The 142,256-nt window shown below is 45.1% G+C and overlaps 3 protein-coding genes across 4 annotated transcripts; 2 read left to right on the top strand and 1 right to left on the bottom strand.

Annotated features, from left to right (window-relative positions):
• Nucleotides 1-40,283: 40,283 nt before the first annotated feature.
• Nucleotides 40,284-66,561, top strand: TVP23A (trans-golgi network vesicle protein 23 homolog A). Of its 2 annotated transcripts, XM_054589572.1 has the most exons (8): nt 40,284-40,421; nt 40,679-40,758; nt 62,793-62,937; nt 63,485-63,574; nt 63,761-63,889; nt 64,892-65,020; nt 65,521-65,580; nt 66,360-66,561. In XM_054589572.1, the coding sequence occupies exons 1-7, from the start codon at nt 40,413-40,415 to the stop codon at nt 65,578-65,580; spliced, it is 642 nt and encodes a 213-aa protein (XP_054445547.1). In that variant the 5' UTR covers nt 40,284-40,412; the 3' UTR covers nt 66,360-66,561. The 2 variants fall into 2 exon arrangements, with proteins under 2 accessions (XP_054445547.1, XP_054445548.1); XM_054589573.1 differs by lacking the exon at nt 65,521-65,580 and having other exon boundaries at nt 66,360-66,427.
• Nucleotides 66,535-85,195, bottom strand: NUBP1 (NUBP iron-sulfur cluster assembly factor 1, cytosolic). The gene is made up of 11 exons (XM_054589571.1): nt 85,141-85,195; nt 84,958-85,062; nt 82,628-82,761; nt 76,568-76,636; nt 72,859-72,891; nt 72,140-72,230; nt 71,314-71,468; nt 69,336-69,446; nt 68,969-69,071; nt 67,480-67,563; nt 66,535-66,761 (listed from the first exon to the last, which is right to left on the bottom strand). Exons 1-11 carry the CDS (start codon nt 85,157-85,159, stop codon nt 66,655-66,657), a joined length of 1,011 nt encoding a protein of 336 aa, XP_054445546.1. The 5' UTR covers nt 85,160-85,195; the 3' UTR covers nt 66,535-66,654.
• A 17,410-nt stretch (nt 85,196-102,605) lies between these two features.
• On the top strand, nt 102,606-135,704 carry TEKT5 (tektin 5). The gene is made up of 7 exons (XM_054589230.1): nt 102,606-103,181; nt 105,610-105,693; nt 106,293-106,363; nt 110,827-110,970; nt 115,167-115,389; nt 132,673-132,827; nt 135,488-135,704. The coding sequence occupies exons 1-7, from the start codon at nt 102,606-102,608 to the stop codon at nt 135,702-135,704; spliced, it is 1,470 nt and encodes a 489-aa protein (XP_054445205.1).
• The last annotated feature ends 6,552 nt before the right edge of the window (nt 135,705-142,256 follow it).

The raw sequence follows: 142,256 nt of genomic DNA, 5'->3' as shown, positions 1-142,256 counted from the left end.
ATTTCTCAGTACTATACATACTGGGAACTTGGAGAGGATGAGAAAAGAACTCCTCCTGGAATATGTATTTCCTTAACGTCCTCACTCAATTGGCAGACCTGGGATATGAGGCTGGCTTTTCAGTCAGGCCACTATATTCTTCCTGACTCATTTCATACCCTGTGTAGTGGCAGCGGATGACTTGCCAAATGTAATGCAGTGAAGAAAACGGTGGCGCATTTCCTGCAGCTGGAACTGTGGCATTAACTCACTGAGATGGAAGCAGGGATGACTGGATTCTGAAGAGGGAGGGCTAAATACTGTTAATGTCATTGTTGTCCTAGAAAGAAATTGGTGGTGGTTTTTCTGAGGTGAGGGAGAAAAGGACAGTTTCTTGCTGGCTTTTATGGCCAAAAAGTAAATGAAAATGCTGGACTTTTATTTTGAATGTTTCCACTAGAGGCTTTTGATTTGGAAATTAGTTACTTTTGCATGTTTGTCAACTGTCGATAAATCAAAATGAAAAAGACACTATGATATTTTTAAAAATCCCTAAACTTTATATATTCATATTTAAGTTTCTGAAAGGAAGATAAACCTTTTTAGAAATTGGTGTTTCTGTTCTGAAACTTTCTTGTGAAACTCTGATCTCATTTCACATTGATGTTGAAACATTTTAACAGAAGTCATTGACTGATTATTTGATTACTTTACTCTCATAGCCCCTTAGGTTGCTTTTTAGACCTCTGGTATAAAAGAAAAAGAAAAAAAGAGCAGAAGGCAGTATGTTAGAAAGAACCAAAGCTAATGAAAACCAGCAAAGACTGAGGTAAAGAAGGAAAGCTGGTGTTCAATGGAATGGACTGCATTTTCCCTTTGGAGCCTAGCCACACAAGAAGGACTTCACTATATTTTTTCTTTTATGTTTGAAGACTGTCATAAAAAAGTGAGATTAGTGGATAGATGACCCATAGTATAATTCATCCATGGCAAATGGTGCTTTCATGTTATTGTTAAAATTATTGTTTATACTTGTCTGTTAAGTATTTTGTTAGAATGTTGATTTTGTTTATTCCTGATTAGCAGAAGCTGTAACTGAAGCCCATTAAAACCAAAATCTTTATCTCGCCATTCCAGGACATTACATAGGGACCAGATCTGCTTTAGGTTGATACATAGAATTAGTGGGTAAGGTGATATCTACCACTATAGGAGTCAGTCCTTCTGAGCTGGTGCTTATGATAGGGCTTCAATATTTTGTTTGAAGTGACATGCCAGAACATCAGGAAAACTCATATTCAAGTGTAGGTATAAAACTGTATTTCAAACAAATTGTTTTTATATTATCAGCCATTTAGATTTAATGTATCTTTGTTCCTTTTTATCACTGAACATGATAAGGAGTTAATTCTGATTCCTACATGGAGGGAATTTCTGTAAACAGTAGGAATTACTCAATGGGGTCATATTTTCATTGGTGTATATCCTCTACCCCCCTGCAGATTTCAAGAAAAATTGAAACTATGTCTTCTGAAATTTGGATCTTTTCAGCAAATGAGGCATCATTTCTAAGATGAATCAGCTGCAGTACTGCTTGGGCCCAGAAATTTTTCTAAGTGACAAAATATTAAAAGACTATTCAAAACAAGATTATTTTTTAATGACATAACCCTCAGAGCAGTATAAACTATGTAAATTCCTTTTTTAAAAAGTATATTTTATTGATTATGCTATTACAGTTGTCCCATTTTTTTTCTCTCCTTTATCCCCCTCTGCCCTGCATCCCCTCCCACCAGCATCCTCCCTACCCTTAGTTTCTGTCCATGTCGTATATATAAGTTTTTTGGCTTCTCCATTTCCTATGCTATTCTTAACCTCCCCCTACAATTTATGTTTCTTATTCCCTGTACCTTTTCCCCCATTCTCCACCCCTCCCTGCTGATAACCCTCCATGTGATCCCCATTTCTGAGATTCTGTTCCTCTTCTAGTTGTTTGCTTAGTTGTTTTTTTTTTTAAGATTCAGTTGTTGATAGTTGTTGTCATCTTACTGTTCATAGTTTTGATCCTCTTCTTTTTCTTGATAAGTCCCTTTAACATTTAATATAATAAATGCTTGGTGATGATGAACTCCTTTAACTTGACCTTATCTGGGAAGCAATTTATCTGCCCTTCCATTCTAAATGATAGCTTTGCTGGATAGAGTAATCTTGGATGTAGGTCCTTGTTTCTCATGACTTTGAATACTTCTTTCCAGCCCCTTCTTGCCTGCAAGATTTCTTTTGAGAAATCAGCTGATAGTCTTATGGGAACTCCTTTGTAGGTAATTGTCTCCTTTTCTCTTGCTGCTTTTAAGATTCTCTCCTTAGATTTAATCTTGGGTGATGGAATTATGATGTGCTTTGGTGTGTGCTTCCTTGGCCCCACTTCTTTGGGACTCTGAGCTTCCTGGACCTCCTGGAAGTCTATTTCCTTTGCCAGATTGGGGAAGTTCTTCTTCATTATTATTTTTTCAAATAAGTTTTCCATTTCTTGTTCTTCCTTGTCTCCTTCTGGCACCCCTGTGATTCAGATGTTGGAATGTTTAAAGTTGTCCCAGAGGTTCCTAAGCCTCTCCTCATTTCTTTGAATTCTTGTTTCTTCATTCTGTTCTGCCTGAATGTTTATTTCTTCCTTTTGCTCTAAATCGTTGATTTGAGTCCCAGTTTCCTTCCCTTCATTGTTGGTTCCCTGTAGATTTTTCTTTGTTTCACTTTCCATAACCTTCACTTTTTCCTCTATTTTGCAGCTGTACTCAATAACTTCTGTGAGCATACTGATTATCAGTGTTTTGAACTCTGCATCTGATAGGTTGACTATCTCTTCATTACTTAGTTCTCCTTTTTGGAGTTTTGACCTGTTCTTTCATTTGGGCCATATTTTTTTTTTTTGTCTTGGCACTTCTGTTACATTTTAAGGGGTGGAGGCTTAGGTATTCCCCAGGGCAGGGCCACCCACATTGCTCTGTTGTGGTGCTGTATGGAGGGGAGGGGTCAGAGAGGGAATTATGCCACCTGTTCAGCTCTCCACTGGCTTTCAGTCACTTCCCCCACTACCCACAAGCAAATTGGGCCCTTCTGATGTTGATTCCCTGGGTGGGTGGGTGGGTGTGTGTATGTACATTCTAGGATCCTGTGGGTCTCTCCAACGAACACTCCTGTGAGGCTGGGAGTTTTTTCTGCCACCACAACCCCCACAGATTTTTACAGTCAGAGGTTTTGAAGCTTTCTTTTCCAGCGCTGGAAACCTGGGTTGCACAGCCTGTCTTGCTCCCCAGTTGTTCCTCCTGGTTTATCCACACACAAGTGTAGGACCACCAGCTGTTGTCTCACCAGCCCAGTCCTCCAGCTGCCATCTGGACGTGCGTCCTCTCGTCCCTGGCTGCCCATCTCCACCCCTCCTACTGGTCTGGATGAATGTTTCTTCTTTAACTCCTTGGTCGTTGGACTTGCATACAGTTCAATTTTCTAGCAGTTCTGGTTGTTTTTTGTTTTTAAATGTGCTGTCCTTCTTTTGGTTGTGCGAGGAGGCAAGTGTATCTACCTAAGCCTCCATCTTGGCTGGAAGTCCTGAACTATGTAAATTCCTTATTGAAAAAAAGAAACACTAACAATAAATATGCCACTCAAACAGTATACAGGGTGTGGCAAAAGTAGGGTTACAGTTGTTCATATGGAAAATAATACAAAATTAATAAGTATATAAGAATAAACTCGGTTTCATGTTCAACAGTAAATCTACTTTTGCCCCACTCCGTACATCAGTGTTTCTCAAAAGTTGAAGGTTGATCACAATCACCTGAAAGATGACAGATGGCTAGGCCTCACCCACTGAATTTCTCATTCAGTAGGTCTGAAATAGGATTTGAGGACTTATATTTCTCAGTTCCTAGGTGATGCTGATGTTACTGGTCTGGTGGCCACACTTTGATTTCAGATATTTCTTCTTTCATAATATAAGGATTGAATGATACAAATTTCCCTATAAATACTGATTTAGCTATAACCCCAAATTTTTTGTATGCTGTGTTTTCATTTTCATTTAGGTCAAAATGCTTTTTCATTCCTCTTTTGATTTCTTCTTCTATTTAAGGGATATTTAGATGTATTATTTAGTTTTAAAATAGTTATAGGATTTGTAGATTCCTTTTCGGTATTTATTAATAATTTAATTAAGAGAATATACTTTATATGATTTTAATTATTTTAAATTTAATGAGATTAGTTTTATGGCCCAGAATATAGTCTCTCTTGAAAAATCTTCCCTGAAATGTTTGCATATTCTACTGTTGATGGGTGAAGTGTTCTATAAATGTTAATGAGGTTATGTTGGTTGATATCGTTGTTCACTATCAACACTTTTTTTTGTTTCTGTACAGATCTTTTTGTCTTTCTGTTTTATTAATTATTGAGAGAGGGTTGTTGAAGTTTCTGACTAAAATTTTGATTTGTCCATTTCTCCTTTTAGTTATATCTCTTTTTGCTTCAAGTATTTTGAAGTTCTGTTGTTAGGTGCATAAACTTTTAGGATTGATAGATTGACCCTTTATCGTTATAAAACATCTCTTTTCATCCCTGGTAATATTCTTTGTTCTGAAATCTACTTTGACTGAAATTAATAGAAACATTTCAGTTATTTTTTCAAAGTGAGTTTGTAATTTTATTAAAATAATAGAAAAATTATCTTTTCCCTTCATTTGTTTTCATTCCTTTCTCTTTTTTTAAGTTTGCAATTACAGTTTATATTCAGTATTATTCTGTATTAGTTCCAGATGTATAGCATAGTGGTTAGACATTCCAGCTTTAAAAAAAAAAAGTTTAGTATGGAATATCCTTTTTTTATCCCTTTGCTTTTAAGCTGTTTGTGTTTTTATATTTAATCGGGGTTTCTTGTAGGTAACCTAGACTTCGATCTTGCTTTTTTATTCAGTTCGACAATCTACTTTTTAATTGGGATGCTTGGACCATTTTAAAATAATGTGATTATTGTTATGAGTGGTTTTAAACCTACCACCTTGCTATTTGCCTTGTATTGGGCCCATTTGTTCTTTACTTACTTTTTCCTCTTTTTCTGTCCTCTTTTGGAATGAGTATTATTCCAAAATGAGTATTTGTGATTCCATATTATCCCTTTTAATGGCTTATTAGGTATAATACTTTTTTTAGTGGTTTCTTTATGGTTTATAGAATACACCTTTAACTTATCACAGTCCATTTCATGTATAATATAAGAACCTAAACAATATCCTTACATCTCCCTAGCCTTTGTGCTATCAAGAGATGTAAAAAAATGTAAAAGAAATAAGAAAAAAGTTATGTTTATTTATCCATTTTTGGTGTTTTCCATTCCTTTGCACAGATCCAGCTTTCCATCAGATTTTATTTTCCTTCTACCCATATTTCATCCTTTAACAAACATTTCTTATGGTGCAGGCCTCCTACTAATAGATTCTTTCAGCTTTTGTGTCATAAAAAAAGTCTCTATTTCACCTTTTTTGTCCACTTTTCAAAGACATCTTGCCACTATAGAATTCTAGGTTGACAGCTTTTTTTTCTTTCAGTATTCTAAAGGCATTGCTTCACTGTCTTTTTTGCATGTTTTTGGTGTCTACTGTTATTAACTTATTTACATTTAATTACTGATAAAGTAGGATTTACATCTGCAATTTTGCTATTTTTATATGTCTTACATAGCCGTTGTATTTCTCTATTCCTCCATTACTGCTTTCTTTTATGTTAATTGAATATTTTGTAGTGTAACTGCATTGGGGATCCCAATGACCAATCTCAGGACTCAATAAGAGTCAGAATTCATTATATTTATGGTTATGATTTATTACAGCAAAAGGATACAAAGAAATATCAGCAAAGGGAATTAGGTGTATGAGGTAAAATCTGGAGAAAGCCAGGCACAAGCCTCTGAGAGTCCTCTTCCAGTGGAGCTACACAGGATACACTTAATTCTTCTACCTACAAATTGTAGCACTATGTGCCAAGTGTAGTTTACCAAGGAAGTTCACTTGAGCCTAAGATTCCAGAGTTTTTATTGGGGTTTGGTCACATAGGCACACTGCTTGCATGATAGACCACAATTTTCAAAACAGACCACCTAAAGGAAAGAAAATGTTCACCATAAATCACATTACTTACAGACGGTGTCTAGGCATTGATCCAGTGTGGTTCAAAGAAGCTCCAAGTATGCAAAAAACCTTTTTATGGGTTCAAACTTTGCAAGAGCTCCAATTCCACTAGTTGAACAAATGCCATTAATGAAAACAGACTCCTCTGGGAATGTGCAAGTTTTGAGCAACTTAGACCTGCTAAGACAACTCTTTTCTACACAATTCACCTGCCTGGCTTTTGTCCCAGGCTCTCTGATAGGATAACAATCATGTTTCTCTGAGCACCTACATTTAATATAGGATTTATGTAACAGATATGGTAACAATATCAACATGAGTATACACAGCATTTGGAGGAGCCAGTGAGGCATAGGGATAGACTTGAAGTAGCAACTAATCCATACTATAAAACCATTATGTAGATCTCCATATTTTTGTATTAATTTATACTTCATCTGCGGCTATTTGTATTTTATGAACGTCTGGAGAACTATAGTCGTTTCCTCTTATCTGCAGGGGATACTTCCCAAGACTCCCAGTGGATGCTTGAAATTGCCAATACCACCAAACCCTGTATATATTATGTTTTTTTATTCATGCATACCTATGATAAAGTTTAACTTATAAGTTAGGCACAGTAAGATTAACAACAATAATAGAACAATTGTAACAATATATAGTAATAAAAGTTATAGTTATGTGACTGTAAAAAAAAAGAAAATGCCATTGATTTGGATTTGTGCACTCTAATTTTTAACTTACTGATGCTCTATAGAGTAGTAGCATTTCCTTTAACTTTAAGCTAAGGCTTATATAGTATTATAGTATTACCCAGCTAGTTGGTAATGTGATTATGTGGTACCTCGGTTTTCGGTTTTAATTTGCATGAACCACCTTTTGGCAAGCTTAACTTTCTGGTAACACCCTTGCCAGCATTCATTTTGTTTTTAGGGTTGTTAGGATTCTTTTGTTTGTTTGTTTGTTTGTTTTTAGATACACAAAACATGAAATCCTTAGAAAGTTGACATTATCTCTTTTTTCCTTCCTCTGTATAAAAGGTGAATTTAAATCAATGCTGGTCAGTGGGACATTTTATCAACTATGGGTATTGGGTACTTAACTTCTAATATTGCCATGTGAACATTGTATTTAGTGGTCCCCAAAATTTTTGGCACAAGGGACTGGTTTTATGGAAGACAATTTTTCCATGGATGGTGAGGGGCAGGGATGGTTTCAGGATGATTCAAGGGCATTATATTCAAGCTCACCTGCTGTGGATGTTGGGGATCTCTATTATGACTGTAAAGCTTATGCCACTAAAGATTTTTGTTTTTATTTTTCATGATCAAAGTTCATATCATATTGCATAGACATGCTTTGTGGTGAACTATGGTAGCAGTAATTTCTGTACATGATCAAGTGTTTATTGGAGCATTTCTCTTCCTTCTTTCTCTTTTTTTTAACAAATGTTAAGAGTACAAAAGTGAACATAAAGGTTTTATAAGGAGAACTTAGAGGACACAGATTTGTGATGTGACTCTAAAAGGTTTTATTGAGCATTGTCAAATTTGTAAGCTTCATAGGGATGGACAACATATTTATAATGCCCTTCTATGTGTGCTACCATAAATGTGAAATTTTTGACCTTAATATCATCTTTGAAAATTTTAAGTTGAGAATTCTTTTAACTTATATTTTATGAATTGGTGTGTTGTATTACTTTAGGAGATTTGATTTTCAGCACAGTGCATAGTTCTCTCAACTGCATATGTCTTTTTTTCAAATTCCATTTTGTTTTAAAGGACATTTTAAAGGTAGTTTTCTCATTCAGCAAAAGTCATCTAATTGACATGGGAAAAAAAGAAGCAGCAGCTTAGGTGTACAAAAGTTAGGTGGGGGTCCCAGGGCTAGTCAGTGCTCCACACAACAGTCTAATCGAGAGCCTAGATCTTTGCCATCCCTCTCTAAATATGTTTTCTTACCTTCAGCCTCATCTTTTCTAATTCACTCTCCCCACACGGCAGCTAGAGGAAGCTTTCTAAACTGTAATACTACTCATGTCTGTCCTTGGTCAAACCCTCCTGTGGTTCCCTTCGGCCTTGGGACAAAGCATCAACTCTTTAGTGAGGCTCATGCCTATAGCTTCTGCAGCCTCCTCTTCTGCTGCACAAAATCTGCTGCACAGAATCCTCACCCCAGCCCACTCTGCTCCTGCCACATGCAGCCCACTCACAGTATCTGAAGGGAAGCCTCCACCAGTTTCCATCCTCTTTGACATCAACTCACACTGTTCTCTAATGGCACGCATTGCATCTTCTTCCTCAAACTTGTAGAACTCCTACACATCCTTTAATACTCAGCCCAATGCTTACTTAGTAGAAAACCTTCCTGACCTCTCTCAGGTAGAATTAGTCATTGTGTTTCTCACTCTATGACAACATCAGCAGGGAATGCTTGATCTTTGAGGATTATTAGGACCAGAAAAAGTAAGGCAAAAACAAATCCAGATAGAATGGTACTAAAATTTCACAGTAAATATTAAGGATTTGATTGAGATTCTACCTTAAAAAATGAAACTAAAATTTATTTTAGGGACATTCGTCTACCTTTAGCTAACAAAACTACCGTTGCAATTCTGTACTAATTCTTAGACTAAACACAGACGTACATGTTTTTTTTTTGTTTTTGGCATAATTTCCTGACAAAAATTTGTTTGAAAACATGATATGACATCTTTCTCTTACAAACTTCATACCATAATCACACAGGGAGTCCTTTTTGCAAAAACAGAAGTTACTGTCAGTTTCCCAACAGGCCTTTCATAGTACTTCATAACAAAATCATTCTCTTCCAAGAACCTGCCCTGTCTTCTTTGCATTCATATCCCCTTCTTTAGTTGTTTCTTGGTCTAAGAATTACATTCTCCAACATTATTTACATCAACTTCAGGAAATCTGTGACTTTGCAAGGATAGCAATTTTATTTTGCAAAAGATTACAGATGCTCAGACAGACTGACCAGTACCCAAGAAAGAGGAGGTTGGTGTCATGGACAGAGCCAGACACTGGTGTTCTGCTGGCCCATAGTCTAGTTAATTCTGTTGGGCCAACAGCCATTTCCTGGGTTTAACAATGTACTGTAGTTATGTGAGCTGTTGCCATTAGAGGAGGTGGAGTGAGGGCCACAGCACACCACTTGGTGCTATTTTGGCCACATCTTAAGAGTTAAAATATAACTACAGCCAAGAGGAGCCTAAGGAAACATGGAGACTAAATGCATGAGAATTAAACTTATAAATTAAACTCATAAACGCCAAGGTACTTCACTAAAATTTTCTTGTAATGATCACTTTAGCTTTCCTGGGCAATCTCATCCCCATATGGAGAGAAGGGGTTTTAACTAAATACTTGGGTTTTCACCAAGTTCTTCCATGGATATCAAATGTTTTATTTAAGCACCTACCTTCTCCCATTGGGCTGTGAGCTCCTTACAACCTAGGAATGGATCTTACTCTTCATTCTGTTTTGAATGCCTATTATAGGGCCTGGTATAGCGTAAGCCTCTGATATAAACTTAATGAGTGAATGAATGAGTGAAGATGTGAACAAAGAAAGTAAAAGACTGGGTTTCTAACTTGGTCTGTGCATAGCTAAGCCTGGCCTAGGAAGGAAAGTGCCGATGGAGTTTCCTCTCGAAGTGGTTTGGTTTGAGTTTCCCACGTAACAACAGTTACGTTGTTCCTTCCTGGGGCAGGAAGCCTGCCCCAAGGGTATGCTCTGCTTACTCTTAGCAGATGCAGGCAGGTGGTGCTCACCCACACACCTCTCCTGCCTCCCCTAATTGGTGAGGAGGGCTTGGGGAATTTCAGGAGTGGTATGTCTGGGAAAGCCCAGTTTTGGGCGCGGCCACCTCCACTGCCCCCTGGAAGGTGGCCTGAAGCAGAGAATCACCTCTTTCCCATGCTGCCCCTTACCAGGCGCAGGAAGGGGCTCTCCTGGGATCTAACAACTTTGTCTTCAAAGCGGTATCAATTCTGGCACAGTCCTTGCCTGCTTTTTTATCCCAAAAATTGATATAAAAAATAAATTTTGCTACTTATATTTAGCCCATCTTCCTAGAGGCAATTTAGGGAAATTTTCTAACATCATACCACATATATAGCTAAGCAACTTGGTTTTCACATTTTGGACATTTTCTATGTCCATGAGTATCAATCTCCTTCATTCCTTTTATAGCCGTATAATGTTGCAAGGAATGGATATATCATTGTCTACCTACACAGTCCTCTTAATGAGAGCCACTGATGTTGCTCTGGTTTTGTTACAGACAATGCTGCAGTGGTCATACACCTCAAAATGCCTAGGTGTTGCTGACTAGTGTTAATAGGCCTTCCCAAAACATTGCACCTGTTTTCATACTCCCACCTGCAGCATATGGCCATGAAGCCCAGTTTTCAAAAAAAGAAATCGTATTACCCATAATGATGACGCGTACCATGTATGAGAAGAATGAACTTCACTTGACAATGAGCTTTTAAAACCATTTTTTGTTCTACTTCCAACAATCCCCTACCAATCTTATGGGGACAATGGAACCAGTTACTGGTGTTGCTGTTATAATCACTATTTATTTTATAAACATTTAGTGTCAAGCCCATGTGAGATGCCAAGTGGGGGATGGTACAGGAGGCTGGTGATGGATAGCCAGGGGGAAAAGGCAGGCCTCCAAGGTACTTCGTTGGGCTGCACATCCTTTTCCAGCCCCAGCTCCCTTTTAAAAATATTTTTTTTCAACTTAACGATATATAATTGACATGTAACATTGTGTAAATTTAAGGTGCTTAATGTGTTGATTTGATGCATTTATGTATTGCAGTATGATTACCACCATAGTGTTAGCTAACACTTCTGTCATGTCACATATTATGTTAGCAACTTTCAAGTATATAGTACAGTATTGTTATCTATACTCTCAATACTGAGAATCAGATCCCCCCCAAACTTATTCATCTTATAACTGGAAGTATGTACCCTTTAATCAACATCTCCCCATTTCCCCTACCCCCAGCCTCTGGTAACTACCCATCTAATGTTTCTATGAGTTCAGCTTTTTTTAGATTGCACAATAAGTGATATGATACAGTAATTGTCTTTCTCTGTCTGACTTATTTCACTTAGCATAGTGTCCTCTCAGTCCATCCATGTTGTTGCAAATGGCAGGATTTCATTCTTTCTTATGGCTGAATAGTAGTATCCCATTGTAAATATTTACCACATCTTCTTTAGCCATTCATCTGTTGACAGATCCATAGCTTATTTCAATCTCTTGGCTTTTGTAGATAATGCTGCAATAAACATGAGGGTGAAGATACGTCTTTGAGATCCTGTTTTCATTTCCTTTAGACGTATACGCAGAAGTGAGATTGCTGGATCATATGGTAGTTCTATTTTTTATTTTTTGAGGAACCTCCATGCTGTTTTCTCTGAAGGTTGCAACATTTACATTCCCACCAACAGCGAACAAGGGTTCCCGTTTCTCCACATTCTCACCAACACTTGTTATCTCTTGTCTTTTTTATGACAGATATTCTAACAGGTATGAGGTAATATCTGTCTGAGCTCCCTTTAAAGCCAAATTCCTTGAAAGCATTATCTAAACTCCTCTGTCTCAGATTCCTCTCCTCCTGTTCTCTCTTAAATATCCTCTAACTGGACTGTCACTCCTACCATCCACTGAAATTGCACTTGTCGAGGTCACTGTTCCTTCCGTGCTGTGAAAACCAATAATCACGGCTAACTTAAAACAACCATCATCGTTTTGCAAGACCCCTTCTCTGACACGCTCACTCCCTTGGTGGTCACAGCTAGTATCATGGCTTTAAATACCATCCATATGCTCTGCACTCCAATATTTACATCACCATCCCAAACCTCCACCACGAACTCTAGACTTGTATATCTAACAGTTTCTGCATCGTCTCCATATAGATGTCCAGCACACATCTCTGAAGTAATACACTCACACATGAACAGATGCTCAATATTATCAGTTGTCAGGGAAATGCAAACCAAAACCACTTCACGCTCGCTAGAATGTCTACAGTCAAGAAGATGAAGAATAGTGAGTGTCGGTAAGGATATGGAGAGACTAGAACCCTTATATATTGCTGGTGGGAATGGAATATGGAGCAGCCACTTTGGAAAACAGTTTGGCAATTCTTCAGAAAGTTACATGGAAAGTTACCATGTGATCCAGCAATTCCACTCTCAGGTATGTACCCAAGAGAAATGAAAACATGTACACACAAAAATTTGTACACTAGTATTCATAGTAGTGTTATTCAAAATAGCCCCAAAATAGAAACAACCCAAACATCTGTCTGTGGATGAGTGGATAAACAAAAAGTGATATATCCACACAATGGAATATTATTTATCCACAAAAAGGAATGGAGTACTGATAGGTGCTGCAACACGTCTGAACCTTGAAAACATAGTGCTCAATGAAAGACACTAGTCACAAAAAACCACAGGTACGATTCCATTTCTATATGAAGTATCCAGAACAGGCAAATCTATAGAGACAGAAAGTAGATTGGTGGTCTGAGGGATGGGAAGAGAGGGACTGAGAATGACATCTCACTAATGGGGTTTCTTTTGGGCTGATGAAAATGTCCTCAAACCAGGCAGTGATGATGGTTGCACAACTTGGCAAATATACTAAAAACCACCGAATAGTAGACTTTGAAAGGGTAAATTTTGGGGTTATGTGAATTTATCTTAAAATTGTAAAAAGATGTTAAAACTGCTCCCAGATTTTAAAAAAATGTAACGAAACTCATGATTTCTTCCTCCAAATCTACTCAGCCACCAACCTTTTCATTTCTGTTGATGACAGTTACACCCTTCTGTTTCTTCACACACTCCATCCAAGCCACCAATGAAGACTGTTGGCTTTATCTTCAAAATATATTCCTAATTCTTATCACTTCTTACCACTTCCACTTCCACTATATATCTGATCAACTACTTTTTCCTGTAGTCACTACGATGTATTCTCAATCTAGCAACTAGGTGTTCTTCTACAAGAGGACGCCTCTCCTCTGCCTGCTCACAGGTTTGATGGCTCCTATCTTGCTCAGAGGAAAAGCCCAACCCCTCACTGTGCCTGTAAGACCCTGACATTTCAACCCCCACTAGCTCTCTGACCTCACCTCTTCACTGCGTCCTCTCACCCACTCTGTTCCAGGCCTGTTGATCTCTTTGCTATTCCTCAAGTTCAAGGCACACCTGAGCCATCTCAGGGCCTTTGCACTTACTGTTCTCTCTGCCTGGCATGCACTTCCTCACCATTATCCACATGGTTGTTTCCTTCCTAACCCTCTTTCTCTGCTTTATTTTTCTCCCATAGCATATGTCTCCCACCTGACTGTGAGCTAGCTACACAGGGACAAGGATGTTTTCTGTCTTGTCCACTGTCGAACCCCTGAGACCGGTACCTACTAGGTGCTCAGTAAATGCTTGTTGAATGCATGAATGAATGAAGTATACACAGGTCATCCTCAGGAGCACCCCAAGAGCATGGGGACCAGGGGGCTGCCAGTGGGGAATATTTGCTGACAGGAAACTGCGATCGAGAGCTAAGCGCTTGGCATATTACCTGGCACAAAGCGAGCGTCAATTAATTAACAATGTTGTGGTTGTTTTTATAATTTCTTCCTACTTACCAATTTTAACTGAACCTCAATTCATCTCACGGCTCTTGCCAGCACAATCTGCTGGCCTCCAATCAGACACAATCTGCTTCCACACCCATGCACAGAGCATGCCAATTCCCCACCCCTCTCCTGGACTTTGCCCTTGTAAATCCACCCACCTGAAATTCCCTCTCTGTTTTTCTGTAAGTGTCCTAAACCACCTCACTACCTGACTTTGCATCTGCTTTCTCTAGGAAGCCTTACTGCCTGCCCACTGTTTACCACTTCTGTACTCTCCTTGCCCCTCTCCTCATGCACTTGCAATCTCTGACAACATTGTGGCTTGCTTGAAGCTTGACGTCTTACAAGCATTTTTTACAGATCAAATAGCATCCATTGGGGAGCCTGGTAAACTGCTCCCAAGCTTTGTGACCTTGGGCAAGTTAATTGACTTCTCTGAGCTTTGTCTGTGAAATGGAAATAGAAATTAGTTCCTATCTCTTGTCAGAGGCTAAAATGAGATGCGGTAAATGAAACACCTGAGTCCAGCACGTAGTAAGAGTTCAATGTAAATTGGTATTTATTATTATTACTGTCTCAAAATGATGCTGCAAAATAGATATTCTGACCTCCAATTTACAGAAGAGACACTCGAGGAGCACAGGGATGGAGCAATGTGTGCAGCTCAGAGCAGCGAGCTGGAGCTCAGACCCAGTTTCTGGCATTTCTGCTCTACTTCCCCATGTCTTTCAGGGATTCTGTTTCTGATGTTGTACTTTATACTCATTGGTGTTTGTCTCATGTGTGAATTTTGAGTCATTCTCAGATTTCAGGTTTCACTGATGACAATGCGCTGGGCTTCCCAGAGGTCCACGACTTTCGAAAGCACATTCATCTAGGTTTTTCATACTATAAGGTAGGTAAGCGGCATCCTTCTTTCACAGACAGAAAACTGAGGTTCAGAGAGGCAAAGCCACTTGCTCATGATCTCACACAAAAAAAGTGGAAAAGCCATCATTACAGCTATGCCAGACCCACCCTTCTTGTTTCACATGCCTGCTCCCTTCCCCTCTCCCTATCACCGAAAGTTCTGCATTCAGCAGGCATTCAATTTGTGCTTATTTGAAGCCACTACCTAAGAGTGGGTAATAATAGATATCCACAAGGACAAGGACCATCTATAGAGAGACTGAGGAACACCCAAGAAAGGCAAGTGGGGGTGAGCTGCTGCCTTAGACCTACTCAGCCCTAGAAATTCTCCCATCCCCAAGCCAGGTTGGGCCCGTGCCCCTCCACGCATCGCCTGGATTGTGGTGAAGGCAGGAAATTCTAAGTATCCAACAGAATTTGGGAGAAATTGTTTCAAAAACAAGTTTTGTTTATTTGTTCTTTTCATGGAACTTCCTCCCAGGAAGGAGAAATCATGGGGGTAAGTTCTTCTTTCCAAATAAATTCATTAATCTGCTTCTCCAAATTTGTACTGTGCAGAGGACAACGATTCCCCCTATTGCAGTGAAGTCCCAGCTCCTGTCATCTAGGAAGCAGCCTCATTTATCGCTCACTTTTCTTGAAGCAACAAACACATTGCAGCAGAGCCTGTAGACTCGCACGGGCAAATGTGATTAGCATACAAAAATAAAATTCTTTTTAATGTGAAAGGGAATATTCTCAAGGAGGTGTTATGGACTGAATTAGGTCCTACTCCCAAAATTCATATATTGAAGTCCTAGCCCCCAGTACCTCAGAATATGACTGTATTTGAAGATGGGTGTCTTTAAAGAGGTAATTATGCTAAAATGAGGTCATTGATGTGGGCCCTAACCCAATGTGACTGCTGTCCTTATAAGAAGAGATTAGAACATGAAGGAAAAACCATGTGAAGACATAGGGAGAAGGTGACCATCCACAAGCCAAGGAAAGGGGCCTCAGAAGAAACCACCCTCTGAAGAAACTGACACCTTGATCTTGGACATAACCCCAGAACTGTGAAAAAAATCAATTTCTGTTGTTTAGGTCACCCAGTCTATGGTACTTTGTTATGACAGCCCCAGCAAACTAATATAGAGAAAACATCTTCCTTAGTTGGACACAATCTCCACCGCTCCCTATTGCCTTGTACATGCCCACTTTACTCATTTATACTGCTTCTTTTTCTCCTGATGGTGTTTGAGTTTGTACTACTAAAAGGTTACTTGTGGAAAGTTAAAAAGGTAGCTACTTTCACTGGTTGGTATGGCTCAGCTGGAGTGTTGTTTTATAAGCTGAAAGGTTACAGGTTCTATTCCTGGTCAGAATACATGTTTAGGTTGTGGGTTCAGTCCCCTGTTGGGGCACATATGAGAGGTAATCAATCGATGTTTCTCTCTCTCATCAATGTTTCTCTCCCTCAGTCTCTTCCTTCCTTCCCCTTCTCTAAAATCAATAAGCATGTCCTTGGGTGAGGATAAGAAAATAAAATAAAATAAAAAATAAAAAGGTAGCTACTTTTTTCTCCCAATTTTTTTATTGTGGTAAAATACACATAATATGAAATGAATCACATTAACCATTTTTAAGTGTAGTGTTCAGTGATACTAAATACACTCTTAATTTTGTGCTACCCACCATCCTTCTCAGAACACTCATCTTATAAAACTGAAATTCTGCACTCATTAACCAGTAACTTCCCCCTCATCATTTCCTACCAGCCCCTGTCAACTACTACTCTACTTTCTGTCTCTTTGAATTTGACAATTCTAAGTACCTCATATAAGTGGTGTCACATCATATTTGTCCTTTAGTGACTGGCTTATTTTACTTAGCATAATATCCTCAATGTTCATTCATGTTGTAGCATATGTCAGAATTTTCTTCCTTTTTAAGGCTGAGTAATATTCATTGTATAAATACACTGCATTTTGTTTATTTACTCAGTTATCAATAGACACAGGTTGCTTCCACATTTTAGTTCTTGCGAATAATGCTGCTATGAACAGGGGTGTACAAATCTTTTCCATACCCTGCTTTCAGTTCTTTTGTGCATATACCCAGAATTGAAATCACGAGGTCATATAATAATTCTATTTTAATATCTTATGTAACTGCCATATTGTTTTCCACAGTGGCTGTGCCATTTTACATTCCCACCAACAATGCATTCCAATTTCTCCACATCCTCAGTATCATTTGTCATTTCCTTTTTTTACAATAGACATCCTAATGTGAAGTAATATCTCATTGTAATCCTGATTTGCATTTCCTTACTGGTTAGAAATGTTGAGCACCTTTTCATGTGTTTATTCACCCTTTGTAAGATCTCTCTGGAGAAATAACTAATTAAGTTTTTTGACCATTTTGGATCAGGTTTTGTTTTTGGGGGGTGGGGGTTGGCTTTTTTGTTTGTTTTTGTTTTTTAGTTTTTGGAGTTTTCTATATAGTTTGGATATTAATTCTTTATCAGATATATGATTTGCAAGTATTTTCTGTGGGTTGCATTGTAAATCCGTTGATAGTGTCTTTTTAAAATTTTCATCAAGTCCAGTTTGTTTATTTTTTCTTTTGTTGCCTGTGCCTTTGGTGTCATATTCAAGGAAGCATTGCCAAAGTCAATGTTGTAAAGCTTTTGCCCTTTGTTTTCTTTCAATAGTTTTAGAGTTTCAGGTCTTGCATTTATGTCTTTGATTCATTTTGAGTTAACTTTTATAGATGGTGTTAGGTAAGTGTACAAATTCATTCTTTTGCGTGTGGATATCCAGTTTTCCCAGCATCATTTGTTGAAAAAACTGTCCTTTGCCCATTGCATGGTCTTGGTACCTTTGTCAAAAATCACTTAACTATATATATGAGGGTTTATTTTTGCATGCTCTATTCTATTCCCTTGGTCGATATATATGTCTTTATGCCAGTACCACACTTTTTATTACTGTAGCTTTGTAGTAAGTTTTAAAATCAGGAAGTATAATTTGTTCTTTCTCAAGATTGTTTTGGCTTTTTGGGATCCTTTGATATTCCATATGAATTTTAGGGTGGATTTTTCTATTTCTGAAAAAAAAAAAAGGCCATTGGAATTTTGATAGGGATTGCACTGAATCTGTAGATTGCTTTGGGTAATGCTGACATCTTAAAAACATTAAGCCTTCCAGTCCATGAATATGAGATATATTTCTATTTATTTATGTCCTCTTTCATTTCTTTCAGCAATGCTTTATAGTTTTCAGTGTAAAAGTCTTCACACCCTTGGTTAAGCTAATTCCTAAGTATTTTATTCCTTTCGATGCTATTGTAAGTGAAAATCTTTTCATAATTTCCTTTTGAGATCATTCATTATTAGTATATAGAAATGCAATTGATTTTTGTGTGTTGACTATACATGTTGCTACTTTGCTGAATTCATTTATTAATTATAACAGTTTTCTTGTTTGTGGAATCTTTACGGTTTTCTACATATGAGAGCATACCATCTGCAAACAGAGAAAATTTTACTTCTTCCTTTCCAGTTTGAATGCTTTTTATTTCTTTTCTTTGCCTGACTGATCTGGCTAGAACTCCCAGTACTATGTTGAGTAGAAATGGCAGGCATGGGCATTCTTGCCTTGTTCTGATCGTAAAGGAAAAGCTTTCATCCTTTTACCATTGGGTATGATGTTTACTGTGGGTTTTTCATATATATTTTGTACTAATTTGGGGAAGTTTCCTTTTATTTCTAGTTTGTTGAGTGTTTATCATAAAGGTTATTGAATTTTGACAGTTGCTAAGATGATCATGTGATTTTTTTTTCCCCTTCATTTTGCTAATGTGGTAATTACATTGACCAGTTGTTGGTATGGCAAAACATACTTGCAATCCAGGAATAAATCCAACTTGATCATGGTATATAATCCTTTTAACATGTGTTGAATTTGGTTTGCTAGTGTTTTGTAGATTTTTCATCAGTGTTCATCAGGGATATGGCTGTATAGTTTTCTTGAAGTGTCTTTGGCTTTGGTATCAGGATAATGCTGGCTTCAAGCAATTTGTTAGGGAGTACTCCCTCCTCTTCAATATTTTTAGGTAAGTTAAGAAGGCTTGGTGTCAGTTTTTCTTTAAATGTTTGGTGCCATTCACCAATGAAGCCATAAGGCCCAGGACTTCTCTTTTTTGGGAAATTTTTGATTACTGATTTACTCTCATTATTATTTATAGGTCTATTCAGATTTTCTATTTCTTCATTAGTTAGTCTTGGTGTTCCTAGGAATTTGTTCATTTTATCTAGGTTGTCCAACTTGTTGGCACACCATTGTTCATTGTACTTTCTTATAATCCCTTTTATTTCTTTTGAATTGATAGTAATGTCACCATTTTAATTTCTAATTTAGTAATTTGAGTCTTCTTTATTCTTAGTTCATCTAGTTAATGGTTTGTCTATTTTACTGATCTTTTAAAAAAACTTTTGGTTTTATTAATTTTTCCCTATTGTATTTCTATTCCCTACTTTGTTTATCTCTGTTCTAATTTTTATGTATTTATTAAAACATATTTATTATGAGTATTATTGAAATATAATAATTTTATTATTTCCTTCCTTCTCCTAGCTTTGGGTTTAGGTTATTCTTCCTTTTCTAGTTCTTTAAGTTGTAGAGTTGATTTGAGATTTTATTTTTTTTTTAAGATTTTATTTATTTACTTTTAGAGAGAGGGAAAAGGAGGGAGAATGAGATCAGGAGAAACATCGATGTGTGAGAGAAACATCAATTGGTTGTCTCTTGCACAAGCCCCAATTGGGGGCTGGCTGCTCCCCAGGCATGTGCCCTGACTGGGAATCAAACTGGTGGCGATGCTCAACCAACTGAGCCGCGCTGGTTAGGGCTGAAATCTTTTTTTTTTTTTTAATGTAAACACTTATAACTATACATTTCCCCCTTAGCTCTGCTTTCACTGTGTCCTGTAAGTTTTGGTAAGAATTACTTTTGATCCGCCACCTCCTAGGACTGCCGAACCGCCGTCTTCAGGGTGCTTTCTCACCACATTCGCAGGAGCAAGCTGTTGAAGGAAACACCATTCATCTGCTGTCCAGTCTCCTTCAGTTCCAGGAAATTTTCTTGACTTGTTTCTTTGGTAATTTCTTCCTTCCTGTTTTTTCAGTTCTCAACTTCTGAAATCCCTGTTGGTCAGATGTCAGGCATCCTGGATCGTTGCTGTCATTATTTTATCTCTTCTCTCCTATTTTCTGCATCTTTGTCCTTCTGTTCTGCTTTCCAGGAGGTGAGGTAAAAACAACATTGCCATCTCTTCTGGTCAGGTCTCAGATGTCCCCTTCCCCTGCTCTGCCAGTCAATCACCATCTATTAGCTTTTACCTTCCAAAAATGTGCTATTTCTATTGCCTGCTTTTATCTCCTTTTCTATTCTTTTTCTCCCAACCCCCTTTCTCTCTGTTTTTTTGGGTTCCATTCCTGTACAAGTTATACTGAAAAAAATGTTCACACAGTTCTCCCCAGAGGCCCACCTGTCTCATGCACCTGCTCAGGTTTGTGCCCCAGTCTCTCTCTTGCTGTCCGTGGAAAGCAGAATGGTGGAAATTAATAGAGACAGGTAGAGTGCAGTGGGTTGGATTTTGTCTACCCGGCGATATGTTCAAATTCTAACCTCCACTACCTATTCATTTGACCGTATTTGGAAAGAGGACTTTTGTAGATGTAATGAAGGATCTTGAGTTCAGCCTAGACTTGAAGTGGGCCCTAAATCCAAGGACTAGTACCCTATAGGAGAAAGGACAGGGAGGTGTGAAATAGAGAGACACAGAGAAGAAGGCCACATAAAGGTGGGGGTAGAGGTTGGAGTTAGGATGCCATAAGCCGAGGAATATCAAGGCCTTCTGGCAGACTCCAGAAACTGGAAAGGGCAAGGAAACACTCTCCCCTAGAGCCTCAGAGGAAGTGTGGCCCGCTGACACCCTGAATCTGGACTTCTGATCTCTGGAACTGTGAGAGAATACATTTCTGTTGTTATGACAGAATTTGCTGTTGCAGCCCCGGAAGATAAGGATAGAGCTAGATTCAAATTTGTGTGACCTTGAGCAATTTACTCTACTTCTTGACACCATGGTTCTCACCTCCACAAAATGGAAAAGGGGACAAGAAAATACTCTCACAGGGTTGTTGGACTTCAGCATGCCATAGGATTCCCCAGAGGGCTTGTTGAAACCCAGATTGCTGGTCTGCAACCCCAAACTTTCTAGATTGGTAGAGTTGGATGGGGCCTGAGAACCTGCATTTTAACAAGTTTCTAGGTGATGCTGATGCTGTAAGGCTGAGAACCGGCAGGGGACTTAGTAGACAATTTAGAAGCCTGGTTTTCAATCAGGGATGACTTTGTTCCCAGGGAACATGGGCAATGTCTGGGGACATATTTGGCTAATAAACTGGGGGATGTGGTACTATTGGTGTCTAGTGGATGGAGGTCAGGGATGCTGCTAAACATCCTTCAGGACACAGGACGGCCCCACAATAAAAGATTATTGCCCTGAATATCGGAGGTGCCGAGCTTGGGAAATAGACCAATGGTTCTCACTTCTGGTTGCATAGTAGAATCACCTGGGAGTTTTTAAAAGGTCTGAAGCCCAGGCTGCATCCCATCCCACTTATCAAACTTCCAGGAGTGGGATCCAGGCACCTGGTGATCCCAATGAGCAGCCAAGGTGAGACCCACTGGTTGAGAGTTGAAAGCAGTATTTATCCACACAAAACCCTTGCAGGAACCTTGTGGAAAGCAGATTCTAATTCAGTGGATCTGGCCTGAGATTGTGCGTTTTCAACAGGCGATGCCTGGGGTGAGCGCAGGGAAGATCAACCCTAAGCCCTGGGGTTGTGGGGGTCACCGGGGTCTAACCAAAGGCTGGAGAAAAGTTTCTAAATGCTTTCCCTGCCAAAACGGTTTCCTCGCGTTCCTGAATGTCGTTGGTCCCTTTGAAATGCAAACATTCAGGGAGAGAACGGTTACTCCCTCTCCAGTCACTGTGGGAGGAGGGACTAAACTTGCCCACACCTGCTTCAACTTGCGCAGCTGCTCCCCGTCATTCAGATAGCAGAAGTTTGTTCTCCAGAGGAGTGTCACTTAACAAATCCAAGTGGCCTAGTCAAGTGGACAAACCACCTTCCAACCCCTCCGTGCCTTTCCCTTAGCAGAATCCAGGCTTATTTCCAGTTCATGCGGGGCCTCTCTGGCTGATTGCCCTAGCGTTACTGAATAAAACCTATCCTCAGCACTTTACTAATTAGCGCCCAGTTTTGTTAAGTATTAACGGAGGGAGCCAGAGGAATAGCTCCTGCAATGTCACCTTCATGCACTTTCTCATCTCCTGTCTGGGTCCCCGTTGGCCGATGGAAGCCTGAGGGCTTGAGAGCTTGTCCACTGAGTGGTCCTTGTGCAGGGTCAGCCCCCTGTGCAGAGGCAGGAGGGTCTATCTGGAGGGCAGCAGAAGCACACACTCTGCTTCCCCTGGGGTCTTCTCATTGGAGTCTATCAGCAGTCGAGCCGTTGCTTTACCTTAGCCCAGTCCTGAAAATGCGCCTCTTCTGGGGAATGTGTTCCCAGGTACTGGATCCGCACTTGCCCTTGGCTATGTCTCCACCACACTAGGACATCTGGGCTTTCCAGATGACTTCTTATGTCAAGAGGCAGATGCACCATCCCTGCCTCTCAGGCCTAGCGTGTTAGGCCTTTTAAGTTACTGTGTCTGGCCCGTGCCCAAGTCCCAGAGCAGCAGTCCAGCCAGGCCTCAGCTTTCAGTTTTGATCCGAGTGGGGGAGCTTGAGGCCAAGCTGAGGCCAAGCACAACTCTGTCTTCTGACTCTGCCACCCCAGGAAAGTCCCTAAAACTCCCAGTGGCAGTTGGAGGACTTAAGCTTTGGGGTGTGATGTCTCCTAGTGTGTCCCCAGCTTGAGGTCACCCAGCTCCCCTGCCCTTCTTGCCTCCTCCCTTCGGCTGGAAACAGGAAAAAGGGGTCCTTGGAAACAGGAAAAGTGAGGTAGAAGTCATGTTTATGAACTATGAGCTGCCACGCCTCACCATGGTGGAGAATTTTAAATACTGAAAGGAAAACAAAACAGTGCCATTAGAAGGCAGGACAGAGGATCCCTGCAGGGAGGGTACTGAGAAGGGACAGGAAGGCTGGAATCAGCCTGTTTCTTGATCGGGGTGCTGGTTACATGGGAACTGCTCCATTTGAGAAAATGCATGAAGTTGTACATTTACGGTTTTTGCATTTTTCTGTACGTTATGTTATGCCTCCGTTAAATTATTTTTTAATTTAGTAGGGCTTTGGAGAACAGCCTGGCAGTTCCTCAAAAGGTACAGAAGGCAAATAGAATTTCCACATGACCTAGCAATTACACTGCTAAGTATCTACTGAAGAAAAATGAAATCTTATGTCCACAAAAAAACGTGTACATGAATCTTCTTAACAGTATATTCATAACAGCTGAAAGTGAACACAACTCAAATGTCCGTCAAGGGATGAATGAATAAATCAACTGTGGCCTCTCCGTGCAATGGAGTATCATTTGTCAATAAAAATGAACAAAGTACTGACACATGTTACAGCATGGATGAACCTCGAACACATTGTGCTTGGCGGAAAAAGCCAGTCACAAAGGAGCACATATTGTATAACTACATTTATATGAAATATCCAGAATAAGGAAATCCACAGAGACAGAGTGGATTAGTGGGTGCCTAGGGCTGGAGGAGGGGGAAATGAGGAGTTTGGGAGTAACAAATAAGGGCTACAGGGTATCTTGGGCTAATGAAAATGTCCTAAAATTGATTGTGGTGGAGGTAGGCAACTGTGTATATACTAAGAGCCATTGAAGTTTACACTTCATTGATCTGAGAGAGACAGAGAGAAACATCAATGTGAGAGAGAAACATCGATCAGTGCCCCTACCCCCTGCCCCGTATCTGTCCAGACCCGGGATCGGGCCTGCAACCTAGGTGTGTGCCCTGACCGAGGATCAAACCTGCAAGCTTTTGGTGTACAGGATGATGCTCCAGTCAACTGAGCCACCCAGCCAGGGCGAATTGTACAATTTAAATGGATGAATTATATGATGTGAGAATTACATCTCAATAAAGCTATTACAAAAAAAAACACACTAGGGCATCAGCATTAGAAAGGACACGGGACATCAGAGTGAACACCAGCCAGACATACCTGCAGGACTACACCTGTGCTGACCAGGTGACCCCAGACACTGGGCAAGAATGAGTGGCCTGTTGGCTTCTCAGGCCCAGGAACACTTGGGAGCACAAATGGGACTGAGAAACCTGAATGCAGGGAATGCAGGTAAATTGGGCCCAGTCCCTGGGCTCTCTAGAAAGGGATCCTGAGATAAGGATCTGGGTGGAAATAGTTTATTTGGGAAGGGGTCCTTCCAAATAGTTTATTTGGAAAGAGGACTTTTGTAGATGTAATGAAGGATCTTGAGTTCAGCCTAGACTTGAAGTGGGCCCTAAATCCAAGGAAAGGAAGGAAAGGAAGCCAAAACAGGAGATGAGTAACTCAGACTCAGTCCCACCTCAGGGCCAGGGCACTGGCACGTGTCTCCTATACCTCAGGGCCACTTCTGGAGCTTCCTTGCCTCTTTGACACCCAGCACAGGCTGAAGGCCCTCAGGCGAAGAGTGGCCAGTGTCTGCAGTGAGACGCTGGGCATGTGCTAGACTTGTGTGTGCCAAGGGGTGTGGGAGGGCAGCTCTCAGCAGCTGTGGAACCCTGGGTGAGCCGGCCTTGCAGGCCTTAGTTTCCCTATCTGGAAAGTACAAAGAGACGGCGATGAGGGCGGCATTCTCCACCAGGGTATTGTGCCGCTCGGGGAACACTGGCAATGTCTGTAGACATCCTTGGTTGTCACAACTGAGCGGTGGGTTCTCCTGGCATCTAGTGGGTGGAGGCCAGGGATGCTGGTAAGCATTCTACAGTGCACAGGACAGAAGTCCGTGGTGGAGTTATCCAGCCAAAGTGTCCATGGGCTGCAGTGGAGAAACCTGGGCTGGGGGTAGCTCAAGTGAGTTCCAGCTCAAACAATGCAAGCCCTGGGTACACCCAGCGAGGGCTGACCTCATGCTAGTCAGGAATGACTCTCCCCTCAGTTGTCCCAGAGCCCTGGGCTGCTGAGCTCCAACCTTGCTGTAGACCTTTTCTGCCCCCCACCCTCACAACACCAGAGATCCCCCGGTGGGCAATGAGGACAGAAGCAAGCACCATCGCTGGGGCCTGGAGCTAGTTGTAGAGGCCCCCACTCTTCAACCTGAGCCCCCAATTTTAAGCAGTGTGATTCAGAGTCATGTGCAGGCTTTGGGTCACAAACACCTGCACTCAAGTCCCAACTCTGCCACTTAACCAATAGAACCTTGGTCAGGTTGCTGAACCTCTCCGGGCCATGGGAAAAGCAGCACAGCTACAGAGCAGCACTTGGATTTTGGAGAGTCTGTCCTTGTGGCTTTTAGATGGGGACTCACATGGAAATCACTGTTTTTCATTCTTAGCGTCTTAACTCGAAGATCCCTCTCTTCATCTGTCGGTCCCGAGAACTTCTCGTCATGGCTGGTGTCTGATCCCCCCAGAGCCTGGCTGACTGCCTGTCTCTTTAAGGGGTGTCCCCAAACTTGGGTCATGGAGCCAATATTTAACTCAAACCATCTTAAACATAACCCCACAGTGGGTGAATGTTCAGATTATTATTTTTGCATGATGTAGTGCATGAGAAAACCTATAGGTATGGCTGCTGTAATGAAGACCAATGTTAAAGTGTATTTCTCACTCCTGTAACAGTCTGAGTACAAGCCACCCAGAATAGAAAAAGAGACCCCGTGGTGCAGAAACCCAGGCCCCCTCTCTTGCTTGTCTTTTCCAGCTTTACGCATAGCTTCTACTTCATGATCCAAAATGGCTGCTCCAGCTCCTGTCATCACAACAGCATCCCACCAGAGGGAAAGGTATAACCCCAAAGTAGCACAATTGACCTCTCCTAGTTTGGTCACATGACCACACTAACTACAGTGGAAGCCAAGAAACATAGTCTTTAGTTGATTGGGGCATGAGCCAACTAAGAATTCTTTCAATATAAGAAGACATTGGGGTTATCTAGTAGTTTTTGCCACATCTAACAGAAGAACAGAGAAAAATTTCATTTTATTTGTGTGGCTGTATGAACAGTCGGACCAAGTAGTGTGAAGAGAAGCCCCCCAAACCCTGTCAACATTTTTCTTTTGTCAATCAACAAACATGCATCTACATTGTATATGACTAGAGGGGTGTATGGAACAGGAGAAGTGGGGAAAGACCTGGTTATTTCCAGCTGACATGAGTATCAGTTGTCTGCATGCCTTTATTCACTCAACTTCTGTTTACCACTATATATACTACACTATGCCAGGCCCAAGTAGAGAATACCAAGGAGGAAACAAACCCAGTCTGGCCTCCAAAAACTCTCACAATGAATCCTCAGTACCCACAAGCCACATGGGAAAATCTTCCTGTTAGAATCATGCCTACTGGGAGGTTGGCAGGGGAAAACTGCCAAGCCTGATGCCTGGGCCCCTGCCCCACCCCGTGTTGTCCAGCTGTGGCCCTGCCCCTCTTTTCTGACATGCAAGGCCTGGAGCAGGTACCAATTGGTCTCTCCTAGAAGCAGTGGGGATCCCTTCCCTTATAAATTTCCAGAACTTATGGTATGTCTGGCTGAGTGGAATATCATTCATGGGGCTTAGGGAACACTTACAGTGACCAACTCACAGTCCTGGTTTGCTGGGAACGGTCCTGGTTTTAGGACCACAAATCCCGAACCTGTGAACCCACTCAATCGGGGCAAACTGGGATGATGGATCACTCTGATCCTTTCTTCTCCTAACCCCTCCTCCCTCCACACCAGTGCTTCTCAACTCTGATGCACATTGACATCACCTGGAAGAACTTTTTAATATGCAGCTGGGGTTCCACCTTGGGCCAATTCGTTCAGAGTCTCAGGGGTGGGACACAGTTTTGTGAAAAAATCTCCAGAGAATTCTGACGTACAGCTGGGTTAAGAGCTCCTAGGCCTGGAGAGGATGATGCCATGCCAAGTTTAGTTGGGGATGCTTTTTTGTCTTCTAGATGAGGTGGGAGCTGAGGATAAGTGAGCAAGGACTCCTGGACTGGGGTTCTTAGGGGTTCATTTATCAGTTATGCATAGAGGGTCTGTCATGGGTCAGGCACCGTCCTGGGGCTGGATATATGGGGTGGAAGGATGAGGACAGTCAGGACCTGCTTTCATCCTGGTGGGGGCCACAGACAATAAACAAAGACACCACCTGGATACTTCTGGAGAGAGATGCTCAGTTAAGCGATGTGCCAAGTAAATTGGGGTATGTGGGGTCCAGAGCTACTTAGATAGTGCATTTGTTTTCCAGGTCTGCCATAACAAGTTATCACAAACTGGGATGGTTAAAATAACAGGAATTTATTCTCCAACAGTTCTGGAGGCCAGAGATCAAAAATCAAGGATCAAAAGGGCTCATTTCCTCTAGAGGCTCTGAGACGATCTGTCCCATGCTGGTCCTAACTTCTGGGGGCCGCCATCAGTCCTTGACATTCCTTGGCCTGCAGATGGATCATTCCAATCTCTGCCTCTGGCTACACAGGGCCTTCTCCTCTGTGTCCTGACATGGCCTCTTTCTTTCTCTCTGTGTGTCCTTTCCTCTCCTATAAGGACACAAGTCACTGGATTTAGGGCCCACCCCGATCATCCAGAATTATCACATCTCCAGATCCTGAATTACATCTGCAAAAACACTTTTGCTAAATAAGGTCACATTCTCAGGTTCCAGGGCTTAGGATATGGACCGATCTTTTCTGGGGCAACAGTCAAGCCCTTACAGATAGGTGGGCAGGCAAGGCCTTCGAGGACAGGACTCAGTGAGAATTATACCAGAAGCCAACTCCAAGTCAAGGCCATGAGGAGACTGCAGAAAACACTGTTGGGAGACATTGAAAGGAGAGAACAAATTTGGGGTATGTTATTGAGCAGATGACTATTGTGGGCAACTGGGGGTTCATCCCTCTGGGGACCTCTGGGATATTTCATAGAACAGGAGCCTCAGAGCTACGCACTCACCTGGTGGCATTCAGACACCAGCTCCTGAAAGTCATTGCTGGAGGAGCTCCTGGGGGCTTTACCACCCCTGCCCCCTCCCCCTTGCAGGTCCTGGAGGATAGAGAAGCTCCCAAGCAATGAATGGAGGCTGTTTGCCAGCAGGGGAACCACGAGCGCTGAGAGGTCCTGGTGGGACACTGACTGCAGCTGCTCCAGGAAATAACATTTGAGCTGCCACCTGAAGGATGTGGATATAAAAGAGCCAGCTACACGAGACACGCATGCCAGGGCATGCGCAGACGGCAAGAGCGAAACCCCCAAGACGGGGGCAAGTGTGGGCACTCCTGGAACAGCGAGGATGGCAGTGTGGCTGCAGCTGGCGAAGCAGGGGGAGGCGGCTGGAGCAGGAAGCCTCCAGGGTCACGTCCTGCAGAATCCAGAGCTGGGATTGGATTGTGTGGAAATGGGAAGCCTTTGGAGAGGTGTAAGCAGGAATCAACAGGATCTGATTACTGTTGGACAACAATCACCTTGAGCCCAGTCTGGAAGGAGGGACTGCAGGAAGGGAGGGAGGTGGGGCAGAGTGCAGAAACAATGCTGTGAAGGGCCTAGCTCTGTCTCACCCAGCTGTGTGGCCGTGGGCCCGTCCCTTTGCGTCTTTGGCCCTCAGCTTCCCATCTGAAAAGTGAGGCCAACAGGCTTGGCCTTGTCTGTCTCAGAAAGGCATTGGTGATGGTGGAGAACACATGATTAGGAATCTCCAGAGTATAGTCAGGTGAGAGGCCCCCTTGGCTGTGGCTGGAACAGAGGCCGGGGTCTTAACACAGCCCCTGAGGTAGAAGTGGCCATGCCTGGGCCAATCAAGTTCAGAATGAGCCTCTGCTGCATGTCTGATTTTTTTTTCCAAAAGAGAACTCAGCTATAATTATGAATGATGAATGCCACGTCCTGGAGGTGTGAAGACCACATGAGACTGCGAAATGAAGATTGAGTCCTAACCCCTAGTAACTCAGAATGTAACTGCATTTGGGAATAAGCTCATGGCCAATGTAATTACTTATGATGAGGTCATACTGGAGTAGCGTGGGCCCCTAATCTAATATGACTGGTGTCCTTATAAAAAGGGGGAAACCTGGCCACAGACACACAGGGATAATGCCACGTGAATGTTGGAGAGATGCTGCCACCAGCCTAGGACCTACCAGAGGCTTGGAGAGAGGCTGGGCCAGATCCCTCCCTGGTGCCTTCAGAGGGAGCGCGGCCCTGTCAACACCTTGATCTTGGAATTCTGGCCTCCAGAACTGAGACAAATAATTTTTGTTGCTTAAGTCATTCAATTTGTGGCACTTTGTTATGGCAGCCCTAGGAAGTGAATACACCATCTATGGGGCTTTACCTAATGTCACATCCGCGCGTGGCCTTCCTCTGTCACAGCACATCTCCCCAAACTCCCTGGGGACACTGCATAATACTTCATGTCCACCTGAGCCATTGTCACAGGGTATGGCCTGCTTCTGGGAAATTCTGCCTAAGTCAGAGGGTTCTAAGGAGCGATGGCAGCTTACCAGGGGCAGACAGAGAATGCAAATGAGCTAACTGGCGACTGGGCAGAGTGAACCTCATTTAAGAGGGTGAGCCACTGCTCAGCTCCTGCCATGGAGGATACAGATTCAGTATTGCCTGAATCCTAGTTTTTCAACAGAAGCCAGAAATTCGGATTTTTTAAAAAAGTGGCATCTGATTTTTAAATACTGGCAATTAACACCATTAACTCTATGTGTTTGTTTGTTCTTTTAAACTACTCAGGTCCAACCGAAACTTGTCCAGAGACCAGACGTGACCCTGAGGCCTGTGCTTTGCAACCTCAGGTCAAGAGCTTGGCAGGCACTGCACATCCTGCCTTCACGTGCTGAGAAGCTCTCTGAGTCAGAGGCAGGAAACCTGAGATCTACTTATTGTTCTACCACTTGTCTGTTATGCATACATGCTTTAAAATAAAACAAAAAACAAAAAAAAAAAAAACAAGAGAAAAAAACCTCTCTGAGCCTCAGATGCTTATCCGTAACATGGGTAACATCTTGTGTATCTTGCTTACCTCCTGGGGTGGTCATGAAGGCAGACTGATATAATTTCTTTAACAAACATTATGGGCAAGCAATGTTCTGAGTATGTGGGCAAATATTGGTTTGACCAAAAAGTTTATTTAGTTTTTTCCATGTGATGGCTCTAGCAGTGCTTAGTTGTCTTTAACTTCATTTGAAACAATTTTGTTAGATTGCATTGTAACAGCTGTCATATCAGCATGCATTTAAAAAAAACTTATCAAAATTGGTGAATTTTGTGCAGGCATTTTAATATTTAAGGCGCAAGAAGATAATGCAACATTTTTGGCATTTTATGCTTTATTTCAAGAAAGGTAAAAATGCATGCCCTGGCTGGTGTGGCTCATTGGATTGAGTGCTGGCCTGCACACCAAAGGGTAGCCAGTTTTATTCCCAGTCAGGGCACATGTCTGGGTTGCAGGCCAGGTCCCCAGGAGGGGCATGCACAAGAGGCAATCACACATTGATGTTTCTCTCCCTGTCTTTCTCCCTCCCTTCCCTTTGTTTAAAAATAACTAATTTTTAAAAAATGCAAAAAAAAAAAAAAGATTTGCGCAGTGTATGGAGAGGGTGCTGTGACTGATCAAATGTGTCAAAAGTGTTTTGCAAAGTTTCTTGGTACTATTGATATTTTGGCCAAATAATTCTTTGCTATGGGGCTGTCTTATGCATTAGAAGATGTATGGCAATACTGCTGGCCTTCATCCACTAGAAGCCAATAGTGGGAGATAGCTAACATATTTTGAGTATGAAAAATGTGTCTTTTATTTTATGGAAAAAACTACATGGACTTTTTGGCCAACCCAATACTAAGTCTTTGACTCCTCCCAGCAGTTCTCAAGTGGAGGTACCATAATTATCCCAGTTTCACAAACAAGAGAACTGAGGCTGAGAGACTGAGTAACTTGCTCAAGATCTTCCAGCTGATTGGCAATGGGACTGAGCTTCAGATCCAGGCAAACTGAGTGCCAGGCAAACTCTGACCTCTTAGCTACTGTACAAGGCTGCCTCTCAGGACACATTAAAATACAATAAAAACTGTGTTTCCCTTAAAAAAATAATAAGTGTGGAGGAAGAAAGGAATGGGTTGCCCTTGGCCTTCTGCTAAGATGCTCTCTCCTAGCTAGCAGCCAAGGCTTCTGGGAGGAAATGAGAGTGAACTCATGTGGTTGAACAGGCGTTATGACTGGTCTGAACAGAGGCCAGTGTTACGCAAAACAACCAGCCACCCTTTCTTCTCAATCGAGCATTTCTTGTAAGTGAGGGCTCCCTGCCTGCTGGCTTGAGTTCTACCTGGCTGGCAGCCAAGCAGAGGCCTGGGCTTGAATGGATTACTCTGTAGATATACTCTGCGAAGGCAGGACAAGTCAGGGCTTCCAAGCTGGGGCCTGGGCCACCTGGTCCCCACTTCCTGTCCCATCCCAATCTGTGTCTCTGATGTGTGAGTCTTAGAAAAACCCGGATCCAGACTAGACCCCTGGGTGGGTATGCAGGCCTCTGTTTGCCACGACCTGAAAAGCCCTCATCTGCACAATGGATGGAGATTCGCTGCCCACACATCTCCCAGAGTTGGTCATTTCTTCTTTCCCTTGCTCACTAGACACTTGTCCAATGTCCAGAGTGCGCCCAGCACTGTGCTAGGTAGACAGAAGGGACACCTGCTCTTATGGAGATAATAGCCTAGTGAAAGGACAGTGGGGAGCAAGATTGCTAAACTAATAAGAAAACAAGATAATTAGAGATCATGGAAAGTGCAAGAAAGAGGAAAAACATGTCTAGATCCCAGACCCTACAGAGGGACTGAGTCATTGGGTGGGATGTGAGCTGGGGGTCGGGAAAGGGAGATTTCATATTTTCAGTCCTAAGAAAATTCGGAGGGTAGGGGCAACAGCATGTTGCAAAAGCCCCAAGGTAGGAAGGGGGTTGTGAGCTTCTGGAAATCTTACAGCGTGGGTGCTAGGAGACCATGAAGGGTAGGATGTGATGTGGGACAGGCTGGCAGGTCCCCACCAAGCAGGGCCTAGTGGGGGCATGGTGGTGGGGGCCTTCTTTTCTGGTGAGGAACTACCCATCTGGACCTCCAGCTCCCAGGAGCGAGACCAGCGTTATGATCTTCCCAGCACTGGACCCATGGGAGGGGCCTGCCAAGCTCCTGCCACTCCAGGTGGAGGCCAGGGCTGCAGGATGGATGAGAACCACTGCCCACTCTTCCAGCTTCCTGAGGAGAAGGCCCAGTTCTGCGGGACAGGGCATTTCTGCCCCTTGTCCCAGCCCTTGAGTGACAAGATGTTTTCTCTGCCCTGTTTGCTGATGCTTTGGCCTGACAGGAAGGCAGGTTGCTTGGGAGGCCAGGCTGGACACATCACAGCTTGGCTGTCCTGTCTGTCCCCTGGCCTGGAATTTTTCCTCTCAGGGGAATGCCTGCTGGCCGAGTGAAGGTCTCCCATACCAGGCGATGGCAGCCTGGAAGGGGTGGAAGCTTCCAGCATGGACAGGAAAGCATCATAGAGCTGCAGAGAGAGAGGTCTCCGCGAGGGTGGGCAGCCGGGATAGGTCACATGGAGGGGACAGCTGTGGCAGGTGCAGAAAGGGCAGTCACAGCACAGCTCCTCACTGCCAGGCACTTGACACAGATCAGTCTGCTAATCTTTGTGTAACCCTATCAGGGAGGGGCTTTTATCATTAGAACACTATCAGCTGGAAAACAACGAGTTGTCTTGGGCCACATGTTAAATATGTTGCAACACATAGTCACAAAAAAACCAAAAACAAACAAACAAAAAAAACCCTCATAATGTTTTAAGTAAATTTACTATTTTGTGTTGGGCCACATTCACAGCCTCCGTGGGCTGCATGTGGCCTCTGGGCCATGCCCAGCTCCAAGCCACGCAGACATTCTGCTCTTTATCCTGTGGGAAAAGGGCAGTTGGAACAGAGGGTTAAATAGCAAGGACAGGGGTATATGTGATCAGACCTGGGGCTGGAAAAGACCCTGAGCTGCATCCATTCCTCCATCAGGAAGGGTGGAAGCTGCAACCCCAAGCCTGCCATTTCTGGGCCAGGGCAGGGCATGGCACCCAGGAAGACAGAACAGATTGCTGAAAGGAGATGAGACCCTCCCGTAGGCTGCCCTCAGGGCCCCTGTTCATCTTGCTGGGGACAGATAGTATACAGGGTGATCCCTGGACTTCTACCCAGATGAACCTCAGCTGTGCCTGAGCCTCACTGAAGACTCACTGAGATAGGAAGAGCATCACTGCCCTGCACACTTAGGCCAGGGTTATCATCCACTTAGCCCCGCACTGTGTGCTGGATACACCGACCCAGGCCCAGGGATGCAGCTCTCGGCGAAACACATGAGGTACCTGCCCTCTTTGGGCCAATGCTCCAGTTGTGGATGGATGAAAACAAGGAAGTGGAAAAAAAAAAAAAAGTCTCAAGAGCTATTAGAAAAGCACACTGATTGCCACCAAACAAAGCTGAGCTGTCCAATCTGGGAGCCACGAGTCACCGAGTCCTTGAAATGGGGTGAGGCCGAAGGGAGAAGAGGGGTCAGTGTGAAACATACACTTGGGATTGGGAGACCTAGAGGGGAAAAAAAAGAATGTAAAACACCCTTTTCATAATTTTTAAATTGCTTACATGTGAAAATGATCATGTTTTTGATGGATTGGGTTAAAGAAAAATGATAATGATGAATTTCTCTTGTTTCTTTTTATTTTTCTAGATGTAGTTACTAGACAATCTAAAATGACAAGTAGGTCCCATTAAAATTCTATTCTGATGATGTGTGAAACAGAAAGGAGAAGAGGAAGTCACTCTAAGCCTCAATATTAAAAAAAAAATTATGCACAAATTTAAACAATAGTAAACAGCATAATAAAACCCTATGTACGCATCCCAAAATTCTCTGTTCATACAGCCTGTCTCTTTGCATTAATACATTTCCTACTTTCTCCTTCTGTATGATTTTGAGGCAAACCCCAACATCCTATCATTTCACCTAAATATTTTGGTATGCAGTTCTAAAAATGGACTCATAAAAAACAAAACAATTCCACTCCTAGGTCTGTACACAACACAAAACATTGTACAGGTATATTCATAGCAGCATTATTCACAATAGCCAAAAGGTAGAAACAATTTGAATGTTCATCAGCAGGTGAAAAGATAAACAAAAGGTGCTATAGCTACATGAAGAATATTATTCTGCAATAATGAAGTACATGCTGCAACATAGATAAATCTTGCAAACATTATGCTCAGTGAAAGTAGCCAGATGCAAAAAGCCATATATTATATGAATCCACTTATATAAAATGTCCAGGTTAAGCAAATCCATACAGACTAAAAGTAGATTAATGGTTGCCAGAGCCTGAGGGGTGGGTGATTGCCAACATTTTGGGGTGATGAAAAATATCTGGAATTAAATAACGATGATGATTGCACAACTTTGTGAATATACTAAAAGCCACTGCATGTTATAATTTAAAAGGGTAAATTTTATGGTACGTGAATTCCATTAAGTCCTCACTTAACATTTTCGATAGGTTCTTGGAAACTGTGACTTTAAGTGAAATGAGATATCATGAAACCAGTTTTCCCACAGGTTAATTGATTTAAAAAAAAGAGTTAATTTCCTATGGCAGATTTCTGGTTACAAAAACATCACCAAATTTCTAAATAAAGACCCAAAATACTTCTAATATTAAACATTGAAATCAATGTGAGCTATACAGAAGCTTACAAAAGACTAATAAAAATAAATAAGATCATGATTTTCCATCCTGTTCATTCTACTTCAGGGTCATGGGGGCGGGATGAGGCGAACAGTCTATTCCAGCAGCTCAGGGCCCAAGGAAGGGCCCACCCTGGGCGGGGCGGCCATCCATTGCAGGGCCACTCCCACACACCCACACTCAGACTGAAACAACACAGACATGCCCACTCACCTCACCTTCCTATCTTTGGGATGTGCGGGGGAACTGAAGTTCCCGTAGAAAACCCACACAGACACGGGGACAAAGTGCAAACTCCACACGCATGGTAGCCTGGGCAGGGAATACATTTTTTTTCCCATCAACGTTATAACAAAACAATGCTGCATGAAACAATACTTTTTGAGGAGGCACTGTATATATCAATTTTTAAAAGCCACAATGTCATTATCGTGTCTAAAAAACGAATAACAATCCTCAGTATTACCCAATATCCCATCAGGGTTCATTAGCCGATTCCTTCATAAATATTTTTATTTTCACAGTTTGTTCAAATTGCATCCTAATAAGGTCCACATATGGCACGTGATCTCTTTAAATCAGAAGGTTCCTCTCCCCAACACTTTTCCTGCAATTTGTTAGTGGAAGGACCTAGGCCCTTTGCATCTTCCCACACATTGCATTTTTTTGCATCTCTGGGGCGGGAGACCTCACATTCTCAGCATGCGGGGAACCCCACCTCACTCTCAGGGGCAGCTGGTCACATGGCGACAACTTGCCAAAGAAATAGTGTTGTCAGGCTAGGGGTGGGACAGAGCCAGTTGCAGGTAAAGAGGAAGGGCTGGGCCTTATCTGCAAACAATTTGCTGAATGAATTGTGGTAGTTGTCAGAGATACCAGGAGGTAGGTCCTCAACAAACAAAACCTTTCCCAGGCCCTCCTACCTTTCCACTTGGTACGGATTGCAAAGGTTCCCTCGATCCTGCCAGAGCTGTTCCTGGCCCTGTGCAGAGATGGGTACCAGGACACCTGAGTCTCTGTCCTTAGTCAGGTAGCTTCAACCTTCCCCTTCCCTTCAGGGAGACACCAAACTCCTGTCAGGGACCCACAAAGCTTTGCAGGGCAGGAGGGCTTCCCGCTCCCAGTCGGCTTCCATGATTGTGCTATTTCAGGCAGGCCAGATGCAGTCATTCTCAGAACACACCCAGGCCTTTCCCACCTCAGGGATGCTACGCTGCTTTTTCCTCTGAATCAATGCTCCCCACCACACGCACCGGTTTTTCACAGGGCTAGTGATATAGAGGCTCCGAGGCCCTTCCTGACCTCCTCCCTAATGCCCCATGCAACCACTGTCTACACCTTTGCTCTCTCTGTTTGAGTTTTTCAGAGACCTTTCACATCTCTCTCTCTTTTTGGGGGAGGGGTGGTCAGACTTGGTAATTCTTATTCTCTCTTAACTAGAATCTCAGGTCAGTGAGGGTGGGACTCAAGGACACAGTAGGTGGGCAAGTGGGTGAGTGAAGGACTCCTAAATGTGCAAGGCAGTGATGCTCTCCCCGTCTCACAGGTGAGGAAATGAAGGCCCAGGCACAGCTGTGGTCCATCCGGTAGAAATTCAGGGCTCACCCCATGTACCACCTGGCCCCGGCAAGGTGAAGAGATGGTATTAAACCCAGGTTCAGCTGCCCACCATTTGGAAGCCAATAATTGAGAAACAAGGGCTTGCGGAAGGGATGTAGGTTTATTTAAGAGCTAGCAGCTTGAGAAGATGGCGGACTCTCGTTGCAAAGACCGTCTTAACAATTGGACAGAGGCAGCAGTTTTTGTAAGGAGAGAGGAGGAAAAAAAACAGAGGAATTAAAAAAGAGAGGGTCGAAAGTTCTCCGTTGAGGGGACTTGGTGCAAGCCAGCACAGTCTGTTCAGACAACTGGTTGAATAAAGGTCAGCAAATCTCTGAAGCTGGAATGTCTGCAGGTTGGAGTCTGCTTCTTCTGAAGTTAGTTCCTAGAATGCTCAAGCAAATGGGTTGTTTATCTGCAGTCACATATGAGTTAACAGGTCATCATTTATAGAAATAATGTTAAAAGAATGGTGGGGTGGGTTACATAGAGGCCCTGAGGGGAGTCCACGAGAGCCTTCTTCTCTCAGCAACCTGCTCTGCCTTCCTAGGGGCCAGTGTGGAGAAGGACAGGGGCCAGGGCAGGTGGAAGGAGCACTGTGACATGGCACGGCTTCTGCAGGAGGTGGAGGGTGGGAGAGGCGGGGCGAGCTGTCAGACACCAGGGTGAGAGCCCCAGGCCTCATGGGCCTGGATGTACTCTGGCCTGGTGTCATAAGGTTGCCAAATGAGAGAGAACAGCAGGTAAATTTGAATTTGAGACAAACAATTGATAACTTCTTAATAAAAATATGTCCCAAATACTGCACGGGGCATGCTTACACTAAAAATCACTGTCGTTTCTCTGAAGTCCAGTTTCCCCTATTTTTACTTGCTCGATCTGGCAACCCCTCCAGGAGGGAACGGCAGGGCCATTGCCAGGTGCCGGGTGCCAGGTGGGAAGATCTTGGAGACTAGCAGGGCCTTAGGAATGCCACCTCACCTGGGGAGTGCCGGCGCGGGGGCGAGGGGCAACTGCTGGCTCAGGACTGACAGGCCCAGGGGTGCACTCCCACCCTGCCTGAAGGGAGAAGGGGTGCAGCTCAGGGTCTTTTCCAGCCCCAGGCCCGATCACATGCACCCCCTGCCCTCACTATTTAACCCCCTGCGCCGACTGCCCTTTCCCCACAGGATAAGGAGCAGAATGTCTGCGTGTCTTAGAGTCAAGCGTGGTCCAGCCATGCTGGCCCCTCCCACCTCGCCCAGCCATGCTCCGGGCTCCAGCATTCAGCCACTCAGTTCACATCCAAGCTTCTGCCTCCTGGTCCAGGGCCCCTGGGGTTCCATCTGGGGAGAAGGGCTATGCACGGTCCTCTGTCCCAGCTGTATTTGTCCTGGACATATCCAGTGCAGGGCTCACGGTAGATGCTCAGGAAACTGCCAACTGAGCTGGATGTGCAGCTCCTATAACCCCATGAAGACAAATGCCCCTCAGTGGAAGGAATGACTCTGGCATGAGCCATGAGAACTCATGGGGTTCTGCAAGGCCCATGGGGTTCCGAAGACCCCAGGCCCCTCTGCTGATGACCACAAGTCACTGTCACCAAGGCTACTATTTTCTGAGCCCTTACTGTGAGGAGGCATTTTACATGTGTTTTCTCTAGTCGAGGCAAAATCCCTACTAGGTTGGGGGAGATACAGTCCCAGTTTACAGATGTGGAGACTGAGGCCAGAGAGGTGAAGTCTCCTGTCCAAGGCCGCCCAGCCATGGAGTGGTGAAGCCCCATCCCCAGCCGGGCCTGCCCAGCCCTAGATATTGACCTCCAAGGGCCATCCAGAGGCCAGTGTTGTCTAAGCCTAGAGCCCCTTCCCCGAGTTGTTCTGGCTCCAGGGTCAGGGAACAGAGATGGGGCTGCCCCTCACAGCTCTGCTCCCCAACCCCCTTTTGGGCCAAAACCAACAGAGGGAAACTTGTGTCAGGATCCCGGTGGCCATTTGCAATGGTAATAGTGTCAGGGAAGAAGTTCAGTGTTTCCTAAAAGTCTCTGATCCCAAGGATCCCCCAGAGCCCTTATTAAAAGCAGATTCCCAGGTCCTGGCAATTCAGAAGCCTGAAGTGGGGCCCTGGAATCTGCCTTTTAACCAGCAGCCTCAGGTGAATCCATGGCACCGGTTTTAGAGCCAATGCTGAATTCCATGCAAAACCCCGAGCTCTCCAACCACACCCCAAATTCTGCAGAGACCCTGCAGAGGGCCATCCAGTGTGAGTGCCGGGAGGGGGCTTTCCCCCAGGGAGGGAGTGCTGAACCTCCCAGGTCTGGCCCACAGTCTGCATCCTCAGCCTGTGCCCCAGGACACATTGGGGGTTGGGGAGAGCGGCATGACCCTGTGTTTGGGGGGTGACCTCCACATGCCTGGGGCTGTGGCTGTTTTTCAAGGCACCCCTAACCCGATGGCTGACAATGGCAGTTTGTCCATAAATGGGGCTTCCAAGGGGGCTTTCCTACCTGCTCAGCCCCTTGGGGACTCTCTGAGCTCCAACTTAACAGATACTAACAGCTGGTGATTCTCAGGGTAGGAGGAAAAGCCCCTAAATGTTCTGCAATGGCTTCTTACCTCCACCTGCCCACGCCCCCCAATCCCCTTCGAGGCAGCTGGGGCCTAGCCTCTCAGTGTGACATTCTTATGTGCCTGGAACCAACTTTGGGCTGGAAGGCCCATTAGGCCTCTCTAGGAAACCAGGCTTTGGTGATTTAGATCCTTACAAGTTCAAAGAGTGGTCCAGAGGCCAGCAGCATCAACATCACCGAGAGCTTGTTAGAGAGGGAGCATCTAAGCCCCACCCAGACCCTTTGACACCTAAAGATGACATTCTGTCCCCAGGAGAAAGCACCCTCCCTCCACACATACCTGGCAGGTCTTTTGTGGGCTCAGTTTAGAGAATGAAGACGACCCACCCAGGGATAAGAACCTAGGCAGCTCTGCTTCCTCCTCCTCTTGGGGACATCCTAGGGTAATTTCACCTGTCAGGGGCCAGTGGTGGTTGCGTGCGTCAGAAGCTTGTGGACCAGCAGCCCTTCTCTGGGTCACCAGGGATGGGGGACAGGACCCTATTGCCAGTGGCAGGAGGGCAAGAGGAAGGACTCAGGGCCTTGGCATCAAGATGCTTAGCCCTCCGACCCTGGGTGGGAGGTCAGGAGAGGGAGAGGGCAGAAAGGAAGGGAAGTGACTTTGTCCCAGGCCAGGAAAGACTTTCAGGTGGCAAGCTTTCTTTTCTGGGAGATACCTGGAAGGACTTTACATCCAGAAACACTGCTATTACTGCCGATAATAGTTATTTCGTGCTCAGTATGTGCCAGGACCCGGATGCACGCTGCTGTCCCCGGGGTCAGCAAATGATTCTCAAGCTGTGGCTACAGCAGAGTCGCCTGTTAAAAGGCAGATTCTAGGGCCCTACTCCAGACTTCTGACCCTCCAGGGCCAGACCTGGAAATCTGCTTTTAGTAAGGGTCCTGGGAAATTCTTGGGTTCAGAGACTTTTGGAAAACACTGACCCTCTCCAAACCCTGAATGAGGCTGCTCACCATTGACATTCATTCATTCACTCACTCACTCATTCATTCATTCGTTCGCTCTTTCGGCATTTACGGAACATCACCTCCTTCACTGATCTGCCCTCTGTGTTGCTCCCAGGATTACAGTTCACGATCCTCAAGTCCCCCTCTGCGCCCAAATCGTCTCCCTCTCTGTCACCGCTCCATCTACGCCCTCCATCCCTTCACTTTGAGAACCTGCTCTTTCTCTCCTAGGCCCGGTACCCCGTGAGTCCCAGGGCCCAGGGACCCTTCATGCCCCGCCTCTCCAGGGCCGCGGTGCCCACCTCCCCAGCCCGCGACTGCGCTCTGGGTCCTGCGCGCCCCGCCCCCACAAGAGACCTGCGCGGAGGCCGCACCGCGGGCGCAAGCTCTGACCCCTTCAGGTCTGCAGTCAGTGGCCCTCGGGGCATCCCTGATCATTCGCGGCGAGAGGCGGAGCCGGAGCCTGGGGTCTGGGCTCCAGGAGGGCCCTAGGGAGGATGAAGCAGGTAGGGCCGCTGGGGATGCCGTGCGTGGAAGGATGATGGTGAGGACAGGAGGAGCCTGCTGGAGCGCTAGGAGAAGCCGGGAGGAGGAGGGCTATGTGAGTCCGGGCCCGAGCCTGGGCTGGCTTCCAAATGGGCATGAGGGTGGAGAAGGCCTCTAGTCACAGATGCAGGGGCGGGCACTGCCTCCAGGGAGGGTGAGGGTGGGGCTGTGCACTGCCAGCGGATCTGCACTCACCTTTGGTGTCCTCCGCTCCCAGGCCCTGGTGGACGATACTGAGGATGTGTCCTTGGACTTCGGCAACGAGGAGGAGCTGGCCTTTCGGAAAGCCAAGATCAGGTATGTTTGGACTGGCTTTGGGCAAGCATCCCTCAAAGCTGCAAATTCATTCATTCATTCATTCATTCATTCATTCATTCATTCATTCATTCGGAATGTACTGAGCATCTAGTGTGTGCCAGGCATGGGCTAGGGACACACCCTGGACCCATCAGACAATGCCCCTGCTCTCCCGGATCCTGCGGCCTGGGGGGTGGGGTAGGGAAGGGGAATAACATTGAACAGGCAAACAAAGATGTTAACATGATAATTACTGAGTGTGAGAAGAGTTGGGAGAAAATCAATAGGATGATGAAAGAGAAAGTAACTGGACAAGGCCGCTTGTCTTAGCACAGTCAGGGAGGGCATCTCTGAAGAGGTGACGTTTGAGCTGAGACCTGAATGATGAAGAGCAGCCAGTCATGGGAGACCCGGGAGGAAGTGATCTACATGGAAGGTACTGCAGGTGCAAAGATCCTAAGGCCCTGTTGGAAGGTCAGAGAAAAGCCTCTAGGCCTGGGGACCGGTGGGAGAGGATAAAGGGGTTGGCAGGAGGCTGGAGAGGTGGACAAGGGTTTGGATTTTTATTGTAATCCCTGCTCCAGTTCTAGCCAGTCAGCCATAGTGCCCTAGGGCAAACCACTTGCCTGCCTGAGACCTTCTGCGTCACAGTAAGGGGCAGGAATAAAGCATGTGAAATAACCCGTAAACAAGAATGCTGATGACCCAGGCAGCTGCACACAACTCAGCCACACTCACTCACCTGCTTCTGCCCCATCCCGCCTTCCAGCCATCAGAGCCAGCAGGCATGGGGGCCTGGCACATACATGCCATTTCTTTTAAATTCTCTGATCCAAATCCAATAATGGAATAGTTTCCGAGGGCCACCATAACCAACTACTGTAAACTTGTTGGCTTAACACAACAGAAATTTACTCTCTCTCAGTTCTGGAGGCCAGAAGTCCAAAATCAACTTCTCTAGGCTGAAACCAAGGTGTGTCCACAGGGCCACACTCCCTCTGGAGCCTCGAGGGGAAAATCTGTCCTTTGTCTTTTCCAGATGCTGGCGGCTGCTGGCTTGGGGTCCCTTCCTCCATCCTCAAGGCCAGCAGTGTGGCACCTTCCAATCTTTCTCTGCTCGGTTTTCGCGTTGCCTTTTTTTTTCTCTGTGTCAAATCTCCCTCTGCCCTCCTCTTATACGGCCACTTGTGGTTGCGTTTAAGGCCCAGCCAGGACGATCTGGGATAACCTTCCCACCTCAGGATCCTTCATCCCATCAGCAAAGCCCCTTTCGCCATATTTGGTAACACTCACAGGTTCCTGCACATTTGGTGCCGGGGCCTTATTCAGCCTACCACAATGATCAGTGATTGTCTTTAAGGAAAAGCATTGTAAAAGAACTGGGATCCTGGGGAGAGAATCTTACACATTATCTGTCGTGTGTTCAGTCTTGATTGAGCAGCTCCGGTATGCCAGACTCTGGGCCGGCGGCTGGGGCTCTGCGGTATAAGGGCACACCCCCTGCCTTTAGGGGGTTGCCCAGCCCAGAGCAGAGATGATTAACCTTGACACTGCTGACCTTCTGGGCCAGATACCTCTTGCTATGGGAGCTATCCTGTGCATTGTAGGATGTTTAGCAGCATCCCTGGCCTCTACTCACCAGATGCCAGCAGCACCCCGCCCATAATGTCTCCAGACACTGCCAAATGTCCCCAGGAGGCAAACTTGTCCCCAGCTGAAAAACATTGGTGTGGGGGTGCAAGGTGTAGGTATGCCCATGACCATTACACCTCAGAGTTTACATGCATGGCATCGTTATCCTGATCGGGGGAAGAAGGGACAGCTGAGCTGAGACCTGAAGGATGGGTAGGAGTTAGCTAAGCAGAGAAGGAGTAAGGGTGTCACATGCGAAGACTTAGAGGTAAGATGAGTTTAGGGAGTTGAGAGTGTGGATCACTGGGGAGTAGTCTGGGCAGAGACTGGGGCCACACCCTGAAGGACTTATAAGCAAAGCTGTGGAGGTGCAATGTCCTCTAGAACTTTCTATGAGGATGGGAACGCACTGTATCTGTGTTTAATATGGTAGCCACTAGCCACATGTGGCTGCTGAGCGCTTGATACATGGCTAGTGTGACTGAGGAACAAAAATTTGGATATTTAATTTTAGTTTTAATAGCCACATGTGGCGACCTTATTGGACAGTGCAGTTCTAGAACTGGAATTTGTGCCAGGCAGTGACATCAGAATCTTACTTAGCTCTAACTAAAGAGGGTACAGGGCAGCGACACAGCATCTTCGTCTCATTGGGAGACCCCAGCCACTACCCCCACACATATGAGTATTCCTGGTGTCCTATCACCTATGGGGGCTGTGTTGGGCTGCTAGATGCAAAAGCCAGAGCGTTGTGAGACACTTTGAAGCCTAGAAGGTTCAGCCTCTTATTTCCTGTGAGCCTTCCTATGATTCTGCTCGCCGAGACCCATGGCCTGCTTGCCAGCTCACGGTTCCCCAACCCAGGGGCTGTTCCACCCAGGTCACTTCCAGGCAAGCCTGATGTTCACCTTTATTCACAGTGTCCTTGAACGAGTCAGGGTACCTTCTGGATCCCCCATTTTCTCATTTGTAAAATGGGGAGGACGTTGGTTCCATCATAGGGTTGTGTAAAAAGGACTAAATCGAGTGACATATCTATGTAACAAAGACTAGTGGGACCCCTGATAACTCGTGTGGGCTTCATAAATGGTACCTGTTACCTGACCCTAGGTGGGACTTCTGTGTCCTGTCTCTGTGGGAGGACTGGGGTGGAGACAGGTCCTCAGCTAGACCAGGATGTCGCACTGAGGTTGTCCCCGGAGCAGGAGACGGTCCCTCCTGTGGAAAGTTATGTTTATGCTTTCAAGGTACTGTCTCCACAAAATTCATTTGGACCCAAAGGTCCTGGGTTTCAGCGGATTCGCTCCCAAAGCAGGACGCTCTCATCTTGCCTCAGACAGATTCCTTGGACTTGGTTTGGGTCCCCGTTGTCAGGGCCGGTTTGTCGGCAGGGTTTGGTCAGTGCTGGTCCTCATTCCGCCCAGGGGGTGTCAGATGAGAAGACACCCCAGGGGGTCACATGTTAGTGGCGGCCAGGTCCCAAGGCAATCACCACATGAAATCAAAACTTCCCTTGCAAATCCCTAGCTACCCTGTCAAGTAGAATAACATTTTGTCTTTCAAGTGGTCTTTCACTGTCCATTCATTTTCTCATGTTGGAAAGAAAAGCTCTTCCTCAAAATGAGCTGCAGATGACTTTGCTGGTTGTGTTTTAGGGGAAGTTATAGTGAATGAAAAACAATAATAGTAAACACTTTCCTAGTACTTACAATATGCAGGCACTATTCTAGGTGTTTTACTTATAATAATTCATTTAATCTGTATTACAAACCTATGAAGTAGACACTATGATTTTTATCAGTTTCAAGATTAAAGAAATGGAGGGAAAGAGTTGAGTGACTCGCTGAACGTCACATAGCTATTAAGTGGCAAGCTGGGGAGTTTGGCTTTCAAGTCTTCATCTTATATTCCACTGTGCTTAGGGGGCAGCACTCAGGGATGAGCTCTGCTGTGGGAACAGCATTTCCCGGGCTTCAGTCCGCCAACCCCCCCACTTAGGGCAGGCTTTCTCAGCCTCAGCCCTGTTGATATTTGGGGCTGGATAATTCCCTGTTATGGGAGTCGACCTGTGCACTGTAGGACTTTAGTGGCATCCCTGGTCTCTACCCACTAGATGCCAGTCACCGTGCTCCCCGCCTTCCCCGGGTTGTGACTCCAGATGTTGCTAGTTGTCTCCTAGGGGCAAAGTCTCGGGTTGAGAGCCCTGACTTAGATTATTCTCTGGCTCTCTGGGGTGTGGATTTGGATAAGTTAAATTTGCATTTGAAGGAGCTCAGAGCATTCCTGACACCTCTGTTTGACACTGACCTGAGAGAAGCTGTCGGGGCAGGGGGCAAGGGAGAAGGGGGGCAGGTGGGGGCACAGACATTGTTTAGGTGGCTGTGCTTCATTCTCAGAAATCAACACAGGCTCATCTCTAATTGCCTCCCCTCCACACACACAGACACACAATGAGCTGCAACACACTGAAGAGAAAAAGAATTTTGGTTTTCTTTGTTGTTATTCCAGGAAGTCTGTTTGCCTCAACGAGTGTGGACCCCGTGCCCTCTGGGGTCCCCCTGTCCCCAGTGACTTTGGGGAACAAGTCACCCTGCCGCCTTTCCACTCTAAAATCTATTTCAAAAATATAGAAATGTAACACATAAGCAGGTCTCACCAATATTGAGGAAGGTTCATGATTACCAAGGAAAATAACCCACAGAATCAAGGAACTAGACAAATTTCGGTTCTCTTTGATTAGGGCACGGAATTACATATTTTGAAATTAACTCCTTATATCTACAGACACTTAACTTCCTCTTATTTATATTTTTTGTTAACATGAAATTGATTGCGTAAGGCATCCCAACTCCCTGAACAGAGGTTTCTGCTGAACTGTGATCCACACAGTTCAAGGAAGTTAGTGACAGGAAGGGGACGTTGGTCAGGATCCTTGATGTTTGATAGTGGACAGTTTGACTGCACGAACCTGGAGGAGTTAACTCCTCTGGAATAATAAATAATTATTATAAATTTAATGATTTCTTTGTTACAAATGTATTTATTCCAGGATTGATGCTTCTGACATTTGGGGCTGGACATCCTGTGTTGCAAGGGCCGTCCTGTGCACTCCAGGGTGTTTAGCAGCATCCCTGGCCTCTGCCCACTAGATGTTAGTGGCAGCCTCCGAGATGTGACCACCAGAAGTGTCTCCAGACATTGCTGGGGAGGCACCAAACCAGCTCTCTTTTGAGAACCACTGGTGTATTCTTTGGCTCACTCATTTATTCATTAAATCAACAAAACGTTCAAGAACCTTTGTGTGCCAAACATTTCCAGGGGACACAGAGGTCCCTGCCTCTGGAGCCGACATTTTAATTAGGGGAAAGACAATGAACATTTACGCAAATATCTAAACTAAATAACCTCAAAGGGTGGTAAGTGCCACAAAGAGGAATGTGAGAAAAAGAGGTCCAGGGCCAAGGGACTTCTTTAGATCGTGGAGGGCTCAGAGGAGGCCTGAGGCGGTGCATTTGGACTGAGACCCAAATGCGAAGGAGGACGGAGGAAGCGGCAATTGCCAAGGCCCTATGGATTGTCGGAACCAGGCCAGGGTGTAGAAGGTGGGAGAGTGGGGAGAGGAAATGCAGGGAGAGATTTGTTAGGGAGGAGGATATGGAAGGCTCTGAAGATTCCAATGGGGAATCTGGAGTTTTGTCTGCTTTTGAAGGGCAATATTTGCAGATGAGCAGAGGATGTGTGTGACCTGGGCAATGCTTGAGAAAGCAGCCCACAACCACTGAGGGGCCTGTAGGGCAAGAAAGGAAGCAGAGAGTTCTGTTAGGAGGCTGGGGAAGGGTGAAAGATGCTGTTGGATGCTAGGAAGGTGCGTGGGAACTTGCTTCATATTGATCTTTGTCCAAATTCTGCCAGCTGCAGGTCTGGGACTTCTGAGATTAGAGTGAGATGGTGGAAGGCAGGGGGTACCAGATGCAGGTCTCGGGCTCTGCATTCCCAGGAGACCCCAGCTGCATCAGCGTCCCCAGGAAACTCAAACAAAGCAAGGCCCAGAACTTCAGGTTTTCTCTCTGGAAGATGCTGACTCAGTGGGTGTGGAGAGGAGCGTGAAAGTCTCCTGCCGTGTGATTCTGCTGTGTTCCCAAGAACTTGGAATATTTTTCTAGGTTGTCCATTTCTGGATAAGTAAGGAATGCTCACACTAGCGTGTGTGTGTTTCACTTTCATTGGGATGAGGGTAGTGCTGATACAAGGCCAGATGTTCTGACAAGTGATGCCAATTACATTTAGTAAATACCAATTTAATAAATACAGGCTGGAATCCAAGGGGAAAAGCCCGGCAGCCAGCCCTTTTCCAGCTCCAAGGAAATGCTCACAGGGGCTCAGCCTTGGGTGTTCCATGACCAATGACTTATTCCTCACTCATCACAGGAGTAAAGAGGCTTCCAGAATGACTCAGAAGTAGCCACAAATCATGTGAATGGATCCTCACGTTTTTCCTGTGTGTCAATACAGATGTTTCTTTTGCCTGAATTTTAAAATACTTCATAATAGAAATTGCAAAAAGATGAGATGACTGACTCCAGGCCTCATATACTCTCGTAGTCCAGGGAGGCATTTTAAAGATTTTATTTATTTATTTTTAGAGATGGGGAAGGGAAGGAGAGAGAGTAGGAGAGACACATCGATGTGCAAGAGAAGGTCGCCTCTCACATGCCCCCAACCAGAGACCAGACCCACAACCCAGGCATGTGCCCTGCCCAGGAATCAAACCGGCGATTTTTCAGTTTGCAGGACGATGCCCATCCAACTGAGCTGCACCAGTCAGGGCCCCAGGAGACATTTTCAATAATTGTGAATTTAAATCTAAAAATTGGAATGGGCTGCATTAGAAACGTGATTCACCACAGAGAGAGAAGGCAGGCTGGCAGTTGCCAGGAGCTTCAGGGAAGGAGAAACTGCCAGCTGGGTATGGGGTTTTACTTCGTACTGATGGAAATATTTCGGAACAGCATTGTGAAGTACTAAATGCTACTGAATTGTTCACTTTAAAATGGTTCATCTTACGTGATGTGAATTTCACCTCAATACATTTTTTGTTGTTTTATTTTTATTTTTTAAACTTTTTTTAAAAGTAGTTTAGGGTTTGCAGCAAAATTTAGGAGAAGGTACAGATACCTTCCTGCCCCCCACCCACACATAGTTTCCCCATCATCAACATTCCCACCAGATGAAACATTTGCTACAGTTGATGAATCTCCGTTGACACATCATAGTCATCCAAAGTCCATAGTTTACATTAGGGTTCACTCCTGGTGTTGTATATTCTGTGAGTTTGGACAAATACAATGATGTGCATCCACCATTACAGCACCATATAGGCTATTTCCACTGCCCCTCAAATCCTCTGGGCTCCACCTATTCACTTTCTCCTCGCTTCCTAACCCCTGGCAACCACTGATCCACTGTCTCCATAGTTTTGCCTTTTCCAGAATGTCATATATTTGGGATGATATTGTATATAGACTTTTCAGATTGGCTTCTTTCACTTAGTAGCATGCAATCAAATAATTAAAAAAAAAAATCTGGATTGCAGACTTCTTTTGGAAGCCGTTAGAGTTGGAAGGATGGGCTGAGTTAAATTATGGGAACTTCCCCTTCTGGGTGAGCCCCAGCTGACATTTTAATTAGAGGGAAGACAGTGACTTATTTACCCACTCAGTTGACTTGTTTATCAGCCCAGCGTGGCCCTGTAAGCACCTGAGTTTGCAGCCCCCCAATCCCCACCTCTTAGGGACAGTGAGCAGTAAATATTACTCCATCGAGCATTTCTATACTTTCAAGGGGGGTGAGAGGCTTTGAGTTAGAATTCCTCTCTAATGCTGTGGTTTTCTCCCCTGAACACTAGAAGCTGCTGCCAGGTGCTGGAGGGGCCTGTCTGGGAGGGCCCAGGCCCAGGGGTCAGGCTGAGCATGGCCATTGAGTCTATCTACCCAGAGCCCTCGTGTTCCTGCTCATTCCCCAGCCTTTGTACACACTTTGCTCACTGCTGCCTAAATTTGTCCTTTAGATATTAAAACACTTTTAAAAATTCATTTGTTTTTAATTGAAATATAATTTACACACCATAAAATGAAGTAAAGGAACTTCAACTCAGTGATTTTTATTTAGTATATTCAAAAGGTTACACAACCATCATCACTACCTCATTCCAGACCATTCTGATCATCCGTCCTCCCCCAGAGAAGCCCCATATCCTTCAGGTCTGAATCCTTATTGCTGCTAGGAAGCAGCCCCTACTCTGAGCCAGGTGCCCCTTCTCCCAGCACCCACAGCCCCGTGACTCCCCCAGGCCTGATGACCAATGGTTGTGTCCACATCTTGGGTTTCTTAAAATGTCAATAAATAGCTGAGAGCCTTGTAGATGCCATGCCCGACTCCCGGACTAAAGGCTTGGTGGCTGGAACGGCATGGCGGCAGGTGGGACCCTGCACCAACTGTTAGTTCTGATTAGACAGTGGCCACGCCATGTCAGTTGTTGAAAATTCTCATTATGATTCTTCTACCCCATTAATGATACTTCTCACACTGAGTTGAAATTGCACATTTGCTTCTCTGCCTCCCCACAACCACAGCCAACCAGTAACGTCTGTGAGGGCAGGACTTGGTCCATTTTGTTCGCTGTGCTTGGCCCAGATCTAGCACGGTGCCTGGTAAATAGCATAGGTGCTCAGTAAATGTGGCATTGCTGCTTTAAGCTCAATTTATTAAAATCACATATTTCTTAAATAATTTTGAAAATCAATTTAATACATTTATGTGTTGATTACAAATTTTATTTTATATCCTTAAACAATTTACAGTTTCGGTTTCAGCATTAGTTATTTTGAAAACCAGATTCATTTGCAAACAATTAATGCACATGCATGGCAATTACAAAACTTTCTGCTTTCACTGCAATGAGAGTTTTGGAAGGTGGAAAATAATATTTTGAATCAATGTCCTTGTAAGGACTTAGGAAAAAAACCTTTTTACTTTGAAATAATTTGACGTACCAGAAAATAGCAAGAATAGTACAAAGAACTGACACACCACTTGTTAAGAATTTCTTGTCTCTTGTGTGTATTTGTTTTCTGAAGTGTTTGAGAGTAAGCTGAACATTCCATACTCCCTTAAGCCTAAACCCTTCAGTGCACGTTGTAAGAATAGGACGCTTTCTCACATAAGCAGAGTACAATGATAGAAACTGATATTGTATCTATAATTCATGTTCCAGTGTCCTTTTTACCCCAGTTCAAGATCCAGTCCAGGCTCACCCATTGCGTTTTCTCATTCTGACACAGTTCTCGGCCCGTCTTGATCCTTCAGGACGCCAGCAGGACTGGAGAGTGAAGGACACCTATTTTGAGCCAAGTACCTGAATTTGGTTTGTCTGATGTTTCTCATGAGTAGAGATGGATCCAGGTTATGATTTTGGGTCAAAGAACTGTAGAAATGATGTTCTGTTCTAAAAGAACATTTGTTTTCAAGCTCTGTCACTACTAAAGGTAGCCCAGAAGTGGCACTGTGTTTGCCCTCCACCACCTCTTACCTGCATCCCAGACCCCAGATTTTAGTCTTTGATTCTCTTCACTACCCAAAAAAATCCAAGGCTCCTTAGAGAGGAGCCAGTTCCAAGTGTTGAGGCAGAAACCTGTTGCGCCGCCTGGCGGCTAGATGGGGCGCGCTGCCGCGGGGGGAGCGCCGCTGGGGTTGCTGCTTGTCCTGGGGCCAGACAGCAACTGCCTCGTTACAGGGAATGCAGCGCGCAGGCGCACAGTAGGGAGCACGGCGCTCCCTGAATCTGAGGGAAACCATCCAGGGCCAGCTGAGGTGGGAGCAGCGCTCTGAATCCCGCAGAGCCCTTCCTGGGGTTGTCATGGATAAGGGGAATAAACACCGAATCGCCGCAAACACTTCCCTGTTAGCTGGGAGACGGGACGTGGCACATCCCTCTAGTGGAGAAGGCCCCAAGTCCCTTTGTCCACAGGCCTTTATTGAAAAGGTTATCAGTGGGGCTAGGTTAACAGGAAAGCACAGGTTATTTCATTACATCCGTATGTTAATGTTCATAGAGAATGGGTGATGTTTTGAAGAAAACAAATGGCGGGAACACACTGATTTACATGGGTCCGAGAGGAGATTAGTAAACAAGAGAGACACTAAACTTGAGAGCATAGTAAACACAAGAGTGCCTAAGGGTATAGGGTTAGGGTCTGTGAATAATATAAATTTCCTTCCTAACATGAGCTGGCTAGAGCTTTTGAGGGAAGAACAACGCACACTTTAAAGAATTCACTTTTAGGCCTGATTTCCCTGGGAACCAGGAACTGCCAGATCTGGTTTAGGGCTGATTCCTGTATTGTTTCAAGCTGAGCTGGGCTTAAGGGGAGGGAGCTGCCAAGAGACAAGGAGACTGCTTTCGGCTAGAATGAGGACTCCGGCCATTCCCAAGCTGAGCCGAGAGGTGCGGGCCTTTTTGCCCTTTCTCCATATCCCCCCATTTCTTGTCTGCTGCCAATAATTTATTGGAATCTGTCTTAGATTGTAAACCTAAGCTCGAGGTAACTTACCTGTCCTTGATACCCAATCCTTCATGGCAAAGCAGAGAAGCAGGAGCTACACCCCTGCCAGTGGGGAACAGATTATGTCTCCTCAGGAGCTTGTTTCTTCAAGGCCTCCTGATTATTTCCAGCCTTGGGGCCCTCCAGCCTGTCCACAGGGTTACAGTTCCTGAAACCAGACAGGGCATTTCCCAACAGAAACCGGTCCAGCTGCATTTAGAACATCCTTTTGTTACCAGAAAGCACAAATATATTTTTTTAAACATCGCAGACTATTATAAAGAATGAAGACACCAGTTTAATGGGGCCCCACAGGTCAGGCTGTGGTAGTGATCAGTATTTGTTGAATGAATGAATATGATTTCATTTGGTTCTCCTATTTAATAATCTGTAAATTGGACTTTTTGTTTCTAAGATGCTATCATTTTTAAGTGCACTGGTTTGGTTATAGCCTTTGGGGGTAGAAAATAAATACCATATTAATATTTTCAACTACTAGTGGATGTATCCTGATTCCAAAAACATCAAAATGGTAAAATAAAAAAGAAATTCAAGTTAAGTCCTGACCAGTGCAGCTCAGTAGGTTGGAGCATCGTCCCAAACACCAAAATGTTGCCAGTTTGATTCCCGGTTAGTGTACATACCTAGTTTGTGGGTTTGATCCCTTGTCCAGATGTGTACAACACCCGGTTTAGTCATGTACAGGAGGTTACCAATCGATGTTTTTCTCTTTCTCCCTCCCACTCTCTAAAAGCAATGAAAAGAATGTCCTCGTGAGAGAGAGAGAGAAAAAAAAAAGCAAGTTTAGACAGTATTCTCTATTTTCAGATGAGGAAACTGAAGCTCCCGAGAGCCATGTAACAGGCCCAATCTCACACAAGAGCTAATATTTGAAGCCTTCAAATCTTACTCACTTTATTGAAGAATCTAGTAGCTCTTCAGAAACAAAAGCACACAAATGGGTGAATTCTACTTTCTACTTCCAGTGTCTTTACGTTCTTCAACCTTTCCAAGGTGCCACCTGCTCTAAACACCTTCCTGCTGGCTGACTTCCTTTTCAGCTTTCTAGAGAGTCAGTCCGTGGCCTCATTGCTTTTTTTCTCTCCCTCAGTTAGTAACTCCTAGACTCCTGTTTAAAAGAGGTGAGTGCTCCCCCGTCACCTCCAGCTGCCTTTAAGTAAGCCTGGGCCTCTTCATTTTACAATCCTGATTCTTAGAGGAACCCGATCTCCTTGTCCTTCCTGTCTTTGAGAACCACCTGACAAAATGTAACGTGTATTATATACATTATACAGAGTTAAAACTCTGTAACATTGGGGCTGTGATATTATTAGTTAGCTATTGCTGCATAACAAATTAGCCCCAAACTTAGCAGCTTCAGACAAAAAATATTTATTATCTCACTAAGTGGTTTCAGTCAAAAAATATATATTATCTCACCCTGTGCCTAAAGATCAGAATCTGGGAGCAGCTGCACTAGGTTGTTCTACTGTGTTCTTCCATCAGGAGCTCCTAATGTCTGTTTGTCCTCAGCTGCTCCTCTGTAACATTAGGGCTGCATCATGGGGGTATTTGAATTCTATTGTTCTGTTTTCATTTGTGAGCTGAAGAAATCTAGAAAGGGAAACCCTCCCTCTTCAAATATATAGATAGTCATTGCAAGATATACTTTATAGAGAAATGGTATAATATATGTTTGATTCTTAACTCTTCTTTTTTGTTGTTTTGTTGTTTTTGTTTTCAAGTAATGAGATTATTCCCCATCCTCCCCCACAGGTGACCACTGAGGGCTTAAGTATCACATGACTCATGGATTAAGACATACGAGGTCTGTCCAGAAAAAGTCCAGCCATTGCTAATATAATGAGAACGGTTTGCTCAACATCAATGTAACCTGGCAGCCAAGGAGGGTAGACTGAAATGTGCATGCATAAACAATGATGATTTCACTGTACTAGTCAAGGGGGCAGTAGATGCCACTGAGTGAGCATGGGTACTGTGTGGCCATCGCATTCAAAATGACTTGAGTGTGTAGAGCAACGAATCTGCATCAAATTTTGCAGTAAGCTTGAGCATTCCTCTGTGGAAACTATTCAGATGATTCAGAAGGCCACAGCTATGGGCAACTGGAGACTGGCAGCTTCATCATGCAATGCACTTGCTCATGCATTATGTCTGGTGCAGGATTTTTTGATAAAGCATCAAATCACCCAGGTGACTCAGCCCCGCTACAGCCCAGATTTGGTGCCCTGTGACTTCTGGCTTTTCCCAAAACTAAAATCACCTTGGAAAGGGAAGAGATTTCAGACCATTGATGAGATTCAGGAAAATATGATGAAGTAGCTGATGGTGATCGGAAGAACTCTGTGAGGCCCCAAGGTGCCTACTTTGATGGGGACTGAGGTGTCATTTTCCTATGTACAACGTTGCTTGTATCTTGTATCGTCTTCAATAAATGTCTACCTTTCATAGTATATGGCTGGATACTTCCTGGACAGGCCTTGTATTCTTATTGCTCCTTAAATTGTCTCACCTTTAGCCAGTGGGAGCCTCTCCCAGTCGGCTTCTGAGTCTTTCTGACCTGCCTCTGGTGTCTGACAGCTTCCTTGCTTCCGGGGATGTGCCAAGGTCTCAACGTCCTCGTGTGCATTTCTCCATCTGCCCCCGGAATCGCCTTTTCTGCAAGGGGTCCTGACTCCTTTGGAGAATAAAATTTAGAAGCCACAGCCTGGGTTCTTCTCCTGCATCAGCTCTCAGGCTCCAAGGCTAGGGAGTGCATCAAGCAGGCCTGACTATTATCCCTTAGTGGATGTATTTTGGGGAGTCACTCTTGTCATCATACTTCCCTTTCAGTTTGTCTGCGGGAAACTCTGGGCTGAAATCGAGTGGCGGCTTTGATGGTACTGATTCTGCCATCAGAGCAGCTGCTAGCCCACACTTCGTGTGAACTAGAAAAAGATGACCCTTCCTCAGGGAATTAGCTTCCCCCAGAACGTGCAGCTGGCTGATAGCGCGTGTGCCCGATTCCAGCAGTGCATTGTATCAGCTGTGTAAAAGCATCTTTGCACCAACGATGGGTCAGTTCACTTCACCTCTCCCAGCATCCATGTCCTCATCTGCAGAATGGCTCTCTGCCTGCTTCTTACCTCACTTTTTTTCTTTGGATTCCTTTGTCCCAAGGCAGGTGTTACGGGTTAACTTACATCCCTAACTCCTATCACAAAAGATATGTTGAAGTCCTAACTCCCAGTATCTTGAAATGTGACCTTATTTGGAACAGGGTCTTTGCAGATGTAATTAGTTAAGATGAGGTCATACTGGAGTCTGGTGGTCCCCTAATCCATTATGACCGGTGTCCTTATAAAAAGGTAGACATGTGGAGAATGCCATTTGACAATGGAGGCAGAGATAGGAATGATGCGGCTACAAGCTGTGGAACATCAACAGTGCCAAGGTCTCCTCAGAAGCTAGGAGAGAAACCTTGGACAGACTGTCCCTCAAAGCTCTCAGAAGGAACTAACCCTACTTACATGTGATTTTGGACTTCTGGCCTACAGACTATGAGAGAGAAATTTCTGTTGTTTTAAGTCACCTGGTTGTGGTGCTTTGTTACTGCTGCCCTGGGAAACTCGTACAGCATGTTTCCTCTATTCCCTGTTACGGTCTCTGGACTAGCAGCACTGGCATCGCCTGGGTGCTCATTAAAATGCAGATTCTCAGACCCCCACCATCCCCCAGACCTGAATCAGAAGCTTCATTTTAAGAAGAAACCAGGAGATTCCTATATGAAGCACTACCTCATACAAAAGGAAGGTGGTGATCATTGCCCATTAATTAGCCAGCATTAATTGAACACTTGCTGCCCACCGGGCAGTAACTAAGCCCTTTACATGCACTGTTGGTCTCATGTAGTCTTCCCAGCAACCCCATGCAGTCAGTACTGTCCCCAACGTGTGTGGCCAAGCAGGCGTGCGCGGCACTACGCCAGAGAACGAGACTGTGATTGAATGGCACCTCCTGATGTTGTGCATGGCAGCACCCCTGACTCTTATCCCATTTACAGATGAGGAAACTGGGACACACACACACAGCGGTTAAGTCACTTGCCCAAGGTCACACAGGTCCTTAGTGACATGCCCGCCCACGCACCTCACCCGCTCTGCTGCCTCCTTTCTGAAGGGGGGCCAGTGAAGGCAGCGTCCCTTGTCCCCCCCCACTTTTTCTCCCTCTTTTAAAATGTGGTAAAATATACATAATGTAAAGCTGACCATTTTAACCTTTTTAAAGTGAACAATTCAATGGCATTTAGTACATTCACAATGCTGTGCAACCATTACCACGATTACTGCCATTCAATTCCAGAACATTTTCATCATCCTAAGAGAAAATCCCATGGCCATTAAGTCAGTTCCCACCCTCCTCCTCTAATTCCCCCGGCCCCTGGCAACCACACATCTGCTTTCTGTCTTGATGAATTTGCCTATTCTGGATATTTCATATGAATGGAATCATACAAGAGGTGACCTTTTGTGTTTGGCTTCTTTCACTTAGCAGAACGTTTTCAAGCTTCCTTCATGTTGTACAATAGCATGCATTCATTTCTTTCTTTTTTTTTTTTTTTTTTTGGTATTTTTAAAATTGTGGTTAAATATGCATAACATAAAAAACTTCCCATTTTAACCATTTTCAAGTGTACTGTTAGTGGCATTATGTATATTCACACTGTTGTGTAACTATCACCACCATCCATCTCCAGGACTTTTTTGCTCAACTCAAACTGAAACCCTATATTACCTTAGGCAATAACTCCCCATTCCCTCCTCCCCTCCACCCCTGGTAGCTCCTATTCCACTTGGTCTCTATGAATGTGCCTATTCTAGGTACCTAAATGGAGTCATACAATATCTGTGCCTTGAGTCTGGCTTCTTTTACTTACCCTAATGTTTTCGAGGTTCATCCACATTGTACCAGGTATCAGTGCTTCATTCCTTTTCACGACTGAATAATATTCCATTGTATGGATAGGCTACAGTTTTGTTCATCCACTCATCTGTTGATGGACATTTGGGGTGTTTCTGCTGTTTGAGTACTCTGAACATGTACTCAAAAGGAAGTTTTTGTTTGAGTCCTGCTTTTAGTTCTTTGGGGCTTCCCCCTTTTTTTTCTTTCTTTTTTTTCTTTTTTTGTTTTTTTAAAACTCTGGGTCTTCCGCTAAAGATTGTGGTCTGTGATTCCAGCAGAAGCAGAAGAGTACAGGCTGGGTGGGAATCACTGGGTGCTCCAGGCAGAGAGATAAGGACTTCCACACAAGGCCCAGCCTGGGCCGCGTGGCCAGGGGGCCCGCTAACTTGTCACTGGGGTTCACTTTCATTTTGCAGACTGAGCATAACAAGCCTCTAACATTGAGATGTCTCTTTAAAAAGAAATAAAGAACAAACAAGAGGGAAAACAGTGGTGACCATAGGGAAGTCTGGTCTTTTATTCACTTCCACACGCAAACCTCTGTTGTGCTGACCTTTGAATCAAAGCTGTGAGGACTTAGCAGTCAACATCAACTCAGACATCCCCGCAGCCTGAAAACGTGCCAGTCCCAGGCTCAGATATTGGGGGAGGAGGAGATGGTGCTGTTGTTTGAAGACAGAAGCCAGACTCTGAAGGACAACGGTGCTAACATTGCACCCAGAGCATTCTGGAAAAGAAAAGTTAGATTCCACCCAGCTGCTCCCCCTCTGTGTTAGCCAGGCCCCATGGGGTTTCTGAAGGGCTTGTAGGGGTGTCTTTTTTGAGGTGTGGGATCCTTTAGTCCCTTTCTGCTTTATTCCTGGAGCTGAGTTTATCATGAAAATGGAACAGAGGAGGACTCAATTGTAATGAGCATACAAGGCACCTAGGGCCTTGTTAAAATGATCCTGCATCCTTAACAAGCTCCAGTGGAGAGCTCATAAGTGGAGAACTGGCTGATGGGGGCAGACGGCAGACGTCATCCTAGCTGTGGCCCTCTTGCACTGGAGGTCCCCTCCCTCCCACATCCTCATGGCATACTGACATTAGCAGAAGAGCCACCTTGACTGCAAGTGGGTGTCAGGGCTGAAGAAATAAATAGTAGCATCATAATCATTTTTAACAATGGGGAAAACATATCTGACAGAGGGTACCCCAAAAAAGAACATCATTAGTCAAGGCTTCATACTTTTCCCGTTCTCAATTGTCTTGACCATTAAGGAGTCAAATAAGTAGATCACTATGAGTCACAACCACACTCTGGTTGGGCGTTGTAAGTGTTTTATTTCCTGGAAGGCTCAGACATCTGGGGTAAATGTTCTCCCATTTTACAGATGAGTAAACCGAAGCTCTAAACAGTTTAGTAGCTTGTCCAGGGTGGTACATGTCAAGGATGGGGCTTGAGCGTGGATCTAGGCTTGCCAGCTTTCACTGCCTAGGCGGGGCCTGGGGTGGGAGGCCGGGTAGGCACTTATATTCCATATAGCACTGGCTCTTCCCTTGTAGAGGGACCGGTGAATCCAGAAGAAAAGACCTGCTTTCTGGAATTTGTCTCATGCATCCAACTATAATGGCCAATTACTCAACTGGGGAAATTTAGTTCTGTTTTTTTGTTTGTTTTATTTTTTCCCAACCATATGGCCCACAGAATATCAGCCCATGGGCTTGGATTATTCTGAAAGGTGTCTTACCTCAATGCAAATTGAGGCTGCCTCTGATGATTTCTTTTTCTTTCTATCTTTTAATTCAAATTTACATAAAAGTACAGAGAACAATGAACATGGTGTTCCGGTTGCCTAGCTTCAGTGGTGATCAGCATATGGCCATCCTGTTTCATCTTTGCCCATCCACTCCCCACGTTTGAATTATCTTAAAGCAAATTCTAGACGTCATCGCAGACCTTTTTAAAAAAAAGGTTTTTTTTTTATTTTTAGAGAGAGGGGAAGGGAGGGAGGGAAAGAAACACCAATGTGTGGTTGCCTCTCACACGCCCTCTACTGGGGACCTGGCCTGCAACCCAGGCATGTGCCCTGACTGGGAATTGAACCGGCAATCCTTTAGTTCACTGGCCGGCACTCAATCCAGTGAGCCACACCAGCCAGGACACAGGTGCTTTTTTTTTTTGTTTTTATTTTTGTTTTTTTTAGTGCCAGAGTAAACCTGGGAGGAAAGATACTCAGACCTTGCCTCAGGGAAAAGCTAAACGCTTTCCAGAGTGTCTGAAAGATGATGGAGACTTTAAAATAAGATGTTTGATGAGGAATTCAAGCAGGAGACAGTCTTAAAAATCAGAGTACAGTTTTCAAACTGAGTAGAGTTTACTCATCTGTTCAACAATTAAATAAAGGGCAAATTTTAAAGATACTGTTAGATCACTGCTGAATTTAGCATTAAATCAACCTCCCTACACCGATCAAACCTGCCTTAGAAGTTTGTGGGAAAGAGGATATGCGTGCCTATGGGACATCGTCTTCCCCAATTTTACTCTTTGTACTGTCTAGACAGAGCACCCCTGCCCTGACCTATATCCATTTTTTGCTCACAGAAAAAGTGAGCAAAAATACAGTTCTCATAAGCCTCTCCCCATCCCAAATTTCCCCTTATTATTAACATCTAGCATTGGTGCTATAATTTGTTACAATCAATGAATCAATATATTATATTATTATTAACTAAAGTCCATAGTTTACATCAGAGGTTGCTCTCGGTGTTGTACATTCTATGGTTTTTGATGTGCCCTAAAAATCCTCTGTGCTCCACCTATTCATCCTCCCTAACCCCCAACCCCTGGCAACCACTGACCTTTTTACTGTTTCCATAGTTTTGCCTTTTCCAGAAATGTCATATAGTCGGAATCATACAGTACAGAGGCTTTTTAGACTGGCATCTTTCACTTAGTAATATGTATTTAAAGTTCCTCCACATCTTCCAATGGCTTGATAGCTCATTTCTTTTTAGCACTGGATAATATTCCATTGTGTAGATGCACCACAGTTTGTCCATTCATCTACTGAAGGACCATCTCAGCTGCTTCCTATTTTGGGCAATTATGAATAAAGGCGCTATAAACACCTGTGTGCAGACATAAGTTTTCAACTTATTTGGGTAAAGATACTGACAAGTGCAATTGCCAGATTGTATCATGGGTAGAATTTTTACGGTGACTTGAAAAGGTTTTTGTTTGGTCAGTTGATTCAATCAGAAACATTTTTTTTTTAAGTGAGGTGTAGTATACAGTCAAGTACACTAATCTTACGCATATGGTTTGATGAATTTGAGTACACGTGTGCACACGAGATCCACATCTCCAGCACCCAGAGGCTCCTTGCGCACCTTCCCTGTCACTGCCCCTCACCATCCTGAGGTAACGAATCTGACATGTAGCGTAGTCTGTTGGTTTTGCTAGTCAGGCAGCTCCCACGCTGCCACTTTTGAAAGCAGATTTTTTTTAGGGGGAAAGGGGCTAATAGCAGTTTTTTCATTTTTTGGTTTGTTTTGAGTGGACCCTAATTTCATCACCAAATTGTTCTTGCTGGTCTGATGCAGGGGCCAGTGCACTTTCTGGGTAAATAGTTTTGGTTTTGCAAGTGAGTGAGCATGGCTGTGTTCCAATAAAACTTTATTAACAGAGACAGGAAGTGAGCCAGATGTGGCCTTTGGGCCGGGGTTTGTGAATCCAGTATAGAGCAATGCTTTTCCTTTGTAAAATTCATGTCCAGGCCCCACTCTAAATCTGGACCCATGTGTCTTGAGACAGAAGTAGCCTGTGCACATTTTAAGGCCGCTTCAGGAGACTTTCATGCACATTCCAAGTTGAGAACTTTCTGCATTTCCTTCTAAGGAAGAAGGTAATAGGTGTCCTGGGACCCAGAGCTATGAAAATGGATTGAATCTTAAACAAAAGCCCGTTGAGACTCTTCCCACCTTGACAACACTTCGATTAAGTTGTCTCATTTCCCCCTTTCATCGTCTGTCATTCATTCTATCTCCTCTGCTGGAAATAACAGGCTTCTGCCTGATCAGGTGTGGGGAGTGCTGGCTACCCAGTGGAAAATGGTCCGTGTTAAAGTGGAGCCATGAAGGAGGTTCTTCAGTGAAAGCACTGGGGCTGGGGGAATATGGAATCTGGAGTCTTGGGGGATCCCTGAGGTGAAAAGTCTGTCCGCAGGGGAAGAGAAGGAAAGTTGTGGTCAGAGGGGGAATTTCCTAGTGTGGCTGCTCGAGGTGGAACAGTTTCGAGTGACTCTGAGGGCTGCGATAACAACAGCTGCTCAGGATTACCGCGTGCAGTCTATGCCTCAAGCACTTCACACACACCAGCCTCACTTGATCTTTCTAGTATCCTAGGAAGTTGGCTGCTCTTGGCATTCCCATTGTACAGAAGCAGAGACTGCAGCATCACAAGGTTACATAGTTTAGAGAAAGCTGTAGAGCTACTCAGAGGTGGGAGCCAGGGCTGGAATCCTGGCAGTTGGGCACCTCTGAAGAGGCGACCAGGTGGGTGCCTGGGAGGGTGGAGTTGGAAGCCAGTGGCATGAAGAGGTGCAGGTAGGTGACTGTCAGTGTGTGTGTCTGCTCTGCAGCTATGGAGGTGGCAGGAGAGAATGCTGGGAGGATGGAGGACCCTGTGTCAGGAAAGAGTGGACAGGCTTAAACCATGGCCTTTAACACTCTCAGCTAGAAAATTGGTCTGAGACCACACTAGGGTTAGCTGGGGGCAAAGGCTGGGCAAACTCCAGAGATAGGCTGATTGAGGGTTTGCGGGGTTGCGCAGAAAGCAACCTGCATAAAATAGGATTAAAGCAATATTTGAAAGTGCAACAGGCATCATTTTCTACTTGCTTTGGGCTTTGTTTGAATAACAATAATTTGATTGAATAATAATAGTAGCAATACCTCTCAACCAAGCAGAACTTTCCAACAATTGGAAATTTTTCTGTTTTATTTCAGGAAACCACAACCAAGAATAAGAAAGAAAAAGAAGTGGTAGGCAGGGGATTTATTCGAATACATCAACTTCCAGGGTTTACCCTGGATCACTGCATACTTGGGTCCCCCTTACATCTTTTAGGTCTGTGTTGTGTACAAAGGGGACAGATGTTCCAGTGATGCTTGATGGACTCGATTATAAGTTTTGACACAACAAATATTTGCCGAGAATCTTAAATGCCACTCATTGTTGGGATATAAAATTATCTCAAACATGGTTTTTGCCTTTGAAGAACTTTCAGTTATGGCAAGAAGACTCATTTCTTCATTTCTCTTCAGCGTGAAAGGGTAAAATTATATTGAGACAGTTTGTTGAAAATCCTCAATAAGATTTAAGGCAAAAAGAGTATGAGTCTCATCTTCTGGAACAGTCCAGATTTGGGTTTTATGCGATCACATCTAATTCTTAAATGCTGGGCACTTTTCCCAGGTTGGCTTTTTGTCCAAGCTGACAGGAGAGCTCAGCCTTTGAAAGGCACAGATGAGAAGCATTCCGGCACACGGCTGGTGTTTGGCCATAGGCCTGTTCTTCCTTTGGAACATCAGGAGCACACACAAAAGTCACTGTAAATTCCACCTCTGAATCTGAGTTCACATTCCCTTGGGAGTTTGAAACCATTCGATTCCTAGGAGCCTCTAGTCTGCTTGTCCTGACCACACTTCTTTGGGGGAAGACCTAGCGGACTCATCCGCCTGCAGGTGTGCTGGCTGTCTCTTTGATCACCCTAGAGGTTGCGAGCTGGTAGCTCGCAGGTCAGGGCGATACAGAACCTGCATTATTTTCTTAACATAATAAGTAGCCATCACTTAAAAATCCTATTTGCTGTCACAAGTCTGGATTTCTAGCTTTTTGTGAAATACTGGATTTGGCAGGACTAGGGCAGGCTGGCAGAGTAGAGTTGCCTGCCCTGGAGGGAAGTCCGCTCCTCCCTCCCCTCCCCTCCCTTCCCTCCTTAGCCATGGAGTGGCGCTTTAATTGCCATCATCATTGGGCTTGCACTGCTGCTTTCTTGATCTCAGTTGAGTGTTTTTTTCTACCTGTGCTCTATCAAAAGTGGATTCCTAACAAAGAAATAGAAATCCATGAGTGTCTTTACCTGGCCCATGTCACCCATGGCTGTCACCTGCCCGACCCCTAAGGCATGTGTCATCTGTCTGCTCCAGAGAAATGGATATCCCTTGTTATTGATTACCCTTCGGGCTCTCATCTTTCAGGCTCATTCTTTAAAGCACTGGATGTAGGATGAACACATGGTTCTGTCCCTTCTTTTGTGCCTACAGGCCCAGTGACAAAAGCCAGCTTCCCTAGACTAAATTTCATCATTCAGGTACCACTCATTACGAGTAACTGCGAGTTAGACAGGTCATTGACACATCATTCTCATTTCCCTCTCTCCAGGAATATGCATTCCCCGATGACACGGGACAGCACCCATGGGCTGCACGTGGCCTCACTGCTCCGTTAGTGGGTAATAACCCAACCTTTACCTTTAGGGAACTGATGACTATCACTGTTAGGTGGGAAGGCAATGAGTGATGGCTCACATTTCACTTCAAATGTGACCCAGCTTCAAAGAGGGCAAGTAATATTTGGAATAAAATTAGGGGAAAGTACGGGATTCTTTGAGTGGGAGAAAAAAAACAAGCTAGTGTAACAATGACTGTTGCAGACCGAATTTAGTGATGTGTCTGTCCTTGGAGCTGCAGCCTGGTTGAATTTGGCTTGCAATGCACTAGGGAGAACTTGGAAAGTCAAAAAGTGACTGCCCTTTTGGCCCTTGGAGTGAGAGGGCCTTCTGGGTTGTCTCCTAGGCACCCCTTGGCCACCTTTTTCCACCTGTTTTTCCGAGTGAGTGCCATCGTCACCTACGTGTGCTGTGATTGGTTCAGCAGAAGCTTTGTGGGCTGTTTTGTCACTGTGCTCCTCCTTCTGTCCTTTGACTTCTGGTCTGTGAAGGTAAGTCCCCTCACCTGTGATGCTGTTGCTCCTGAATCAAGTGGGCTGTGTTTCTAGATGGGGACTGTCCCGATGCATGTGGCTGATTGGAGCCAAGAGGTACTCTGGTTGAAACTGCTTATACTTAAGAATACTGAGCCAGGATCACTTAAAATTAAAGGAAAAAATATATTGTTTAGTGTTACATGAATGGCTTCAGGGTATCAGTTGTCATGGTTACAAATATGAACCATGTGAGGATGGCAACTCCATATGATTTTGGATTTTTAATAAAATTTACACATAATATATAAATATTTAAATGCTCTATATAATATGAATATATATATATTTTGAGAGTCTGTCCCTTTTTAAGGTAAACTTAATGAAAAATTAGAAGCCTTGCAAAATGATTGAAACTACCACAGTTCAATTCCCCTCTTCTTTGCTCCCAGTACAAGTTTAACCTGACTGAACTGGCGACTTTTATTTTATTCACCAATAAACAGGTGAGGATCTTCTTTTTACCCATGACATGCTTAGAATCATTTTGTCCATTTTCTTCCAGAATGTAACTGGAAGGCTCATGGTGGGCCTCCGCTGGTGGAACCAGATAGATGAAGACGGGAAAAGCCACTGGATTTTTGAAGCCAGAAAGGTATTCTCCATGATGTGTCAGACCAGAATGGGGGAAAAGGCTGTGGAAAGTTTCTGTGGATTCCGTCTGGGCTTTGTGCAGATCTGACGTCCACCCCGCACAAAGCCCACTGCTGCTGGTGCCAAACAGAAGCACACGCATGTTAAATAAATGAAAATGATAGCATGGATCACTTTCCCACAACAGGTCTCTCCAAATAATATTGCTGCTACAGAAGCTGAAGCCCGAATCTTCTGGCTTGGCCTCATTATTTGCCCGATGATTTGGATTGTGTTCTTTTTTAGCACCTTATTTTCCTTGAAGCTAAAGTGGCTGGTAAGACAACCCTTGACTCTGACGTTGCTTTGATATCTGTACAGAACTAGGGGCCACAGGAGTGGATTGTTAGTTGTTAGTGATAGATTTATTGAAACAGCTGTTTTGAGATAATTCACATACTGTACAATGCACCCATTTAACATGTATGATTCAATAGCTTCTAGTCTATTCGGTTGTGCAACCATCCCTACAATCAACTTTGGGATATTTTCATCACCTCCAAAAGACACCCTGTACCCTTCAGCCATCACCACTTCCCCTTTGCCCCTGTCCACCTAGCCCGATGCCCACTCATCTTTCTGTTTCTGTAAGTTTGCTCATTCTGGACATTTCCTGTAAGTGGAGTCCTGCAATATGCAGTCTTTTGTGACTGACTTCTTTCACTTAATATAGTATTTTCAAGGTTCATCCGTTGTAGCACGTATCAATACTTCTTTCCTTTTCATGGCCGAATAATATTCCATTGTATGGACAGACCACATGTTATTTATCCCTTCATCCATTGATGGACATTGTGGTTGTTTCCATCTATGGCACATACAAATAATGCTGCTAAGAGAGGAGTTTTTAGAAAAAGCATATGACATCCTACCTTGGACAGAGAGCCCTTCCTAGGTAGAAAATAAATTGGCCTCAGAGTTCTGAGGCTTTACTTCAGAGTTATTTTGTTGCCATGACTGTCTTCATTCATTGAGAAAACAAAATATCCACAGATGGTATAACCAACAGCATGATTGAAGGTGTGGGCTCTGGAGTTTGGATCCTGGCTTGACCACTTGGCATTAGCTCTTGGACTTCAGGCAACTTTAGCTTCTCTGGGATGATAATGGCACCAACTGCTTAGGTTGTTGATCACTGAAAGGTGTCCATGAGTATTTGTAAGTGTTCAGTAAAGGTTGGCTGTTACTCTAGGTGTAGGCCAGAGCCCCCGCTGCTTGGTTTGATAGGAACATTTCAGCATATGCTCAGAAAACTTTCCTTTGCTTTGTCTGAGCGCAGGCCCTTGTGATAGCTGGGATTTCTCTCCAGGCCGCTAACCTATATGGCTACATCCTTTGTAAGATGGGAGGCGAGAGTGACATCAGCAAAGTCACAGCCGGTTTTCTGTCCCAGACGGTGTTCCAGACGGTGAGTTACTGAAATCTGACTCCTGGACCCCTGCTCTCCAGAAGCTCAAGTGAAAGAGGCCTGTTGGCAACTGCAGTTTTTAATGTTTTCCTTATCAGCCAGGCTGCCACTGTTAGTTTTTAAAATTGTATTAAAATATACATAACATAAAATTTATATTTTAGGTATTTTAAGTGTATGGTTCAGTGTCATCTAGTACATTTACATCGTGCAACCATCTATTGCCATCCAGAACTCTTCCATCTTCCCATACTGAAACTCTGTACTCATTAAACAGCACCCCCCTGTGCTCCAACCCCCAGCCCCTGGAAACCAACATTCTCTTTTCTGTGCCTATGACTCTGACGACTCCAGGGACCTCACTTAAGTGGAATCATACAGTATTTATCCTTCTGTGACTATCGCTGTTAATTTTAAGTGATTTTAAAAGCTATAGAATTAAGCTATAGAATCAGAATCAGGCCAGGCCCTGAAAACCATGGTTGACTTTCCGCTTGCAGGCCTGCCCAAGTGACTTTCAGAAGCCTGGCCTCGAGGGGCTGGAGATCCACAAGTGCTAGGTGAGAGGCGGGATCAAGGCAGGGGTCTGGCCGGTGCAGGGCTGGGGGCTTGTGAGAAGCGCAGCTCCCCTGGGCTTGGCTGTGCCTGTGGCCTGGATGGGCTTCCCTCAGTGCCCTGAGGGCTAGGTGCACGGCCAGCTGCATAGCCAGTCGGGGACCAGCCTGGGCATTGGGCATTCCCAGGGCTTTGTGACTTCATCGCCCTTGACCAGAGTCCCACCTCCCTCACATTGGACTTGTGTAAATTTGACCACGTGCAGGCATGAAGGGGAGTGGTGGTGGTGGTTGGGGGGATTCGAGAATGGGAGGGAAAGGACAAGGGGGTTTGCCTGCCCTTATGTCCAGAGTAAGATGGAAAAGAGGAATTTACTCTTCCTTCAGCTGTCTCAGTTCCTGGGCATCTGTCATGCAAACAGTGAACATCTCACGGCAATGTAGATAATTCTAGAGTTCACACCTGTCTTTCCTTTTTATGTAACTGATAAAAACCCTATGAAACGTCTTGTATGACAAAAGAAACTGCTGAATACAGTGTAACATGACTACACAGGGTAGACACAGACCCCCAATTCTGTGTATGCGGGTGACTAGGGCTTCTCACAGGCGTTTTGCCTACCTCAGCTGCATCATATGCTTACCCTCAGGTCAAGCCTTAGCTTGAGGCTCAATTGATATTCTAATTTTTCCTCAGTCTGAAGAATAACTGTGAACTATGCTATTTGAAACCATGACTGTGTATTTTGCACTGAAGCCACACATCATCTCTGTTTTCTTTTCAGGCTTATCTTCAGAGGCGACAGCAGCTGAAGTGAGCGGGTCTATAATCAAACAAGCTTCCAGCAGAGAAGAACTCCACGACCTGCAAGTTGTTGGTTTTTCAGTGACGCAGGCCTTGGGAAAGGTTTGAAGAGATGTTTTTATTTTTTAAATGGCATATCTGTAAAGAATGCCCTTTATATATGTTCTGAAGAAAACTGTACAAACATTAGATGATTAAAGTGTCTCTGCAAACGTGACTTCACAGCACACCAGAGCCTGGTCCCTCTGCCGGTGGCCCCACTCCGCCCCAGCTGGTCAGGACATGCTGGCTGTGCTGCTCGTGTCCATAATGTCCCTCTGTGTTTCAGGAACTAATGAGGCTCTCTCCTCTGGCTGCTGGAGACTACAGAACTCTTGGATTCCTGGAAGACAAGACGGCAGGCAAAGAAGCAGTGATGGCTCCTCAGTCCCCCCGCCAGCCCTGCCCTGTTCTGGTTTGGGGAGGGAATCCCCAGATGGCTTCACTCCCTAAAAAGCCCCATTTCTGTTGATGCCCTGAACCTCCAAAGTGACCTGAATACCATGCACTGCCCATCCGTGCTTATAAGCACCAGCTGGAGGCCTTTCCTTTGTCCATTCTACAGATCAAGAAGCCTAGGAATGACGTTTACCCCAAAGCCATTTTACTAGGCAAAAAGAACCCACACAAACCAAGCCTCTGGGCCGTAGTACTGACACCTCTGACATACGTGCGGCAGAATGAGGCCTGCACATGGGTTTGGTTCGGCTCACTAGGCTGATTTTTTTACAGGCTGGTTTCATGGTTTTTTTCCCTTAATTTTCTTTCTACAGCTTTATTTAGATATATTTCCTATGCCATAAAAATCATCCTCCCTGTGTCTTTTAAACTATGACTTAGTTCACAGTATTGATGTACTGAAAGATTTCTCATCGACTCCTGGCTTCCTGGGCTGAGGGAGACACTCTCAGGTCATCCCAGAACCACTGTCCCTGGTGTCATGTGGCAGTGACCATCTACGATCCTACGTGGATCTTCGCACTCCCAGCCCACTTTGCTCATTTATGTTGCTTCCTGGCTCCACTGCCATCTGGATTCACAAGACTCACATAAACACTCACTTTGAATGATGGTTCTGTAGGCTAATGTGGCTGGTGAATCCGGCACATCAATCAAAAAAGACCGTCCTTCGTCACAACTCTTACCTTAAAGAAACAAATGAAAGAAAATTACATCCCTAAAGAAAACAAAGTAGCAATATGACCTTCCGGCTCTTTCAGCACCTGTGACATTAAGAAGATCTTGAACCTACCATATTCATGATGAAGATGAAGAAAAAAGCCCAGAAAGAATGTCAGGGATCTCAAAGGACCTCACCCACCTCCCCTCCATCCAGCAGGGACCCTGGCTAGCATTTCAACACGGCTCTGACCCTCACCCGGCCAATGGTGTATAGTGTGTGCGCCTACATAGCATCTGGGTGGTGTATGGCAAATGCAGGTTCCAGGCCCCCCAAAAGAACAGATTCACAGCAGCTCCTGGGTGGGCCTGGGAGCCTGCATTTTAAAAAAATTAGTTCTTTTGAGTAAAAAGACAATGAATGCACACGGTAAAAAAGTATGGAATACAAAATGTTATACCATAAAAGGTGAGTCCAAGAGACTACCGGTGTTTCAGGTGTCTTCCTAAAAATAACATGTATGTATCAGTATGGCCTATATATGCACATACACACCCATATACTTAAAAAAACAAAACAAAACATGGAATGAATGGGAATATAAAATACACATATTCTGCCCATTCCTTTTTCCATGTATAATTTTACCTTGGGGGTCATTCCGCATTAGTATCAATCCATCTACTCATCTTTCACAAAACTGTCCACTCCAGTGCCCTCCTATGGACACGCAGGTTGTCCTTCAGACCACGTCAACCCAGCATCCGGGTGACCAAGATGCAGGGGCCTGCGCAGCAGCCATGTGGGATTCTCCCCTCCTCCATCTGCTCTGCTCATCCCCAGCCCTGAGAGGGCCCCTGCAGTCAGCCTCTCTGCCCTGCTCCCCAGATGCTGAGCACTGCTGGAGAAGCAGGAGCTATGGCCCCACGGCCCTCAGCTGCTCTCAACCTTTGGTGCACCTGGTGAGGCCCACTGTGGAACTGCCACTTCCTCAACTCCCCTAATGCACTGTCCCATGGAAGAAGGAAGCCCAAGGGAGGGAAGGAGCCCAGGGTGAGAGGAGGATGGTAGCGGTGGGGCTACCGCGGGAATGTGGTGAAGACAACTCAGGAAGCCCCCGAGTTCACAGCAGGAGGACTAGGTATGGGAAGTACAGGCCCCAGAACAGTCCCCTACAAATCACTTTGCTTCTTTCCTAGTGCCTTCCCTGCACCCCGGCATCTCCCTGACCAATCTCTGCTCTGCTTTTCCAGCCCCAACTCTACTGCCCCTCCTCCCTGAGGTCTGCCTGCTCCCTTGGCTACCTGCCTGTGTGTCTCACAGCTTCTCTCTGCTGGAGGGCAAGCTCCTGGAGGGACGGTTCTGGGGCTAATGTCCCAAAGTGTGAAGGCCCACACCGCGACCAAATTGGGGCGTTTAGACTCACCCACCTATGTGTGGGTCCAGAGGCACTTTGCCAAGGAGAGGTATCTTCAGATCTTGGCACATGGCCTCGGCACCCCCAGTTGTTGGCGGGAATATCTGAGACTCTTTCTGTCAGGCAAATTAAATGGGGGGAAGAATCAGAACTTTGTTTCAGAATCATAACACTGGACCACATTTTAAAGAAACTTTTCAAAAACATCTATTTTGAATGTGAAACACTACCAAAAGAATTATCATTAAATCAGCAATGGAGAATTTTAACTGTGATCCCACCTCTGGAAACAATGGAGAAAGCAGAACCAGTTTCACAGAGACCGACTCCTATTATTTCCTCGACCACAGAAAAGGGGATGGGGCAGCCAGCAGGCTCACCTTACACTTAGGGCAGATGAAGCCGCTCATGTTCTCCACCACCCCGATGATGGGCAGCTTCACCTTGTGACAGAAGTTGATTTCTTTCCGGACATCCTGGAGGGACATCTCCTATCAAATTCAAAAGACCAGCTGTTTCAAGGTCAAAGCACAAGAAAGAGAATGTGTGTGTGTGTTCAAGGGATGGTTGCAATGCTGTGGATTACCATCATAAATCCTCAGAGAGATGTGCCATATAATCAATGACCAATTTTTTAAAAGATTTTTGAAATTTATTTTTAGACAGAGGGGAAGGGAGGGAGAAAGAGGGAAGAGAAGCATCAATGTGTGGTTGCCTCTCATGTGCCCCAAATCAGGAACCTGGCCTGCAACCCAGGCATGTGTCCTGACTTGGTGACCCTTTGGTTTGCAGACCAAGCACTCAGTCCAGGCAGTATTCATTTCCCCAAAACCCCAAATATCAAATGTACAATGAGTCTACAGAAAAGTGACCTTTTAACATATCTCAGTGTCTACTTTCTCCTCAGTGGACTACACGGAGCCAAAGTGCGCACTGTTTCTTGGGTCAGGTGCCGGATGTGAAGGGCTCTGGGGAAGTGGGGGTCCCTAGCCTTAAGTCACATTTCCCAGAGAAGTTCTATACAAATGGCACACTCACGTGGAGTGTGCCCCCATGGCTTTCTGAGGAAGGGCTGGTATCTGCTCTGTCTGTCTCCTCTTTTTGAACCCTAGGGGGACTCCTTGTTTCCATTAATAACTGTTATATTGGAGAAACCATCTTTGTGCCAACTAGAGTTTTGTTGTTTTTTAATACTTTTAGAGTAGCTTTATGCTCATAGCAAAACTGATCGGAAAGTGCAGAGACTTCGCATAGGCCCCTTGCCTCTACATCCCGAGTGGTACATTCCAGCCATACTGTTTTCCTTTTAAGCAATTTCACTGGGACCCTTGCTAGGTCCCAGGGAAATTACTTTTCAAAAATTCAACAGAAAACACTCCTAAGGACAAGTCCATCTTCTCACCACCCGCCACCGGTCTCTAGCTACCTAAGCAGTGTCTTGCTCCTCCACATGCCCCAAACATCTTTCCACAGGGCCCCAGAGCGCTCTGACCAGCCCGACTCCCGCCTGTCACATCCCTCCCTGACCCAGTGCCTTCACGCGGCCCACTGTGCCACGTTCCTCAGTAAACTGCATGGGCCAGGAGGGAGGACCAGTCTGTTTTACTGCCCTGGTACCTGGCCCAGAGCCTGAACACAGTAAATGCTCAGGGAGGGCTTGGCAAAGGATGAGGGGCCATACTGACTGATTAGAGGCAAACTAAGATATACCCTCCTTATTATGCTTTCTCAGGAGTGGAGGAGAATATTGTGAAGAGAAGTATCACTGAAGAGAATTATCTGTTGGTTTCTTGAGACCCCTTAAGATCAATGGCAATAATAATAAAGCACAACATAGACCTGACACCTTTTATTGCCTGCTGGGTTTACTCGGTTTAGGTTCAGCACAGCCTCTATGTGACCAGGACAGAAGGAGCTGGCAAGGACCAAAGAAGAAGCAAGGACCACAGCAGCCTACCCAGAAATCCCCATCGATGCCCCAGGCTAGTATTGTGGAAAACTGGGGAGAGTTCCTGAATTGTTCTGAAATGTAAAGAGGCCCTACAGATTGTGGGGACCTGAGGCATGAGTGACCATGAGGGAAATCCAAATTATAACAGCACCAACAGCCTCGTTGTCTTTGTGCGGGAATATTAAAATGCAACTCTGAACCACTACTGGACCAAAAGATCCAATTGTGGAATGCTTATTTGTCAATGGAAAGTGCCTGGACCAAAGGTAAACGAGGTTTCTGCAGATATATATCAGGGTCTGCTTGTTTTAAAGAGACATTTGGAGACCAGGGTCTCGGGGTCTTTGAGGAAGAGAGCTTTCTAGGCAGTGTGGTTTGGACCCAGCTCCCTCCCAGCACTAGTTCACCTGAGGGGTGGTGATTATCACCGCCCCATCGATGTGTGCTGCGGCCAGGTACTGGATGACAGAGAGGTGTTCGTCCGAAGTCCCGGGCGGGGTGTCCACGATGAGGTAGTCAACCTCTCCCCAGTCCACATCGCGGAGGAACTGCTTGATCATGCCTGAAAGGAGGAATCTGCACTGATGCCAGATTTCTCTTTTCCCTTTACTGTACTTAGGACTCTTTACAGAAACATAGTTTGTGATCTTCATGTACCTCTAGATTTGGTCTATACTTGAAATCAGTGGTATCTGGCAACGTCTGGAGGCATTTCTGGTTGCTGTGATGAGGGAGGGGTACTACTGGCATCCAGCACACAGGAGTGCCCCCAACATCTGTGGTGTAGAGCCCAGTCCACCCCGCTCCTAACAAAGAATTATCTGGCCTCAAATGTCCACCGTGCTGAGTTTGAGGAATCTTGCCCTAAATGACTTTTGTATTGTCACCCTAAGCCTCAGTGCCCAATCAATCTGGTATCGATTTCACCTCACACACTTCTCTCTTTGACACAAATGAGCCACTACAAAACCACAATACAAGTAATTTCAGGGCTATATAGGCTTTGAGGAGAATAAACCCATAGAAGAATTAAAAATCTGTAAAACAAAAACTGATTATTTCTATTAGCTGCCCTCAACCAGTGAAGAAAGAGGCAACTGGATGCTTAAAAATCCTGCCCTACGGAGCCCAGCAGGATGACTGTTGCTCCTGACAGGACGGGAGGCAAAGGGGACCCCGTGCAGTTCTGCCCTTGGAAGAAAGCAATAAAAGACAGAAAACAGAGTGGCAAACCATTTTTCTTTGGTCCTCTCCAGATAACAGCATCATCAGGACTGCTGAGCAAGAAACCCACCGACATCACCCCCAGGTTGTCTTCCAGGAACTGGAGAGGATGAGGCAAGAAACATTTTACTTAAAGCCACAGAACAAGGCACTTCCCTATGTGTTTTCTGGCTGGGAAAAAAACATTTTGGGGACGATATTAATGTGTGACCTATGAGTATATTCACACTTTGAATCTTCAACTCATTTTTGAAAACAAAGAAAGTTACCACATTGTGGGGATAGAAAGAGATATCGTATGGCCCTCGGCTGCAATGACAGTCAACTTGGCTAAAATAAATGAGCATCATGTCCTCAACTGGTGGAACCTGGCGGGGCAAACTATAGCCCCCGGGCCAAATCTGGCCCACCATCTGTTTTTGTACATAAAGTTTTACTGGAATCCAGCCACAGTCACTCATTTACATATCACTACTTTTGACCTGCAATAATGGAGAGTGCATGGCTCACAAACTGAAAATATTTATTGCCTGACCTTTTACAGAAACGGTTTGCCAATCCCTGGTTGTAAATGTAGTTCCTGTGCCTAGAAAAGTGCCTCAGTAAATATGTGTTGACTAATAAACAGGTGCATTGAGAGGAATGTTGTCAACCCACCACATACCCATTACGCACACATGACCCATAATTTACTACCTTGAAAATAAGGCAAAGAGGTGAAAACTCACCACTGGAGACCAGCCAGAGCCACTCTGGTGAACCTGTGTGAACATGGGCATCGAGGTTCATTTATAAATTCTGCACCCTGGTCATACCTCATGCACAGACAAATTTTATGCAGTAAGAAGACAGTTTTATAAAACACAATTTGTCTAAAAATACTACTACTAAATTCTTAATAGGCAGTGAACAGCTTGGGGAATGAGGGTGAATGAAAACTATAATTAAATACCCTGGGACTTCTGGCCAAGTTGGAGGCAAAGGTAGATATGCTTTGCTTCCTTGTACAACCAAAAGAAGGACAACAACCAATTTAAAAACAAAAAAAGCCCAGAACTGCCAGAAAATTGAATTGCATGTAAGTCCAACAACCAAGGAATTAAAGAAGAAATATTCATCCAGACTGATGTGCCAAGACAAAGAAATATGGCCCAAATGAAGGAACAGATCAAAATTTCAGAAAAAGAACTAAGTGACAAGGAGATAGCTAACCTATCAGATGCACAGTTCAAAAAACTGGTAATCAGGATGCTCAGAAAAATGACTGGATACAGATGAAAAGTAAAGGAAGAAGTGAAGGCCATACAAAGTGAAATAAAGGAAAATATACAGGAAACCAACAGTGAAGTGAAGGAAACTGGGGCTCAAATCAATGGTTTAGAACAAAAGGAAGAAATAAACATTCAACCAGAACAGGATGAAGAAAGAAGAATTCAAAAAAAATGAGGAGAGGCTTAGGAACCTCTGGGACAACTTTAAACGTTCTAACATTGGAATCATAGGGGTGCCAGAAGGAGAAGAGGAAGAGCAAGAAACTGAAAACTTATATGAAAAATTAATGAAGGAAAACTTTCCCAATATGGAGAAGGAAACAGACAGGCAAGTCCAGGAAGCTCAGAGTCTCAAAGAAGCTGGACCCTAGGAGAAACACACCAAAACTCAAAATTAAATTACCTAAGATTAAAGATAAGGAGAGAATCCTAAAAGCAACAAGACAAAAGGAGAGTTACCTACCAAGGAGTTCCCAGAAGAGTATCAGCTGATTCCTCAAAAGAAACCTTACAGGCAAGAAGGGGCTAGCAAGAAGTATTCAAAGTCATGAAAGTCAAGGACCTACATCCATGATTACTCTATCCAGCAAAGCCATCATTTAGAATGGAAGGGCAAATAAAGTGCTTCCCAGATAAGGTAAAGCTAAAGGAGTTCATTGTCACCAAGCCCTTATTATACGACATGTTAAAGGGATTTATCTAAGAAAAAGAAGATCAAAACTATGAAGAGAAAAATGACACTCACAACTAGCATCAACTGAACCTAAAAAACAAAAGCAAAACCATACTAAGGAAACAACTAGAATGGGAAATCACAGGAATGGAGATCACATGGAGGGTTATCAGTGGGGAGGGGGAGGAGGGAGAATAGGGGAAAAGGTACAGGGAATGAGAAGCATAATTGGTAGGCACAAAATAGACGGGGGAGGTTAAAAATAGTATAGAAAGTAAGGAAGCCAAAGAACTTATATGTACGACCCATGGACATGAACTAAGGGGGGTGGGAATACTGGAGGGAGGTGGATATAGGGTGGAGAGAGATAAAGGGGAGAAAAAAAAATGGGACAACTGTAATAACATGATCAATAAAATATACTTAAAAAATAGCCTTTTTCCCTATTAAATTGGGATATCTTGAAACTCTGCTTAGACATATAGTCAGGGAACCAAAGTTACCCAAGTTCAAATATAATTTGGAGTCTGAGGTATTTTCAAAGAATGACAAACTGGTTGTGGGGATAATGAGAAAATGCAGGTAACTGTGGTGCAGAGAGGTTGCCTATAAAAGTCTGTGAGTGAAGAAAGAATCTTCTGTGAGCCAGGTGACATAGTACCTGCCCTGTCAGTGGCCTGAGCTTCAGCTCTGGCCTACACTCCCCAGGGAGCAAGAACTGGGAGAAAGTATGTCAATGAGGAGCTCATGGAGGCTACTTCAAGAGTCAGACTCCCCTTCAGAGGTATTCATCCATAGCCAAGGTTCAACTTTGCATCACCTCTGTTATAAGGCTAGAACTTAGGCAACTCCCAATTATATGTCAGTCTTAGAAATTAGAGCAACACAGGAGCCAAAACAGAAAGTCTGTTTTTCTTAACCAAGTTTTACATTTTAAAACAGCTCTACTGAGATACAATTCACATACCATACAATGCACCTATTTAAAGTGTAAAATTTAATGGCTTTCGGGACAGTCACACAATTGTACATCCTCCACCACAATCAATTTTAGAACATTTTCATTACTCCAAGATACCTTGTACCTCTTCACTGCCATCCCCAATCCCTACACTTCCCTCCAGAACCAGATGACCATGGGTAGGCTGTCTCTACACATGTGCCTATTTCAGACATCTCATAGAAATGCAATCACATAATTTGGTTCTGGCTCTGAGGTCTCACTTCTTAAAAATCCACCCATTCCTACTTATCCTTGTTCTCTAAGTCTCTGGTATTTAGGGAGGGGCAAACATGATGACCCGATAATGTAGGAGAAAAAGAAAAACAGTCGAGATTCTATTTCATTTCACTATTTAAAAATTTCCATTTTCATAACATACTTTTGTACTGTAAATTGTATATGTATATAACTTATAAGTAAATACAGTAAGTGTACACCCACACTGTGGGCATGTGCTACAAAGCTTGTTACTCAAGGGTATGCGGTCACAGACATCTGATCCCGCTGCTGGACCCCGACCCTGCATGGTGTCGCACCCTGCCCAGCACCCTCAAAACCAAAGCCCAACCCCCAGGGCACAGCCCACCAGGAATGGCCCCATTTGTCTCTGGCTACTCTCCAGCTCCCTGTGTCCCCGCCCCACAGGCGACTTTGCGGAGGAAATGAGGACTCTCCTGCCTCAGGGCTCCTGCACTTCCCTCAGCCAAGAAGGCTCTTCCCAGGCTTTCTGTAGCACGATGCTGCGGACCACCCCCTCCCAAAAGCAGCTCCCCTTCCTGCCCTGCTCCATCCTATCTGTCCCCTTACCCTGCTTTAGTTTTCTGTTATCTATCACCTGTCCCTTCCCATGAGGGCCGGGGTCTTTATCTGCCTTGCTCACCACTATACCCCAGCACCCAGAAGAGAGCCAGCACTTAAGTAAAGAATGAACCAATCCTGACACTCCTGGAACTGACTAGCCCTCCAGCCAGATTTGATGCACCACCCCTGGGGGCCCCCTCCCTGGATTGCTTCTTGCTACTCTGAAGGGAGAGACTAGCACCTGCACAGGCTGCTGTGGCCCTGCCTCTAACCCTACTCCATGTCACTTGCCTGCTTCACAGTCTCAGTTCCCCAAAGGTGACCACAGGGCAGAAATATTCCCTTATTTCCAGGGTACAAACCCCTAGCCAACCCTGGTCTAGCTTTCCCAGTAAGAGCTAAGTTTCCGTGTCTTACTTCTTCATTTCACTTGCTGTTTCCCTTCCTCTCTGAGAAGGTATCAAAACCTACTTCTTGAATGGTTTGGATGAACTTTATATATAATTCTCCCCACCCCTCAGCCCACGGTTGTTCAAGTAGACAGATGGATTAGCAAACATTGACCTGGTTTCCTCATGTCCATGTAAAAATGCATGGGCTCTGCTAACCCCTATGTTTAGGTTGAATAGTTTAACACTCTAGGTTGCTGTAAGAGACCACTTTACCGCATTTTGTAATATAGCTCTTACCTGTTCTCCTTCCAATCCCATTATCTTGGGAATTGACGGCCCACATATATCAATGTCTAAAAGAGCAACCTGGGGAACAAGAAGAGACCAGAACAGTAAGAGACTGAACATACAATCCTCCACATACACACAGTTCGGAGAGGAATAGGGTTCTGGGAAAAGGAGGGAGGGGAGAATATAGAAAGAAACTGGGGCAAATGTCTGCCCCCCAATAAAGCAGAACCTCATGAGGAAGAGTTACAACATTTGTCTTCTCAGCCAGGGAGACACAGTCCAAGACTCGGAAAGAGAACTTGGCAGTGTGTCCACAGTGAGTCCTTCTGTCCTGGCCCCAGCATGACCTAGCTCCAGGGCGATCCTGTGGACCTGGGTGTCAGGTTACTTGGAAAATCAGGTCCTGGCACTGTTTACTTGGCTTTTATCGTGTGTGTGTGTGTGTGTGTGTGTGTGTGTGTGTGTGTGTGTGTTGGGGGGCGGGGGGGCGGGGCGCAGTAGGGCGTTATCATTAACTGTTTTACAGAAGAGGAAACTAATGTTTCAGAGAGGCCCAATGACTTGTTCAATGAGCAAGAAGCAGAGCTGGGACATAAATCAAGGCCTACTGACTCCAACGCCAGGGTTCTTTCCACTACGCGATGGGGCCTGGTGAGAAGCTGAGCTCTGACCACACCCTGTTTTCCTGTGATCCTAAAGGTTACTAATAGCTTAGGCTCAACTTCCAGAAAAGAAACGAAAAATAAGAAGGAAATCTAGAAAACCTCTTTGGCTAGTGGTAAGTGCAGCCTTGGATGACTCTTTCCACCCCAAACACCCTGCTTTCCCTCTGTGATAAATGAAGTCTGAAATGACCTTCAGGAAGTCCCTGAAGAGCTGGCTAGTATTCATCCTCAAAGCTCTAATAAAGCTTGAAAGTTTTGGATGCAAACTATAGCATCTTGGGGTTAACTGTTGAACTTGCCCCAAATTCACTTCTTGATTGCCTCTTCAAGCCTCTCAGCAGATCCCAACCTCACGCATCCTCACATGCTCTCAGACCCAGGTCAGGAAAGCTTTTCATACATCAGATCAGCCAGATACCTCACGTGCTCTCTGCTGGACTAAGCAAGGAGTGCAAAAGAATGACACAAACTTGACAACCTGACTTTCTTGGCCTTCTTGATCTCTGGTAATTGGGGACTATTGTGCATTAATGATCCATAGACATTTTACGTCACAATTTTAGAAATCATACCATCACTACAACCTTATCAGAGACTTTCATCAATACTCTTCGGTTTCTAGCCTGGTCTCCATGTTCTTTTGGGAACAATCTAATTAGTTTCCTTTTGAGGCATTAAATTCCCCACAACCAAGAAAGTGAATCGTGAGTGAAATGGTACAAGGATGGACACAAGAAACAGACCGTTTGAACTCCTGCGGTGGTACCGAAAGAGGCTGTGACACATTCCTGCTATCCAGATCTCCACAGTGACCCTGTGTCCTGTCCCTTCCAAACTTCCTGTTGATCCTGTCACTATCCCCCATATCCATCCAATTAATTCATTTTCTCTCAAGTTAAGCCAGAGAACCCTAGATGAGACATGTGCCTGCATTCATTCTCACTAGGGCCTCTGTGGAAAATGCTAGACGCCCGAGAAGAGGAAGCCCTGACACATCTCTCCCACACAGGGTGGTGGCGCGGGGTGCTGCAGTGCTGTCGGGATCCAAACTTCACCTTAAGAAGAGGCCATGGGAAGCGGGGTCTAGTCCTAACTCTTAGCAATCTGAGGCTGTCACCGTGCGTAGATTGCTCCTCTCTCCCCAGCCCTCAGTCTCAGCTTTTGACCTACAAAACAAATGTTTCAGGAGATTGTTAGGACCCTTCCAACTTTAGTGTCTACAAACCCCAGAGATGGGCCTAAAAACTCTGTAGTCCTGAAGCACCTAGTGTGGATCTTTTAATGACCGAGCTCATCTTCAGGCAAGATGAAGTGGTAATTTGTGGAAGCTGGTGACCTGCAGTGGAAAGATGGTGTGTGCTTCTTTGATGTCACAGGGCGGGCTCCTCCGCCTTCCTTAACCACAACTTAACTCATTTCCCAGCCTGCCTGTGAGTGGTCGGGAGTGTTTCCCAATTCTGCTGCCTCTTGCTGCAAGGCCCTTTGCAAATGAGTTGTCAGACTCCTGCCTGCCTTAAGTAAACAGTCTTTCCCAGAGTCAGAAAAGGGACCGGGTGCTTCCCACCATCATGCTGAATTTAGGGCAGGGAGGAATGTGTGCGACTTGACTGTAATATACAAGATACACTGAGCGCCACTGTGCACCTTCTGGAGACGGTGATGTTTTCAGTTACAAGTAAGTCTGCTGGGGAAAATACACTTTCCTGAGTGCTGACATTTTTTAAAAGTACCACTGCATAAAGAAATTCATCTTATTTAGCCATCCTTCCACATTGGATGGTGTGCCTTCCTTCAATATTCCCCCAAATCTAGGCATGTGTTCAGTGTGGACTTCTGGACTTAATCATATGGAAGTATAATTATATGTAAACAGCTGTTGATTCACAAGTGGTTATTGGCAACCAGTCTGGTGAAAGCCCATCTCCACAGAGCTGTGAAGAATATGCCCAACAGCTTTTGAAAGCAACAATGATTCTGGGAAATCTGGGCAATCTGTGAAGACAGATTTCTTGGCTTCCCAACTGACCAATACAAATCTGGCCCTCAAATGGCAAGTGACTGTTCATTAGGAGAAGAATGAATCAGCAGGTTTATTTTGCACATGGTCTGAGGTTTCACTCTAGTTTCAGTAGGCTACAAATTCATTATCACTAAAGCAGAAATATCATCACTCCTCCAGGTTTCAGCAGTGAAATAAAGTAACAATAATGACTGCTATCAAGAACATTTATTGAGCACTTACTACATGTCAGGTACTGTGTTAATCACTTTACCTTTACACGCATCATTCCATTCAGCCTGAGTCCCATTTTACTGATGAGACAACCAAGGGAGAAAGAGCCTGGTAACCTACCAAGGTGACAGCAGTGCTGTGGGTGGGGCTGGGTTATGAACCTGGGTAGCGTGACCCTAGAGCCTGTGTTCTTGGTCACCATGCTAGACTGCGCCCCAAATGCTCAACTCGAGTTCTGGCTCCTCTATCTTCTCCAAAAGTTGGGTGATTCTGCTTCTTCTGTCTCCCTCTTTGCCCTCATTTGTTCTCTGCAATTTGCTCTATCTACTGCCCTAGTTTAGACCCTTGAGGCCTCTCATGGAGACATGAGCAACACCTCCTGGCTGGCTTCCCATCACCCTCTAACATTATTCAACCACATACTTGGCTGAGTGTCACAGCGGTGCTCCTAAAGCACTGGTCTGGCTCCCTTCACTGGAGCAATCCCCCCAGGCTGCCTGCCTTTCCATGTCTGCCCTGGTGGTCCCACTTCCGTGCATTTGCCTCCCCTTCAGCCACCCCATTCATCAGTCCCCACCACAGTCCAGACACAACCTTCTCCAAGCCCAGGTGTCCTCCACCACCAGTAGTTTCTTCCTTTCCAAAAATCCCTAGAGCACCCTTGGATGGCAGATATGAGATTCTAGAGAAGCCCACAAACACCATGTAGGCCAGTGATAGCAGCTCTTCATCCTAAAATGATTGGAACAGAAATGAGGGATAAGACAGAATTCAGAGCCCTAGTGAGTGACATGAATACTGAGCTTTACAGATCACCTAGTCCAGCCACTTTGCTGCTCCACGAAGGCTGTGGCCTTCCCAAGGTTTCAATCCTGCAAAGATGTTCTTTCTCAGCCAGCACTGGTGCTTCTGCTGTTACAAACCAAACCAGGGGCCGGTAAACTACAACCTGGAGGGCCAACTCCAGTTTTTGTATAGCCCACAAGCTATTACATTTTTAGAGGGTTGGGAAAATAAAAATCAAAAGAATACTTCTATGTCATGTTATAAAAATATATGACATTCAAATTTCAATAACAATAAAGTTTTATTAGGACACGGCCATGCTCGTGGTTTACAGATTGTCTCTGGCTGCCTTCATGTTTAAGGGCAGAACTGAAGAGCTGCTACAGAAACTGTATGGCCTGCAAAGCCTAAAATAGTTACCATCTGGCTCCTTACATAAAAAGTTTGCCAACTCCTGAAGCAAATTGTATTGTAATTTTGTAATCAAATGATTTTAAAAAATGTATTTCTGGAGTTCTTGGATACTGGTGAGGTGTTTCGGGGCAGGGTGGGGGGTATGTGTGCGCGCGTGGTTAAGCGCATGTGAGAGTAGCGGGCTTGATTCCCCTTGCCCACTATAGCTGCCTTTATTGTTTTTTTGTCTTGTTTTTGTGGAGGATATAAAGTATTTAACATATTAAGACCTTAGGGTGTTATTGCACACTGAGGTAGAATGGTTTTCACAGAAGTAGAACGTACTGAAATTTATTCAGCTTTTAGAATTTTAAAAGAGGCAATGTGTGAAAATTTTGAAATTTCAATATTAAATGTACTCTACAGTCCCTTCTAGCACTAACTTGCTTTAAAAAACAAGAAGTCCAACAAAAGTAAAGGACCATTTGTCAATTGGTAAGAAACCTGAAGTGGATGTTAGCTCTCATATATAAAAATTACTTCCAATATTCAAAATGTTAGAAGAGCAAAGTAATTTTCAGAAATAAAACAAGGTATGAGAGAAGGCACACACAAAGACCATGAAAGGGTAGGGAATGGCTTTCAACACAAACAAAATTGTTTCTGGGTTACATGGAACTCTTGTAGGCCCCAAAACATGTCCTGATGGAGAAAATGGCAGAGTTGGCAACTGAAATGGAGTGACTAGCAAGCTCTCTAACCCAGAGCACACACAGCGCCAATACACAAATCCTCAGCAAGGTCTCTCACTCAAGGGGTCAGTATGTTGGGCAGCTGGGTTCCAAGAGACACCCACGCCGCTCTAGAAGTTCTGATATGTAGGGAAACAACAAAAAGGTGGAATGTGTTCTGTGATTAAAAAAACAAAACCTGAAAACCACAATAGTCATGGTTTTATTAGATATAAAACGATAAAGTGAATATTGGGATCATTTTCTAAAGTCAATGCAAAACCACCATGAGTGAGTGCTAAATGAATACCCCAAAGTATTTTAAAAATCACAGGTTCTGCACATTTCCATCGGACCTTTTTGGTAAAAAGTATTTTGTTCTTCCTGGCGCTATCATACCTTTCATTAAGGCTGAAATCCAGAGAGCAGCACTGGGTAACCTGAGTTTTCCTGCTCATCTGTATACCTGTGTATAAGTTAGCGGCCTAGTACTGAAGTCAGCGAATGTTTTCTTCAAGGACTAAATAGAAAAAATTTTATGCTTTGTGGGAAAAATAAACAATACTATGTAGGCACTTATAAAATAATTTAAAAACAACTATTTAAAAATAAACAAACAGCTATGGCTGGTATGGCTCAGTGGATTGAGCACCGGCCTGCGAATCAAAGGGTTGCCAGTTCAATTCCTAGTCAGGGCACATGCCTAGGTTGCAGGCCAGGTCCCCAATAAGGGGCACACGACAGGCAACCACACATTGATGTTTCTCTCCCTCTCTTCCTCCCTTCCTTCCCCTCGCTCTAAAAATAAATAAATAAATCTTTAAAAAAAAAACCCAAATTAACAAAAAACAATAGGTAAACAATAAAATAAAAGTAACCACTTATTAATATAAAAATCATTCTTAGCTCACAGGCCATAAAAAGATAAGAGATGGGCTAGACTTGGCTATGAGCTATAGTTTGTAGATCCCTGGCCTAGAAAAAGGCAGAAATGGATTAATAATGAAAAAGAAGTCTGAGCTTATTGTATTAAATAACCAGTATGTCAAGAGAAATGTACACCTGCTATTCATTTTCATAATTGGAGCATCCAATGAAATATTTCATTTCATTGCTTGACTGCTATGTGTTTCCTCATTCTCTCTGCAGGGAGCTAAATTAAAAAAGTCTAATTCAACTTAGTTTAAGGAACCAGTTCTCTACAAGCCATCATGAACTCTTAGACAGGAGTCCCTCCCAGTTTTTCCTGAGGTCTCACCTGCGTGTTTTCATCCTCTGCTAGAGCGTGAGCAAGGTGGGCGCTGAACGTGCTTTTCCCAACACCGCCTTTCCCAGATAACACCAAGATTTTGTGTTTCACGGTCTTCATTTTCTCTTTGATTTCCCCCATGGCTGCAAAGAAAGCAATTCAGATGACAACATTCTCCAACTAAATCCTGAATGTGACTATTCCAATGGACTAGAAGGAGCTAAGTCCACAGGGCTGTTTCTAAGGATCGTGTCTGAAATACCATGTAGTCAATGGTAGTAATAAGAGCTACAAAGAAAACAAGGCTATTACCACACCTGACATTTTCTTACTTATTGGTTTACTTGTCATTCCTTACTAGAATTTAAGCTTCATGAGGTTGGGACTCTGTCCCAGAGTGTTCACCACTTTATTCCTGGCTCCAAATCAGAGCTTTGAATATATACTCTCATATGTATTAATGACAGGGATACATTCTGAGAAATGTGTTGTTATGCAATTTCATCCTGCAAACATCACAGAGTACACAAACCTAGATGGTAGAGCTTACTACATACCTAGGCTATATGATATGGCCTATTGCTCCTAGGTTAGAAGCCTATACAGCACAAGACTAAAACAGGCACAAAAGATGATGTAATCAAAGGATAAACATGAGATGTATGAGGCAACTGTCAGTGTAATACAGAATACTGTTTTATGAATAATATGTATAATATACGGTAATAAATATATAAACCAGTAATGTGGTTATTATCATATACTGTACATAATTGTATGTGCTATGCTTTTATACAACTGGCAGCACACAGGTTTGTTTACACCAGCATCACCATAAACTTATGAGGAATGCTTTTCGATAGGAATTTTTCAGCTCCCTTAATAATCTCATGGGACCACTGCCATATATGCAGTCTACCACTGACCAAAATATCATTATTCAGTGTATGACTGTAGTAATGATTCCCACCCTGGGGGCAAAACCCACCAGGGGACATTTGGCAATGTCTGGGGACACTTTTAGTTGTCACAAGGAAGGGGTGCTCCTGGTATAGAGCAAGCAGAGGCTAGGGATGCTGCTGGACATATGACTGCTCAGAACAGCCCCCACGACACCGAATTATCCAGCTCCAAATGTCAATGGTGCCCAAGGTGAGAAACCCTGACAAAAAGCAGGCACTTGAGAAGTATCTGTCACTGATGACTATCACTTATTAGACATTTGCTGTGCTTTCACTGTTTTCACCTTTATTTCAAATCCTTCAAACAACACTGTGAGGTTACTATTTTTCTCTCCATTACTGATGATGTAACAGAGGCTCAGGAAGGTTAAGACTATTGTTTAAGGTCAATACGAGTTGTGGGACCCAAGAATCAAACCCAAGTCTCTCTCTGAATGCCTTCAAAATTCTTCTTGCAGCCTTCTGCTTTTCAAGTTCCTTTTAGTAGGTTCCCAGAGTCCTCCCCACCTTCCAATTTGACCCTCGTATTACTTATTGCTGTGATAATTTATTTGCTTCCTTACTTATTTATGGTGGGTCTCCCCTATTAAACCAACATCCGCTACAACTGCGACCTCCTTCACAGTTACATTTCCAGCACAGAGCACTGTGCCTAGGAGCTGATTAATACATATTTCTGACGAATGAATGGAAGAATCCCTCCTCAAAAGAAATTCTGTCCTGCCCTGGTGTGGCTCAGTGGATTGTGTGCCCACCTGCAAACCAAAGGGTTGCAGATTTGACTCCCAGTCAGGGAACATGGCCGTATTGCAGGCCAGGCCTCTAGTAGGGGGCGAATGAGAGGCAACCACACACTGATGTTTTTCTCCCTCTTTGTCTCCCTTTAAAAACAAATAAAATATTTTTTAAAACGTTAGCTATAAAAAAAAGAAAAAAATGAAATTCTGCCCAAAGAAAGTAGCTGCTGGAGCAAAGATGGATCCCAAACTCCCTGACTTCAAAGTTTATACCATATTCCATCTGCGGGGGGGCTCGACGAGGCTAGTCAGTTGCTGTCACTCAAACCTCTGGCCGCACCCCTCAACCTGCGGACTTTCTCCTACGCCCCGCCCCTCTTACCTCGTGACGTAACTAGTCGTTGATCCTTAGGCTCCACCCCCATCCTGAGACTTTCTTTGCCTAAAGGCCTTGCCCCTCAGGCCCCGCCCCCGTCACTTATTCCTCAAATCCTGCCCTTCACCCCCGCCAACTTCTCCACGCCCCGCCCCTGTCGTTCTTCAGATCCCTTTCGTGTTCACCGCCAAAGTTTTCCCATACGCTCTGCTTCTTCCGGGCACGCGCCTTTCACTTCCTATTCAGGCTTTGCCTCTTCCTCACCCGGGTCTGGAACCGCGCCAGCTCCTGAAGCGCATAGCCGCTGGTTGGGACACCCTTGACAGGCGGCCCCTCTGCCCGCCTGGGTGCTGCCGGTTCCGGGACAGTCTGCGCAGAGACACAATCACAGTTAGAGTGGCTCCTGTCCTTTTAGCCCCGCCACCCACGCCCCTTCCGTGCGCTCACCGTGAGGCGCCTCCTCCATTTTGCCGCTTTAGTCGCAGGAACTTTGCAATCACCGGAAACCCCTTTGCGTATATCCGCCTTGTACCTCCCGGTCTGATCCTCCCGGAGCGCCTAGAAGGAGCGAGCAGTGCGCACGCGTGAATCTTGGGTCGGGAGCTTGAGGATGCTCTTTTCTGGCTGTCCACTTTGAAACACCTGCAAAACGTCTGTTTTAAACACTTAAGTATCCTAAGAACAAAGGCCTTATCTTACATGACCTTCATACGAGTTTGATACCTGAGAAATTAACAGTGATGCAAATTATCCAATATACACTCTTTTATTCAGTTTGCTCCATTGTCTCAAATGCTCCTCTACTGGATCCAGTCCAGAGTTGCACCTTGCCTTTTGTTTGTTGCTAAACCCAGAACAGCCCTCTTCGCTCCCTTTTCCCTCCCCTGGCCATCTTTTTGTCTTTTGTGAGATTGATATATTTTTATAGTCCAGGCCCATTGCTTATAGAATAGCCATAATCTTTATTTGTTTGATTCCACTCCCCCCCGCCCCCGCCCCCCCCCCCACCGCTTGGTGATTAGTCAGGTTGAATTTCTGTCATAAGACATTTGAGTAACATGCAGTACTTGTCTCACAGCAGGGGGGAGAAAATGCCAACTGCCCATGTAATAAAACAAAGTTCAACTGAGTATATTTTAAAGATCTTATTGGTTTTGTTAACCAGCTGTGCTTGGCACCAACTCATTGCCAATAGCAATCCCCATTTTGTGTCACCTGTGAGGTAGCCATGGGGTCAAACCCCTCCATGGCTAGATAGCTCTGCTCCAATATATCATATTTAGTGCTTCAACTCAGCTAGGGGAAAGCAGTCTTCAGTGGACAAGGAACATGCACATCCAGAGCTACAGGGAGCTGGCTTATATAGACAGAAGTGCCTGCACCTGCTCCCTGATTGATCAGTCCTAATGCAAATGAGGACTCCAAATCCTCACAGTGTGATTGATCCAAAAGCATTTGTCCTGATTACTCACAATAGAGCTGCTCTGGTTTGTTAGAGCTGCACGGCTCCAATTGGAGGGGAAAGCCTCAGTCCTATTGGTTGAAATAGGATCCCAGGAACTCCTTTATAAGGTGGCTCAGATGGCAGAAACACAGCGTAGGCAAGCAGGTGGTTTAGTGCTGGTTTCTATCTGAAGTGCGGTTTGTGTGAGAGTCCCTTGTATAGAAATGGCTGCTAGGCTCCCTTTTTTAAAAAATTTGAGTCCAGGTAGCCACCAGGAGCCCTTCTTAGTAGGTGTCTCCTTTCTCAGGGCTCATAGCTTTATTCAATGATTAATTAATTGAGCAGCACCCTATCTAGCGGACAGAAAGATCTGAAGAGCTGTATAAAATGAAAGACAGACAGAAGGGAGGAGGACACAGAAGGTACATTAGCAAAAGTGGATTGGTTGTGGCAAGGTCTCTTTCCTTTAGGGGGTGGCAGGGGTCTTTCATGGTGGTTACCTCACTAGTGCTGACCAGGTAATTTCCAATTTACTGCTTTAAGTTAACATTTCTGGAACAGACCAAAACTGTAATTAAGTCTTGGTTTGGTGATGTGGGGCTTAGTGTAAGTGAACCCATTTTGGGCCTGTGTTTTATTTTTAACAGATAAATGAAACTTGGTTACTTTGTAAAGATGATGTGTACCCTGTTTTGCCAATGAATGGCATACTTCTTCCATTTGTAATTAGTAAAGTCTTTCTGGAGTGATTTGTTGAAATTATGTTCATCAACCTTTCACTCAGTGATTTTAGCATTATTCTTGCCTTAATCATTTATATCAGTGTTTGCAAAAGTATGCTTTTTGCTAACTATCATCCGTTATCCACTTTTATTAACTGACATTGCCTCTGTAAATAAGAGCTCCCCGCCAACCCCCTTTTTGAGAATCACTATGGATTTATGGATTTTTAAAAAATTATATGTTCTGTAGTTGTAATGCAGGAGGTCAAGCCTAGGGATCTTGACTGTTCGAATAAGCCAAAAAATCCACAAAGGCTGGGTGGAATAGACGTTGCCTTTATTCCTCACATTATACTGAGCACCGGCAGTGGCAGGTCAGTGAAGCAGGACCACGACGCCCTGTGTCTTGAGACTTCTTTTAAGGGGTCCCAGACAAAGTAGGCACATGTCCTACTCATAACTCTTATAAAGTACAAAGAAAAGGTCAGGAAGCAGTCACAGGACAAGAAGCCACTCCCAAAAGGTAATAAGGAGGAAGTTACAACCATTTACAAAACAATACATAGTCCCCCTGGCCATGGGCCCCCTTATCAGCCTTCAGTCATGGGAGGGGGAAGGGCCATGTCCATTGACCCCACACTGGTGCATTATCATTATTTTTTTCTAGTCAGCTCACCACCCCCTCCACCTGCCCCCCCCAACCCTGCCACACACACAGAATTTGGCCAAAAAAGCATCATCTAGCCAATTCCTGTGTTTTGAACACCAGTCCAACTTCTTTGAGCACTTCCTTGCTTTCTGACACAGTAAGGTGTTCCAGGCTCCCCTTCTACTTTTCCTGCTGCAGCCATCTCTCCAAGGAACCCAGCTGAGTGGCCTAGAATTCACCTCAGTTCTGACACAGTACCCGAGACAGCGCCAAACTCCATAGGTTAAGGGTTCCCGCAAGACTGCTTCCCCACCCCCACTTCAGACACCAATTGCAAACCCAGGTTGTCACCCGTGCTTCTGACCTACTGGCTATCGATCGAGGGTTCCAAGGACCCACCTCCTGGTGCTTCAGGCACCAGTTTTAAGTCCAGGTTGTTACCTGTGCTTCTGATGGACGAGCCATCAGCCAGAGGTTCCCATGACCTTTTCCCTATTTGGATTTGTTTGAGTGGCTTCAGGAACTTGGAAAAACATTTTAGTTACTAGATTACCAGTTAATTATAAAAGTCTATAACTCAAGAACAGCCAGATGGAAGAGATGCATAGGACAAGGTACGGGAAAGGGGGCGGAGCTTCCATGCCATGCCCTCCCCAGGCTTGCGCGCCTCGCAACGGCTCCACACGTTCACCAGCCGGGAAGCTCTCAGCACCCTGTCCTTCGGATTTTTATGAAGGCTCCATTATAAAGGCAGGATTGATTAAATCATTGGCCATTGGTGGTTGATTCAGCCCCCAGGCCCTCTCTCCTCCCTGGTGGTTGGGTGAGGTGAGTGGGTGGGACTGAAAGTTCCAGCTCTTCAATCACATGATTGGCTCTCAAGGGGAACCAGCCCCAACCCTTAAGTGAGGTCCAAATCTGCTCATTAACATAACAAAAGACACAGCTATCATTCTTAACTCTTAGGAAAGTACTAGGGTTTGAGGGGCTCTCTGCCAGGAATGGGGGGAGAAGACTAAAAATAAGAAGACCAAAAAATAATAAAAAATAAAAATAATAAAAATAAGACAAAAAAATGTATTTCTCATTATACATTACAACATCACAGCATGATTTAAAAACTTTTTGGGAAATTCTAGTGACAGCCCTGCAGGCTTCCATGGGGAAGATGGGGGAGATAGGTGAGGGGAGATTACATAGTTTATATGGCTCATGGAAGTATAAAATCAGCTCCATTTGCCATTGTGGCACCATTTGCCCAGCAGGTCTGTGACCTTGCTAAACATGACTGCCATTTTACTCTTCTGAGCTTATGTCCCAAATTATTGGAAATTATTGGAAAGCACGAACAGACCATGACTAACCGCTCCCTACAGCCACATGCGGATAACATTGGAACAAACAGCAGCCTCGTTGCCCCAGCAGCCCAGGGCTCACACAACAGCAACCCCCACCCTTTTAAAATCCAATTATAATCCAATAAAAGCTCAAGCCCCCCCACCCCCATCATTGTTGGTGTATCTCTCCACACCATGCGCCTCTCCTTTCTTGGAGAGTGAATAAAAACTTTATTCTCTACAATTTTATTTCTTTTCTTTGTGAATTCTTTCACAGCCCACATCACTGACCATCCTAACAGTTCATACTCTGTATTAGGTGGCTGAGGTGGCTAAGAAAGGACCTAAAGCCAGCAAAGTCCAATTAAGGGCTTTTATTCGAGGGGAGGCACTGCGATCAGGCAGGCTGAGTCTGAACAGACTGCAGCACCAGGGGTAGGGGGTAGAGGGGTTTTTAAGGGTGCAGAGCAGACCCCCAGGGGGTGTGTAATCTTGCTGGTCTGTTCCAGATGTGCAGAGTGTAGGCATTTGCAAAACAACAATGTCCTCTGGTCACAGATGACTGTTTGGCAGCAGGAATTCTGGCGGATTTATAGGCCTTGTTTCTGGGGAATGTTTGAGGGAAAGGGGAAGGGGCAGTGGGGGTTCAACCAGCTTTCAGCGGGATGCCGGTGGCTATGCCTTCGTTGCCTCTGATAATAGGGAACCTCACGGTCAGGTACACAGCTGGTGATGCATACCCTCTTTGTTTCAGCACAGGCGGTGGCTCAGGTCCTCCAAGTCTCAGTACATTCTAACACTCTGCAATCATATGACTCACGTTCACATTCTAACTCCAACCAACCATTATGAGCTGAAAATGCTGGGCAAGTCCCTTCATGTCTCAGCCTCTTTCGTGCTCACTTAAAATGCGGATGATAAAAGCATTTGCCCTGTGAGGTTTACTGTGGAGATGAAATAATCTAACTCACGCAAAGCATTAAGCACAGAACATCCAGAGAACAAAGCTCCAGTATAGGCATAGCTTGAAGATATTGTAGGTTCTGTTTCAGAACAACGTAATAAAGCAAGTACTGCAATAAAACAAGTCGTAATAATTTTTGCCTTCATGTTGTGAAAAATAAAATGCCTGTGAAGAGCTATAAAGCAAAGAGCAATAAAACGAAGGTCTGCCTGTGTGTTCGTAGAGTTGTAGATGACAGTTGCAGAGACGAGATCCTGCACTGTTATTTACGGAGGAGGAGACTGAGGCCTACTCAGGGAAAGTTGCCACAAGTCACATGGCAGGTTAGTGGAGGAATTGAGACTAGCACTTGGGTCAAACTGAGATAGGATAGTAAGAAGCTAGGAAAATTCTTAGGCAAACAGAAGGGAAACTGAGACAAGAAAATTAAGGCCAAAAAGTTTGAGCAATTTACAGCCAGCTGGTGAATGAAGAAAGACCTTATACCCCCTAACCAAGGGCACTTGAGACAAATGGTTTATACCGCTCCTCCCTAACCAGAGAATACACGGCTTCTCTGGCCATCAGCCACAGGTGTCAGAAAAGAGGAACGCTAATGCAAATGGAGACATAACTCTGGAACAAAGGGAGCGAGCTTGGGAAGAGGCTGCTCCACTCCCCTCCCCTTTCAGCTCGCCCTCCCCTTACTTCCAAGGGAAACAGCACATCTGCGCTCCCCTTAGAAACTTCCCCCTCCCAAATTCCCACATTTCCTTTATATAAATTTGCTTCTTGAAAGCTCAAGGGAAGGTGGATGTTAGGGTTTTTACCTGCCACCTTCTCAGATTGTTGGCCTCTGCTATTAATAAAAACACAATTATAATCCAATCCCTGTCTCTGCTTTTTGGCTGAGCAGTGACAGGCAACACGAGTCCTGAACTTAGTTGCCTTCTGGTTTCAAAACTAGTTAAGAATTTAGATGCTGATTCAGTAGGACAGAAGCATTTTAAACAAATGCAGTGGTTGGTGAAAACTAAATGCACAGGAAGGGGCTGTGATTTTTACACTTTACCACTAGATGGCAATCTTCCCCTATCTATGAGGAAAACAGCCAGGCAATGGGAAAAAATTGCGTAATTTTCTATCTCTTCCCTGTATCCAGCAAAAATATCTAACAAAGGTCTATCTATATACATCACAGACATTTAATGTATAACTGAGAAGGAATATAAGGTTCATATTTATTAATATGGGGGGATTGCAAAACCCCAGAATTTATTTATAAAAATTTTTGTATTTATTCTTACATATTTAAACTTCAGTCACCTTCAAAGTACTCACCATTTGATACAATACTCTCACTGAAACATTTTTTCCACTGCTAAAAACAGTTTTTGAATTAATCCATTTTGATGCCTTTTAGTGCCTCTGCCATTTTTTGTTTCACCTCTTCCACATTGAAAAAACCATTTCCCTTTGAGGATGTTTTTCACCTGGAGAAACCAAAAAAAAAAAAGATGCTTGGGGAGAGATTCGGTGAATAGGGAGGGTAGGACAGGGAGGTCATGTCGTTTTTGATCAAAAACTGCTGAACGCTCAGTACAGTGAGGGCAGGTGCGCTCATAAATCACCCACTTTTGAAACGGGCAAAAGCATTGAAAGGGTCTTCAAAGAAAAATTCACTGAAGCAGAACACAGCCTCTTACAACAACACCAGCTGGTACACTGATACAAATGTGTTCCTAGAACACCCAGCTAGTGGGGGAAGCCTGTATTACAAGGGACCTGCCCTCCAGAAGATAATTCTGTTGTGTTTAGTTGTTTTTTTTTTTTTGGTCCCCCCTTATACATGGAGAAACCAACTTCTGTGTTGGTTAAGAACATACAATCTTGAGTGCCAGGTGTTTACATTCAAGTCCCAGATCCCTATATACCAGATTTTCTTCTTTTCTCAGTTTCCTTCTCTGTAAAATGGCAATGATATTAACTACCTGAAAGGGTTATTGTTGGGAGGATTAAGTAAGTTAATATGAGTAAAACAGTTTTTTAAAAATGCCTGGCACATTTGAGCCCTGTATGTTTTCGCAATTATTAGTTTATTTCTAAAAAAAACTTTATTGAAACCATCACCACAATTAAGACAGTGAACACGTGTGTCATCCCCCAAAGTTTCCTTGTGATCTTTTGCAAACCTGCTCCTGTTCCCATTCTCAGGGAATCACTGATCCATTTTCTATCTCTATAGATTAGTCTGGATTTTCTAGAATTTTATCCAAATAGAATTGTATAGTAAATATGTGCTCTTTTTGATCTGGCCTCATTCACTCAGCATATTTATTTTAGGTTCATCCATGTTGTTGCATGTGTGAAGTTCATTTTTTTCCTACAAAAAAAACATGATGTCAAAAACATAATACATACAAGATACCTCCTGCTCCCTTGCACCACCACTCCCTTAAGCATTAAGCCCTCAGGACAATAAGGTCCTTACCTGCATCAGATAATCAGTTGCTATATAGTATTTCATTGTTAGATTACAACACAACTTGTTTATCCATTCACCTGTGGATGGACATTTGGATGGCTTCCAGTTTGAGCACGTTACAAATAAAGCTGCTATGATCATTGCTGTATAAGTTTTTGTAATGAGATATACTTTCATTTCTGTTGAGTAATATGTATGGGTGAAATGGTGAAATGGTAGGAAACTACTCAGCTGTTTGCCACAGTGGTTGTTCATCCTACCACAGTGTGTGTGGATTTTAGGTGCTCCATATTCTCGCCAACAGTGGGTATGACCAGTTTGGGGGGGGGTTTTGACCTTCTAATAAGTGCATAGTGGTATCTTACTGTGGTTTTAATTATTTTCATTTCCCTAGTGAATAATTATGTTGGACATCTTTTCATGTGTTCGTTTGCCATCAGTATGTCTTCTTTGCTGAAATGTGTCTTTAAATCTTAAGCCCATTAAAAAAATTTTTTGGTTGTTTTATAATTGAGTTTTGAAAATGCTATAAATATTTTGGATACAAGTCATTTATCAATTATGTTTGGCAAATATATTATTCTAGTCTCTTTTGTCTTTTCGTGCTCTTAAAAATGTGTTTTGAAGAGTTATTCTTAATTTTGATGAGGTCCAGTTTATCAATTTTTTCTTGTATGTATTATGTTTTTGACATCATATCTAAATCTTTACTGAACACATAGACATCTTTGCCTAACAAAGATTTTCTCCTGTCTTTCCTTCTAGAATGTTTATAGTTTTAGATTTCAATTTAGGTCTATGGCCCATTTGGAGTTAATTTTTGTATGTAATTTTTTTGCATATGATGCAAGGTATGGGTTGAAATTCATTTTTTATGTATAGATATCCCATTGTTCCAGCAACTTTTGTTGAAAAGACTCTTCTTTCTCCGTAGAATTAACTTTGCATCTTTCCTGAAAATCAATTGACCATGAGTATGTGGATGCATTTATGGATTTTCATTCTGTTCCATTGATCTTTGTCTATCTTTATGCCAATTCTATGCTATAGCTTTATAATAAGTCTTGAAGTCAGAAAGTGTAAATCCTACAACTTTGTTTTTCTTTTCAAAGTTGTTCTTGCCTATTCTAGATCCTTTGGATTTTCATATCAACTTAGAGTCAGTTTATTTCTCCCCTCCAAAAGAGCCCGTTGGGATTTCGATTTGGTTTGCATTGAATCTAACATTTGATTTGGGAAGAAGTGACACCTTAACAATATTGAGCCTTCCAGTTCACACACATGGTATGTCTTTCTGTTTAGGTCTTTTTGAGACAGGAAAGTAAGAAGCCAGGAAAATTCCTTGGCAAGTGGAATGGGGAAACTGAGACAGACAGCTGATGCAGCACCCTGACTCACTGGCCTCAGGCTCCCTTGCACCACCACTCCCTTAAGCATTAAGCCCTCAGGACGATAAGGTCCTGACCTGCATCAGATAATCTTAGGTACAAAGCCTTGGTTGGGTCTGTTTACTGCAGAGACAGAGTTTTTGGTCAAACTAGAGATAATATCTAGGTCCCGGTTATGTTTCAGCTCCGGGCACAGAAAAGCAGCAAAACCAGAGGAAGCACACGATGGTCAACTTCAGGACCAGCAGCAATGACTAATGACCCCCTACCCTAGTGCGGACCAATCAGTAGAGACCATGACCCTGACCCTCTATGATCATTTTAATGCACCAGCATATTAAAAGACACACCTGGAAAACTGATGAACATTCAATTGAGATCCTCCCTGAGACCTTCCCTAAAATTCCCACCTTTAGAAAACAGATAAAACCCCATAAGACAAAGGACCCAGTGAACATTCTTCCTGGAGCACGCCTGCGCCTTTCCTCAGGTGCCTGGTTTTGCCTTCTTTCTCTGAAACTCTAAGGGTTCCCAGGAGACTTGCAACCAAGGGAGAAGTGGGAAGTGGCAGCTTGTCTCAGCTAGCCCCCTGAACCTGTCTCCACGGGCCCTTCTTTAGCCTCTGTAACTTGTTTCCTGAGTCTATGCAGCCTCTCTGGCTCACTTCTTCTGCCTCTGTGACTTGCTTTCCAAAAGGCAAAGCAGCTGCCTGAGCAGTCCACTTGAATCTTGTCTTTAGCTTTGCATGCTAAATAAACTTCCTCTTGCACAAGAGTTCTTGGCTCTGAAGTTTTTCTTTGTCCAACTCAAGAACCGAAAGCCGTCGTTGCTGCTAACACTTTTAAATTTACTTGGCAATATTTTATAATTATTTTTCAGTCTTTTTTCTTCTGCAATGTTTAATCTGCTGCATTATGGATTGAATATTTGTGTCCCCCAACCCCAAATTCATATGTTGAAACCTTAATCCCCGATGTGATGGTATTTGGAAGTAGGCCTTTAGGAGGTATTAGGGTTAGATGATATCATGAGGGGGGTGTTTCACGGTGGGATTAGTGTCTCCATACTCAGAAAAGCCATGTGAGGACACAAAGAGAAGGTGCCCATCTAAAAGCCAGCAAGAAGGACCTCACCAGAACCCAACCATGCTGGAACCCTGATCTTGGACTTCCAGTTTCCAAAACTGTGAGGAATGAATTTCTGTTGTTTATAATCCACCTAGTCTGTGGTATTTTTTTACCACAGCCTGGGCTGACTAAAGTGTGCCTTTAATCCCATCTTGTGGAGTTTTCATTTCAGACATTGTAGTTTTCATCTCTGCAAGTTTAACTTGAGTATTTTTTAAAATATCTTCCATGTTTCCATTTGATGTGTCCAATATTTCTTCTAGCTTCTTGAACACATAGAATGCAGTTATAATAACTTTTTAGATGTCCTTGTCTACTAATTCGATTCTCTCTCATTTCTGGTTTGGTTTCAATCGATTGACTCCCCGCCTCCATCCATCACAGGCCATATGTTCCTGCTCCTTTGTGTGACTAATGACTTATTATTGGATGACAGACGTTATGAATTTTACCTATTGAGTGATGAAATTTTTTTTTATTTTTACAAATATTTTTTATCTTTTTTTCCTGGAGCATAGCCAATTGACTAAAAACATTTTTATCTTTTGGGGTTTTGCTTTTCAACTTTGTTAGGCAGGACCCTTCCAGGTGTTTGACTTAGTACTGCACAAATCATGAAATTCCCTATTGTGGTTGGTGGGATGGGAAGCTATGCCCAGCCTTGTGGTTGCTTTGGGGATTGTTCCTTCTAATTCTTTTGGGTTGTTCTTTTCCCTGCACAGGATTGTTTTGTCACATCCAGGCACTGGTCTTGCTCGGCTGAAAACCAAGTGACCCCTCTGCAAATCTCCAGAGCTCTCCCTGGGTAGCTCTTCCTCTTCCCTTCTCTGTCCTTCAGACTTTGGCCACATTGGCGTCCCATGCCCCTAGTTCTGTCTCCTGAACTCAAGAAGTAATCCCTCCCCGTTCCAAGGACTCACCTCATTTGTTCTCCATCTCTCAGGCATGACTGTCCTTCATAACCTGATGTCACTGTTACCATCAGTATGAAAATGAATGCATACATGCATGCAGTTCAGCACATGTGTATGTGTGTATCTGCAGGGACATTTCCAGAAACATTGCAGGGTCATTGGACACCACCCAGGGCCATTGCTCTAAGCACCAAAAAGCACCTTTGGAAATGCAAAGTGAAAAATAAAATGCTTCATTATAAATAACAGTTTTTGTTTCTGAGTGATACAAACCGACATGGATGCTGAATTCAAAGCAGTTTGTTTCTGGATTTTCTCTGTTTTTCCTGTGTGTGTCCCTATTTTGCTGGTATTCTAAGCACTGCTTGGGGCCTCCTCCAGTTACAAATTGTGGCTGCTGGGAAGGCACAGGTGAAAAATTCCTGCCCACCCACAGGGGGCGCCCAAGGAGCGCTTGCTGACCGGCCACAGGCCGCTCTTAGCAGACGCCGCCGCCCCAGCCATCACCTTTCTTCTGCAGACAGATGGCTTTCACATTGCATTCACAGACATGAGCTATTCCTTCGCGGCCTGTGGACGTCAGGCTGCCCAAACAGCAGATTCAAGACAGAGATTGCAATAAAATAGAGTCAATGCAGTCCTGGGCCTGGAGTCTCCCAAGTTTGGGAGGCAGGGCTGGGTGGAGGATTGGGAACTCCCCTGGGGGTTTGGGTCGGTCAGGTCTCCCATTTCCCCAGCCTCTCCTACTCCGCTCGCCACAGAGGTTTCAGAAAGAGAATGAGTTTTCTATGGGCATGTTTGAAAAGAGATTGAAAAAAATCTTTTAGTGGGATCTCTAAACAGTGATGTACCTGATGACATACAGAGTAATAATTTTATTAACACCTTCCCCCTCTATACAACAATTTTCCAGAATAATTATGTTCCTGGTTAGTTTTTTAGTTTTGGTACAATTGACACAGACAAAGATTGCATACTCAAAGGGCCATACTTTTAGTGTTTTCACTTTCTAAATTTTTAGAAGTTGATACCTTGAGTCTTCTAGACTGAGTTGTTAGATTTTTCTATTCTTTTTGGATTGAGCTGTGGCCAATTGTTTTCAATTTATTTTTCTCATTTAATGGCATCTGAGGTTCTATCACATCATTCATTCATATGTCCACTACCTCCTTACTCATTCATCCATTCATATGCTCACCGACCCACCCATCCTCGCATCCATCCACCCATCCACCGATCCATCCATCATCCATCTGTTTTTTCATTCATTCTGCAAACCCAAATTGTGCACCTACTATGTTCCAGGTGCCCGACTAAGTGCTGTGGATACAATGATGAGCAAAATCAAATCAGTTCCCTTCTCTCATAGTTTATTTCAGGGCCTCTGCTACACCAGGTATGGCATGGATCAGTCTTACCTGGGAGCCTGTAAGAAATACAATATCTCTGAGCAGTCCCAGCCCTAGTCAACCAGTGTTTGCATTTTAGCATGCTCCCCAGGTCATTTGAGGGCATATTAACATATAAGAGGCACAGATCAGAGGACAGAGGACACAATGGGAACTTAAGTTTGGGTGATACAGAGTATTATTTTTTAGGACTTAAAGCAAATGCCTTAGAAATTGATGAGACCTTGGGAACAGCAATAGTTTAAGAGATGCTTCAATTTGCCCCCTCAAGTCCTTGAGTCTCTTTGCATTTTGGACACTCAACAGCACATCACTTTTGCCTGACTTTTAATTGCCCGGCATTATTTCATAGTGCTCACTGTGGTGGAAAGAATGACTGTCCCCCAAACATGTCCACATCCTAATGCCCAGAAGCTGTGGGTATGTTGCTTCACATGCCAAAGGGGACTTCACAGATGCGATTAAGTTAAGGATCTCCAGAAGGGGAGATCCTCCTAGATTATCTGGGTGGGTCTGATATGATCAGAAGGGTCTTGCAGGAGGAAGGGAGGAGGGTTAGAGGGGGAGAGACATTGCTGCACTGCTGGATTTGCAGATGGAGGAAGGGGCCTTGAGCCAGGGTTGCAGGCAGCCTCTGGAAGCTGGAAAGGCCAGGAAATGGATCCTTTCCTGGAGCCTCCAGAAGGAACCAGCCCAGCCCACAGCTTGATTCGAGTCCCTTAAGGCTCTTTTGAGAATAAGTTTGTGTTCTTTTAAGTCACAGACTTTGGGGTGATTTGTGACAGCAACCATAGAAACTAATACATCCATACTCACCCCCAGCACATGATTCCAAATTGAATAGAATGCATTTTGATTATTATAACGATCCCATTACTTCTCTAACAATTAGTCTGACTTCAGAAAACTTGGATGTGGAGTCTGGCTTTTCCACTTCTTGGCTAGGTGACCCTCATTTATGAAGCAGGGCCAGGGGTGGACCAAATCAGGGCTCCCACTGAGCTCCATGGAGCTCTGGGCACACAGCTCCACTCCCCGCAGCCGGAGCATCTCAGGGTCCTTTGTGCCATGTGTCCTCCTCCTGTGGGGGAGTTTATTTGAAGACAGCCTTCCACATTAGAGAATGTATATGAAAACCACTGCATTTTTGAAATTGTTTATAATGTTGGGAGAAAAAAATAGAAACTGACTTCACTGAGCTCTTCTCTGAGCTCTCTGCCAGCCCCACTGGAAGTACATCCAGGATTTTTACCTGGTTCTCCTTTCCCCCCTGGGAAACAGAGAGGGTGTTACCTGAGCCATTTCCGTACACTGGCTGTGTTGCCCCTGGGCAAACAAATGTACCTCTCTGAGCCACAGTTTGCCCACTGTAAAATGAGGGAGTGAGTAATGCCCAACTCCCAGTGTTATCAAAGGATAAAAATAAAAGGATGTGGCAAAGTATGGTATAAAAATGACATTGATACGGATAACAATTGCCCAACACCCACTATGTGCCAAGTACCTTGCTGTGTCCTTACTTGATTCTTTCAACTCCTGTCCAAGGACAGCACTGTTGCCATCAGGTTCCAGGTTGGGAGGGGTGCGGAGCTGTGATGCCACTGCGGGGAAAGGCCACCTTTGCCTGGGCAACACCGATCAGATTCCCCCATGTGCATGCTTCTTCCTGGCCACCGGAGCCCCTCAGCCCACGGTCATTGACCCTGTGACAGATGTTTTTCTCAACAGGCCAAAGTAGAAGGGCAAGTACTTAACATGTCTGAGAAAACAGATTAGTTTGTATCAAGCCTCTTGCCAACTTTCCACCCCTCGCATCACATAGAGTCTTCTTTGTCTTTAGAGATGGAAAAAATGCACGAGTCATATATATATATATACACATATGTATAACCTATACTAAGAGGTTATAGATCTGGGGAGTGACTACCCACTATGACCTGCCCAGTTATAAATTTATGTTCAGATCACCCTGTAAGGTTACTTTCAGTTAGATTTATTGCAGCACCCATAATATATATTTTATATGCATATCGTATTTTACTCATATATATATGTATATGAGTAAATGTATATGTATATGTATATATGTATGTGTAAAATACATATATATGTATATGAGTAAATGTATATGTATATATATGTATGTGTAAAATACATATATATGTATATGAGTAAATGTATATGTATATGTATATATATGTATGTGTAAAATACGATATGTATATAAAATATATATTATGGGTGCTGCAATAAATCTAACTGAAAGTAACCTTACAGGGTGATCTGAACATAAATTTATAACTGGGCAGGTCATAGTGGGTAGTCACTCCCCAGATCTATAACCTCTTAGTATAGGGTTTGTCTTTGCCTTAAGCAAGCCCTGTCCATTTTTCTGGTTCATCTAGGTTAACATACCTTTGAGATGCCAGAGTAATCCTCTTTTTCAGACCCCTCTGAAGCATAGCTACCCTCAAAAAAGTACATAATGTTAAATACCTTGTAATCTAATTCCTGCTTTGCTTTCTCCCACCTTCACATAACCTTCCTTCCGTTTCCTCCTTAATTACAACTGTATAAAAGAAACTCCAAAACTGTTATTATTCAGAGCATTTGGGATCTTGCTTCCCAGCAATGCTCTTCAGTTTGGCACAAATAAAATCTTATCAAAAATTCTCTACAGGTTTGGACATTTCTTATGTTGACAAGAACATATGCAAAGTCAAATATCAGGACTTGAGATCTGTTTTTTCCTTCAAGGAGTCCCGTCTTGCTTAGGAAAATCAGGCCAGAGCCCCAAAGTGCTGACAGGCAGGTGAGTTCATTTCTCTGGTGGCGGTTTCACTTTGTGGAGAGCTGACTGTCAGTGAGGTTTGTCCTCACACATTTTGCCAGATCAGTCAAGCAGGCGACCTGGAGCCCAGTAGAATGAGGCCACAGATGCTTCCAGCCTCCTTCAAGCTGTCCATGCCGGACATCACCAAGGGACCTCTTTTGCCAGTCTCTGGGTTTTTCTAAGGCCCTGCTTCCTTTCCACAGCAGCCCTGTGAGTGGTGTGGGCGGGGACCTGAGTGTTCCTGTCTGAGCCTCCCACACCTACAGCACTAGACTCCTGGCCAAAGCAAACAGCAGGAGCAGACACCCCTGACTAATGTCCCTCAGTGTCTGAACTGGAAGCCATTGCCAGCGTTCAAGGAAAACCCTGGTTGCTCCCCCCAGAGACCAATGGGACAGGAAACACTTCAGGACAACAAACATGCATGTAAAAATGTATCTAGCTCTAAAGTATGTGTCTAGAGTTCCCCAGGACAAGGGAAACCTTTAAGACAATATATATCCAAGTAAAAAATATACATGGGCTTCCATCTGGTAACTTCTTTCAGAAGCTATGCTTAGACATGCCCAGAAATGCATGTGGAAAGATACCGACTGCATTTAGCATCATGTTAAACGAGAGAGGCTGGGCTCCAGGACTGTATACTGCATGGTCCCATTTACATGGCATTCTGTGAGGAGAGGGGACAAAGGACGCTGGTGGCTGCCGGGGCTAGGGGCACAGGGGAGAGCAGAGAGTGATGGCAATGTCCTCATCCTGACAGAGGCGGCACCTCTGTCAGACGTGGGAGACTGTGAGCTGAGAGGGTGAGTTGTACTGAGCGAAAACTAAATTAACCTGATTTAAAGACATGCACATGAGATGATATTTATTGAAGCAATGCTTGTGGCAGCAAAAGATAGGAAACAACTAAATGCCCATTCACAGAGAATGGTCAAATAAGTAAAAGACACACATAAAATGGAGGACCATTCAGTTACTAAAAGAAAAAAAAAAAGATGTTTATGTACCGAAATGAAGTGCTCTCCCAGAGTTATGGTTATATGGAAAATGGCATGGATGGTATTTACCATTTCTGTAAAAAAAAAAGAGATAGATTTATGTATGCTTGTATATGCATAGGGTATTTCTGGAAAAATATAAAAATCCGACAACTGTACTTATATCTGGGGAGACTGAAAGTAGTGAGGGGTGATGAGAAAATCTGAATTTTACTTCATACCATTAGATATTGCTCATATTAATATTTTACCTTGAAATTTAGTGCTTTAACAATACCCTGACTCTTCCTGGTTCACTTCGTGGCTGCCCTCGGCATGCAGGCCCTTCCTTGTGTGTGAGGTCCCATCTCCAAGGACCCTTCAAGGTGAGCATGGCAGGTACAGAGGGGTCCGGGTCCTACCCTGTGCGCTTATGTCACCCTATGATGGGGGGGGTCAAGGGCTTCTTTGTGGGCGTTCTGTGGAAATTAAATAAAGCATCAGGTATAAGGAAGGTGCCTAATGAGCGTTACTTCTCTCTGCCTTAGTCCTCTCATACCCACTCCCATTTTTCAGCTCTGGTTTTAGGCAACGGGGGAGAAAATTCCCATCGACCACCACACTCCACTCACAAGGTCTACTGGAGGGCCAGATTCTTGTCTTTCCCATTTCAAAGGGGGAAAAGTCCCCACAAATCAAATGCCCCTCTTATTCTAGGCCTTAAGATTTTTGTTGTCCCTCCCACCAGACAAGGAAAGGGGGAACTTTCTTGATGGGAGACAAAGATTGGTGTAGAACAGAGGGTTGAATACTTTTTCGGAAATTATAAAACTCTCGTTCTAGATGCCCACTCATTCATTCATTCACTCAGCGGTGCGCTGGGACTTCGTGCTGAGCCAGACAGTCGTGGCCTTCCCTGAGTGGCCGAGCTCCAAATCTCTTCCCCTCCCCTCCCCTTCGTGCAGTCAGGATTATTCATGTATACTTTATGTACCATAAAATTCACCTTTTTAGTGGAGAGTTCTACAGGTTTTGACAAATACATTTAGTTGTGCAGCCCTTACCACAATCAAGATATAGAGCATACTATCACCACACCCAAATTTTCTTGCCCAGCCCCTGGTAACCATCTGTCTTCTGTCCATATGGATCAGCTTCTTCCAGAATGTCGTCTACATGGAATGGAATCACACAGGTCTGTTGAGCGTAGCTGCTTTCACTTAGCTGAATATGTTTGAGATTTATTCGTGTTGTTTTTTGGACCAAGAGTTCCTTCTGTGGATGTACCACTTTGATGCCATCTTGGGGACAGAGACAGAAGGAAAACAACTAACCTTGACCCAACTGGCCCTGAACTGACTAACTGACTGAGTTTTACTGGGATGGACAACATTAAATTTCCTCCCATAGGCAGAGTTAGTTCTGGAAAGGCAGAACTGATTGTTATGGAAAAATAGATAAATGCCATTTTCTGTGGATCGAGCAACTCATGTTCGCTTAGTTGACTTCTGGAGTGTTTTGATGGGGACAGCATGGCCCCAGTAAAGCCCTGTCCCCCAGGCTTTATGACAACAGTGCCGAGTCACAGAGGCCCTGCCCGTCCCTAGAGGAGCTCCTGCGCCTTGCTCTGTGCTCGGCTCCGGTCGGCAGAGTTGTGCCCTTTCGGGGCTGATGGGAAAGGATGGAGTTTCTTGGAACCGCTCAGACCGCCAGTTACTGTGGCCCCAAGAAAGCCTGCGGCTTCAGCGTGCTGCCTCCGGCTGCGCCGGCCCCGGTAATCCAGGAATGCTACCAGCCCTACTACCTGCCTGGGTACCGCTACCTCAACTCATGGAGGCCCAGCCTCTTCTACAAGGTCTCCAACGCCCAGACCTGCCTGGACGAGGGAGCCGTGTGCCACAGCGCTCTGAAGCCGCCCACCGTCCTGCCCGCGCTCCGCTCAGCGCTCTTCTGTCGCTACAACCCCCACGACTGGGACAGGTCCAACGAGCTGCAGGTGCGCGGGGCCGAGGCCTCTCGGCTGTGGGCTGGCCGGCTGACGGGGGACTCTATGCGGCTCATGCAGGACAAGGACCAGCTGACCCGCCAGATGCAGGAGGGGACCTGCCGGAACCTGGGCCAGAGGCTGTCGGACATTGGATTCTGGAAGTCTGAGCTGAGCTATGAGCTGGAGAGGCTTCTCAACGAGAACTGCAGCCTGGATACCATCAAGAAGCGGCTGGAGTGTGCGGCTGAAGAGGCCAACTGTCCCCTGCAGGTGAGCGTGGGGACGCGAGCGGGGGTGTGGCGGCCGCGCGTGTCTCAGCGCCGGCGCTGCTTTTGAGTGAAGGTCATGATGACGAGCCCCTTGCAGGTTGGTTTGAGCCGCAGCATCCTCTATAATCAGTTTTTAAGACAAAATATATACTCTTAGCCTATACAGGATAATCCCAGTCAAATCAGGGTTCCTCACACTGAATGGAATTTCTTTTCTTCTTTGGGGTTACATCAAAGTGAAAGAGTCCCATCAGGCATGCGTGTGCCTGCAGACGTGTGTGTGGTGATGGTCTCCAGAAGACATCCTTAAAAGAACGGCTTTGGTTTTCTCCGAAGCCCTTAACACCTGCTAACGTACCCTATGATATTCACATTTACTTGTTTACTGTCCTTCTCCCTACACTAGAATATAGGTGCCATGAGGGCAGGAATTTTTTTCTGCTTTGTCACCAATGTGTGAAGGCTAATACTCAGCTCTGATGTACCTGTACGTCTCTGCTGGTCCTTAATGAGCAATGTCTATGCTGATTGCCTGTTGAGTAGACCACCAGCTTGAACATATTCGCAGCCTAGCATGATATTCCATCCATGACAGTGGGGTGGGGAGAGTCCTGTTTCCCTACACCCCCGGTTTCTCCCCAGGATGCGAGCAGGCAGGGATGCTGCTCAGAGACTGAGGGTAGCATCCCAAATCTGTGCTCTCCTCTCTCTGGAAAACTCAGCTCTGCCCTTCACATCATGTGGCCTCCTTAGGCAGCCACGTGGTGGCACAGGGACCAGAGACATCTCGGTTTTATCGCCCTCTCTCCATCTCCAGGGTTACTGCCTCAGTCCAGACGCCTCTCACCAGACAGGGGCGACTGCCTCCCTCCTGGCCTCGCCTTTCCTGTTCTCCTCCAACCCATTTTCAGCCAAGAGGGGTCATTTTAAATATTAAACTGGATCTCCCTACTTCCTCGCTAAACCCCTCCCCATGGCTTCCTGATGCACCCTAATTAACATCTGCGTTCCTAATTGCAGCCTCCAGCTGCATGACCCTGCTTCTGCCCCCACGCCCTTCAGCCTCACTTCCTCCACTCTGGTCCCAATGGCTTTCTGTCCACCCCTCCTCCTACCTCAGCCTTTGCACCTGCTGCTCCCTCTTCCTGGTGCATTATTTCCGTTCATCTCTGCTGCTCCTCTAGATTTAGGCCATGGGGTGTCACCTCAGAGAAGTCCTCCCTGACCGCCCTGATGCCCTTACTCCTTACCAAAGCCTCCACATCACCCTGTTTTCATCACAGCTCTTATCACAGTCAGAAATGATTGAGTTTATGTGTTTACTTGTGTGTGTTCTCTCTCTTCTGTGAAAATTCCATTACAGCTGGGGCCATCTGTTTAGTTTATTGAAGTTTCCCCAGTACCTTGACTGAGGGTGACATGGAGAAAGGTTCAGGAAATTCTTGTGGAATCAATGAATCTCTCGGCTCCCCCAGTTTCCAGATGCACTGGCACCCTGATACCAAGATGTGATGTTCTGCACTTCCTGTCCCAACCCCCACTCTTTGTGACATCACAGCCTAGTGGCCCATCCCCATTGGCATTCTCAGTGCAGCATCTCCCCTGAGCTGCCACTTCTCCTGCCTTCCAGTCTGCTCTGTTCATGCCCCGACAACAATTGTACGATCCATTGCTGGGTGGCAGGGTTGACTGGATCTTGGCCCTGGTCACTTTCCAAAGCTCTCTCTCCCATTTAGAAATGTCCAAAAACAGGTTTTCACATCCAGTTGACCCCTGGATCATGATGGGGTGAGCAGCATCGACTGCCCTTTACATCCAAAAATCCACCTGTAACTTTTTACTTCCCCAAAACTTAACCACTAATAGGGTATTGTTGACTGGAAGCCTTACCGATAACATGAACAGTCAATTAATACATATCTTGTATATTATATGTAGGATATACTATATTCTTACAATTAAGTAAGCCAGAGAAGAGAAAATGTTATTAAGAAAATCACAAGGGAGAGAAAATACATCTACAGTATTTATTGAAAAAATACCCACAATATAAGTGGACCCATATAGTTCAAACTCATGTTGTCGAAGGGTCAACTGTATATTCCTAGATAATATTAATTGTCAATATTCTGAGCGTTTTACCCTTCTCAAGCTGACTTAAGCTGCACAACAAACCTGCGAGGCATGCACCAATATTGCACTGATGTGCACTCATGGCGTCTCACAGCTCCCCTCACCCCGACCCTCCTACCAGGGATCGGGGGCGGGGGGCAGAAACCCACTCAGATGCACAATGATGAAGCTACCTGAAGATGCAGGTTTCCCGGAGATAGAACAGACCACAACCATGAAAGATGTGAGTCCTTCCCTTCAGGGTCTACATAGACTGCAGAGAGAACACCCAATTTCCCCCTGCCTGCTTCCTACAGGTGGCCCTGGAGTGTCTGTACCATCGAGAGAAAAGGATCGGGATCGATTTGGTCCATGACAATGTGGAGAAAAACCTTATCCAGGTAAGGTGCCTCCTTTCCCCCAAGTCCCCCAAGGTGGGAGGGAGGACCGGCTGGTCAGAGAGCGTTCTGGGCTGCCTGCCAGGAGCAGAAGCCACATGTGTCAGTCCATGCAAAGTTAGGGCTCAGAAAGCCTGGGTGGGGGGCCGAGGTTGTGGTTTAGGAACAGGGAGAAAGGTCATTTGACTTTCAGCCTTTTTGTCTCCAAAATGGGCACCATCATTATCATACTAGTAAATAATAATAAAAACTACCATTATTTGAGCACCTACTATATGTACCACTTGGTAAACATTATTTAATTTAATGATAAAATAATCCACAAATGAGTAGTTGGCGCAGAGTAGGTGTTAGATTTTCTTTTAATTTGGAAGTATATAAAAAAGAGAAGTGAGCAAAGTATGCAGAACCTCCACAATCGACACTTATCTGTCTGGCCCAGGGATCATGTGGGCTGAGGCAAGAAATGGACTCCACCCTGACATTTCAGCTTGTGGGGTTCAGGGCGGGCAATGAGAGGTGAGGGATGGGGACAGTGGTCTGGGGGAGAGGATACTGTGTGCTTCTAAGGGGCACTGTTCTTTCTGACATTTTCATTGCAGGAGGTAGATTTGCTAAAATGTTGCCAAGACCAGATGAGAAAACTAGCTCAAAGAATTGATATCCAGATGCGGTAAGGGCTGCTTTGTTTTCCTCTTGGAGTTTATTTTGGGTCCCCCAGGTACTATGGGGCAAGGCAGATGGACCCCTGGCTCTAGGTGGGTCTTACGGTCAGTAGTGTACTGGTAAGTGTTTAACAACCAGCTCCCCAGGAAGGAAAAAAATCCTGATTTGGAATATTTGTCAATTTCAGTGACAATACCATCATAGCTGATTTCATTCTACCAGTAGGATGTTACTGAGATGTGCACATTGATTTCCATGAGTCAGCACATCACTGGTTGTTCCTGTCTGCAATGAGAGCCTCAGCAAAAGAAATTGTTCCCACTGTAGTCTCCTCGCTGTGGCTTCCTTATGCGAGTTCTGAACCTTGGGAAATGGCAGAGAGTGGGTGGCATTAGGCATCAAGGTGAAAGGCAGGAGCCTCTCCATAGGGGAGCTGGTGCACTCCTGAACCAAGAGCCTTCAAAAGGAGTCAGCTCTTAGTTTTTGGAAGATTATGTAAGTGGTACCATGACAAGCCAGGAGGCTCCCCCATAATTAAAGGGAGGTTTGAGTTTTACAAGGCTTGGAGCCCACAGCTAAGCCCTTGGCCCCCGGCTCTTTCAGAGGCGGCCTTCCCACCTGGCCCTTGACCTGGGCACTTGCCTTTAACTCCTGCAGATCACACTGCTCTACTAGCTTCTCCTCTTCATTTACTCAGATAAAGATAACAAGAGGCCGGCTGGCAACATTTTCAGGGCCTCCCTCCCTGCTGTGTGCGGCACATGGGCAGCCCCGATGGGAGGCTGAGGGGCCAGGCAGCTTGCAAATAGGCTCTGGGGGTACCCTGGCTTGCTGTACCCGAGAAACAGCAGTCGCCTCCCTGCCCTGTCCCCCACAGCAGTCCCTCATCTCCACGGAGGCAGTGAGAACTGGGTGGCAGGGACTGGAATCACTGAGGACAATATAGCATCCAAGGCAGTGCTGAAAAGCTACCAGCAGAACTGAAGGCAAGGTTATGGGCAGATCCGAATGAGGTGCAGGCATAGCAGTGGTTGAACGATGAAAGCAGTGTTAACTTCTGTGGTTGACGTGCCTCTGTCCTGATTTCTGGCAATTCCACCTGCCACTTGGACTAACATTTGCCTAATGTTTGCCTACAAATTAATTCACTTTTTCAAAAACGTCAGATACTTGGATTTAAACAAAAAAGTTTGGGCAGGTAAATGCCTTTATTGTATTTTTATTGCGCTTATTTTTACAATGACTACTTTTGGCAAGAGAGAACAGTTTTCCATTTGTTGTTGACATAAGGCTGTGACAAAACTCGGTGTTCGGGTGTTGGGAGGGCTGAAGTTTGGGGAACGGGATGGTTTGAACTGGCAAGGTGAACAACAGGCTTAAAACTCGGACCTGGATCCCAGAAGAGAAATCCGGAGACTACGTCAGATGGGGCTACTTGTGCAGCCCCAGACAATGAAGGACAAGGTGGGAGAGTTGGGAGAACCAGAGAGACTGAAACAGACCAAGACAGTCCCTTCAACTGGGAGACACAGTATGAGCACTGACATCAGAGAGAGAGAGAGAGAGAGAGAGAGAGAGAGAGAGAGAGAAAGACATGAAGAGGTCAACAGAGACAGGGAGGGTGGTGTCAGGGAGACAGAGGTACAGAGAGGGACAGAGGCTAGACACAGTTGTGCTCAGACAAAGAGAGAAATCAAGAGGTGAGTTTGAGACAGAGAAAAACAGAGATGGAGAGGGACCGACACAGAGAAAGAGGAGAAGAGAGCAGGAGATGCTGGGATGGAAACTGAGAGATGCAGCAGCTGAGGCAGAGAGAGTGGGGGTGGGGAGCATTCCCTTTTGCAGGACTAGAGGCTGGGCCACCCTGGATAGAGACTGTTTTATCTTGAGGAGCAGCCTGTTTGTCAGCAAATGCCTATCATCTTGCTGGGAGGCAGCCTGTGTTGTCAGGCAGTGTAAGTAACCTAGGAATGGCCAAAGATTTATTATCTGTGTGTCCTGGCCGCCTGTAGAGAGGCTCTGCTGCTGACCTACTCAGGTGGCCAACCTGGTACAGGCAGGCTGGGGCTATTGACGTGTGGTTTTTTGGGTGAGGCCTGAGGTCCCTGTCCGGACAGGACTGTGTCCTCAGCTCCCCAAGCTCCCTAACAAAGCAGAAAATGCTCTTCCTGATTGGGCAGGGGCCAAGTTCTGGCTTGTTCTGGTGGATCAACAGCCGGGTGAGCCTTGGCACTGGCAGGGCTCGCTGTCATGGGCCAAGGAAGAGACCCAGGTGCTGTCCCATCTTTTCCCAGGCCTTATTAGCAGGGTCTGGAGCAGCTGAGCAGGGATTCTGAGGCCCCGGGAGGCCTCCTTCTGCTCCAACATCATCCCGAGTATCCTGATAGGTGGGGGCTCGCCATTGGGATTTAATTTTCCTGCTCCTGGCCTGTTTGAAACACCTCACCAGCTACCAGTGTCCATGGCAGAAAAAGAAAGTGGCAAAAAGAGACAAATAAGGGAGAGGGAGAAAGAGAGAGGCAGAGGCCCTAAGACAGAGAGAAATCAAGAGAGATGAGGCAGAAAGAGATAAAGATATGAGAAAGAGATAGAGAAAGAAAGACAGAGGAAGGGAGAGAAAAAAAGAGAGAGAATGAGAGGATACAGAAGGGGAAACAGGGAGACCAATGTACAATGTGTAGCAGTTGTTCTAGATGGTATCAGGTCATCAGCTTGCTTAGTTAGAGTTATTCCCTTGTTCTCTTTCAGTTCTTCTAAGCAGTTCAAAGTGAAAGTCCCAATCAATGCTTAGGTGTTTTTAACACTGACTAATCTCCTTTTCAAACAAAAGGGAAACAGAAAAAGGTTTAGGCTTACAGCCTTCTAGAGATGGATTCTAACTTGAACTCTGTTGGTGCTTACTCGGTATTTATGTTTGAGGTGATCCATTAATGGAAAGAATTATTTTTTTTAAGACAGTGATGAAGATTTTCCTTTTAAAATACATTTATTTATATTTTAAAAGTGATTTAATAAAAAGACAAGAAGGAAGTAACTAATAGTATATTTACTTTGGGACTATGACAAGAATCACAAAAGTGGTTCCCCAGTGGCTAGGGAATTTGGCAAACAGTTACCTTAAGTTTGTGCTTCCTAGCCAAGATCCCAGCCCTGTAGGTTCAAGTCCTGGTCCCAGCCTATTGTCCTGTCAGTTTCCTCTGCTCAGCCCCTGACTCTGCCCAGTCCCTGACTCCCCCCAATCCTGGACTCTGCCCAATCTCTAACTCTGCCCAGTCCCTGATTCTGATAACCTGACTGAGCTCCTTATAGATCCCTAAACACCTGGAGGTCTCTAGTTCCTCTGCTTTTGTGCTTGTGGTGTCCTCACCTTGGAACTGTCATGCTCCCATCCAACTTTGTCCATAATGTCTATTCCTATTATTATGAAAACCCAGCTCATACATCTCCCTGGGAAGCCTTTCCTGATTAGCCCCTCACCCTGAGTTAATGGCTTCCTCTTGAATATTACTTGGTATCTTTTACAAACCTGCACTGTTGCCCTTACCATTCTGTACATATGTAGTTTTACTATGTTTATTTACACATGCCTGTGAACAACATGGAGGTAAGTGAGTGGGTCTTATTCATGTCTTTTCCTTCTGTGCCGGCTATAGGATGACACACATTATTTACAGCGATACCACTCCCTCCCTTCCCCTCTCTCTAAAAATAAATAAATAAAATCTTAAAAAAAAAAAAAAAAAAAAAAGGCAATACCAGGCTTGCCCTGGCTGGTGTTGCTCAGTGGATTGAGCACTGGCCTGCAAATCAAAGTGTCGCCGGTTCAGTTCCCAGTCAGGGCATATGCCTGTGTTGCAGGCCAGGTTTCCAGAGAGGGTGAGTGAGAGGCAACCACACATTAATGTTTCTCTTCCTTTTCTCCTTTCCTTCCCCTCTCTCTAAAAATAGATAAATAAAATCTTTAAAAGAAATAAATAAAGCAATACCAGGCTTTGTTCAAAGTGAATTTGTATCTTCTAAATCAGGTCAGCGTACGATAGCTGGAGGGCCAGTTCGGGCCCATGACTTGTTTTTGTAACCATAAAGCTTTATTGGAATGCAGCCATACCCATCAGTGACATATCATCTCTGATGCTTCTTGCACAGCTGAAAAGTTGCTACATAGACCATATGACCCACGAAGCCTAAAATATTTAGTATTTGACCCTTGACAGCAAATGTTTGCTTACCCCTGTTCTGATAAAACAGGTCTGCTTGGATTAGAAGGAGGCCCTGGGTATGTGGTGAGGGCATCAAAGTGAGAAGAGGCTAAGAAGCTGCTGTGGGTGGACAGAGCACCCTCCTGGGCATCCAAAGACCTGGCTTTCAGCAGCGGCTCTGCACCGACCTCCCTTGAGATCTTGGGGTGAGAGACTCTGGATTATTGTACAATCTAGGGGTAAATCCTTAACTGCCCCCTACCCCCAACAGGGATAACCGAGATGCTCAGCATGCTCTGGAAAGGGACATCGAGGACAAAAACTCAGCACAGTTTATCGATGAAAAGTGTTTTAACCTGAGGAACACATCAGACTGCATAAGCTTCTTCCATGGCATGGAGAAGGTGGATGGCACGTAAGTACTGGGCTCTTGGTCCCCATCTGCCCATATCCAGTGGGAGTGGGGGTTTGGTCTGCTCCTGCCAGGCAGTCTTAAAGTGGCATCGTGCACCTGTCAAGTGAGAGACAGAGTGGTTGAATGGGAATCCTTGGTTGCAACCCATAGCATCCAATTCTGGCTCAAAAACTTAAGACTAGTTGGAATTTACTGGAAGGCTGTGGGGAGCCACTGACTCAAGGGAAAGGCTGGAGGGGAAGGGTCTGGCAGCTTAAACAAGCCAGGAAGTGAGAGCTAATCAGCTTTTTTCTGGGAGCACTACTGTCTTTCCACTCTTGACCCACTTTGCTCAAGATTCAAATTCCAGCAAGACAGAGCAAGCGACTGGCTTAGTGAAGGTCACACAACTGCTGCCACTGGGCCAGGACATGCTGGGACACCTCGATTGGCAATGCCACCAAACAATCCCCAGAACAAAATGGTTGTAACCAGAAGGAGGAGGAATTTACACTCGGCCAGGAGAGCCAACTGATGTCCACCAGCACTGGTGGTGGTTAAGAGTGAATTCTGCATCCAGGCTGCCAGCCTTAAATCCAGCCTCTACACTAGCCCTGGCGGTGAATTACTTAACCCCTTTGGGCCTCTGTTTCCTAATCTATAACGGTGGAATAATAATAGCTCCCACCTCCCAGAGTTGCTGTGAGTATGAAAAGGTGGGTGTGTGAAGTTCTGAGGATAGAGCCCGGGGTAGGGGAATGACAACAGCCAAGAATTATCGAGTGCTTGATGTATGACCTTGTTTTCTCATCACTGCCATTTTCTTAGCAGCTATGAGCTGAGTGCCTTCTGTATGCCGGCCGCTGTGGTGGGCATGTCACAGCATCCTAGAACTTCATGCAGAACTAAAGCACGCTTTCCCAACCGGTAGTTGGAAGGCTGGAGAGAGAGACACGTGCAGAGAGAGGGTACAGACAGAGGGTGGTGTCTATCTTGGCTCGTTTAAAAAAAAACTCTAGCACATAGATTTGTGCTTTTCATGTAGATGTGCAATAAATATTTGTTGAATGAAAATGCGTGAAAGGGGGAAGTGAGGGAAAGGAGGATGAAAGGAAGGGAGGAAGGGAGGAAAGGAGGGGAGAGGGAAGAAACGGAGGAGTTTGTTGGCAGTCTTGTGGACCATGCCCTGGGTCACGCTCTGGATCTTAGTAAACATTGAAGTGTTGAGAGGGCCCTTTGGTGTTTTCAGCAATGACAACGCCTGGGGATCTTTCTTTTTCTGACAAGGTTGGCGGCCCCATAGCACTGGCAAGGTGAGCAGGACTCAGGGGGCTCAGTGCCTTCGTTCACACCACCCACAGACGCCTCCCTGAAACCTGAGAGGCCAGGTCGCACGCCCAGGAGGAGGTTCCTATTTAAAGTTCCTTCCCCAGTGCCTCCATTACCGTTTGTGGTGACTAATCACTCCCCAGATGTGCTAGCTCAGGTCTTTTATTTGGGGTTTCTTAGAGCAGGGCCATGTCTAGGCAGCTTAAAGGATGTTTGGAGGCTCTGAATTGCAGTGTCTCTTTTCACTGCAGTTCTCATCGCCATGGATTAACTGATGATGGTGGTGCTGGTGGTGATGATGATGGTGATGATGATGATGATGATAGAAGATGCCTTTTACCTGATGTTTGCTATGTCCCAGGCACCCTGCTGAGGGCTTCACACCCAGCGTTTTATGGCTCATAAATATATATCAAGTGTTTACTATTGTCAGGTGCTGTGATAGGGGCTTCACATTCACTCAACAAACACAGGGGTAGGCACCATTATTACCCCATTTACAATGAGGAAACAAAGGTTCAGACTGGGGAAGTGACTGGCTCAAACTCACACAGTGAGTGGCAGAGCCACAATCTGAGCCCACATTGCGTGGACACTGTGTCTGGGTGTTCTGTTCAGGTGTCTTTCGGTCTCCCCAGCAAAGCCTGCTGTCTCTGTGTCTTTAATCTTTAGAGGACACAGGCTACAGAAAGCACGTCCCACCCGCTACTGAGGTATACCACCTGCTAGGACACAGGCTGCCTCTGGCAAATTCTCCCCAGGGAGAGTGTGATTAAGCTGGTTATTTTTCTCTGAGGAGCTCAGCTGTCGGCTCCAGAGGAGGGTGAGGGCTCAGAGGTTGCCACCTTGACATTGGCGGTGCCCCATCCAGCACTGGGGTACATCTGCTGGTCTCCATCCACTGTCCTTGGCGCCTCCTCCTTCCTCATCTGATGGTGAGTAGCTGTGTGACCTTGGAAAAGACACTTCTCTGAGCCTCAGGTCTTTGTTGAATGAAAGCTCTGGATCAGACACAGTGCCCTCTCCCATCTCCAGAAGCCGGAGAGGCCCCTCTTTTCATTGTTTGCTTTTAACTCCTGCAAAAGCCAGACAAAGCAACCAGGTAATTTATATGTTTGCAAATTTCTATTCACCAGGCAATCTAAGTGTGCTTTAAAATGTTTGAAAAGAGACTTCTATTTCAGAAAATTCAGTCTCTTTTTCCCTACTGCCTGAGAATAAAAATCAGCTTTATTTAATAACTGGAGAGACTTCCTGGCTAGAAAAGACCTTGAAAAGTTACCTAGTCTGGTTTACCCAGGAACTGAAGCCAGCTCAAAGAAATGCACTTCCCTCCTTCTCAAAGTCTTCCCAGAGGACAAAACTCTGGTTGGTTGCTTGTCGTGGGGATTTATATACCTGCAGGAAGAACTTTCTGTCGCCTCAACTGAATCCCTTATGAATCGCCGCCTCTGAGAAGCCTTCCCTGCCTGCCCTTTCCAATGTAGCCTGTGTCTCCATTCAATCCCTAGATTCATTCCTTGGCTGCCTGCTGCAGAGGAGGCTGCCCTTTGCAGACTGTCTTCCTGGCCCTTTGCCATCTGGCATCCAGTTGAGTTCTGCCAATAGGAGGGACACCAGCAATAGCCGGAGGGAGGACAGAGGAAAAAGCTCCTGGGGATTTATCCTTCCTTGCTCATTCTCTCCCTCCCTCCCAGTGACCCTCCAGGCCTCCTCCTCTCCTACCTGTCCCTCTCCTCTACGCTTCACAGCCGGCGTGATGACAGCTTTGTGCAACTGCTAATCCACGAGCACCTCAACACTCTCTGAGTATAAATTCCACTTATTATACAACCCTGACACAAAGTGGCCCCATTCCATTTGTCTCCCTTTCATCATCCTGCTCCTAAATTCCTTCATAGCACATAATACCATGTGTAAACATCTTTATGTATTGTCTGCCTCCCTCTGCTGGAAATTTATCACCATGAAGTCAGGGAGGTTGCTGTTCTTGTTTATGGCTCTATCCCAAGTGCCTAGAATAAGGTTTGGCATGTGGTGGGTGTTCAAAGAACATTTGTTAAACAAAGAAGCCAGTGCAGGTAGCCTGGCGCCTGAACTGAAGGGACCGCGCAGCCAGCGTTGTGCCCTCTGTCTCTGTGTTTTTGGTTGTGGTGATGGAGGAGGTGTTACTGAAAGGAGCCTTTCTGGGGAATCTCTTCTCTCCTATAACTCACCAAGGAAAGCAGCTGTTCTCTCCAGACTGTGGTGGCCTCACTTGTAAATAAGGGAGTTGGATTAGCCTGGTGGCTCTCAGCTGGGGGCCATTATGTCTCCTCCCCTAAGGGACATTTGGCAATACCTGGAGACATTTTTCGTTGTCACACCGGAGAAGCGTTGCTACTAGCAGCTGGTGGGCAGAGGCCAGGGATATTGCTAAACATCTCAGTGCACAGGACAGCCCCCATAACAGAATCTAATCCCCAACCAGATGTCAAGAATACTGAGGCTGCCCTGGCTGGTGTAGCTCAGTTGTTTGGAGCATCGTCCCATAACCAAAATGTTGTGGGTTCGATTCCTGGTCAAGGCACATATGTAGGTTGCGGTTTCATCCCCAGTCCGGACGTGGGTGTGTGTGACCCCTGGTCCAGAGGCGTATGATCTGAGGTCCCAGTGTGGATCCCTGGGTATGTACAAAGGCAACCAATTAATGCTTCTCTTGCACTGATGTTTCTCTCTCTTCCTCTCTCGCTCTAAACAAGCAAATAGAAATGTCCTTGGGTGAGGATAAAAAAGAAAAAGAAAGAAAGAGCACTGAGGCTGAGCAACCCTGGGCTGGGAGATCCCTAAGGCCTGCCAGAAACGTCCAATCCTCACCTGTGCTAAATTTGTTCTTGTGCCTCTTTCAGGATCTCTGTGCCCGAGACCTGGGCCAAGTTCAGTAATGACAACATCAGGCACTCACAGAACATGCGAGCCAACTCCATCCGGCTGCATGAGGAGGCCAAGAACCTCTTTGACACCTTGTCGGATCAGATGTGGAAGCAGTTCACTGATACCAATCTGGCTTTCAATGCCCGCATCGCTGAGGTCACGGACGTGAAGAATAAGCTGCAGATGCAGCTGGCTAAGGTCAGTAAGCGAGATGTGCCTGAGGACTGTTGTCTACTCTGCCACACCTTCACCTTCCTTCTGTGGTCTCTGCAGCATCTGGCCAAGCTACCCACCGGTCCCTGCCACTTACAAGGCCCCGCTTGTCCCACAGTCTATAAGCGTGTCCAGCTCAAAGTGGAGTAGGGGCTTTGAGCTTCCTAGGAAGTCTCAAGCATATAGGAGTAAATCTTCCTTGTTCCCTGGATGTTGGAGCTTAGAGCTTGGCTTGGCCATCACCAGAGCACCCAAAGGCTGTTTGCTGATAGCCCCTGGGGCCAAGGGAGCCCCAGGAACCACGTCTGAGCAGATCTTCTCCACTCTTTGAAAATGTGACCTTCTGACCTACAAAGGCTTCAACAGCATCAAGACCCTGTCTGGAGGGGCGGGGTGTTTTTTTGAATTTGAGAAGGAGGAAGGACTGTCTAATTCTGTCACTACCTCCTGTTACTCCCACACTGACATGCCCCTTTCACTACTCCCTTATTCCAATGTGTCAGGCTGTTTCACACCTCTGGGAAAATCTCCTGTGTGGAATTTATCCTCCCTGCTCAGTATAAATTTAGAGAGCTTGTGGGATGCCAGAGCATCACTACTGCCTGGCACACAGTAGACGCTCCTTAAATCTTGGGGTGATGAATGAAAGGAATTACAGTGATGAGCTTTGAACTGATGTTGAATGATGCATGAATGAGTGAGTGCTTTTAATTTCAAGCATCTTTCTTTCTCTTTTTTGTAGGGAAAAGTCATTTTTATATTGCTGTAAAGTATACATAAAAATTACCATTGTCTCAGTCTATTGAGCTACTATAACAAAAATGCCACAGACTGGGTAGCTTATAAACAACAGAAATTTATTTCTCACAGTTCTGAAGACTGAGAAGTTCAGGATCAAGGCGCCAAGCAGATTTGGTGTCTGGTGAAAACCCGCATCTCAATCATAGACTTATCTTTTCCCTGTGCCCTCCCAGGTCTCTTTTATGAGGTCACTAATACCATTCATAAGCCTACTGACAGCCCAATCACCCCTTAATGACCCCACCTCCTAGTACGGTCACAGTGGGGATTCGGTTTCAAAGTGTGAATTTGGGGAGACACAAACTTTTAGTTCACAGCTACTGTTGCGGAGAGTACTGCTCAGTAGCCTTAAGTCCCTTCACATTGTTGTTCAGTCATCACTACCATCCATCTCCCCCAACTGAAAGAACTCTGTGTTTAAACTTATACCTTTTAATCAATAATCCCCATTTCTCCTTCCCTAGCCCCGGACAGCCAACATTGTATTTTCTGTGTCTGAATTTGACTGTCCTAGGTACTTCACTTAAGTCGAGTCACACAGTATTTGTCTTTTTGTGACTGACTTTTTTTCACTTACTAAAATGTGTTCAAGTTTCATCCATGTTGTATCCTGTGTCAGAATTTTCTTTCTGTAAGGCCGAATAATAGTCCACTGAACGTATAGACCACATTTTGTGTGTTTACTCATCCATAGATGGACACTTGGATTGCTCCCACCTTTTGGCTGTTGTGCAATCATTCTCTTTGAATGAGCATTTCATTTGGTAGATCAAGTACATTTTATTGTCATGTTTATGGCATGAAGTCTGAGGCCTGGGGATGACTTGGGAAGGCTCCTTTGGTGGGTCTTGGTGGCTCACCTGTGAAACAGAGGGTAAGAATTCCTACTTGATGACATTGTTGTGAGGATTAATGAGTGGATCTCTGTGGAACTTGTAGAACAGTACTTGGCACATGGTAAACGCTCAATAAAAAGGTAACAAATCTTAATGTTATTATCAATGGAAAGAAAAATCTTTTGGGTGGAGGTAGGGAGCAAAACCTTTTCCCTTTCCAAATTTCTCTGGAGAAGGTTTGAATTATTACTAACAACCTAAATCACTGCTGATCAGAGAGTTTTTGCAACCATGTGGATTTTTATTGATACTCATTATATAGCTCTGGCAGGGTAGCTCAGCTGGCTAGAGCATCATCCCAATGTGCCAAAGTTGTGGGTTCAACTCCTGGTCAGGGCACATACCTAGCTTGTGGGTTCCATCCCTGGTCAGGGTATGTATGTGAGGCAACTGATCAATGTTTCTCTCTCACATCAATGTTTCCCTTTCTCTCGCAAAAAAAAAAAAAAAAAAAAAAAAAGCAATGAGAAAATGTCCTCATATCAACCAACGATTTTATCTTTCAACAGTTTGCTTCAGTTGGAGGATTTGAAATGCTCCCTTTAAAATTTTAACTGTTAATTATTGAGCTTAGCATGATTTTCCTTGGCAAGAAACATTTCTGGAAATTCTAGGCCCCCACCCTCACCTGTGTGTCAAAGCAATTACATTACTGCCCACAGTGCTCATGGGAATCCACTTTGAAAGGCCAGGTCTACTTGGCGTTACCTGCAGACATCATTGAAACCATCAGTGGCTTGAGGATTCATAGGCAACCTTAGCTATTCACCATAATCCTAGGGTTCAATCCCCAAGGTCACAGCCCAAACCTTATAACTTGTCCTGGGTCCTTGTCCTTGTACTTTGTCCTTGCACTTTGTCCTTGTACTTTGGGGGTTTGTGGTATCTCTTGGTCATATTGACCCCTGCTGGAAGAGAGGCTGGTGACTTCTCTGGGCTGAAGCGGTTGATGACCACCACGTGGGGAGGCTGCCTTTGAGAAATGATCCCTCCTGAAAGCCAGGGTCCTGAGGAATCTCCAGAGAATCATCAGTCCCCACTTGCATCCAGTTACTGAGCTGAATGTGCCTTTTAAGGAGGACTCTAAATGTGGGGAAAAGAGGCAAGGACTTATGGGAAGGAGGTATAGGGGTAGGGACACTGCAATAGAACAACTCTTGTTCTAAAGTTGTAGGGGAAATGATAGCAGGTGTGTTATGTGAATGCAGCATTGATATCATTGAATCACACAGTAAGAAAGTTATTCTTCCTTTAATCCTTTTTTAGTCCTTGTGGTGATCTCAAGAGGAAGGTCTTGATCAGATGCTAGAATGCCTCCCTCACCTCTTTAAGACTAGCTGATCTCCCTTTTAAACAGCAAGTGTGGGTCTCAGGCTAAGAACTTTGGGTAGGTGACAGTATCCAGACAGATTTGAAATAACATGGTTTTTACTTTCATCTTCTTTCATACATTTTTATGGTGATTTCCAGTTGTGGCAAACGATGCTCATTTTCCACTGATGATAGTGCTATAAAGTTCCATTTTTAAATAACACATTTAAGGCTTTTTAAATGAATTGAAGAAAACATTGTTAATCATGTTACATGTAGTGTGAGGGGATATGGCAAAAATGATAAGGATGGTCAGTGAAATACTGACACTTAGAAAACAGCAGCGTAGGCCTGTGTGTCACAAATATTACCATGTGTGCAGTAATTATGAGTACCACCTGGGATTTCATCAAAATGCAGATTCTGATTGAGTGGGTCTGGGTTTGGGCCTGAGGGCCTGCATTTTGAAATGGGTGGTAGGAGGTAGCCAGAGTATAGATTGTAGAGTGCTTTGGCTTTGACAAACATCTGGACAAGCAGCTCTCTCCTTCCATTCTCTCCCTCCCTCTTTCTTCCTCTCTTCCAGATACAGAATATTAGGAGAACCAAATCCTCCCAAAAGGCAAGCCTGGGTCATGGAATTCTGATCATATTTTCTCTAATTCCATTTTGCTTCCAAGCTTCGAAGCCAAGCCTACTCACTCCTCCAGCGTGGAGGGGATCAGACCAGCTTACTCCATCACACAGATGGTGCCCAATTTGTGCAGATGCAGATGCCCCCTGGGGTTCCTTCCGCCCCTCTGCAATGTATGCCCTTGAGTCAGATCTCATTTTTTCATCCTGATTTTTAATGTGGTTGGAGCAAATGACGTTATTAGCTGGGGGATCTGGATAAGCCAGGGGCACAGCCTTGATCAGGTTGTCAGAGTATCAGATAAGATAGAATTCTCTGCTTCTTCCTGACAGCTCGCCCCACATGTGCTGTGGGCTTTCTTGTGGTCAGAGGCAAACAGGAGGAGCCAGCTTTCACCCTCCCACCTGCTCCACTTGGAGCTCTCTTGTCTCAGTTGGTGGCAATGACTTCCAGGTGCTTCCAGGGGATCCCAAGGGCTTCACCTTCCAGGTGCCCAATCCCAAACCTTGGAGTCCATTTAGATGCCTCTCTACCTCCCACCCTACATCCACTCCATCAGCAAATATGATGGCTTCTACTCTCCGAGTGTCATCACTTCCCACTCCTGCCTCTGTATCCCTGTGACCTGGGCCTTCATTACCTCTTCCCTGGATTTTTGCTGTGGTCTCTGTTCACTCTGTTTCCTTTCAATGTTGCCAACTGATTAGGTGGCAGCTAGTTAAGAGGGCATTCGATCCTTGAGTAGTCCAACTGGATTCACAGAGGAAAAAAGTTCAATTACTTTAGATCCTTCAGAAATCCTTGAGAGTTTGGATGGAGAGTGCAGGCAACAGGCTCTCTGTGGGTAATGCCTGCCCATGTCTGCGGGTCACCATCTTCCCTGTGGCCAGGCCGGTCATGAGAATTTCTCAGCGCCACTCACCTGTGCAACTGCAGTGCCTCACCAAATGCATGGTACACAGTGAATTCCAAGTGAATGCTGACAGAGTGGTTTAAACCAGAGGATAAACATGAGTAGTCCACGTGTTATTTGGTTCTTCACATTTTTCTCTTAACAGCTTTATTTCTACTTGATACATAAAATTGATGCATGTACTTCAAGTGTACAGTTTGAGGAGTTTTGGCGTTTTTTGTCATGAGGTCACCACCTCACTCAAGGCAATAAACAAATGCAAGGTTTCCTTGTGCCCGGTTGTTAACCATCACTGCTGTCCTACATCCAACCCCCCATAGCCCCTGGCCTGCTGTCACTATAGCTTAGTTTGCATTTTCTAGAGTTTTATGTAAAGGGAAAAATATCCTATGCACTTTTTTTTTTTTTAATTTGGCGTCTTTCACTCAGCATAATTGAGATTCCTGGTTTATTCCTTCTTGTTGCTGTGGAGTATGTATTGTATGGATATACCCTATTATGTGCAGTGTCCATATACCACCATTTGTGTACCCATTCACCTGCCGGTGGACATTAGGGTTGTTTCCAGCTTGCAGCTCCTATGGATATTTGCGTACAGATTTCCAGAATCTCTTGGAAAATTGGTAGCTCTAGCAACCCTGAGCCTATTCTTCTCCAGAGGAGCAGTAGGAAGAAGTTGAGCAGCCACTGCTTCTCTTTGGACAGGGCCTGGGCTCTAATTTGCCTCAGTCTCCCCACGACGATGATGGCCCCCTTCACTCATTCACATCATTCGCCTGGTTCCAGCAGGCGTGTGCATGGGCACGGTCTGCTCTGTGCATCAGAGGTAGTGCGGGAGAGCTCATGTGTGACGACGGCCGGGTATGGAAAGAGTTTAACAGAACACAGAGGGGCTGAGTTTTAACTTTAAAACGCTTTGCTCTCACGCTGAAGTTTCTTTGGGGTTTTGGATTCCAAGTGGTCATTAACACCAGCAGAACCACCCCTTCCTTGGGAGGCAACGACAGGGCAGGATGGCGGTGTCTCAAGGGTGAGGGCCCGCGGCTGGCCTGTCATCAAGGGCCCCAGAGCCCGCTGCCAGCACCTCTGTCCTAGGAGGCCTGGAACCCGTGGTCGGAGTGGGAAATGCTTTTGTGCTTGGTAAGCAGCAGGGTGCCGTCCAGCACCGGTGCCACAGCCAAGCTACTGACTGGCTCATTTCTAAAAGTGGCTCAGCCCAGGAGAAGAGGAGCCCCCGTGCCCCTGGGGCAGTCTGGGAGGAAGGCCAGTGGCCGGGCCTTAAATACCACTGCATCTTGGTAAGAACGTTCGCTTCAGAAGTTTTCCTCCTGAGAGTGTCCAGGAGTGAGGTTGATTGATCCAGTTTGTCGGTAACCTCTCTCTTTTATTTGAGATTTGCTTTTCTAAAAGCAAGGCAACAAGCCTCAGGCAGGCTCTGAAGCTTTGAAAGACAACAGAACCTAGTTAGAATTAACTTCTTTTTTCCATTTTCTCTATTGTTATCAGACTCTCTGTTAAAGGCAAGGGATACTAGCTTTCCACTTCCATATAAACGTTCCATCTCAAATACATTTGTCAAAGGCCAAAAAGGAGTTGATTTGAAGAAAAATATTACATAAGTATATAGGTAATATGTGGTGGATCTGGCAAGTTAACTCTCAGGAAAATCCTCAGGGCCATGTGTAGCAGGTCTCTTAGCCTGAGGCTCATCTGAGCACCAAGAGGAATCAGAGGCTCTCCAGTATCACATAAGGCTGAGGTGTCATCATTGCGCCCGCGCGGTGTATTCCTTGGACACTGGGCATGAGCGGGTCCAGGAGAGCTCAGGGAGTGCATCACTAGTATCTGTCCAGAGCAACATTGTGCCAAATGGGAGAGGAGCTGCTGGAATCAGAGAAATAGAGCAAAGCCCAGAGCTGGGAAGGTAGCCAACAAACGCAGTACGTTGGAGGGACCAGACAGGAGGGCTTGGGGAGAATGAACAAGGGCTAGCATGGCATAGGTAGGGGTGGAAGAATGGTACAAATGAAGCTGTTTGAGCTCATTTTGTGAATGCCACTGATACTCAAGGAAGCTATTACTTCCCTCTTCCCACTGAACTCTACAGTTGGTATTAGCCAATCATATGCTTTGACTGGATGCCCTGGGCAGGGCAATCTTTGGCATTGGTTACTGCTGAGACAAGGAGAATGTGAGATGCAGCCTGGACGAGACAGAGGGTTGCCTGGGCATCTCCTGGGTATAGGTATGTCCCAGCAGTCTCCTGACTTCTTCCAAGTTGTGACTTGTCCACCCTTGGGTTTTACGCTGCTTGTCTGTGTGGGACCTGCTGCCCAGCCTTGCCCACACTCCTGGCTTCCACATGTGCTTGCAGAATCCCGGTCCAGGTTCCCCTTCCATCTCGATATTCTCCATCCCCCGTACATGAGCCCCACAGTGCCGTGCAGACGGCTGAGTTTAATTCTGGCTCTGCCACTTTCTGGTTACCTGACCAAGGTGATGTTGCCCCATCTCTGTGCCTCAGTTCCTCTCTGTTTCAATTTAGAGTAATAATGATAGGCAAATATTTATTGTCAGAATAAGGGCAGCAGCCACAGTCACCTTGTAAGTGCTCAATGAACATGAGCTCTAAAGATGGTAAAAAGCTCATGGTCTGATTTATGATCTGCTGAAGGGCAGGGACAAGCAAAGTGACTGAAAGATCGTGGTGTCTATAATCAAAGGGCTGGGGTTGAGTTTTGGCACAGCTAAGGGGTCTTGGGAAAGATCTGGATCTCAGTTTCTTAGTCTATAAGAAAGGAATGTTCCTACCAGCTGTGAGGATTGCATGAGAAGGTAAAGCTGGGCAGGTCTGAAGCCTGGCTGCACACTGCAGTCACCCAGATTCGTCCTATCTGTAGGATTCTGATTTCATTGGTTGGGGTGTGGTCTGGGTATCCAGCCTTCAAACTCTCCCCAGCCAGGAGTGAGGGCCAGAAGTTCAGAGTACAAACCAATGGTTCTCAAGCTGTGTGGTCCTCGGATCAGCAGCAGTGTCACGTGGGAACTTGTTAGAAATGCAAATTCTCGGGCCCCATCTGAGACCTTCTGAATCAGAAACTCTGGGGCCCAGCCATAAGACTTTTAACCAGTGCCCCAGGTGTGTCGTCCAGGTGTAGGCATGCAATAGATGCTTGTTAATGTCCTCCCTCCCTCCCTGAAGCAGGCATTAACTTAGTACATCCTGTGTGCTAGGCTCTGAGGTAGGTACTGGGACACAGTACAAATGGGGTGAGAGTCTGTGCCCAAAGGGGCTTATGTTCTAGCGATGGAGACTGGTTTTAAAAAATAAGTAGATGCACAATTAAAAATTGTAATGTGTTAAGAAGGAGACCTTCCAAGGCCTGATAGTGAATTACCATGAGTTTTCATAGACTCATACTCAGAGAGAGGTAAGTCATCTCTAATCTAGCACGGAGACCCCACCCATTTCCAACACCATCCAGGACTTGCAGGACCCCTGACCCCAGATGGCCTCTCAGCAGCTGAGATCTGCATTATCCTGGCATTGTCTCGAGGCAGCTCTGGACAGAAACAGTTGTGAGCAGGGTTTATGCAACAGCTGTCCTCCAGAGGGGTAGTTCTCACCCAGGGTGAATTTACTGCTCAGTAGCATTTGGCAATGTCTGAGACATTTTGGTTGTCACAACTCAGTGATGGTAGTGGTGGTAAGGAGGTGGGCAATTTGCTACTAACAGATAGTGGGTAGAGGCTGGGGAAGCTGCTAAACAGAAGGCACAGGATAGCTCCCCAAAAAGGTGTGGCCCAGAAAGTCAAGAGTGCTGAATTTGGGACACCCTGCTCTGGAGCCTTCCCCTCTGGAATTTTAGGTGAGGTCCCTCCAGGAGCAGTCCTCTCTTCCCTGATCTCCTTGCTCTTGGGCTTGGTGGCATTTGAAAATCTTCCACCATTTGACCAGAAAAAGGATTTCCAAGCTGCCTTCTTGCTTCCTGAGCTGGGGAAGCTGCCCTGAGCCAGGCATCTCCTTGGAAACTCTTTGGCTTCATGCAATTTGGAAAACAATAAATTTGCAAGGTTGCACAAGGCATCCAGAAACCAAAAACTGACTAGAACTGCTAAATCCATTTTTTCCTTCCACATCAAAAATAATTTCCTGGCCGTAGAGACTTTCTCGGCTGTCACAAGACAAGACGCAGCAGATCGTTTTACATGGCAAACAACCCAGCCAAACACATCCCCCTTTCAAAGGCTTTTTTTGGGTGGATTTCTAGTCCAGCCAGGAATATTGGGGCACTTTTCTGCTGAGCCGAGCTTGGTTTCATCTGAGGCAGACCTGGCAATTGCCTTTCACACCCCAGAAGTGGCCAGAGACCATTCCCAGTGCAGACCTCACTCTTTCCCCACACTGGGGGCTGGGGTTTGCCCTCAGCTCATTCCAACAAGGGCTGAGGTGGATGGTCATGGTCTAGTTTGCATCCTCTGCAAGTGGAAAGAGAAAGAAGAGATAAATTTCTCATAACCACAGAAGACATATTAACCTTACCAAATACAGCCAAAGTTCTAAGTGCTTTTCTTTTGTTAACTCATCTTTCCCTCCTACAACCCTATTAAGAAGAAGTCATTATTAACCCCATTTTATGGATGAGGAAACCAAGGACAAGTGATTTGCCTCAAGCATTACCTCCCCCTGCCCCAGCTAGTAAATGGCAAAGCTCGGATTTGAACCTAGGTGTCTTGCTTCAGAGTTCATGCTGTAGGTTAATGTGAACACCTCCCCAACTCTCACCAGTGCAGCCTAATAATGACAATATATAGGTAATATCCAGCTCAGTGGTTCTCAAACAGGACAATTTTTTACCCCAGGGGACATTTGGCAATGTCTAGAGACATTATTGCTGGGGTATTACTAGCATCTATTGTATAGAGTCCTGGGATGCTCCTAAAACATCCTACAATGCACAGGACAGCGCCCACAACAGAGAATTATCTGGCCCAAAATGTCAATAGTGCCAAGGGTGAGAAGCCCTGATCTCCTGGCATTAAAGTTTGATAAGACAGAAAGAGAGAGAGAGCAAGAGAGAAAGGGAGAGAGGGAGGGAGGGAGGGAAGAAGTGAGGGAGGGAGGGAGGAAGGAAGGAAGGAAGGAAGGAAGGAAGGAAGGAAGGGAGGGAGGGAGGGAGGGAGGGAGGGAGGGAGAAGGGAAGGAAGGAGGGAAGGAAAGAGAAAAGGTAGTAAACAGAAAGATAGATGGACATGTGGATGGGTGGATGGATGGATGGATAGTTCAGTACTGAGGTTGACAAACCTAGATCTCTGTGTGCTGGCCACAGTGCTAAACACAGGTACCTAAATCAATCCTTATAGTGACCCTCTGAGGTAGAGACTATTATTTCCCTTACACAGATGGGGAAACTGAGGCTTGAAGAGGTCTGTTGATTTGCCAAGGCCACATGCCAGATCTGCAGTGTGGTGCTGGCATTTCAACACAGACCAGAGGCTCCCAACCCTTTTTTTCTAGGAGGCTCCTCCTGACCTAGGGGCTGGGCCAGCTGAAATCTGACCTCTCCTGACTTGGCACACTCCATCTGTTATTCATGTTCCCCATTTTGCCTGTTGTGTACGCCTATGACCTTGTTCCTCTGTGTCTGTCTACCATGCTTTGGTGTGGGCCCTTCTGCCTCTCAGTTTTCACTGACCTCCTGCCCTCTGCCTCTGTCCCCTCTGTCCATTCTCCAAATGACAGCCAGAGAGAGATCAGCCCTAAAATACAAACCAGACTATTCCCTCTCTGCCATAAAGCTTTAACGTGCATATGATCGCCATTTTCAACTTGTTACAATGCAGGTTTTGTTGATAGGTCCAGCTGGAGCAGGGCCTGAGATTCTGCATGTCTAACAAGGGCTCAGAGTCCTGCGATACCGGTCCTGGGCCGCACTTTGGGTACCTTGGTGCAGCCTTGTTTGCAATGGGCTGCTCAAAGGCAGTAGGACTTCCTTTGATGGGCTAGAGCAGGGCTCTCAAACTGCTGGCCCCACAGACAAATAACACCTTCTACCTGTTTTGGTAAATAAAGTTTTATTGGAACACAGGCATCCCTTCTCCATACATTTATGTATTGTCTATGGCTGCTTTTGCACTACATTGGCCAAATTGAGTAATTTGTGAGACCACATGGCTCATAAAGCCTAAAATATCTACTGCCCAGACCTTTACAGAAAATTTTGTCCACTGTGTAGCAGATCTTCATGATTCTCTGGAAAGTTGTGTATTTGGACTCCAGGCATCTGCATTAGGCTGACTTGAAGATGCACACGCGCGTACATACATGCACATGGCCGTACCTGTAGCTGGCAAGTCTCAAGCTGATCTCTGAGGATGTGGCCCTAGGCATGCGAGCGAGATAGATGGTGGATTGGAGCAGGTATAGAGAATTTAACCTCTTCCAGGAGCACTTATGGCACCTCAGCCAGAGAGGAAGTACAGGCCTTGAGCCGCCATTTTCTGGATAAGGAAATTGGGATGCTGCACAGCCTAGAACTTTGAGTGGGGCTGTGAGTTCCACAGCTGGTTTGTGTTAGGGCTTGGACGGGAACCCTGGTCTCCTGACTTCCTGGCCAGGGCTTCTACCTCCAAAGTACCCTGTGTGGAGGCCCCTGGGTCTGGGAATCTGCCTAGAGGGGCACTGGATAACTAAAGGAACTTTGGTTGGGGGGAGGAGGTGGCTACTATACAGAGAATGTTCCTCCTCCATTGCATAAGAGACCCCTGCCTTGGCCCCTTATACCCAAATTAGTGGGTTGATGGAGGTTAAGCCCGTGCTGTGGACTGGAGGGCTGAAGGAGTTTAAGTTGCCTGCAAATACAAATTCCATCAAATGAATCTGAGTTTCCTATTGTCTTACTGAAAAAAAAGAAAGAAAGAAAAAAAAGAAGAGGAAGAAATTTAAAAAAAAAAACCCCAGTGATCCCAAAGGAAAAATCTAACAGACTAAACATCATAGGATAGGTGTTGGCGTAGGATGCAGGACGGTCCCATGGCCTATGCCAGACGCTAGACTAAGCACTTTACACACATTATCTCATTTAATCCTCGGAGCATCTCTGTGGGTGAGTTATTTATGATTATACCAGTTTACAGACAAGGGAACAAGTGCCCCATGCAATGCTGAGCTCAGTAGAAGCGGCCACTGAATGAAGCGGCTCAGTAGATGGTTAGTTCACGATTGCAAGAGGCACAGGGAAGTTAAGAGGCATGTTCAAGGTCACTCAGCAGAGAAGAGCGGGAGCTGGAATTTGAACCTAGAGCTGTATGACTGTAGAGGGGCTCAAGACAGCTGAAGTGAACTGCTCCCCTCTCCTCCCCTGTCCTCCGCCCCAGGTGAGAGGCTTAGGGCTCTCCAGCCCCGGTCTTGCAGCCCTGACTGACAGGCAGCCTGCGGCAGGCAGAGCTCAGAGATAAAAGGCCTGGGGAGTGAAGTGAGGTGGGAACTCCCCTCCCCCCACCTCCTCCCTAACTGAGTTCCCGCTTGCCAAGGCTGCAGAGACTCCTCCCATGGGGTGACCCCCTGGGCCAATCCCCCAGTGGCCCCGCCCAGCCACTCCAGTGAGCCAGGCTGAGCCCTGCGCCAAGCAGCTTCTTTCCCTTCAGTTCTTTGGCTTTGTGGGAACAGAAAGGTTCCTCCCTGGGGAACAAGGAGAGGGGGGGTTTCTGGGGCTCAGGGCAGCCATTTAGAACTCAGGGGGAGGGAGGGAGGAAGGATAGAAGGATCACTCTATTTGGTCAAGGGAAGGTACGAGAGGGAGCATTTGATTTTTCTTGTGGCAGTTTCCGGGGTGTGTTTGTGGGAGAAACTTGCGCTGCACCATTGCTCTGTGTGTAACTGCAAAGAAGTGCCTGCGTCTCTCCAGCTGTGTCCCAGCGGCGAAGGGCTTTGTACACTCACTAAGGTTTCAAAGAGCTGCTTCTCTCAGCCTGGGGCTAACTGCCTAATCTGCACTCTGTGGAGTGGGAATAATGATTATGATCCCCATTTCACTGTTCTGCTGGAAAGGCTCAGGGAGCCTGGACACTTGCCTACGGTCACCCAGCTTGGATGTGCTGGATCTGGGGTTTGGATAGATGCAGGCAGTCTAACGTCAACATCTGTACTTTTGTTTTAACTAAACACCCAGGAAACAAATGTTCACTGAATACCTACTGTTTGGTCAATTAAAAATTACAGTTCCCAGTGGCCCTTGGTGAGGATACCCTCCAGTATGTACCCAAGCGTAAATGTCCTGGGCTACGTGGGTCACCCTTTGAGATTCGGGCCTGTTCTCCCAGGGAACATCAGGGAGTTTGAGGTCCAGGTACCAGGATGACCTGGAGCTCAGAGCTCAGTGGGCCAGGCTGGCACTTGGTGCCTGTGTTTGCACCAAGCAAATCCTTAGCTTCCTTCTGAGGCTTGGACGGGAATCCCCCTGCCCCAGCTAGTAGATGGCAAATGGCCTTGACTTTCTGCTCTGTTCAGCCCCTGCTGCTGAATGAAAGTCAGCCCACTTTGCCTCTGCCTCCTGGCCCTTGGGGGTTGCATTCCTCAAATTCTGGAGGCTGAGTCATCACACCTGGGGCTTCTGGAGGCACACTGTCTGGCAGGCCTGGGTTGGGTGGCTGTGGCTGCCCCCAGAACAGTGTGTGCATGGCTTTTTCCTCCCTTCTAATGAAGAGGACCCTGGCCGTGAGTGACAGAGCCTAGACAAGAGGTTAGCAGGGGTGTCCAACCTGCAGCCCAGCATGACTATGAATGTGGCCCAACAGAAAATCATACATTTATTTAAAACATTATGAGATTTTGTTGTGATTATGTGATGCAATGTATTTAATGTGTGGTTCCAAACGACTCTTCTTTTTCCAGTTGTGTCCTGGAGATGCCAAAAGGTTGGACACCCCTGGGTTGTAGGGAACATTTTTGGCAAAGTACATACCCACCTGGACAGATTTGCTTTGGATGTGAGTCATTGATTGGTTCTAGAGCAGCCAATTCCGGGAAACCCCTACTGTTCTGGAAAATCCACAGGCAGGTCTGCTCAAGAAATGCCACTGGGGTATAGGGGGTGGTGGCACGGAGAACAAAGCAACAGTTGGTTCCAGCCCCCCACGCCCCCGCACACACATGCACGCCGCCAGATGCCAGCCCTAGGAAGGAGATGGGAGGCCAGGGACTTCACGGTGATTTTCTCACGTGCTGTATCTAAGTACCTGAAGTACTTGGGAGACACGATGCGATATGGGGTTTCCCAAATTCAGTCACTCCTGGGCCACATTTCCAATTTTGCCAGGTCCATGTGCCACCTGGGCTGTTACTTCCTTTGTATTCCTGTTTAAATCAAATCACTTAAAATATGTTTATTCAAAATGTATTTATCTCACTTCTATAAATGGAAAACCCACAGCACTTGCCCTAAATAGAATGATACATACAATAAAGCAAACGTGTTAGAATGAAGCTGGATGGTGGTGTTTGCAGAAACCTCTTGATTCCCTTTGCGGATCAAGGGAGATGAGCACGTGTTGGAGAGGCGGTACTCGAGACTGGCACCACGCTGGAGTTCCCGCTGCATGTATTCAGCAGGTTTGAAAATACTTGATAAACTCAGTTCTCCGGGAGCTCCCATTCACCGTGCTGCTGTGTCCCTGCCCCTTCGCTGTGCTCACACGGGAGTTCCTGGAGAACTGAAATAAACATGTGTTGGACACCTCATTTGTGGCCATGACCCCCAACAATGTCCTGCACAGTAAAGGCATCCAATACATGTTTTAAACAGAGATGGAAGGAATTTGAACTTCTATGACGCTAAAGAAAGCACTGTTAAAACCATGGTCAGCGCTTGTTGGTAGAGAATGAATGTTTGCTGCATAAAGGTGCAAATGAATGCACTTACACTAGAATGTAAGCTCCACGGGACAGGGTTTTCTGTCTGTCCTGCTCACTGCTGTGTCCACTGCCTAGAGTAGTGCTGGGCACTTAACATTAAGGTCCTCAGTGAGTCAATGAGAGAATCGATGAATCCATAAATTAGTGAGTGCGTGGATGAAAGGAATGACTGAGCACATGAATGACTGTCACTTTTTCCCCTAGACTGAAGAGACACGCCTTTTGTAAAGTTAGTTGCAGACCCTGGTGAGGCTGGGCTGGGAGCCAAGGGTGCGGAGAGAGTGAACAAAAGAAACCAAGATAAGGGCAGCCTCAGGGCACTGGCTGTGGCATCTGAAGGTTCCCCTAAGCAGCAACCCTTCCTGGCAGCTGCTTTCTGTGGGCTTGGGCTGGGGCAGGGTAAGGGAACGCTGGCAGCTAAATCAGCTAAACGGGAATGTCCCCCTCCCGCCCCTCAGCAATGGCCCTCCCCAACCCCAACTAGGGATATCTCGACGGTAGAGTGAGGGGCTGTTTTCCACACTGGGCAGTGGGGTCCTAACAAGCATTCGTCATTTACAGAAGGCTTGATTTTCTTCTGTACTAGACTGGGTGGTGCTTTCTGAGCTTCGCATGCCTTTGACATGCTCTCCTTCCAAAGGGCAGGTGTGTGAAGAAATTCTCCAGCGCTTCTAAGAGAGGTGATCCCCATTGGAGTGTTTACGTGCCAGCTCACGTGCTTGACCAGAATGTTTTTATAGGATAGTGTTTATCTGTGGGTGGTCAGCATTGCTCTGGTTCTGTGTAGCTCACTGAGGACTCAGTGAGGGGACCGGCCTTCTTCCTTGAGGGTCTCTGAAGGATGCAGAGCAGAGGTCCTGCCCTCCTATAACTCTGCCACCCATGTCTCAACCCAGTATGGAATGGGCATCCTTTTGTCTTTATGAGGTAGCAAAATGCTCTCTTTCTAGGCTTTTTTTCTTAAGCTAATAGGAAAGCCAGGACTTAATTTCTTTGGAAAAATGTCTTTTAAGCAATTTCTTGGTGCCCATAGAATATGAGTGCAACCCAGCTAAAATAGTCATCCTAGAACCTGTTATGATTTGTGACTATTTCATAGCTCACGAAGAAGGGAAACACAACATGATCGGACTAAAGGCAGGGATTATGTCTTATACTTGTAGTCCCCTCGCCATTCGGGAGCACTGGCATATTCATGTGTAAGCAGTTTTTCGATATCAAAATCTGAGATAGACAGGACCATATCAATTTTAAGCCATGCAGTTTCCAAACCTTAGCATGCATAGAGACCATTGGGGAGCTAGTTAAAAATCTGGACTTGCAAATCCAACTGTGATTCATTCATTCATTCAATGTTTATTGAGCTCCTACTATGAGTAGAGTTGCCACATTTAGCAAATAAAAATGCAGAATGTCCAGTTAAACTTGAATTTCAGATCACGAAGTAATTGAGACCTATACCAAAAAATGCTTTGTCGTCGACCTGAAATTCACATTTAACTAGGCATCTTGTATTGTACTAGGAATGCCCAAACTGCACCGAACACTTCCTGGAGCTCAGAATACAGTATTAGTGGGACAAAGCCAAGCCCCTGACCTCTCGAAGCTTAATGCCAATGAGGGTGATAGGCAAGCAAACAGCTGAGGGAAGGATGTTGGGGGCACCCACTTCGAGGCTTGTCAGGAACAAAGTTCATGTAAGCCCACCAGTGGGCCCTGCCAAGTCTGGGAGGGGTGTTGGCACAGTCCACCCGCAAAGAGCCTTGTCCTAGCAGAGGAGCGTGGAAATGAGTACTGCTCACAGACCCGGGGATGCTGGTGACGGCGGGAGGGGGCGGGGTGTTTCAGTCCTAGCAAAGTGACATCCAATTAGTATTCTCAGTTCTGGCGGTGCTTAAGGTTAGGGAAGTGTAAGATCAGGTTCCTTCTGGTAATGACTGTGCTGCATTCTTTATTCACCCTCTCATTCTGTTATTTTGGAAAATTTTAAAACACAGAAGTATAGGGACTCATATAAAAGACCTACATGTACCCAAGCAACTCGAGTATCAACATTTTGCCAGTCTTTTCTTGTCATTAACTTTTTTCTGATTTTAGTTTTATTTATATTAAGGTATACCAATCTTAAAGTGTAAGAAAATCTTGACGTTAGATTTTTTTTGTTTTTTGTTTTTATTTGTTTTTTGCCTATGTTTACACCTGGAAAACCTCGCCTGGAACAAGATAAAGAATGTTTCCAGTCCCCAGCTGGCTCTCCTGTTCCTTCCTGGGAGCTGTACTTTGGTTATTTGCAGGGCATAATGGGTATTATGTTGAGGAAAATATTTCAATAGTTAAATAGAAAACCTTGAATCTTTCCCCCTGCTGCCTTTCACTTCTTCCTTCTTTTTATTTATTTTTTCTTTCTAGTTTATTTACTGACCTAGTTGTTAGGAAGGTGAACTCTGGATTATGATATAGAACACCCTAGATTAATGCAGATTAAAGTAGATTTAGAAGTTAGCTATTATTTTTGAGTTATCCATGTTAATCTTAAAAACTCCCCTCCCAATGAACATTGGCAGGATAACTCCGGTGGACATTGGAGATAGGAAACAAAGCCAACCTTAGTACCCGCCCCTCCCCAGCATTCACAGTGGCCTGGGTGATGAGAGGTGCTGAAGCGACTTTCCCAAGATTGACTTCGGAAGAGCGAGGTCCCTGCTCCTCAGGTTGGGGAAGAAGTTATTTAAGCACCCGAGTGGATGCTGAATGAGTTGACCCCATGCTCCCTCCATAACTCCCAGCATGTTCCCTGCAGACACTGCAGGAGATCTTTCAGGTGGAGAACACCATTCTGCTGCTGGAAAGGTCCATCATGGCCAAGGAGTGCCCGCTGAAGGTGGCGCAGACACGGCTGGAGTGCAGGACCCAGCGCCCCAACGTGGAGCTGTGCAGGGACATCCCACAGTTCAAGTGAGTGATGGAGGCTGGAAGGAAGAAGGGTAGCTCCCAGGAAACCTGGGTCCCGAAAAGGGATTCTCCGCCAATCAGGACATCCAGTCTCACAACTCAACAGGGCACTGGACAGGGGTCTGGAGTAGTGAGGGCCCCCTAGATAACCTCCCATCACAGGGAAGGCCCGACCCTCTGCACTGAAGCCTGCCTCACCTGCGTAAACCAAGGGAGGTTTTATAGCCCCACTGTGTTCTGGGAACCCCCCAGCTATCCCCTGAAAGCTAAGGAGAGGCACCCTCCCAGGCCAGAGATGTGGCCTTTAGCCCATGGTGGTTTTACCCTTCCTCTGTCCAGGCTCCCATGAAAGAGAGGCCCAGCTCACACCTCACTCATTCTCCATGTCTGTCTTTGTCACGTTCTCACCTGTGAGCCATTGGAAGAGCTTCCTGCTTAGCTAAGGAAGGCCTACTTCTGTGGATAAAGGGCCTCCTCACAGCAGAAGGGGTGAAAAGCTCAGGCAGGCCCAGAAGCAGAGTTTGTGAGCCTGGTGTAGGAGCTTGGGAGAGATGGAGGCCCGGCAAAGCAGGAACTTCACACACGGCGGGTATTTTCCCATGATGTGCTGTGTAACCTGGCTGCTCGGTTCCCTTCATGGTGGGGGACCGCATTAGTTCTCTATTGCTGTGTAACAAATCCCCCCACACCTCAGTGGCTTGCTGCCCTCCTGAGCTGAGATGGGAAGAAGAGAGCTGCACTAAAGAGAGGGAAGAAAAATGCTCTGAGAGAAAATGCTGGTGGTTCCCTGCGATGATGTTCACACAGCTCACTACTGTCGGAGAAAATCACCCAGGAAACCAAATCTGGGTGTTGTGTGTCGTGGGGGTGGGCCGGGAAAGCGACCCCTGGCCTTGAATGTGAAGGCCTGGCTACCTGCTCTTCAGCCACCTGCTGGCTTGGAAGGTTTTCACCCTGGAAGTGGGTGCAGTGTGGCCAGGGTCCCACCCTGCTGGGCTGGAAGGGGTACAGATCCTGGGTGAGGGGTTGGGGGAGAATCTCCTGATCCTTCCTCCACCCACTTCATGCCGATTAGTCGCTGTGGCTGGGCTCCAGCTCCTCCTGGGGCAGAGGGCTCTAATAGCCCGTTTGTCCACCCCAGGCAGCTTACACAGACCAGGGCTGTCGGGGAGTGCCCAGATGTTGTCCTGGAGGACCTACTGCTCTTGGACATGCTCCCTGCCTCTTTATCTACCAGCTGTGTCACCGAGAGGGGCGGATAGGGAGCATGAATGGGGTATGTTTGGCTCAGGAGCCCCAGACAGTGTGTGTGTATGTGTGTCTGCTGTGTCTGTGTATCTGTGTGTCTGTGTTTGTGTGCACTATATATATGTATGTATGTGCGTGCTGCGTGCATTTATCTGTGTATGTATATGTGGTTTGTATATGTGTATGAATGTGTGTGTGTACGATGTGCTGGGAACTCAGCAGATAATGAGACTCAGGTTGTCTGCCTTCTCCAGCAGCTGAATCGCCCCATCTGTGCATTATCTTCTTTGCCCCACATTCCCTCCATCACCACCTCTGGGCCTTTGTTCATTGCCCCTCTCCTCCTACAGGTGTTCCCTCTCCTTTGACCCTCCCTAATTGCTCACATCCCATCCATGCCCAATCCCCAGGATGAATACCCATTTAAATGAGAGAATTTAAGTTAATTAAAACAAAACAGAATTTTAAATCCAGTTCCTTATTCACACAAACACATTTCAGGTGGTCAGTAGTCAGGGCAACAGGCTACTGTATTGGATAGTGCAGAACAGAACATTTCCGTCACTGCAGGAAGTTCTGTTGGACAGTGCTGGGCTAGAGATCCCCCGGGAGAGAAGGGTGTCTCAGCTGCTTCTGTGGCCTCTCCAGCTCAGGTTTGCCATGGTGCAGCTCACCCTGATAGCAGCTCAAGTCCTTCCAGCAGCATGTCCTTCAGTCCTGAGCACAGTGTCATTGTCCTGTCCCTCCACAGATGGGGCCCGTTAGTAGTCACTCCCTATTCTCCTCCCTCCATCCCTTGGCAACCACTAATTTACTTTCTGACTCTATGGATTTGCTTATTCTGGATATTTCATGTAAATCGAGATGCAAAATATGACTAGTTCCTTTCACTGAGCATAGTGTCTTTAAGGTCCATCTGTGTTGTCACATGTATTGTACTTCATTCATTTTTATGGCTGATTAATATTCCATTGTATGGGTAGACCACCTTTTATTCATTCATTTGTTGATAGATTTTTGGGTTGATAGATTTTTGGGTTGTTTCCACCTTTTGACTCTTGTATTAGTGCTGCTATGAACATCCGTGTACAAGTATTTGTAGAGTGTCTGTTTTCAGTTCTCATGGGGAGATACCCAGGAGTAGAATTGCTGGGTCGTGGTAAGTCTGCATTTAACTTATTGAGCAGCAGCCAGATTATTTTCCTAAACATCCTGTTTGTTTCTCCCTCTCTGCTTATTACCCTTGGTAGCTCTGTCATGCGTTTACTTCTCTGCCTGTCCACGCTTGATGGCTGAGCCTTGCCCACCAGGTTTACAACAGTCTCTCAGAGCCTGGTGCAGTTCCTGGCACATAGTAGGTGCACCTGTGTTGAACAACTGAGTGAACGGTGCCTTATTTTCTGCTCTCGCCCCAGGCTCGTGAACGAGGTGTGCGCCATTGACGACACATTGCAGACCCTCAAACTGAGGCTGCGGGAGACACAGGACATGCTGCAGCTGCTGGTAATGACCAAGTGCCGGCTGGAGCACGACCTGGCCATCAAGGCCAACACTCTCTGCATCGACAAGGAGAAGTGCATGAGCATGCGCAAGACCTTCCCCAGCACCCCGCGCCTGGTGGGCTACACGTGAGCTGGTGCTGCAAGCGGCCCTGGGTCCCTGCTCCACACTGGCTCCTTACACAGCATAAAATTTGAAAAGGCAAACAAGACCAAAAAAAGTGTTGTTTTTCTCTCCTTCCTCCTATCATGGAAAATATATATCTCCAATATAAATGTTCCCAAACTGAAGATCCTGGCATTCGTTCCTTGCTGTAGAACTTGGATTCCTGGTAGATCCTGGGGAGACAGACCATGACCCCTAGGGCAGAGCATTGTGAGGTTGTCGGCAACCCTGGGAATAGAAGAGGTCACATTTTGTAAAACCTGTTTGTCCATTAAGGAGCACAGTATAGACAGACTGTGGTGGCCAGAGATTGGACATTGGAGCTCAGAGTCCAGAGCCTACCTGTCACTTAGGAGCAGTGTGCCTTGAACAAGCTTCCAACCTAAGCATCCTCATCTATACAATGAGGTCAGCCCAAGGGGGAAGTGACTGTCAGCTGTGTGGGGCAGTGCAAAAAAATAGGATTTGGAGTCAAAAGTCCTGAGTTTGAAACCCAGTATTGCTAGATGAGGTGTTTTAGAGATTGATATGGGAGAAGAAGGAGGCAAAGTCAATTCCGTGGATATGGCAAGAGGAGGCAGATAAGGGTTAAAAGAAAGCTCCATGAAGAATTGGCATTGCTTCAAAAAGTTAAATGTAGCCCTGGCTGGCGTGGCTCAGTGGATTGAGTGCCCTGGCCTGTGAACCAGAAGGTTATTGGTTTGAGTCCCAGTCAAGGCACATGCCTGGGTTGCAGGCCAGATCCCTGGCGGTTGGAGTTGTGCAAGAGGCAACCGATCGAGGTATCTCTCATACATCGATATTTCTCTCCATCTCTCTCTCCCTCCCTTCCCCTCTCTCTAAAAATAAATAAATAAAATCTTTAAAAAAATTAAATGTAGAATTACTATGTGACCCAGAAATTCCACTCCTGGGTACATAACCAAGAGTATTGAAAACAAAGAAAAAAAAACCTAGCACACAAATGCTCATAGTAGCAATAATCGCAATAGTCAAAAGGTAGAAGCAACCCAAATGTCAATCAGTGGGTAAATGGGAAAACAAGATGTAGTCTAGCCATGCAATGGAATATTATTCAGCCATAAAAAGATATGAAGTGCTGATCCATGCTACAACACAGATGAGCCTTGAATACATGATGCCAAGTGAAAGAAGCCAGACAGAAAAGGTCACATATTGTATGATTCCGTTTATATGAAATGTCCATAATAGGCAAATCCATAGACATAGCAGGTTGATGGTTGCCAGGGAGAGAAGCATGGGAAATGATGGGGTACATTAGTGGGTACAAAGTTTAATTTTGTAGTAGAGAAAATGTTTTGGGACTAGATAGAGGTGTTTGCATAGCACCATTGAATTGTTCGCTTTAAGCGGTTTATTTTATATTATGTGAAATTCACCTGAATTAAATAGGAGAAGACAGCAGTCCCACTGCAGCTGACTCTTGAGTGATGAGGAGATTGAGGCAGAAGCGGGTGGGGTTTCTGGAGAGAGCAACAGCGTGGATAAAGGCAGGGAGCTAGATGGAGAAGCTTTTGGAGAGCCGTGTGAATCATCGTGAAGGGTCATGAGGCCAGGTAATGAATGACAAATAGGTTTGACTTTTTTTCTGAGGTCAGTGTTTCTCAAACTTTGTTATTCACATCAGTGCTCCCCAACGTTTGTTGTGCATGTGAGAATCACCTGCAGACCTTGTCGAAATGCAGTCACTGGGTCTGAGGTGGAGCCTCAGATTCTGAATCAAGCTCCTAGATGAAGCTGACAGCTCACGGACCACACCTGGAGTAGCAAATAACACCTCCTCAATTGTTGCCATGACCAAGAACCAACTTTATTATTATTCACTCAGTCTTTTAGATCAGAGATTTTCAACCGGTGTACTGCAAGAATTTTTAAAACATGCAGCACCTGACTATTTAGTCAGGAGCACTGATTTCTTTTCCCTTAGACAGTCAAACAAACAAAGAAAAATGACAACAGCCAACACAAAAATAGCCATCTGGTATGAATTAATCAAAATTATACCTACCGTTTTTGTCAGATCAGCAAAGATGTTTTTTGGTTTAGTGCAGAATTTTAGTAATTAGTTTATGTGTGCCATGAGAGGAAAAAGGTTGAGAATTAGCTGTTTCAGATTATGGCACTTTTAAAAAGTCTATTTTAAAGGCAAATTTATAGCATGATGGCAGGCATGAAACCTATCTTGCCCAATGTTGAACAAAACAAAATATTGTTAATGATGTTTGGTTAGGGAATATTGTCTGTCCAAGGTAACATTGTCTGAAATCTCCTTTTGTTCAAAAGGGAGATCAGCCAGCAAGTCTTAAAGAGCAGTCTTTAAAGGCTGCTTAGCATTCAGTGGAGACTCTCCTTAAGGCAAGTTTCCTTGAAACAGAATAGAAAAGTCAATTTTTCTACCAATGAGTAGGGATCCCTAAAGGGCAGATGTGAAGTGACCACATCAGTGCTTTAGAAATAATTCCTTCCTGAGTAGGAGAAGGAAGTTGGAGGCAGGTGGGGAGACCAAGCTGTTAGAATTTCAGGCACAAGATGCAGGGGGCCTGGATTAGGACAGGACCACAATGAATATTCATGAGAATGGCACCAGAATACTTTGAGTGTGGATTGAAAGGGGCAGGTGGGAGACCAGATGGGGCAAAGATGCTAAGCTTGAGCAGTTGCTGCCTAGGATGCTGCACCCATGAGGTGGGGGGTGAAGCAGTGGCAGGAAGAGGCAGAGAGAAGTTGATTAACTTCTCTTTCACATGTGGAGTTTGAATCGTTGCTCTGAGGGCTGTCCTGGTGTAAGTGTCTGAAAGGCAAGTGGACATGTGGTGTTAGAAGAGCTCAGGAGAAAGGCTGGGGATGTGGAAGAGATCCAAAACCTCAGGAACTGATGGGCTGGTGCAGCGAGATCCTCAAAAGTGAGCCCTGACTGGCTTGGTTCAGTTGGATGGGCTTTGCTTCTGCTAAGCGAAAGGTTGCCCATTCAATTCCTGGGCAGGGCACATGCCTAGGTTGCAGGTTCAGTCCCCAGGAAGGGCGTATGTAAGAGAAAACCAATTGATGTTTCTCTTACACATTGATGTTTCTCTCCTTTTCTTTCTCCCTTCTTTCCACTTTCTCTAAAAAATAAATAAAATATTTTTTAAGTGAAAGATTCATGCATGGAATGTGATGCTGGGGTGGGTGAGGTCCAAGGCACGTATAGAGAGAGCACAGCAAGAGGCAAACAGCCAGGAGGAAGCAATGTCAGGGGGATCTCAGGAAAAGTTGTAAGAATGGGGACATTAGATGAAGAATAAAGAGAGCCCTTTGGAAGCAGGCATTCTAAATAGACCAATGACCTGGATACTCATGGGTGTATATGTTTTTGAAAAGCAAATTGGCAATATGTGTCAAGAGTCCTGACTTATGAAATGTCTTTCTTAAGTTTCTGTCATTAGAAAACTGTTCCAAATGCAGACCCAGGTATATGTGAGTTAAAGATTTATCATAGGCAACCTTATAAAGTTATTCTAGCAGAGAGGAGCTAAGTATAGCACAACCAAATCATGGAGTGTTAAGTAGCTACAAATATGATGTACACCAAATGCTTGAATGCTGAAGGAATAGGCGTGTGGGGCTAAGACTGCACAGGAGAAACGATCGCATGGGAATGTTAGCAGAGTTGATGGTAAGCAACTGCTGGGTTCTTCTTTGTTTATACTGTGAATTATCTACAGTAAACATGTGTTCCTTTATTAATCAGGAGGAAAGTCTTTTCTTAAAATAGACTTTTTAAAGTCTACTCAATTTATGGAAAAGTTGCAAAGACAGCACAGAAAGTTCTCATTTACCGTTCACCTGTTTTTCCCTGATGCTAGCATCTTATATAACTATTTGTTATGGTACATTTGGCCAAACTAAGAAATGAACATTAATGCATCACAAACTCCAAGACTGGTTTTTCCACGGTTTATCCTTTTTCTGTTCCATGGTCCAATTCGGGGTACCACAGTGCATTTAGCGATTAGTCTCCTCTGTCTGCAACTGTTTCTTAGTCTTTTCTTGCCTTTCATGACCCTGAAAGTCTTGAAGAATACTTGTATTTGTAGATATTTGTCAAATAGCTCTGCATTTGGATTTATTTGATGTTTTTCTCATGATTGGTCTGGGTTTACAGGTTCTGGGGTAGAAAACAGAGGTGAGGTGTCCCCCTCATCCCCTCTTATCAGGGTGTCCCTGCTGTCCCCATGATGGCCTGGGGATGTTAACTGGACCGCTTGGCTAAGGTGGCGTCTGCCGGGGTCTCCACTGTGAAGTTACTGCTTTTCCTTTCAACTGAGTTCAGCCCACACTCAAGGGAAGCAGGGAATAGGCTTCGCCTCTTGGAGGTGGAGAATCTTACATATATTATTTGTAATTCTTCTCTAATGAAAGTATGTCCCTTCACCCTTATTTATGCTATCATTTATTTGTATCTATATGCAAAATAGATATTTAGTTTATAATTTGGATTATAATCCAATACTAATTTATACAGCATGAGACAAAAGTAGGTTTCCAGTTGCAAGTATACAAAACACAATTTATACTTACATTATTATTTTCCACACAAGCAACTGTAAACTTACTTTGCCCCACCCTGTATATATTGTTTATTTTGTTGTTCAAATGGTTCCAGCTTTGGCCATTGGGAAATCGTTCAAGTTGGTTCCTGTGTCCCTTTCTTGCGTCCTTTTGTTTTTCTGAGCACTTCCTTACTTTCTGGTACTGTAAGATGCTCCGGCCTCATCTCGATGTTTTTTCTGCTCTAGTCTCAAATTAGCCATTTCTTTAACAGCCCAGATTTCTTTTATAGGAGAATAGTATTTTGAAATCAAGGTCTGGGTTTTGGGGGTGCATACTGCTAAGAAATTTTTTTCAATTTTTCTTACTGCAGTAAAATCCACATAATGTGAACTTTACCATCTTAACCATTTTAAAGTATGCAGTTCAGTGGTGTTAGAGGCATCCATAACGTGCAGCCATCATCACCATCCGTCTCCATAACTCTTTTCATCTTGTAAAACTGAAAGGCTATGTCCATTAAACAGAAACTCCCCATTCTCTCCTCCCTCCAGTCCCTGACAACCACCCTCTACTTTCTGTCTCTATGAGTTTGACTACCCTAAGTACCTCATATTCGCAGAATCATACAGTGTTCACTTTTTGTGACTGGCTTATTTCACTGAGCATAATGTCCTCAAGGTTCACCCATGTTGTAGTATATGCCAGAATTTCCTTCCTTTTTAAGGCTGAATAATATTTCACTGTATGCATATCTATATTTTGCTTATCCATTCATCTGTTGATGGGCACTCAGGTTGACTCCACAACCTTTCAGCTCTTGTGAATAATGCTGCTATGAACATGGGGGTACAAATATCTCTTTAAGACCCTGCTTTCAGTTCTTTGGATGTATATGCCCGTAAGGGGATTTCTGGATCACAGGTAGTTCTACGTTTAATTGTTGATAAACCACTATGTTATTCCCACTAACAAGATTCCAGTTTCTCCATATCCTCATCAACACTTATTTTCTGGGGCTTGTTTTGTTTTGTTTTGTTTTTTATAGTAGCCATCTTAATAGATCTAAGGTGGCATCTCACTGTATTGTAGTTTCGACTTGCATTTCCCTAATGATTAGTGATATTGGGTGTGCTCATTGTTAAGACAGTTTTTTCAATAAGAAAACTTGGGGGCCCTGAAGACTTCATGTGAGTTGTAAGAAGTGGTTTTGGCTTAGTGATGGGGGCAGGAGACAAAGTGGAGGAAATGGGATGCCCTGAGATTTGAGTCACCTCTGCACCCTCAGTCCTGGCAACAGTGGGTGTCCTATAAATATTTTATGGGATAAACAATAAATGGTTAAACAAGTATATAAAATGCATGTATAGCTATCTTGGACCAGTGAGTTATTCCTGAGGTTTAGGAGAAAAAGGGTGTGGTTGCCTGTGGATGTGGGAAGGTAAGCCTCTCAATCCACCTGCTGTTTACAAGTGAGGGACCAGTGGTGTGGGATCCCACCGTGGCTCTCAGAAGCTGGCACGCTGACCACAGCCGCGCAGGGTGTCTCCCCTGCGGTAGCCCAGGCAGGAAATCCTAGAGACAACTCCAAGCACTGGCTCCCTGCCAGGTCTGAGAACAAATTGGGAGAACTTGGAGGACCTCCCAGTTGACTTGCTTTCCTTGTTGGCCCAGCTGGCTTCAGGGAACACACCACTGCCTAAACAGGGTGTGTGTGCGTGTGTGCATGCACGCGTGTATTCTCATGCTTCTAGCCGCCTTCTGCCTCCATGGCTAACTCAGCATTTTAGCATTTCTCAAAAGACCAAATCTGTGCTAGAAACCTACCAGGCTCTGCCCTGACTGGTGTTGCATGGTTGGTTGGAGTGTCATCCGGCACACCAAAAAGTTAGGGGTTCGATCCCTGGTCAGGGCACATACCTAGGTTCTGGGTTTGATCTGTGGTCAAGGTGCGTATGGGAGGCAACC

This window comes from Pteronotus mesoamericanus, unplaced genomic scaffold (assembly GCF_021234165.1).
Source record: "Pteronotus mesoamericanus isolate MK-2021 breed Mesoamerican mustached bat unplaced genomic scaffold, CSHL_Meso_final scaffold_167, whole genome shotgun sequence".
In the NCBI taxonomy this organism is placed as follows: domain Eukaryota; kingdom Metazoa; phylum Chordata; class Mammalia; order Chiroptera; family Mormoopidae; genus Pteronotus; species Pteronotus mesoamericanus.
Note: the sequence above shows the minus strand (reverse complement) of the source record. Positions and strands in the feature narration are given on the sequence as shown.

What these genes read in the sequence shown, in the direction of transcription:
- TVP23A (XM_054589572.1), top strand. An exon ending in TTGACTTCTGGTCTGTGAAG is followed by an intron (nt 62,938 to 63,484) that starts GTAAGTCCCCTC and finishes ATTTTCTTCCAG; the next exon opens with AATGTAACTGGAAGGCTCAT. An exon ending in CCCAGACGGTGTTCCAGACG is followed by an intron (nt 65,021 to 65,520) that starts GTGAGTTACTGA and finishes TTCCGCTTGCAG; the next exon opens with GCCTGCCCAAGTGACTTTCA.
- NUBP1 (XM_054589571.1), bottom strand. An exon ending in CAGAGGATGAAAACACGCAG is followed by an intron (nt 76,637 to 82,627) that starts GTGAGACCTCAG and finishes CTTGTTCCCCAG; the next exon opens with GTTGCTCTTTTAGACATTGA. An exon ending in GAGAGGACCAAAGAAAAATG is followed by an intron (nt 71,469 to 72,139) that starts GTTTGCCACTCT and finishes TCCTCCTTTCAG; the next exon opens with GCATGATCAAGCAGTTCCTC.
- TEKT5 (XM_054589230.1), top strand. Translation starts at nt 102,606, where the DNA reads ATGGAGTTTCTTGGAACCGCTCAGACCGCCAGTTACTGTGGCCCCAAG. An exon ending in TGGAGAAAAACCTTATCCAG is followed by an intron (nt 105,694 to 106,292) that starts GTAAGGTGCCTC and finishes TTTTCATTGCAG; the next exon opens with GAGGTAGATTTGCTAAAATG. An exon ending in AGGGACATCCCACAGTTCAA is followed by an intron (nt 132,828 to 135,487) that starts GTGAGTGATGGA and finishes CTCTCGCCCCAG; the next exon opens with GCTCGTGAACGAGGTGTGCG.